This window comes from Pseudorasbora parva, chromosome 4, assembly GCF_024679245.1.
Source record: "Pseudorasbora parva isolate DD20220531a chromosome 4, ASM2467924v1, whole genome shotgun sequence".
Lineage (NCBI taxonomy): Eukaryota > Metazoa > Chordata > Actinopteri > Cypriniformes > Gobionidae > Pseudorasbora > Pseudorasbora parva.
The window spans coordinates 2,973,151-3,081,523 of NC_090175.1; the positions used below are offsets into that span (position 1 = coordinate 2,973,151).

At 41.5% G+C, this 108,373-nt stretch overlaps 5 protein-coding genes and 1 long non-coding RNA gene across 6 annotated transcripts; 5 read left to right on the top strand and 1 right to left on the bottom strand.

Annotated features, from left to right (window-relative positions):
• Window positions 1-5,382: 5,382 nt before the first annotated feature.
• On the top strand, window positions 5,383-16,153 carry LOC137072681 (deoxynucleoside triphosphate triphosphohydrolase SAMHD1-like). The gene is made up of 15 exons (XM_067440595.1): window positions 5,383-5,535; window positions 7,457-7,551; window positions 8,109-8,269; window positions 8,545-8,660; window positions 8,811-8,882; window positions 11,883-11,914; window positions 12,003-12,152; window positions 12,944-13,044; window positions 13,140-13,248; window positions 13,756-13,847; window positions 13,997-14,109; window positions 14,349-14,485; window positions 14,575-14,667; window positions 14,735-14,839; window positions 15,040-16,153. The coding sequence occupies exons 1-15, from the start codon at window positions 5,448-5,450 to the stop codon at window positions 15,217-15,219; spliced, it is 1,644 nt and encodes a 547-aa protein (XP_067296696.1). The 5' UTR covers window positions 5,383-5,447; the 3' UTR covers window positions 15,220-16,153.
• A 3,275-nt stretch (window positions 16,154-19,428) lies between these two features.
• Window positions 19,429-37,679, top strand: LOC137073707 (deoxynucleoside triphosphate triphosphohydrolase SAMHD1-like). Its single transcript, XM_067442409.1, has 12 exons — window positions 19,429-19,523; window positions 27,049-27,104; window positions 27,939-28,099; window positions 28,177-28,292; window positions 29,464-29,520; window positions 30,116-30,129; window positions 30,563-30,701; window positions 30,749-30,881; window positions 36,111-36,219; window positions 36,647-36,738; window positions 36,826-36,911; window positions 37,513-37,679. Exons 1-12 carry the CDS (start codon window positions 19,505-19,507, stop codon window positions 37,677-37,679), a joined length of 1,149 nt encoding a protein of 382 aa, XP_067298510.1. The 5' UTR covers window positions 19,429-19,504.
• Window positions 37,680-41,884: 4,205 nt separating this feature from the next.
• On the top strand, window positions 41,885-59,055 carry LOC137073708 (uncharacterized). Its single transcript, XM_067442410.1, has 12 exons — window positions 41,885-42,008; window positions 43,035-43,162; window positions 44,123-44,185; window positions 44,584-44,661; window positions 44,750-44,854; window positions 45,010-45,160; window positions 46,903-46,958; window positions 49,089-49,249; window positions 52,780-52,892; window positions 53,060-53,113; window positions 53,901-53,963; window positions 58,682-59,055. The coding sequence occupies exons 1-12, from the start codon at window positions 41,885-41,887 to the stop codon at window positions 59,053-59,055; spliced, it is 1,470 nt and encodes a 489-aa protein (XP_067298511.1).
• A 2,259-nt stretch (window positions 59,056-61,314) lies between these two features.
• On the top strand, window positions 61,315-87,392 carry LOC137073709 (deoxynucleoside triphosphate triphosphohydrolase SAMHD1-like). Its single transcript, XM_067442412.1, has 11 exons — window positions 61,315-61,365; window positions 64,151-64,270; window positions 64,363-64,436; window positions 70,734-70,842; window positions 71,758-71,849; window positions 71,944-72,083; window positions 72,280-72,446; window positions 78,149-78,229; window positions 78,326-78,430; window positions 79,663-79,782; window positions 86,313-87,392. Exons 1-11 carry the CDS (start codon window positions 61,315-61,317, stop codon window positions 86,559-86,561), a joined length of 1,308 nt encoding a protein of 435 aa, XP_067298513.1. The 3' UTR covers window positions 86,562-87,392.
• A 1,329-nt stretch (window positions 87,393-88,721) lies between these two features.
• Window positions 88,722-90,840, bottom strand: LOC137072721 (uncharacterized). The gene is made up of 3 exons (XR_010904662.1): window positions 90,054-90,840; window positions 89,787-89,932; window positions 88,722-89,002 (listed from the first exon to the last, which is right to left on the bottom strand). It is a non-coding gene; the product is annotated as an uncharacterized lncRNA (long non-coding RNA).
• Window positions 90,841-93,262: 2,422 nt separating this feature from the next.
• Window positions 93,263-96,210, top strand: LOC137073710 (uncharacterized). Its single transcript, XM_067442413.1, has 3 exons — window positions 93,263-93,287; window positions 93,936-94,091; window positions 95,227-96,210. Exons 2-3 carry the CDS (start codon window positions 94,080-94,082, stop codon window positions 96,208-96,210), a joined length of 996 nt encoding a protein of 331 aa, XP_067298514.1. The 5' UTR covers window positions 93,263-93,287; window positions 93,936-94,079.
• The last annotated feature ends 12,163 nt before the right edge of the window (window positions 96,211-108,373 follow it).

The following is a 108,373-nucleotide window of genomic DNA, read 5'->3' on the forward strand; positions in this document are numbered from 1 at the left end:
TGCACTCGCTGCTCAAATTTAACCAGAGGCCAGCCTCGAGAGGCTGGTTCCCTTAGTTTCCCCTCCGTGAGAAGACGGTGCTTACCTCAGCATACGGTACCCGTCTTCCTTCGGTACCCTCAAGGGGCCGCGCTGCCAACCCCGCCGCAATGTCGGGGCGCAGAGGGTCTCCGCGGGCCACCTGAGGGTGAACCGCCCCCTCCTCGGAGGGCAGGGGAAACAAAAGGACGCTGAGGGTAGTTCCCTCCGAAGGGAAACGATGTTTACCTCTGCCTACGGTACCCGTTGTCCTCCAGCGCCCTCTGGGGGCCGCGCTGCCAACCCCGCCGCAATGCCGGGGCACAGACGGTCCCCGCGGGCCACTCGAGGGTGGTCCGCTCCCCCTTCGGGGGGCTCCCGAGCAGTCAAGTCAGTCGTTCCCTGCCGGTCCGCCGCTTCAGGGCACTGTGCTTGCTGTTCAAAGTACACCAGAGGCCAGCCTCGAGAGGCTGGTTCCCTTAGTAGATTTTCTAGACTAATGGAAACGTCTATCAAATATATCTCGTTGGGTCCTGCAGATAATCGAAAGGGGGTATGCCATTCAATTTAAAAGGCGGCCACCTCCTTTCAGCGGTGTCCTACCTACAGAGGTGGGCCCAGAGCAGGCTCTGGTGAGGGCACAGGAAGTAGAGACACTCCTGCCAAAGGGGGCTATAGAAAGGGTTCCTCCTCCCGGCAGGGAGTCTGGGTTTTATAGCCGTTACTTCATCGTGCCAAAGAAGGATGGGGGCTTACGCCCGATATTAGATCTGCATCTCTTAAATCGCTCAGTGGCCAAGCTCAAGTTCAAGATGCTCACACTCAGACAGATTCTGTCGCAGATCAAATCGGAGGATTGGTTTGTCACCATAGACCTCAAAGATGTGTATTTTGTCTCCATCCTTCCACATCACAGGAAGTTCCGGAGGTTTGCCTTCGGGGGAGAGGCATACCAATATCGTGTACTTCCTTTCGGTCTAGCTCTGTCACCCCGCACATTCACCAAGTGTGTGGATGCAGCTGGCGCCGTTGCGTCTGCAGGGCATCCGCATACCGAATTATATCGACGACTGGCTGATTCTAGCGAATACAGAACAGATGGCGGTTCAGCATCGAGATGCTGTTCTCGCACACATGTCGAAATTGGGGTTGAGGCTGAACGCCAAGAAGAGTGTGCTTTCTCCGGCTCAGAGAACCACTTTTTTAGGCGTGGACTGGGATTCGGTAATTATGCGGGCGCAATTATCGCCAACACGCATAGCAACGATCCTGGCAGCAGTCAAAGAGCAGAAGCTAGACCGGGCCGTCACTGTGAAGCAGTTCCAGAAACTGTTAGGTCTCATGGCAGCAGCGTCCAACGTAATACCTCTTGGCCTACTGTACATGAGGCCACTGTAGTGGTGGCTCAAAACAAAAGGGTTCTCCCCGAGGGGAAATCCGCTCCGCACGATCAAAGTCACGCGGCGATGCCTACGTGCTCTGGTCATGTGGAAAAACCCGGGGTTTTTATCTCAGGGTCCCGTGTGGGGGGCTCATGTTAGACGCGTAACGCTAACGACAGATGCCTCTCTCACGGGCTGGGGGGCGACCATGAGTGGTCACTCATCGCAGGGTCTATGGCAGGAACATCAGCGGCACTGGCACATAAATCGGCTAGAGATGCTTGCAGTGTTTCTTGCATTGAAACAGTTTCTGCCCGACCTCAGGGGCCACCATGTGTTAGTCAGGACAGACAACTCATCGGTGGTCGCCTATATAAATCATCAGGGGGGTCTGAGGTCCTGTCCGTTGGACAAATTGGCATGTCGGATCCTCCTGTGGGCCCAAGGGAAATTGCTGTCAGTCAGAGCAGTATATATCCCGGGGGTCCTGAATCAGGAAGCAGACAGCCTGTCGAGCCAGGGGCCGAGGCCCGGGGAATGGAGACTCCACCCAGAGGTGGTGGAGCTCCTATGGAAGGTATATGGGAAGGCAGAGATAGATCTATTTGCTTCGGAGGAGAATTCTCACTGCCCGCAGTGGGCTGGGGCTGGATGCCATGGTACAGGAGTGGCCGAGGCTACCCCTGTACGCCTTCCCCCCGATTGTCTTGCTTCCAGGAGTTCTGGAGAGGGTACGCCGGGACGGGGCCCAGGTACTTCTAGTGGCTTCGTACTGGCCGACCAGAATCTGGTTTTCGGACCTGATATCTCTCTTGGAAGGCTCTCCGATGGAGATTCCGACCAGGAGGGATCTACTCTCTCAGGCGGGCGGGAGATTCCTGCACCCACGCCCAGAGATGTGGAAACTATGGGCTTGGCCTCTGAGGGGGCCAGGCTCATAGAGGAGGGTCTCTCGGCCGAGGTCGTTGAGACCATCCTTCACTCCAGAGCTCCGTCCACGAGGAAGCTGTACGCTTTGAAATGGAAACTTTTCTCAGCATGGTGCAGAGAACGCCAGTGGGACCCAGTTAACTGCCCGGTTGGTACAGTGCTGGAGTTCCTGCAGGCAAGGTTCTCGGCAGGGTTGACCCCCTCCACAATAAAGGTGTACGTGGCGGCCTGGGGTGCCTTCCACTTCCCTTTGGGTGGAGTGTCTTTGGGAAGACACCCTCTTATTACACGTTTCCTCCGTGGTACCTTAAGGTTGAGGCCGGCTATGCACTCGAGGGTCCCAGCATGGGACTTGGCCATTGTCTTGCGGGGCTTGTCTGAGCCTCCGTCTGAACCCTTAGAGGAGGTTTCGGATAAGTTCCTCACCCTCAAAACTATCTTTCTTTTGGCCATATCATCTCGCAAAGAATAGGAGATATTCAGTCCCTGTCGGTTGGGCCCTCATGCCTAGAGTTTGCGCCTGGGATGGTAAAGGCTTTTCTGCATCCCAGACCGGGTTATGTCCCCAAGGTTCCTACAAGCCCACGGGGCCCCATAACTCTCCAAGCCTTCTGTCCTCCTCCTTTCACGACGTCAGACCAGGAAAGACTAAATCTGCTGTGCCCTGTTAGGGCGTTAGACACGTATGTCCACAGAGCTGTCTTGTGGAGAAAGACCGATCAATTGTTCGTCTGTTTCGGAGCCCCTAAGGGGGGGCTCCAGTGTCTAAGCAGAGAATGAGCAAGTGGGTGGTCGAGGCCATTTCACTTGCTTATGAGGCGGCCGCGCAGCCATCTCCACTGGCTGTCCGGGCGCACTCTACCAGGGGTATGGCTGCTTCTAAAGCACTTTTGTCGGGGGCTTCCCTCCAAGATATCTGTAATGCGGCAGGCTGGTCTTCGCCACTAACTTTCGTCAGATTCTACGAGTTAGATTTGGCATCTACTGTTGGGGCGCAGGTACTCTCGTAATCGTGTGCGCTTCGGCTTTACACATACGAGGCACTTGGTCCCATGGCGATGTGGGTATAAGCGTTCTCACAGCGTTTCGACGCAGCTCGAGTTCCCCGAAAGGGAACGTCTCGGTTACGTATGTAACCCTAGTTCCCTGAGGGAACGAGACGCTGCGTCGCCCTGCCATACTCCCGGCGTGCCCGTGATCACTTACTTCAGGCTTTATCAGAAGTTAGTTCCTGTTTGTGTTCGCGGACCTTTTATAGTCTCCGGTCGATGACGTCATCACGCCGGCGACGATCGATCTCCCGATGGATTGGTTCTACACGTGCTTCACGACGCATTAACGCAGAGGCGTTCTCACAGCGTTTCGACGCAGCGTTTCATTCCCTCAGGGAACTAGGGTTACATACGTAACCGAGACGTTTTCTTTAGTTGGGCAGTTTGACAACTTTTTAATGTAAGTTTTGCTATGGCAAGTAAAGCAAGAGAAAACAGATGCTGTTGGCTGCTTGATGATAAGTATATAATTTTTGTGAAGTGACTTTATTCACTGGTCTTATGACAGAGTACCAGCAATATACTATTAACTTTGTTTTATTCTAGAAAAGATCCAACAAGGATTTAATCAGAAAAACTAAATCATTTTTAAAACAGGTTTTTACAAATAACTTTTAACTCCTGCGAGATTTACTCACAAACTGACATCAAGAATCAGCCTATGAATCTCAACAATGGTGACATGCTTCATGCCATATATATATCTTTCCTTTTAAATTTTGATTTTGATGCTTGTTTTTGATCGTTGTCCTGATGGAAAATCCAACCATGGCCCATTATAAGATTTCCAGTAGAGGTGGTCAGGTTTAGATTTTTCATCTGTTGGTATTTGCTAGAATCCATGATACCTTGTATTTGAACAAGATGTCCAGCTGTATTTTTTATTAATTTTTTTTTGCCGTGGGCATGGGGTACTTTTTATCCCACTTTGCACTAAACCCATCTGGTAGATTTGCTGCCAAAAAGCTCTTTTTTTATAGTTTTATCTGACCACAGAACCATGTCCCTTTTGAACGTTTGTTTCTGGATGAGAGAGGAGGATTTTTCTTGAATCCCTCCCAAACAGCATATGGTGATGTAGGGGTTGTTTGATTTTTAAAAAAAAAAATTTAGGCTTTTGACCCCAAGACTCAACTAACCTCTGCAATTCTCCATCTGTGATCTTGGAGAGTCTGTGTGCACTCAGTTCCTCCTCGCTGTGCATTAGGACGATATAGACACACGTCCTCTTTCAGACAGATTCGTTACATCTTCAGTTGATTGGAGCTTCCTAATTATTGCCCTGATGGTGGAAGTGGACATTTTCAATGCTTTAGCTATTTTACTACAGCCACTTACTATTTTGTGAAGCTCAACAATCTTTTGCTGCACATCAGAACTATATTCTGTGGTTTTACTCATTGTGATGATGATTAGGGGAATTTGGCATTTGTGCTTCCTTATATAAAATTATATACCAACATTGAACCAAATATTATAACAGTGTTCTATATCTATTATATCACTGCTGCCATGTCTTTTCTTTTGACTCAGAATAATATATTTTGAGGAATGTTGGTCGAAACAACACTGGATCCCATAAAAAAATTCTCAAAATACCTTTTCATCGAAAGAAGAGGTCATACAGATGTAAAATTATATGAGGGGAGTAAAAGATTACGTAAATTCTACTATTTTTATTATTCCTTTTTTTTTGGCATGACATATCCCGTTAACATTCACATTTTATTATGTAATATTTGAATTACATTTGCATATATTTGCTTAACAGGCTCACCTACAAAAGAAAAATACACAGACATGAACTATAGAGCAAATATTGTTTGATCGGCAGCTCATGAATGTGTTTTCAGCAGCAGTCGCTCTGATCCGACTCCTTCCCCTTCACTAAAGCTCAACGTTTGTCTGAGACACACCCTCATAGTTTCATGACAACACTTCCCCATCATGTAATCCAACGAGTTGAGTTGCTTGATTTGTTAAATCTGTATGCAGTTGTACAGATCTGTTTAGCCTCCTCATCTGAGTTTTTAACAATCCACAAAAAGAAGATAAAAAAGTGACAATGCGTCGATCTGAACAAAGCAAAACAACTTTCTCTGATCACAAGAAGAATCTTCAGGATCTAAAAAAGTTCTATGAAGAAAGTGAAGGTAAGGGAAGACTTGTGTGATTTGATTGATTGAATTTTGCAGTTCATGTACACAGCTCACGTTCATATAATAATGTGTATATGTAATTGACTGAAGTTCATGTCATACATCTACCTCCTGCTTCCATGTTCATATTTAAAGTAATATTCATCTGTTACTTATAATTTACAAACCAGAAAAAAAAGTTCAGCACAATAATATTGTTCGAGTCTAAGGGTTTTAGATAATACATAATAAAATAAAGTTATTTGTGTTTATTTTACCACAACTTGACTTGAGATAACACGAAAACCAGTGAATGCGATTGATTTAACACAGGTAGAAAGGAAGCTGTTTACAAGAGTAACGCCCACAAAAGCTACGTCAGAAGGGCATAACCAGGACTTCATCCACTTGTACTACTTCCAAAATATAGTCCTACTGCTAAAATATTAAATTAGAAAACTTTACTAAAATTGATTTAATGTTTTCTTTTATCTTCAGCTGATTTCATCTAAAGCTGTGGCTGAAGTCAGTTGAAGTTTTTGTTTTTTTCTTTCCTTCAGTGATTCTGCAAATTATCATCAAGTGTCTTTACTAATGGTCAATCATTACTTAATTAATCTCTTAATTAACTCATGAACTTGAACACTGCTTCAGTGTTAGTTTTAACACCCTGTAGTGTGGACACATATGTGCACTGAGCAGTGTTAATTTAACACTGGGGATTTTGCTGTGTAGAAAGTCTTGCCCCATACACATCCACTCTGATTGCATTGCTGAAATGCTTTCTTACATTTATAAACTGACAAAATAAAATTATTTAAAATATATTTCCCTTTTGAATATGGTACACTCGCATTGTCAGTATTTTCTGATGCTTATGATGGAATCTCTGTTTCTCTCTGAATAATGTCAGTGACCAGCCCTGTTCTTCCCAGAGCACTGACCGAGTCATAGTACACCCCCTACTCAGCACGCATTCATTAATCTTCTTCATCTACCCTCACCTCTGTTGACGTCACACATGGAAAAGGGTATGCCAAACTTCCCCCTTTTCCATTTCTGCCCACGGCTGGAAGACCAAAGCAGCCCACCTCTCTCAGTTGTGCATAGCTACATCTGCCCTTGAGCCCAGAGCGTACACCTCGAGTGGCACAGCTGGATCCGCAATTCATACATTGGTTGCAACACAACCGATCTTGCCCTGCACACCATAATGTCTGCGGCTCAAACATCGATTGTGCCATGGCCAACCTGGTGGTCCTTTGGCCCCACCTATGGCTAAATTTGCCGGATATCAAGTACACCAACTAGACAACCCTCCTCGACTCACCAGTCTCTCCCTCGGGCCTATTTGGTTCTCGGCTTTGCTGAACTTTTTTTCAGCAGCCCTGAAGCTGTTGCAGGTGATGCATTACTTCCTGTCACAGCTGGCCAGTTCTTCCAACGCCTTGAGTCGCTCCAAGTCGTAGCTGACTCAGCACCACGCCAAGCTGATTCTCGTACTTTCTTAGCCCCAGGCTAAGTTCGAAACGAGGTGAAGTAAAGCTTCAGTCCAGCTAAGCGCTGCTCATTAACCAGGCGTCAGGTTAGAGGTTAGAGCTGGATCCTGAGCAGCCCAAGCAGTCCTGATGTTTCAGGCGTGAAGAGGAGGATGCCAGATCCCACCGAGGCCGGAGCACCCCCAAAGCGTCAATGTGTTCTGCTCTTCCATTCTGCGCTAGTAGCATGGCGTTTTGCAGTACGTTCCCCATAACAGTCAGAAAACACTGACGCAATGTGAGTGAACTGAACCATAAGAGAACGCTCTGGTTACTAATGTAACCCTGGTTCCCTGAGATAACGTGAATGAGCATTGCGTAGTTTGCAGTGCTAATGTGTTTATTCAAGTAAACAGAGCAATTTTACACTGGGTATATAAAATGTCCTGCTTTTCCAGAGCCTGAGAAACAACAGTTATGGGATCTTATTAAGGATGAATTGCAAGACATCCTGAAGAAATACTCCTTAGACTTCTCAAAAGAACAACTGAAGGTAAGATAACTACTCATGTAACATTTCGGCTTATAACCGGTCAAAAATTTGATCTCTCATTGATCTCACCATGAGCTCCCAAGATACTCGTGATGTGATACACAGTGAGCTAAACATGTAACCTCACAGCGCCCTCACTGTGTGCTCATACTATGAAATGCACACCTCACATGGTTTCTCTGTATAAGTTTCTTCCATTTTGTGTACATAAGCATGATGTACTTTTCATTTTGTGAATAACAGAAAGCACCTTTCATGGAGAAATTGCATAAATGTGTGTTATACTTACCTATTTAAGCAACGAAATAAACTCAAACAAGCAGAACTTTTTCTTAAATGAATCATTGTTTGAAAAGTATTGGTTGAGTAAATGATTCAATTACTCATGTCACCAGTCAGGATGCATTTCACTCATGAAATGCTCTGTGAATTCAGCCATGAAAGGAGTTTTTGTATCAGAAAATATTTTTTTGTTAACAACATGGTTTTTGTACATGTTAAGTCACAAAATGTATTGAATGTTCATGCGATGAACCAGTGCGTTTTGTATCCTGTAGATTTTCAATGACCCAATTCATGGTCACATTGAGCTGCCTCCCCTGCTGGTAAAGATCACAGATACTCCTCAGTTTCAGAGACTCCGTCACCTAAAACAGCTCGGAGGAACATATCTGGTGTTTCCGGGCGCTTCTCACAATCGCTTTGAACACTCTCTTGGGTGAGATATTTTACTCAGACAAAATTTTTTTAGTTTCATTAATTATATTTAAGTTAATAACTGTAGAGATTTAGAGCCAGATTAACAAAACAGGGCACATTAGGAAGAGAGCACAATTCCAAAAAATGTTTTCAATTATTTGAGTACATTTTCATGTTCACTGTTTCATGACATGCAAGTAAATTATTAATTAATTAAAAAAAATAAAATAAAAATATTTTTATTTTTGCTAGATTCAGTGTTTTTAGTAGTAAACTGTGTTGTCTGTGTGTTAGTGTGGCACATTTAGCAGGTTGTCTGGTCAAGATTCTCCATGACAATCAGCCAGAGCTCAAAATCACCAAACAGGATTTCCTGTGTGTTCAGATAGCTGGACTTTGTCACGACTTGGGTGAGTATGATTATGGAAAGTGAAAATAATCCAATATTAAGTGTTATTTTGTATTTGTTATGGAGTCTCGACTCACCCAAACCCTCGTCAAATTGAGCACAGATTTATGATAATCATACCTAGAAGTATCAAGTCTCTCTTTATTGTTAGGTCATGGTCCAGGTTCCCATGTATTTGATGGTCTGGTTATTCCTAAAGCCAAACAAATAAAACAAATAAGAGGTAAGTCTCTGTGGACACACACCTTTCTTACTCATGTCTTTAGTTCTATTCGGTCGGGACTAGTTTTCAAAACCACATTTGAGTAACAATTCTCATTACTCGATGTCTGTCATTACATGTACCGTTTCGAAGGGGACTAACATCTCTGAGGTGAGAGTGTGTTATTTCATAGACACAGGGATTACAGAAGGTCATGTGCTGTGCTTCCATGCATCATGTATGATTTATTACAAAAACATTATTTAAGTAAAAATTTACAAGTTTATAGAGGTAGCTGTTTATAAAGGATACAGCAGACAGAAAGACAAGCATCTTTTACCTGACACTAATATTAAAATGTTTCTATGATTAATTCAGCTCTATTGCCAATTCCCATTTCAACGTCTGCATCCTCCGAAGGCTGCGGAGGTCCTCAATCTGGGGAAAGCATATGCAGAAGCCGTGCTTACTAAGACAAGCTGCTCTCACTGCAAGAGTATGAATCTTGTCCCTTTCCGCTTGCGGATCACATTCTTTTCAGAGAGCGGCTCTGCCCCTTGTGCTCTCCGGTTTTCTTCCTTCCAGGAACTTCGGAGGAAAAAACAGCAAAGCCAGAGCAGTGAGCGATTGGGTGCGAGTAAGCTCACACCGGCTCAGGTCCCGCGTACATCACTCTCCCCAGAAGGTGAGGAATCACCAGTGGTCTTTATACACGCAGACCAGCACCCCTCCTCCAGCGTGAGCGGCCTGGTCACATTTGGAGGATCTGAAAAATAAATCCTTGATGATAGCATGTCATTGGTGGCTTCTGATGCACAGGAGTGGTCGGGCTCAGTGGATAACTCTTGCCATCATTTATGGTTAAATTTAACAGAGATTAACAGAAGCTTCTCTATCTCCCCCACCGGTCTCTTCAGCCTGGCAGTGGATGGTTTCGCAGAGTGTTTCACTGCAGCTTAGAAGTCATAGCAGGCAATGCATCACTTCAAACCAAAGCGCTTTAGTTTGCAGCTGCTTCAAGTCTACATAAAAGTCTGCAAAAACTCAGTAGCCCGCGATGCCTGCACCTTCGACTTTAATGTTGAAACAAATCGCAGATTTTCCAAGGGGATTGGTTCTTCTTAGTTGATCTGAAAGATGCTTACTTTCCTGATATTTTACATATCCAGGTAGCCACCCACCACAGATTCATATTCGGGGGGTTGGCTTACCACCCTACTGTCCTTCCATTTGGACTGTCTCTGGCCCAACAAATGGTTCATCTTGGCCCATTCAAAGACGAACTGAAAGCTCACAGATCCTTGCTCCTCAGCCATTTGAAATGCCTGGTCATTCAGGATCAACACAGCCAAAAACTCACTGTCATCCAGCCAGCCAATCGTTTCCTTGGAACAGTTCTCGACTTGGCCCAAATGCGTGCCTGGCTGGTGCCAGAGAGCACCCTATCGATTCAGAGGCTTGCGGCATTGTTCAGAATAAGGGTCTCACGTCCCCTCAGAATATTTCAGAGGACGCTGGGTCTAATGACGGCCACCTCCTCAGTAGTTCATTTGGGGTCTGCTACACACACGCTTGGTGGCTAGAATGCCTTCAAGGCTGATTGTATCATGGCCCTGGCCCCTTGGAAGAACTCTTATCTGTACCAGACTGGCACAAACCTGTGCATGGTTTCCAGAATGAAGGTAGTCTCGGTGGATGCCTCCAACACAGGTAGGGGAGCTCTGTGCAAGGGCAGGTCAGCATTCGGCTCCTGGACGAGCACAGAGAAATGGCTGCACATCAATTGTCTAGATATTGTCTCTTGCAGTTTTTTCTGGGAGGCCTTTTGCTGCTTTTCAGTCAAAACATTTTGAATATTATGGTGGGCTGCAACACCATAGGTTTGTGAAGTCTAGAATCCAAATAAAGTAAACACTGATCATCATCATGGTGACTTAAAAGAAATATTCAACAAATAAAACATCAACATCTAAACCTCTGTCAATTCTCAATAATAACTTTTGTAGATTTATGATAGAAATAAAATGAAACTGGTTAATAATAAGTGCAATAATGTGTAATGGCTAGACGTCAGTTGTAGTTGTTGTGTCTCATTTCATTTCATTTCGAAGGCTGCGTCATCCGGAGGACACATCCTGTGAAGGATACAGTATACGGAGTGTCCTCGATAAGAATGAAACGAGACGCCCTTTGTAGGACACGCAGACAGGTGTATCTCATTGCCATGCCAACATGTTGAGCCTCGTTGTGCTCTCACGCTAGTTATATAAATGAAAATTATTTATAACTTGAAAATGACTATGAAACGTTTCTTGCCGTGACAGCAATGTAATGTTCTAAACCTAAAAAAAAAAAAAAACACTAAACAGTAATCCTGTTTACCACAAATATCTGTTTGAGGTAATACAGCTTAAAAAACAAAAACAAGCTTGAAACTACTTACATTTAAACACCACATCAACGCTTGCATGTATATCTGGCGGTGGTGCCGTTTTTTCTTATAATGTAAAAAAACATGACAGTTGTTAACAGTGACACAAAGAATTGTGGGTTATCTCCAGCCGTGAAGGATACACCTCATGCACACTCCGAATTCCTGTGAAAGAAGGGTGCATTCGAAGGTCGTGTTTGGAGTGTCCTACTTACTTTTTTTAAATGAGACGGCCTCATGACGTACGGGACCTTCGAATGCGACCTCCAGAGGACGCAGCCTTCCGAATTGGACACAGCTTCTCTTTCCTGTTCTTGTTGTTTCTCTTTCCTTCAATGATTGTTAACATCAGGTGTCACTATTAGTGGTCAATTATCCCTTAATTAATCCCGTAATTATCTCATTAACGTCAACACTGCTTCAGAGTTACTTTAACACCATGCAGCATGGACAAATTTAGTACTAGGGATTTTCCTATGTAGTCCCATCCGAATAGGGCTATTGTTACATTTGGTAAATTAACCTGAACGAGTTTGTTAATGTGCATAACATGACCTACAATCCACATTAGATCTGCTTCTTTTTCTTAGGCTTGCCTGATGACATTCCTGAAAAGTGGAAGGTGAGAATGAACACATTTCTCAGATACTGCAGTTGAGGTCTGTATGTACTTATGATCTGAGCTGTATTTATTTGTGTCTTTACTGCAGCATGAGCAGATGTCAGTTCAGTTGTTTGATGACATTGTGAAGAGTTTGAAGGCTGAGAATGAGAACGTGTTGAAAGAGAACGGCCTGGACAATGGAGACGTCACCTTCATTAAAGAGTTAATTGAAGGGGCAAAAGCTTCAGGTGATGAGGTACATACTCCAGCTGTTCATACTGATACTGCAGCTGTTCATACTGATACTCCAGCTGGTCATACTGATACTCCAGCTGCTCATACTGATACTCCAGCTGGTCATACTGATACTCCAGCTGCTCATACTGATACTCCAGCTGGTCATACTGATACTCCAGCTGGTCATACTGATACTCCAGCTGTTCATACTGATACTCCAGCTGGTCATACTGATACTCCAGCTGTTCATACTGATACTCCAGCTGGTCATACTGATACTCCAGCTGGTCATACTGATACTCCAGCTGTTCATACGGATTCTCCAGCTGGTCATACTGATACTCCAGCTGTTCATACTGATACTCCAGCTGTTCATACTGATACTCCAGCTGGTCATACTGATACTCCAGCTGCTCATACTGATACTCCAGCTGGTCATACTGATACTCCAGCTGCTCATACTGATACTCCAGCTGGTCATACTGATACTCCAGCTGCTCATACTGATACTCCAGCTGCTCATACTGATACTCCAGCTGGTCATACTGATACTCCAGCTGCTCATACTGATACTCCAGCTGGTCATACTGATACTCCAGCTGCTCATACTGATACTCCAGCTGGTCATACTGATACTCCAGCTGCTCATACTGATACTCCAGCTGCTCATACTGATACTCCAGCTGCTCATACTGATACTCCAGCTGGTCATACTGATACTCCAGCTGTTCATACTCATACTGCAGCTTTTTGTGATGTCTTAGCATTAATGAAGTCTAATTTACTTACAGCCTTTGCTTTTCTTTTCAGTGGACATACAAGGGCAGAACTGAAGACAAATCCTTCCTCTATGAGATTGTGGCAAACAAACAGAATGGCATTGATGTGGACAAATGGGACTATTTTGCACGGTATTTACGTTTTGCAATTTTAAAAAGGTTTTGCATTTTGATTAACATATTGAATGTTATAATATATACATATATATGATATTTAAATCTCACAGAGACTGTCATCACCTCGGCATTCGAAACAGCTTCGACCATCAGCGTCTGCTGAAGTTCTCTCGAGTCTGTGAAGTGAACGGGAGAAATCACATCTGCTTTAGAGACAAGGTCCACAAGACAACTACCCTACTAACTAAACACACACATACTGAATAATTTACTCTATGTAGCGAATTAGCTCAAAGGGGAAATACTATTTATTATTCATAACACATTATGATTATTTATTATGATTAATTATGCATATTTGGATCAGTAATGAGATTAACTTGATGTAGCTACATTAACATTACAATCAATCAATCAATCAGTTCATCCTGTGAGGGTATTTTTCATGGCCACAGAAAAATAATTATTCCGTAGCATTAACAGCACTTAGAGAGCGTAACAAAATCGATAATTTATGCCAAAGACTCCAGAGTAAGTTTTAAAGATTTATTAGTTAAATATAACAAATAATTGCGTCAGATCTGTCTCAGTCATTACATCTATTTTGTAGTTTTATTCTCTGCTTTAAACGTTCAAGTCAAAAGTGACATTTAAAACTCTTGAATGTGAATACTGCATCATGGGAACAGGATCTATGACTCTCTGATGTGTTTGTGTGTCTAACAGGAAGCAGATAATGTTTATGACATGTTTCGCACCCGATACACTCTCCATCGCCAGGCCTATCAGCACAAAATCTGCAACATCATTGAAGACATGTGAGTCTCTCTGTTTACAGTCAATGTTAGATCACACAATATTTAACCTCCTGCCTCACTTAGTCTTCCAAGGACCTTACAAAAATTCAGCATTCAGTTGAATGCGCTCTTTATTCATGTTTTAAACACTATGTTTTTCTGTCTGTTAGGCTTGCTGAAGCGCTTGTTCTAGCTGATCGTGACCTTCAAGTAGGGAAACCTGAAGATATGCTGAAGATTTCTGAAGCCATAAAGACAGCAGAGGAATACAGCAAACTCACAGGTCAGCTGAAAGCAGACCCCCTCCCACCCCCCCACCCCCGGTTTTGGGGACCTGTACTCAAAAACGGATGTTAAACAATTCATTTCAATGAATAAGGTTCAAATAAATGAGCTTTCATTTTTTTCAGTTGTATCCATCAAAAAATAATGTAGCGGTTTGCAAAAAGTCATTGGATAATACTTTTACACTACATTGTCAGAAAAGCCTATTTTAGTTAATGATACTGAATCTTATGTCAGATGAGATCTTTGAGCAGATCTCGTCCTCCACTGCTGAGAACCTGAAGAAATCCAGAGACATCCTGGACAAGATCGTCAGAAGAAAACTGCCAAAGTTTGTGGGAGAAGCTCGTCTGACTGAAAAAAACACGCCAAAGGTTGGACAGAAACAAACAACAACAACAAAAAACACAATGCAGTTTGATTAACCCTCTACTGACTAATCTTCTAAAATATGAAAATTCAGGAAGAGCTGACGGGAACATGGGAAGCTGCAGTGCAAAAGTACAAACCCACAAACCCTGCTGTTTGCCTGAACGCCGGAGAGTTACCAGTTTATGTAAGTTATATATCACTGTTATATTCACCTTTACCTTCATATCTTCACTATTTCATGTCTTATTTAGGTGGTTGATCTGGATCACGGCATGAAGGACAAAAACCCCATTGATTCTGTCTATTTCTACAGCAAGAGGAAACCTAATCAAGCTTCTACCATTAAAGATTATCAGGTTCTCATGAACGTTTAATTTTGGACCATTGCAGAATATTTATAAATGAGTGTCATTTATTCCTTAGCAATGCATTTTGGTAAAAAAATTGAACTAGAGCTTGAAACTCTTTTTTTCAGTGTTGGGCTCAGTGAGGTTTATTTCATGATCAAGTATCTTTATAAAACTCATGGTGTGTGATTTTAATCTTGTATTGACAGTTGTCCAGTTTCCTGCCAAAGAGGTTCAATGAAGAGCTTGTCAGAGTTTATTACAGAAGAACTGATGATCAGACGGCTGAAGATAAAATGGAGGAGAAGAAGAAGGTGGAAGAGGCTGAGAAGTGCTTTCAGATCTGGTGTGCAGACAATTTTGGACTCACTAGGCAGCAGAATAATTGACATAATTATTCTCTGTGACTGTAACACAAAAACAAAAAAGCAGGGGTACATCAAGAAGTGCACACAGATCAGAGCTGAAAATGAAAAGCAACTTTTATACATGTGTTTTCAGTTAAAGGTAATGATCACCAGAATATTAATCCCCTGCACATCAATCCCTCATCTCCACATCACACACCTAGCACATTATCTGGTCTAGTTTGAGTAAGGACAAATCTACCTGTCAGCACTTATTTTCTACAAGTGTATGTTACATGTCTCCATTGTCTTCCTGATTTACTGCCCGCTGGACTATGTTCATAATTATACTAATTGGGTCTGAACCGGGGTTCGTTTGCGTCATCAAAGCAGCAGCTGTTTACCCGGTAACGACAGCGAGCGTGAAGGCGGCGGAATGCATAGCGTTCCTCCTGTCACTTTAATATTTTTGTTTTTGAACCATTGGTTTTGTTACCAGAGCTTCAGTACGTAATGGCACTTGCATCTATCTGCCGCGAATGCACTGCAAATGCTCTAAAGAAAGCTGAAGACGAGCAGAAATGAGATCTACAGCTCTGTTTGCAGTATGTTAGTAACGCTTGTCAGGTAAATAAGTGAAACACACAAAAGACAAATTTTTATCAAATCATTCATCATTAATAGCGGTTCACTTCTGCGATTTATTACGATTGCGTTCACATCAGCAACGAACCGTACCAGAGTTCACATGAAACGAACCTTTTTAAGCAGACTCGGGTGCGGTTCGCGAGTTCGGAAGACCGCGTTAGTGGTAACATCATCCAAACGAACCGAACTCTGACGTCAATCGAACCCGGGTGTGCACCAAAAGTGCTAGTGTGAAAGCACCCTAAGAATTCACCATTTTTTGTCTGCATTCCTCAACATCAGTTCTTCTCACCTGCTAGTCCCCATTACCTTCTGAATTCAATAAAGCTGTTTCTCATCATTACCATCCTTGTTGTGAGTCTCTGTTCCGTAACAGTATATAGTTATACACTGTACAAAAAATTCATGTCTCCAATTGGAAATGTTCTAGTGACTGATCACATCTAAATTTTTCAGTTGGCCGAATGTAATTTCTGTGAATTAAATTACATCAATTCACAGAATTTCAATTTGGCCAACTGAAAAATGTATATGTGATCAGTCACTAGAACATTTCCAATTGGAGACATGAATAAAAAAAAAAAAAGATTTACAGTGTAGAATAAATTGCTATCTGGATTAAAGACAGGTAAACACAACACAGTTTGTGTCCCATTTATTAATAATTGCATGGATTAAAATATATATATAAAAAAACAGGGTTGAGACTGTTGGGTTAGGACGCTGGGTTGATTTAGCCCAAATTGGGTTGAAGGTCATCTTAATCTGTGACCCAGCGGTGCTGGGTAGGGAACGCGGCCGTTAAAGAGCATGCACGTCACTTTAACAATATGGACAACCAGTTCAAGAAGCCGCCATTTTCTCAGCGTCTTCAGATAGAAGCGAGTAAAAGACAGTTTATGGTAAGTAAAGATAATTTCAAGTCAATATATATAATATTAAACTATCAATATTTTTTTGTACAGGGTTTTTTTCAGCAGTTAAAGTTAGAAAAAGGCTTTAAGTGGAAATATTTGTGGTTTTTGCCTTTAAGTCTTAGCCTCTTTTATTGTTTAGAAGTCTGTTAATAGAGGGTTATCACCAGAATTTATATTTTTATTAATAATTTTTATTCTCTTTGCGATCAACCCGAATGTAAAGAATTTAGTTTCAGTTGAATTATTTTGATGTTGTTAAAAGCGACAACTGTTAATTATATTTCAGACTTGATGAACTTTGTGTTCTTTTTGCCCATGTGGAAAGTAACCGAGACCGGCGACTGCTGTGTGAGGATGCACATGCCATCTCCTCGGCTTTTCAGAAGAGAGGGAACGATGTCTTCTTGAGAGTAAAGTTCCTTGTCATTATCAATTTTTTTTTTTTGGATTAAAGAGTAAAAACATGTTTGTTTTTTGGAGATGTACCAAGCCAGAGGAGTGCTTCGTTCTTTTGTTTAAATGTTTCTTTTGTCTCCTCTCTTTTTTCTTAAAATTCTGCAACAACAGTATGACTTGTTCACATTTTATTTAAATCAATGTCTGCAGAACTCAAACCAACTTTGGACAAGAGTCATCCTTCCCAGTCTACCTTTCTTAAAGTGATTTATATATATATATATATATATATATATATATATATATATATATATATATATATATATATATATATATATATATAATTATTATTTTTTGTTGTCATTTACTCACCCTCATGTCCTTCCAAACCCAAACACTTGTTCAGTGTTTGGAACACAAATTAAGATATTTTTGATATTGTCATTATTTTTGTTGCTCGCTTTAAAGTCTAGATAATCAACATTGTCAAGCTTAAAAAATACAAAGTTATTGAATAACCACCAAAATTTCAGCCACCAAAATGTTCGGTTTCCGGACATTTCCATAATCGGTTTCCGGCCAAAAAAACAGCTGGAACCGTGAATCGAAAATGAATATAATCCGTGCGCAAGTGCTGAGGTTTCACTCATGTAGAGCTGTTATCACGCATCTGCCTATCAAAGATTAAGTGGTATGGAAGTATTTTAAAGTTTTAGATGAGGACACCAAAGTTGAAATATGTAACATTTGTTATGAAGTCTCAAGAGGGGGTACGGTGCCAAATACATTTTTGACAAGAGGTTTGATACAGCACCTGAAATCATGACATCCAATTGAACACTGCGCTGTTAAGCTAAGTATGATAGTTGGGCTAACATCTGAGCTCCAAATGTCTTGGCCTAATAGTGCAGTGTAACAAGCGCAGCCACACAACAAATTAGAGACGTATCTAGCTGAACTACCCATTGGCAGAAGCGACAATCCCCTTGACTACTGGTGCATGAACAAAGGCCGCTTTCCATTGCTTGGCAGATTGCACGCAGGTATTTATCTGACCCAAGCACCAGCACAGACAGCGAGAGACTTAAAGTCTTTCCTGTCAAAAAGCTGAGCAACTTTTGTTCTTCAAGAGAAACCTACCATGTTTGCTTAAAAAAACAGCAGTCCAATTTTCTGTGTATAGTAGCAATTACATTAAAATGAGCTTAACACCACAAAATTGTTTCCTAAGGTTTTTTTTTGCAGTTATTCAGATAATTGTGGATCTTTTTTTGCACAACTGTTAAAAACTACTTTATTTGATGGAACATAAAGCTTGAAGAATAGTATCATTTGGTATTATTATTTATATTTATTGTTAAAAATAATTTAGGTTTTGTTATGTAACTGTTAATAAAAGTTTGATTATTCTATTGTTTTTTGTTCATTTTATTTTCATCTCACCTACACTGTATGCGGAAATGACTTATTCAACTCAGCCCATCAAACAGAGATACACAGATCTTTAATGTTTAAAAAATAAATAAATAAAAAAACCAAGGGAGAGTGGTCACGTATACACTAATGGTTTGCCAGTGACAAATGTAATTAAATCTGTGAGTGAAATGATTGCTGTGTGTGTCTGTGTGTATTTATTGAGTTGCTACATATTAAATATATATTTGTACTGCACAAGTTTGCTACAGCCTTACATGGTTTCCGGTAGGGGGATATATAAGCATTGATGCGCCATGTTTTTGTGATGCATTGTGGGATTTTTTTGGGGTCCAAATTTGAGATTTAGTTGATAGCAGTGCCATTACTACTGACCTGGGCTGCTGATTGAGACACACAGTGCCACATCCCATGTGGAACTATTCAAATCACAAACAATGCCAAACAGAAATGCTGGGAAATATTCTGATCACAACATTATGAATTCACATTGTGGTCACGAAGAATAGTTTATGAGGAGGAACCATGCATAATGTTCCATTGAAAGCAAAAGTGAGCTTCTCTTTGCTAGTGCTCCTGTTAATTCTGCAAATACATAAATAAATAAAATAATACAATACAAATAAAAATATCTCTGTTTATTCCCATATCTGTTATAGTTATCTGCTGGACATATACCATTGCCCAACATGTCAAAGATGGGTTCTTCTTGCTCTTTACTCAAGCATCTAAAGCAGGTGATCAAACTTGTCAGTCTTTGACACACCCTCACCTTTTACTCATGAGAAGCTTCCTGATACATCATCTAGTGGGTTGAGTCTCTGGATCTATAAAATCTTCAACAGATGGACACTGCCATCATCGTCATTTGAAACGACACAAGAAAGACATCGAACAGATCATTGAGAAGTGAACATTTCTGAAGATAAAGGATGAACAAGAAAAATGAAGGTAATGTTTTCACTTGAAATTTAATCTTGTATTTTTTATTTTATTTGTATTAAAAACATTTTTAGGCAACATATAAAATTTTAGTAAAAAATAAGAATGTAATCAGTCTGTATAACCTAATTTGAAGACAGTTAAATTACTGTGCCATACCTCCACTAAATAAATAAATAAATAAATAAATAAATAAATAAATAAATAAATAAATAAATAAATAAATAAATAAATAAGCAACCAACCAAACAGCAACGCATTCATTGCAACTGATCTCTAACAAAAACTGGTTATGTGTTGTTAATAGATTTTCACATTAAATAAACCTTTGCCACATATCAGTCATACTAAATCTGGATTTTTAAATACATTTTGGGGTATTATTTTTGTTTTTTTTTGTTTGGTGCACACAAACATCAAGAATCATTATATGAATCTCAATAACGGTGACATGCTTAATGCTGGACACACAGGAGAGTGCAGAGAGAATGCACATTATGTGCGTAAATGTCCTGCTTGCATTTGCCCATTTATTTACATTTTACATTTACATTTTACTTTTATACATTTAGCAGACGCTTTTATCCAAAGTAAACTTACAATTTACAACAACTTACAACTCAGGAGAACAGGAAGCGATCCGTCAAGAAGAGGCAAAGAAACGCAAAAAGTGCCCCAAATACCAAGATTTGTATACTGCTCAGAGTAGCAAAAAACAGAAAAGGGAAGAAGAAAGGAGAAATAGAGGAGGAAAGAGGCATTTTTTTATGTAAGATTAAGTGCTCATAGAAGAGATGAGTTTTTACCTGTCTTTTGAATGAAGCGAGTCCCATACGGAAATGTAATATATGTGTATATATGAAATATCAATATATGCGATATATGTGATATATAAAGTAAAAAGATATATGAAACATATTAGAAAATGGAACAATTCCATATATTGACATATAAATGTATCCCTTACATTCTATATGTTTATGTATGTATAATACATATTTTAACATATAGGTCTCATATATGAAATATACTAATATGCTCATTTAGAGTAATAAATCCTATTATGTTTAAATAAACTTGCATATATAAATTCAATATATATTGTTTACATATATGGCATTAACATACAGTACCATATAAAAAGTCATCATATAAATGATTTTAATATATGTATATATAATAATTCTTCTATGGGTATTTCATACATGGGATAAACCTATATCTTCATATATCGTGAGAATGTATGTGCTAATAATGTATTGCCTTATATGAAACATATATGACATCACTACTCGGATATAGGGACGTATATGTACATATATTACATTTCCGTATGGGGGGATTCTGTCGTGCGTATGGAGAACAGAAGATCGTTCCACCGACCAGGAACAATGAAAGAAAAAGGTCTGGAGAGTGATTTCATGCCTCTCTGTGATGGTACCACAAGCCTTCTGGTGGGGGTGTAGACTCGTAGGAGTGAGTCGAAGTATGCGGGTGCTGAGCTTGTGGAAGGTCTATATGCAAGAGTCAGAGCATTGAATTTGATCCGGGCAGTGAGTGGGAGCCAATGCAGAGAGATGAATAGAGGTGTGATATGAGCCATTTTGGGCTCATTGAATACAAGACGTGCCGCAGCGTTCTGGATCATTTGCAGCGGTTTGATTGCACAAGATGGAAGTCCAGCTAGAAGCGCATTGCAATAGTCAAGTCTAGAAATGACCAGGGCTTGGACAAGAAGCTGTGTTGCATGCTCCGTAAGGAACGGTCTGATTTTCCTGATGTTGTGCAAATCAACCCTGCATGACCGAGCTGTCTTTGAGATGTGGTCTTTGAAGGACAGCTGGTCATCAAAGATTACTCCAAGATTTCTGACCGACCCTGAAGGAGTAATCAAAGATGAACCTAGCTGGATGGTAAAATCGGGTTGTATGGTGGGATTAGCAGGGAAAACAAGGTGATTTTCGGTGTTTTTTTCATCCATGCTGAAATGTCCGCCAGACAGCTTGAAATTCGTGCAGCTACTGTGGGATCATCTGGTTGAAAGGAGAGGTAGAGCTGTGTGTCATCAGCATAGCAATGATATGAGAGGCCATGTGCCTGAATGATGGGTCCCAATGATATAGTGTAAATGGAGAAGAGTCCAAGCACTGAGCCCTGAGGACCCCCGTGGTCAGTTGATGTGTTCTGGATACCTCTCCTCTCCAGGCAACCTTAAAAGACCTACCTGTGAGATAGGACTCAAACCAGTGGAGTGGAGTCCCTGTGATGCCCAGTGATGAGAGGGTGGACAGAAGAATCTGATGATTCACAGTGTCAAAGGCAGCAGATAGATCAAGGAGGATGAGGACTGATGATTTGGATGCAGCTTTAGCCAGCCGCAGGGCTTCAGTAACTGACAATAATGCCGTCTCAGTTGAGTGGCCCTTTTTGAAGCCTGACTGGTTTACGTCCAGTTGATTAGACTGTGAGAGGAAAGATGAGACCTGGTTGAACACAACTCTTTCAAAATATGAAATATGAGGATTTAGCTGTATGGACGTCCATAGAGAAGGATGTGAGAAAGAAATGAGCAGAGACTGATACTTACTCAGGTCAGATGGGTCGTTTGATTTGCGCCATTTTCTCTCTGCTGCCCTAAGTTTGGTCCGGTGTTCACGAAGAACATCAGATAACCAAGGATTAGAGGGAGTAGCGCGAGCTGGCCTAGAAGACAGAGGGCAGATACTATCTAGACAAGAGGTTAAAGTGGAACATAAAGTGTCTGTTGCAGTGTTGACATTAATAGAGGAGAATTGTGTGGGTGACGGAAGAGAGGATGACACAACGGAGGAGAGGTGAGATGGAGAAAGAGAACGCAGGTTTCGTCTGAAACAAACTGGTAGAGGAAGTGGAAGTGTATGAGTTGTAAGATGTAGATTAAATGTGATGAAGTAATGATCAGAGAAGTGTAAGGGTTTGACCAAAGTGTTTTCTGTAGTGTAGTTATGTATGTAGACGAGGTCAAGTTGGTTGCCAGATTTGTGTGTGTATGAGGTAGTAAGGAGTTTGAGATCGAATGAGGATAGAAGGGAGTGAAAATCTGTAGCTTACGCTTTGTCCAGGTGGATGTTGAAATCACCAAGGATTACAAGTGGGCTGCCATCCTCAGGGAATGAGAATAGCAGCACATCTAGTTGACAAGAAAACCTGTGCCTCCACCTCTACCAGTGTGTCGGGGGGTGTGTGAGAAAGAGAAATTGTTAGAGAGAGCAGCAGGAGTTGCTGAGTCTTCTGGACGGATCCAGGTCTCAGTCAAGGCCAAGATATTCAGATTGGAATGAGTGGCAAAGGCTGGAATGAAGTCAGCTTTGTTTACAGCTGACTGACAATTCCATAGACCCAGAGAAAAGGAGGGAGGAATATTAGAAGAGGAAGGAATGGGACGCAGATTAGCAGTGTTGCGCTGCCATCTGATAGTGGAGCGTGGGTTAGAGAAAGTGGGTATGTGTTGAAAGCACATTGTGAGATTAGTGAGAAGGAGAAAGAGGACGGAGAAATTAAATACTTAAGTGCGTTCTCTGTGTTCGTTCTACGGTGGCGTCGATCGTAGGTAGAGTCGAAAGAAGATGTCTTTACACTCGTCGGTCTTCCGAAGAGTCGGCTGAACACCAGGGCTGAACGGTCCCGCTGACGCTACCGCGACATCGCTGACACGCTTATGAAATACACACTGATCACTACTTGAGTGATATAAATGAAGAGACCGAAGAAGTGGGGAGAGAAACGATCGCCGAAATTAGGCGGGCGGCAGATTTGTCTCTTCGTGCCCCCAGGGTAGACGGCCAGATCCATAGGCCGCTCTATGGCAGCCCTGGTGTAATGCTGCAGGCTTTCTGTCCGCCTCCGTTCACTAGTCAAGACCAAGAGAAGCTAAATCTGCTATGTCCGGTCAGGGCCCTAGATTCATATGTCCACAGAGATGCCCTTTGGCGAAAGTCAGAACAGTTGTTTGTGCGTTTTGGGTCCCCAAGCAAGGGAAAACCGGCTTCAAAGCAGACGCTTAGCAAGTGGATAGTCGAGGCTATTTCGCTCGCTTATGAGTCGGCCGGACATCCTTCACCTATGAGGGTGAAGCCCCCCAATGGCACCGGGAAAGAGCAGGCGCCTCTGCGAGCCGCACTTTCCCGGAGGGGACTGCCATCGGAAGCCCTGCACTCTTGGCGTCAGGACTTCTTAGCCGAGGCCTTTCTAGCGATAAGGACGGTCCTCAGATCCGTCCTACCGCGGGAAGGTCCCGGCTGAGCGCGTCGCCCGGACCCCCGTTCTCTCTGCGGGGGGGCCCGAGCGGCCACGCTCTGTTTCTGTTGCGCTCGATGCGCTGCGGAGGAGGACGTACTTGGCTGCCGATATGATTTGCGGGGGAGAAACTTTTGAAATGCCGCCGCCTGCTTCCTGGCCTCCTGGTAACGGTCGACGACCGTTGTTACAGCGTCACCAAAGAGGCCAGTAGGCGAGACGGGCGAATCCATAAGACACTTTTTATCACGTTCTTTTATATCTGACAGATTTAACCACAGATGTCTCTCCGTGGCCACCAGGGCTGCCATAGAGCGGCCTATGGATCTGGCCGTCTCCCTGGGGGCACGAAGAGACAAATCTGGCGCCCGCCTAATTTCGGCGATCGTTTCTCTCCCCACTTCTTCGGTCTCTTCATTTATATCCCCCAATAAATCGGCTTGAGAAGCCGGCAAGACGGCCACCGTATGTAGACAGGCGGCCGCCTGCCCTGCTGCCGAGTACGCCCTGCCCACCAGCGCTGATGTTGTTCTCACGGGCTTGGTGGGCAGCTGCGGGGCTTGCAGCGACGATGCTGACTTGGGGGAGAGATAGCTCGCGAGCGTCTCTTCCACCCGTGGGATCGCCGCATAACCATGAGCCTTCAACCCGCTTATATTTGAATATAAATGAAGAGACCGAAGAAGTGGGGAGAGAAACGATCGCCGAAATTAGGCGGGCGGCAGATTTGTCTTTAACCCGTCCAGATGTGGACGGGTTAAAGACTCTGGCTAATGCTGGTCTAGCCCAGGACCTCCACACCTCGGTGTGGAGGTCCGGGAAAAATGGCAAGCCCGCCTAGGAGGTTGAGTGTATGAGGGCAGAAATCTTTCATCTAGCCTGCTTGTATGCTTTTGTGACTCATACCGCTCTAAAGTCTAAACTTAATCTGTCTAAACTTAATCTGGCAACGGAGCGAGTGACAACCTCCATTAGCTACTCCTGTGCGTGTGTGTATAATGGTGGAAGTAGTTTGTCAGTTTCATTTATGCTTACAACATACAGTTCCTCGGAACTGGAGTGCTGCAGCTGATCTTGTGCCTCAGCGCGAGCGGAAGAAACCGCAGAGCGTGCTTCCAACTCACGAGCTGAGGCTTGATATCCAGCGGGTAAGGGCAGAGATAGGGGATCACCTGTCTCTAACCCCGCCACTAGATCTAACTGCAATCCCCAGGACGCAAGCCTTCGCTGCGCCTCGGCAACAGCGGGACCCGAGCCCTGAGGACCGCGAGCCAAAGCACTCTCCTCGAAGAGTGCCCGGCGTGATCTCAGTGTTCGCATTGGGAGACTCTCGCAATGCTCACAGCCAACCCCCTCGAGAGCTGACTTGGCATGCTCAAGCCCCAAACACATTACACACAGGTCGTGTGTATCCCCACCCGTGATGTAACTAGGGCAGGGAGTAAAACATCGCCTGAACTGACTAGACATTCTTTTTTCTCTTTTTCTGACACACACACAATAAATGGACATACAATATCACACAGAGCGCTTTGTGAAGGCACAGAAGCTAGTGACTGTTTGGTCCGGGCATGCTTTATAGCTTCCTGGTCGATGACGTCACCCGCCCGTGACGTATCGTCCCGCTATTGGACTGATTACACAAGTGCTTCATGACATGGTACGCAGAGGCCTCCCCTAGCGTTTCGACGCAGTTTGAAGTTCCCTCGAGATAGGGAAATACATTTGTTTTTTTGTACAGTGTAGTCTCTGCCCCGGGGCAGGTTGTGTCGAGCCATTGTTTAGTCTGGTTGTTTGAGGAATAAAAACTTAAATGTAGTTGCAATAAATGCGTTAAGAATCTGTACTGTAGCTGAGCAGGACTTTTATTTAGCTGCACGGAACTGAGGAAGAACTGATCACCAATCACCAGAAAGGGACGTTTAATTCTCGCCCATGTGTAGAAATCGAATATTCAAGCCGCTTATTCATTTTTCAACCTCGGAACGAAAAACTAAAAATCCAGCTGAAATCTCGTTTTTTTGTTTTGTTAAAGGAAAATCACCAAAAGATACACGGACACATACACTGACACTCACATACTTATCACATATAATATGTTAGAATTTGCCACTTTTCATATATTTATTGTCACATTTTTTCAATATTAGAAAACATATTTTCATATATTTTTCCGTATATTTAAACCATTTGATATATTGAACATAAATAGGCTATATGGAAATATATATATATATATTTTTTTTTAAGTGTTGGTTATGCAGCATTAAATAACCTCCCTGAAACATTTTAATAATTATTCCAAGATTTAGACTTAACACAATACAAAAAGCGATTGGGTTGTTTTTAACCCAGCGGTTGGGTTAAATGTTTGCTTAAAACAACACAATTGCTGGGTATTACGCCCTGCGATCTAGGGGAAGGAAACAAATACGCTAACCGGGCATAATAAGAAGAAAATGGGTTGTGGTTTGGAATCCCAGCACCGAATCACTCCGGTTGATAATCAAACATATTCAACAACTATAAGTAAATATAAATTTATTAAGTAATCATACATAAGAGGGCGAGCATCTCGCCAGGGTGTCCAAAGGCCAAAATAACAAACAAACCTAAACAGAAACAGATACATTAAATAACCTAATGGAAGCAAAACTTCCTAACATAAACAGAACCCAAACAAGTTTCAAAATAAATAGCAGGACACCCCTACGCTCTGGTGAAGGTCTTGTTTACATGCCCAAGCATCAAACAAAACAGTTAAACATTGATCATCGGCCGGAGGAGGGATCCAGGAGCTCTCAACCCGTTCGCGGCCGAACCAACAATGAGCTCCCCGTCAAATGCGGATGGCATCCTTTTATCATCCACGCCTAATAGACCAATAGCGATCATCCAGCCAATCACTGGTAAACCTATCAGAGCAAGGATAGAGAGCAGGAGAGGGGAAAAAGAAAACGCCACAGCAATACAAGTGCAAGACACGGGTCGTAACACTGGGTTTGTCCATTTTCAACCCATCTTAGGTTGTTTTTAACCCAGCATTTTTTAGAGTGAACTTAAGGAAATGTAATTGCATTCAAATCCTGCCCAATATAATGGTTAACGTATGGAAACCTTTCTCAGTCATTTTAAGATTTATTAAAAACGATTCACTTGTGAACCCTCACTATTGCTTATCATATTGGCTACAGCTTTTTTAAAGCTGAAACAAAATATTTCTAATGTATATCTAACAGATAAATATGTCTCTCCACAGAGAGTATCGCTGAGGATGAGAAATGCACCCTGAACTTTCCAAAGGACATCATGAAGGCAAGTAAAGCATGAGAAAAGAAAGATGAAAGTTTCAAAGAAAAGGTTACCTGTATCAAACAGAAATCATACCATTACAGTAATATGAATAGGAATATGAATATGTGATGCTTAACTGCAGGGCTGCCATTTTTGAGAACCTGTTTAATTGTTTGGACTTCTGAATCAATCACACATGCACATATTTGCCTACCAGAACTATCTTTCATTTTTAACACAAGCTTATTACTTCACTGGCCAACGGAGCAAACTACCCCCATGCTGTCACATGCTTAATGAAACCATTTTAAAGAAAAAGAAAAAAAGGATGCGTTTTATAGCTTTTGGAGCAAGGCAGGCACCATCTTAGGTATTGCAAGATGGTGCCTGCCTTGCTCGAAATGCTATAAAAACGCATCCTTTTTTTATTTTTCTTTAAAATGGTTTCATTAAGCATGTTTATTATATCTATCTGTCTATCTATCTATCTATCTATCTATCTATCTATCTATCTATCTATCTATCTATCTATCTATCTATCTATCTATCTATCTATCTATCTATCTATCTGTCTGTCTGTCTGTCTGTCTGTCTGTCTGTCTGTCTGTCTGTCTGTCTGTCTGTCTATCTATCTATATATCTATATATATATATATATATATATATATATAAGTGAAAATCAGTTGACTAAATAATGTAAACTTGACTGACTTTAATGACTAATAATTAAAATAAACTCATGAAAAACTTCACTCAAGCCCATAATAACTGTCATACTTAGCTTTGTTGTTATTTTTTGTGAAGTAACAGATTATAGGTTTTTCTCTCTGCTTCTAAACGTTTTCTATCCTGTAGATCTTCAACGACCCCATTCATGGACACATTGAGCTGCATCCGCTGCTGGTGAAGATCATCGACACGCCTCAGTTTCAGAGACTCAGACACATCAAACAACTGGGAACTAAATATCTGGTGTTCCCTGGAGCCACTCACACTCGCTTCGAACACTCACTTGGGTAATATTTCCTCTTATTCAAGGCTGAACATTTGCATTGATTCTCCTTGAAGTAAACTGTTGTTCTTTGTGTGTTAGTGTGGCGTATTTAGCAGGATGTCTTCTCAAATGTCTTCATGAGAATCAGCCAGAGCTCAACATTACCAAACAAGATTTCCTGTGTGTTCAGATCGCTGCTCTGTGTCATGACATGGGTGAGGACAATAACATTTGATGTGTCTATTTACACGAAAAGACTTGGCATGGCATGTATATTTTGTTGCTATTTCTTTATGTTGTTTTAAATAGAAAAATTTATATATATATATATATATATATATATATATATATATATATATATATATATATATATATATATATATATATATATATATATATATATATATATATAAATTGCATGTAGATAATATATAATATTTGTGAACATTTAAAGGAAACTTATTTCCCTGGACACCCTGAATGGAATGGCTAAAAAGTTCCTTTGTCTTTTCAGTTCATTCTTTCATTTGTGTGATATAAGTTTGTTATTTATTTTTATACTACTCTTACCGATACTGCTTATCGGTCCGGTACTTTAACGGTATTCGGTTCTTTTTTGTTCAATTTTTTTTATAATAAACTGAAAAATTAAGAACATAAAACATTGCTTTTTTTTTTTTTTAAATATCTATAGCAAAATAATTAGCAATGTTTGATCAAAACTAATATACAACATCTATTTTTTGTGTTTTATATGAATAAGATAAGAACAAGAACAAAGAAACAAAGTACAAACAAATGGTCAAATAAATACAATAAATATACAATAAAACAAAGATACAAATGAAATACAGTGCTTTAATCTGAGGAAGGTCTTTACTGTTCAGGTAACGGCCTACAAAAGACATCTGATAAAGTAATCAAAAGTAAAATAACACTGTATAGTTGTCACTGTACTATTTAATATATTAATGCTTTTTAAAGCTGCGATTATCTTTCTCTTCGCCTTTTGTGGTTTGATTCACATTAATGACACAATCACCAGAGTTTATTAGACACTGCCCCTTTAAGACCAAATGCAGATCTAATAATATACATAATATATTCTCCCAACTATTAATGCCATTTAAGACATAAACTGTGTTTAAGTGAATTTTCATTTTGACATAGGCTCTGCACACGAAGCCTGAAGTACTATAATGTGCAAGTTATGGTCGGGATTCGAAGCACACACGCGTATAAACCGCCTTGAAGTTATTTATCTATAATAGATAGACCTATTAAAAGAAAAATTAATAATCTGTGCAAGAGTTTCCAACTTCAAGGCGGTTAATGTGTACACTGAGCAGTATTAACTCAACACCAGGGAATTTACTCTCTTTTCAGGTCATGGTCCGTTCTCTCACTTGTTTGACGGCATGTTCATCCCTGAAGTCCGACCTGGTGAGTGCCCAAGTTTCCTCACTTCAGTGATTCCAGCATATGAGCAAGCAATAATTAATACTTGTTAAAGCTGTCAAATTTTCATATCCGTTTAATGTTAAACCACAAGCAAGGCAAATACATAGAGTACACTGAAAACAATGTTTTGTCAATTCAACTAGGAAAATGCACTTCGTGTGGTAACATCTAAAATAACTGGTTTAGTTGACATTAAATTAATTATTTAAGATCACTGAATATAACGAAATGCAACCCACCTGAGGAAAAAACAAAAACAACAACAACAACAACACAAACAACAACAACATGGTTTTACTGATGCATAACTGTCAGTATATTTAACCATGATTTCTTCAGCTGGGTAAAATAACTTAACTGTGATATAATAGCTTTTGTTTTATATGATGAAAGTCATTTTCCATACCTTGATGTAAATACAATCTAAACGTAATTTATTATCCTTATTTAATTGAAAACATTTGCACACATAATTCAATTTAGTTCAGTTAGAATAAATCAGTTTAATTGGGTAAACAGTGTCATTCAACTTTATGCACAAAGCATTCACTGAACCATACATCTTTTCATTTCTCAGATTACACTTGGGAGGTAAGCCTCATAACTCTCCTAAACATATATAAATATATGCTGGTGGTCTTTTTTCTGTAGTGGCGTAAACTTTGACTGCTGTTAGATGTTACTGAAGTACGAGTGTAAGTGGATACAGTAAATAAGCACACATGTGTAGTACTAACCTATTTCAGATGTTCTGTTTTATTCACACACTGACAATTATATTCGTCAGTAAACTGTAAGCAGATCGTTAAAGCTAATGCAGATAAACTGTAGAAATGTTCTTTTTGCTAAAACTTAAATGTATTAGCACATCTGTGTTCAACCTCCAAAATACAATCACCCACCTTCAAGTTTTTTATGGATAAGATCAGAATAAAAAAAGACATTAAACTACTAAGCAAGGTTTTGTAGTTTGTGTGTAAACTTTAATTATTCTGTGATGTGCATGTATGTTCATCTTCTGAAGCACGAGGAAGCCTCTGTTAGCATGTTTCACTGCATGAGAAATGAGAATGGACTGGACAATGAGATGGAACGCTATGGACTGAATCAAGATGAGGACATCTTCTTTATTGAGGAATTAATTCTGAAAGGACAAAAAGATGGTCCGGTAAAAACATTTTTAAGGTTGTTTGTTTTTATCGGGATATAGTGTTCAAGTTCAAAGAGTTTTCCATCTTGCAGTGGTCAATGAAGGGCAGGTCTGAAGACAAGTCTTTCCTTTATGAGATCGTGGCAAATAAAGTGAACGGCATTGATGTGGATAAATGGGACTACTTGGCACGGTAAGTAGCATTTTAAATGGTTTGAACAGTATAACAATGTTTAAGTTCAGGGAAGAAGGCATAAACCACCAAACGATCAATGTAACGTTAATGACAAAATGAAGTAAAGAAAGTAACGCAGCTGCCCCTCACAGACGACTACATAAACGTATACAAAACAACATAAAGTCGAGAGCCCTGTTGCATGAAGCTAGCTGAATAAACTCTGAGTTTCAGAGCAGGTTTAGAGTTGACAAATCCAGATAAATCCAACCTGGTACATCAAGTTAAGCTGTTTCTCAAAGCTCGGTATAAACCTTCTTTGTCGACTCAGGTTTAATCCAGAGTGAGCGATTAACTCTGAAGTGCATGCACAAGTGTGACATGCGGCAAACAGCCAATCACAGTGTCCGTTTGATTCACTTCTCTTCTGAAGATTGAGAGATCATTTTGAAAATTATTATGAAATTAAATGCGTTTACAAGGCAGGAATAAACACTTCAGTTTGAAAAGGCAGCTGAATGATCTGACCATACACAGCAAATTTCCCAGTGTTAAATTAACACTGCTCAGAGTTTATATAGTCCACACTAGACATGTGCCAATTTTCGATAATGCGATATATCACGATAATGAATATGCACAATATTGTTATCGTGGGCACTTTAAAATATCGTAAATAATAATTTATTAACAATTAAACATTTTTTTTTTATAATGCACTCAAGAATACTTTGCCAATCAACCGTATAAATGCTCAACACCGCTGTTCTGTGTCAAATGGACGCGCTCAGATGTAAACAAGCCCAACGTGCGTTTGCACGTGACTGATCGAGTGAAGGAGACGCGCTCAGATGTAGATGAGAAGCACATGAACGAGTGAAGGAGACGCACTGCTGAAGTGCCGCTCAGTGACAGCAGAGGGCGCTGATGAACTGCAGAATGCAGCGGTTACCCCGGAAACCAGCAAACAAAAGCATCCGCGCTAGTGAAGGAGTTTTTAAAACAGCCATTCGTTTTTTGTAATCTCAATGTTCATCACAGCACCAAATACTTAATACTTAAAGACTTAATAGGCTATTTATTTTCAAACTTAAACATGTTTATGTTTTAATCTGGACTACAACCCTAATGATTAGAACTGTTCTAATTTTTTGTTATTGTTCAGTAAAACTTTGGACTTCATTAGTTAACATGTTAATTCATTATTACCAAACTGACAATGAAAAATACTTATAAAGAATTAATTATTCTAAGTAATGTTAATTTCTTAGTTACTGTTTAATAACATTAAAATAAAAATCTAACTAACATTACCAAAAACATTATACTTTCTGTACCAAATGTAGCTATTGCTCAATCTTAGTTAATGCATTAAGTAATGAGACCTTATTGTAATTTGTTACCTGTTGTTCTTTATAGTCTAATTATTTTGCACTTTAATCTGTTTGAAAATTGTACTTTTACAGCTCTGAAAAAAATCAAGAGACCACTTAACATTGATTTCTCTTAATTTTTTTTCCAGAGCTGTATATATTTTTGGTGCATTATTGTATTTCAACATTCAGTTAAACTAAAATAGTTCTTAAAGCTGTTATGCTATGGCAACACTTTTTTTTGCAACTTATTTCAGTATCGTGATAATATCGTACATCGTGATAAAACGTCAGCAATTAATCGCAACATGAAAAATTTATATCAGCACATGCCTAATCCACACCCAGAGTGTTATAAATAACACTGAAACAGTGTTTAAATTAATTAGGTAATTAAGTGATTAACTGAGTGATGATTGAGCATTAATGATGAACACCTGATGATAATGAGCAGAATCACTGAAGGACAGATAAACACAAGAACTACATCTGACTTCAGCCACAGCTTTAGATGAAATCAACTGAAGATAAAAGAAGACATTAAATCTCTGAAGATCTCAGCAAAGGATTAAACAACTCCACAAACAGCATTACCAGCTTCACACATTACTAACCAGACTGACTTTATTTATTTTTAATGAACACAATAGTTTCCTTTCAAGTCACCAATATGGTGATCAGTGTTTGCATTAGTTGGGCTCTTGGACCCTTTACTTTTTAACTTCAGTTTTTCTCTGGCTGCTTTAACTGTGTTTATAAAGCACATTTGTTATGGCGACAAATGACAAAAGAAAATTTGATTTGATGATGAAGATGATGATGATGATGATATACTCATCATGCAGTGGCCCAAATTGCTAATTTCATTCAGAGTCTAATGCTGTGGGTATAGTGTTATTGTGTTAACTTATGTTTTATTCATAATTAGGGTTGGGCATCGAGAACCGGTTCTAACTTGGAACCGTTTAAAAAATAACAATGCCATTGGAATTGTTTAGAAAATTTGTTTTCGGTTCCGATCATCGGTTCCAAACGCTCAAGTTTTGGTTACCATGGCCACCTGATTTCCGGTGCTTGCGCGCCCACTTGTTCTTGTAGCCATGGAAGCCCGGTAAGCGGCGCTCTGAAGTGTGGATTTATTTCACTTTTAAAAAGCCTGGGTTGGCACAACCGACCGACCGACCGAGTTGACGCGCAGCCGCATATTCTCAGTCAGCCCGGTTAACCTTTGAACACAGCGAACACGCGTTCTGCTGGACTTTTCCTTACGACAGCATGTTAGTGTTAGTGTGTGTAATTGGTCTGAATTTCGCGTGAGATTGCACATAATTCTATGAATCCCCGCAGATTTCGCGTTCACATCTGAAGCGCTCACACACATACTGTAATAAAGCCCCCTCTGACATACAAGGGCAAATATTTGCTTCTTTTTCCAGCTTATTATTGGTCAAATACACTCAGTGCACATTTTGAAGAGTATTAATGTAAACACAGTCTTAAACAATTCAAGAAGAAATGAAGAATAAGTAACAGGAGCAGTGTTCAGGATCCATGAGTGCGGCAGTTCTTAAAGGGACAGCAGTTATTCAAGTCAAACTACAAAAAGGCAAACGATCACACTGCTCTTGACTGATCAACTTGTGTAACTTTAATGGTTTTATATATGATGCTATTTCATTTTTTGCAAAAAACATTATCCAATGTTATTTTAAATTTAATTAGCCACTTTTTAATTCAGTTTCTTACCTGAATGTTAGACCTACCTGAAAAAATAAAGCAGTCTATTTCATTTATATATTTTATTCTATTTTATTTATTTGTGCTATTGTTTGTAATATGTTTATTCGTTCTTATTTTATTACTGTTTAGTCGTCTTTTTTAATTAAATTTACCATTCGAAATCAAGCTTACTTGTGCTGTGTGTAAGCTATTGCAACACAATTCCCCCGTTGTAAAAAATACATTGAGTTAGCAAATATTTGTGAGATAATTTTAATAGTAATTGATCAATGTTTATATAGGAGAAAAAGCTCAAAAGCTTTATCATATAAAGTGATCTCTTCAGAAGAAATTTTTGATTGCCTAGACTTTCAAAAGACAGAAAAAAAATTATATAAAAAATATCTAATTGACAGTATATGCAGTGTTTTTCCCCCGTGGTATTGAAAATAGCATTGAATATCGATGTGACATGTTTTGACTCCACCCCTCAAAGAATCGGAATCGAGAATCGAAAAGAACCGGAATCGAAAGTAAGAATCGGAATCAGATCAAAACGATGCCCAACCTTATACATAATAGTGGTCATGTGATTCTACAGCACAGAATCAAGAACTGTTGTGATAATCTAATAATATGCAGGATTTCCAACAAAATAATGCACCAAAGGTTTTAATCTATGGCATGGCTTAGACGAATACATACATCAAGAATCAGAGTATGAATCTCAACAATGATGACAATCAATGAAAAGCTTCATGCTGCATTTCATGCTGGTACCACCAATCAAAACTCCCCCATGGGTCCCAGCATGCATTGCGGCATGAATAAATTATGCATCTGAATTGAGACACATTTTCTTTAAATCGTACTGATTGGTTTTACTTTTGCTGTTTTTATTGTGATGCTTTAGTAGCTTGCCATATGTTCAGAGTTTATCATTTTATCTTTTTTTTTTTATTGTCACCATCGAGGAGATTCATATGCTAATTCTTGAGTTGTGTGTATGTCTGAGTAGTGCTGTAGATTAAAATCCTGCATTTTTAATTACTACAACACTGCTGGATCTCATGCTGTATAATCACAGTTACCATTTTGAACCATACAAAATTATTAACACATTGTCTCTATAACCAGAGCATTAAACTCTGAGTGAGATCAGTGACTACAGCCATTGCATGAAAACTTCATCATCATCAATAATAAAACAAAATCATATCACATTTTCTCTCAGCTTACCTTGTCATAACAAATGTGCTTCATAAACACAGTTAAAGCAGCCAGAGAAAATTAGAGCTAAAAGTAAAGGGTCAAGAGCCAAATTAATTCAAACACTGCTCTCCCTCATGGTGACTTCAAATTAAACTATTGATTTAATTCAAACAGAAATGACAGACATAAAGTCAGTCTGGTTAGTAATGTGTGAAGCTGGTAATGCTGTTTGTGGAGTTGTTTAATCCTCTGATGAGATCTTCAGAGATTTAATGTCTTCTTTTATCTTCAGTTGATTTCATCTAAAGCTGTGGCTGAAGTCAGTTGTAGTTCTTGTGTTTCTCTTTCCTTCAGTGATTCTAATTGTTAACATCAGGTGTCTTTAATTGAGTGATGATTATTTGATTATTGATCACTTAAGCATGTAATTAACTCTAACACTGCTTCAGTGTTACTTTAACACCCTGCTGATGGTTTCCATATGAACACAGAGCGGTGTTAATCCAACACTGGGGAATTTACTAGAGTAGGGATTGATTATAACAGACATGCTACAACAAAAACAATAAGATTAAAAATACATTTTAAAACAGCATATTCTGACTATTCCCCCCCGGCGTGCGGATCCTTGGTCAGCTCATGACTCTGGTGACTCCGGCAACACTGGCAATCGCCTTGTTCACATATATATGTGATATAATATCTCATTATCATGATATAATATCTCATTATCATTTGTGATATTGTATATTTATTTGTGGATTTTATTCAATTTTGAGAAACTCTTTACATTTATCTGTGAATCTCAGCAATGCAACAAAAAGAATCCCATGAACAGGTCCTGGGCAGATGAAGATAATGTATCCATATAGCCAACATTGTGAATGTGTTGAAGCTCCAGCAGTGATCACATTTGTTAATTCCTCTCTTATTTTACATGCAGAGACTGTCATTATCTTGGCATTCCCAGTGGTTTTGACCATGATCGTCTGCTGAAATCTGCTCGAGTGTGTAACGTGGATGGGAAGAATCACATCTGCTTCAGGGACAAGGTACCTGTTCATTCACCTTTTCACACAACTTTTAACATAATCAGCCACTTCTAAGAAACGTAACTACACTTTACATTGTTATAAAATTGCATGTAAAGTATGTGCTAATGAGCTCACATAAAATCAGCCTCTGAAGAAAAGTCAAGCTAAAACAGTTTTATTGTAAATCTAAGTTCACCTTTTATCAGTGATTAGTCTCAATCCATTAACCTTTATTTAAAATCTCACAATAATTCAATTTCACTTATTGTCATTGAAACTGATATATAATTCTATATAACATGAAATGCTCATAAACCTTTTAATAATTCAGTGTAAAATGGGAATTATTAAATTAAATTAATTAAATAGGAATTCAATGATTTATTTATTTTTTACTATATAATAGTTCAGTGTTCTTGTCTGTTGATCTTTGTTTCTCTCTCAGGTGGCAGAAAACATTTATGGCATGTTTCACACTCGGTACACTCTCCATCGTCAGGTCCTTCAGCACAAGATCGGCTACATCATCGATGTCAAGTATGTTTTGTGTGAAAGATACATATTTATTTGTCATTCTTCTGATATTTCAGCAGATTTTATTGTATGTTTGTTTCTGTACATTAGGTTCAAGGATGCGCTTGTAAAAGCTGACCAAAAGCTGAATATGTCAACAGCCATAGATGACATGCTAAAGTACACCGAACTCACAGGTCAGTTAAATCATGGGTAGCAATTGAGAAAACAGGTGCTTTTAAAAAAGTAACAATGGAAGAACTTACGAATGTGCCTTACAGTATCTGCACTGTAAAAAATAAATGTCCAAGAATTTTAAAGATATTAAAGCATGGGTCTCCAAACCTGCTCCTGGAGGGCTATTGTCCTGCAGAGTTTAGCTTCAACCCTACTCCAACACACCTGAACCACAGAGCAAAATCCCCAGTGTTAAATTAACACATCAAGCGATGATTGAGCTTTAGTGATGAACACCTGATGATAATGAGCAGAATCACTGAAGGACAGAAAACGTCTCGGTTACGTATGTAACCCTCGTTCCCTGAAGAAGGGAACGGAGACGCCACGTCGGAGTACCGACGAATAGGAATCTCGCTTGCAAGAGCCAATCTACTTCGAGTCTAACTAAATGAGCCAATGCACATTGGCATGCAATGATTGCACCAGGTGCTCATGCCACGCCACGCGGGTATAAATGAGACACAGGTGATTGCATCAAATTATCTTTTTTGCTGAGGAGCCGAGTAGGTAGACTGGCGCCCCGGCAGGGACAGAGGACATGGCGACATGGTTCTCCAGGATTCAGCGGTAAGGGGCCTGATGCCGGACGCTCCGCCACGCCCGGCACCGAGGGCGGTGGAGGACTCACAGAGTTTGCTTCTGGAGAATTAAGCGCCGAGGCGCAGCAAGCCGACAAGAGCCGGGCCTCTCAGTGCTTCTACCCGTTGGAGGTGAGAACACAGTAGGAGACCGGCTCTACACGTAGGCTATAAAACCTAGCGAACGTGTTAGGTGTCGCCCAGCCCGCAGCTCTACAGATGTCTGACAGCGAGCGCCACGTGCCAGCGCCCAGGAGGATGCAACACTTCTAGTAGAGTGTGCTCGCAGCCTGAGCGGGCAGGGCACCCTGATAAGCCAAGGTGATGGCATCCACTATCCAGTGGGCCATCCTCTGCTTGGAGACAGCCTTTCCCTTCTGCTGGCCTCCGTGACAGACAAAGAGCTGATCTGAGGTCCTGAAGCTTTGGGTTCTGTCCACGTAGATCCGCAGAGCGCGGACGGCACAGAGCAAAGCTATGGCTGGGTCTGCCTCCTCCAGGGGCAGCGCTTGCAGGTTCACCACCTGGTCCCTGAAGGGAGTGGTGGGAATCTTGGGCACGTAGCCAGGCCGGGGTCTCAGTACCACGTGGGTGTCACCCGGCCCAAACTCCAGGCACGATTCGTCGACCGAAAATGCCTGCAGGTCCCCTACCCTCTTGATGGAGGCCAATGCAGCCAACAGCAAAGTTTTCATGGACAGAATCTTTAGCTCTGCTGACTGCAAAGGCTCAAATGGGGCATTCTGCAGTGCTCGGAGCACCAGAGCAAGATCCCAAGAGGGTATGGAGGGAGGACGAGGAGGATTTAACCGTCTCGCCCCCCTAAGGAACCTGCCGACCAGGTCGTGCTTCCCCACCGACTTACCCTCTACATGGTCATGATGGGCAGAAATAGCAGCAACGTAAACCTTGAGGGTGGAGGGCGACAGCCTCCGCTCCAACCCCTGCTGCAGGAAGGAAAGCACTGACGCGATCGAACATCTTCGGGGGTCCTCCCGGCGGAGAGAACACCAATCGACGAACAGGTTCCACTTCAAGGCATAGGCCCGTCTCGTAGACGGTGCTCTAGCTGAAGTGATGGTGTTAACTACCTCTTGAGGTAAGTCACCTAGAACCTCAGCGTCCCGTCCAGCGACCAGACATGAAGTTTCCAGAGGTCTGGACGCGGGTGCCAGAGGGTGCCCCGTCTCTGAGTTAGAAGATCTTTCCTCAGAGGAATCGGCCAAGGAGGGGCTGTCGCGAGGAGCATTAGTTCTGGGAACCAAGTCCGGTGGGGCCAATACGGGGCCACGAACAGGACCTGCTCCTTGTCCTCCCTGACCTTGCACAGTGTCTGTGCAAGTAGGCTCACTGGGGGAAACACATATTTGCGTAGGCCCTGGGGCCAGCTGTGCGCAAGTGCATCCGTGCCGAGTGTGCCCTCGGTCAGCGAATAAAACCAATGGCAGTGGGACGTTTCTGGGGAGGCAAACAGGTCGACCTGTGCAACCCCGAACTGAACCCAGATCAGCCGGACCACCTGGGGGTGGAGCCGCCATTCTCCCGGAAGCGCAGCTCATGACAGCTCGTCGGCCGCCCGGTTGCGCACCCCAGGGACATGAATGGGCCGAAGCGACCTCAGACACTTCTGACTCCAGAGGAGGAGATGGCGGGCGAGTTGCGACATGCGACGTGAGCGTAGACCACCTTGACGGTTGATGTACGCAACGGTCGCCGTGTTGTCCGTACGGACTAGTACATCTTTGCCCCGTAACCGGCCCTTGAGGCGGCTCAGTGCACAATGTACTGCTAACAACTTGAGGCAATTGATATGCCACTGCAGGTGCGGGCCCGTCCAAACCCCTGACACTGCATGCCCGTTGTACGTGGCACCCCAGCCCATGGATGAGGCATCCGTGAAGACCACAGCATGCCTGGATACCTGTTCCAACGGCACTCCGGCCCGAAGGAACCCGGGATCTGACCACGGGCTGAAGGTTTTGCGGCAGGACGGAGTGATGCTCACCCGATGAGGACCGGCTCTATCGCGTCCTTCGCCAGTAGGACTGCGATTTCCGCACGCAAGACACGGACGTCTGCAGCTTTCACCGAAGTGAAGCGGACGCCCGTGAACCTGGGGGGACGCCGGGCGAACTGAATCGCATAGCCGAGCCTGATGGTCCGAATGAGCCAGCGAGACGGACTGGGAAGCTCTAACCAGGCTCGCAGAGACCGAACAAGCGGGATCATCGGGACCACCGGCGTACCCACCGAGGGGCAGCGAGGTGGAATATAGGCACCGGTCTGGGGCGGCTGTCTCGTGGAGGCGGCCCGCAGAGAGGTGTGAGTGTGCCGTGCGACACCTACCTGATTCCACGGCTGATTGTGGGGTGTCCGTGCGTCGTCCGCTGCTGCCCACTGGCGACACAGGAGGAGGATGAGTGTGGTCCCGCGTTTGACCGGCCACAACTCTCCGAGCCCCCTGGGGACCCGGAGATGAAGGAAACTGCTCTTTTATTGAAAATTTGGGTACCGCTGGGGCTGAGCCCAGCGGCGGAACAGAAACAAAACGGAACACAAGATTCTCCACCCGGCCCTCCTCCGGGGGATGGAGCGGTGCGGTCACCGTCTCCTGGAGAGCAGTCCTCCTCATCTCCGGGTCGCCCGTCTCAGGACCGCTTCCCCTTGCCTTTGCCCCTCTTCGGGGCTGCCTGGACGGGCGGGACAGCCGGCTTGCGCCCGGCTCCACGACGCCGCTTGGGTGGAGGCTGCTGCTGTGACGCGGGAGCGGAGGCAGACGCAGACGGCCGCCCTCGGCGACGAGCTGGCTGAGGCGCTGCCACCGGCAGGGTGGAGGCAGCAGCTGACCGCCGCGGCATGATGTGACTGATGGCCTCAGTCTGCTTCTGTGCGGCCGAGAACTGCTGGGCGAAGTTCTGCACCGCGTCGCCGAAGAGGCCAGTCTGGGACACGGGGGCATTAAGGAACCTGATCTTGTCGGTATCCCTCATGTCCACCAGACACAGCCAGAGATGGCGCTCCTGGACCACCATAGTGGACATCGCACGTCCCACGGCACGCGGCGTAACCTTCGTCGCACGAAGCGTGAGGTCCGTCGCCGCCCTCAGCTCTTGTAGAACCGCGGGGTCGTGACCACCCTCGTGCAGGTCCTTCAGTGCCTGGGCCTGATGAACCTGCAACAACGCCATAGCGTGTAGGGCGGAGCCTGCCTCTCCACAAGCCTGGTAGGCCTTCCCGATCAGATCGGAGGAGTACCTACAGGCCCGGGAGGGGAGACACGGGTTCCCCCTTGATGTGGAGTTAGGGCACAGTTGCATAGCAACGGCCCGTTCCACGAGAGGAACCTGCGTGTAACCCTTTGCAGGTCCGCCATCAAGGGTGGTGAGGGAGGAGGACCCACTGGGCCGGTTTCGGGCAGTAAAAGGTGCCGTCCATGACCTAGTGAGCTCCTCGTGCACCTCCGGGAAGAAAGGAACCGGGGTGGGGCGCTGAGAACCAGCACGGGCCACTCCGAGAAACCAATCGTCCAACCTCGATGGCTCGGGACACGGTGGAGGGTTCCACACGAGCCCGACCCTCTCGGCGGCCCGGGAAAGCATGGCCATCATCTCCGGATTGGTATCGGGCACAGCGGGTCTTCCCGAAGGAGCCCACTGCGCCGACACGTCATCTCCAGACAACTCTGACCCTCCCTCCGATGCAGCGATGGACATTTCGTCATCGCGGGGAGCCCCGAAGGATACGGGTGGTGCGCATCTCGAGGACGGCCCACCTCGTTCCAACGGCAGCTCTACTGGCTGCGGAGCGCGGGAGGAGTGAGGATTCACTGCGGGTTGGTTCCCTGGAGGAAGCGCGCTCACAGTCACCCTCAAATCGGCCGCGCTACTACCAGAAGTAACCCTCTGTGGAGGGTTAGATCGCGGCAGAGGCACAGGAACTCCGCCTTTTGCAAGACGGAGCCGCGACCGCAACTCCGAGATGGTCATGTTCCCGCAGTAAGAACATGAGTTATCCATCAGCGCTGCCTCAGCGTGCTGCACGCTCAAACACGAGATACAGCGCTGATGACCATCCCGCGGTGAAATGAAACCACCGCACCCAGACACACACAGATAGAATGTCATCTTTAAAAAGACGCAAGCTCTAGCTGTGTTGCTCTTTTAGAATGATGCTCTCCTTGGTGCTGAAACACGCAGGGGGTGGGGCCGCGGCGACACAGACAGGAATGTAGTGCAGCCTGTCGTGCGCGCTCTCTCTCACAGGACGCTTTCAACAGCCATGAGAACGGCTTTTTAGCGCTCTCCACCTAGCGCACCGTACCAGCTGTGAAAACAGCCCTTGTGGTTGCTCTTATGGACAACGAAGAGAGAAGATCCGAAGAACACACGACCCGCTGCTGTGTTGTCACACCAACACCGACCGAAGAGATCTCTTCCAAAAGGCAGGCTCTTTCTCAGTCGAACTGCGAAGTGAGGAGTGATATCTGGCATAACCCTATACCACTCGGCTCCGAAGCAAAAGGATAATTTGATGCAATCACCTGTGTCTCATTTATACCCGCGTGGCGTGGCATGAGCACCTGGTGCAATCATTGCATGCCAATGTGCATTGGCTCATTTAGTTAGACTCGAAGTAGATTGGCTCTCGCAAGCGAGATTCCTATTCGTCGGTACTTCGACGTGGCGTCGAGAGTGACCGACTGAATGGGAACCACAAGAACTACAACTGACTTCAGCCACAGCTTTAGATGAAATCAACTGAAGATAAAAGAAGACATTAAATCTCTGAAGATCTCATCAGAGGATTAAAAAACTCCACAAACAGCATTACCAGCTTCACACATTACTAACCAGACTGACTTTATTTGTGTCAGACGACTACAGAAGCGCTTATTGAGAATAAACAGGGGTTTAGATCTTTGTTTTATTGAACATATTTGGTCAACATTATGGAGATCAGAGCTTCCTTTAGTTTGGCAGTTTGACTCGGGTGTTTTTATTTGTTTTTTTTTTTGTTTGTTTTTTTACCAAAACACAATTTTTTTTCAAAGAAAGATTAAGAAAAAATAATTAGATGATGTTCTCATCTTCGTAAAGAACATCAACATCTAAACCTCTAAATTAATTCTCAATAATAACTTCTGTAGATGCATGCCATAATCAAAGTCAATCTGGTTAGTAATAAGTGTAATAATGTGTAATGGCTGGGAGTCAGTTGTAGTTGTTGTGCCTCTTTTTTTCTGTTCCTGTGTTTCTCTTTCCTTCAGTGATTCTGCTCATTATAATCAGAAGTTTTTCACTAATGCTCAATCATCGCTTAATTAATCCCTTAATTACCTCATTAACTTTAACTCTTCTTCAGTGTTACTTTAACACCCTGAAGTGTGGACACTGAGGGGCGCTCTCTTAACACAGGTTATTGCTGTGTATAAATATTACGATCTGTGTATGCTAAAAAAATGTATTTATATGGGCTATTTCCATTTCCCTTCTCTTTTAACAGATCACATCTTTGATCAGATCTCGTCAGACTCTGATCTGACTGAAGCCAAAAAAATTCTAGATGATATTCTCAACAGACGTCTGCCAAAGTTTGTCGGAGAGGCACGACTGAGGGAAGAAGATTTGATGGTAAACTCTGAGAAACACGTTATCACTATGGTTTGTGGCGAGTCTGGAGTTGTATAGATGTCAGTAAACTATCACCCAACAATCAACTCCTAAACAGAAGCAAAGCAGGCATTTGTTGACCGAACATACAGGAGGATATAATAGAGAACAGAGGTTTACATCTCCACTGAGACAAAAGTCAAGAGAAAAAATGGTCACGTGTTGGTTATTATTTAATGACCTGATACACTGATTTCACTCACATACTAATATTGGTTTATATAGGTAATTATAGAGCCAGCAGTGATGACAATGAGTCAAGTTTGTATACAATAAGTTTTCATATCTGGTATCTCTCAGATATCAAGATTCAGTAGATGAATCTCAACAATGGTGAGGTCAAAACCGCTTCATGCTGCATTGCATGCTGGGAGCCAGCATAGCACAACACTCATCCGTGGCTCCCAGCATGCATTGTGGCATTTTTAATTGTCACCAGTGTTGAGAAACTGCTTCAGTGGTACTTTAACTCAGTAGTAAGCAAACACATGAACACTAGACAGTGTTAGTTTAACATGGGTGTTTGCTGTGTACTTTTACAGAATTCCTTAACCTTTTAATTTATGTATAACTTACATTCACGTTGAGAATCATGTTAAGTTTATTAATTTGTTTATTTTAAAATTGTGTAATCCAAATGCATGGAACATGTATTTGCAGTTTAAATACATAAAACTTATGTTTAGACATGAATTTTTAGTTTTTTGTTTTTTTTGAGTGGCAGTAATGATTCAGAGAGGAGGACCTTGGAATAAAAAAATTGGGAACTACTGTTATAGATGTTAATGACATGTTTATTTATCTTCTGTGAAACTATTATATATATATATATATATATAAACTTTTTTTTTTTTTTTTTTTTTACTTATTATAAGTCCAGTATTTGTACACATAACTGACTTATTCTTCTGAATGTTTTAGAAAGACCTGAAGGACAAATTGGAAGAGAAGTCTAATAAAGCCACCAAAATTAAAGTGTATCAGGTATTCATTCTCATTCAGCTCATTCAAACATTTATGTTACAGAATTGTCCTGATTAGCCCTTCCAAATAAATTTGTTCACACAAAAGTCAAATATTGATATGTATTAGTAATTATGAAAACAAGTTACGTTTCACTAATTTGTCGGGCAGCAAAATTAAATTGTTTATTTTGATGGATACATCTAATTGACTAAATTAACTTGTAGTAATGTTTTCTGTTTTATATCAAAATGCCTGTTTTTATGTGATGTTCACACACATTGTGAGTTTTATCAGATTCATATTTTGTTTGATTGTAACATGTACTGCTAAATATTTTAAAAAGCCGTAATATATTTTATCTATATTATTTTTTCATTTAGTGTTATATTTGACAAATTTATATTCAAACCCTTTAGGAAGAACTAAAGAAAGTCTGGAGTGAAAAGATCCAGAAGGACCAGAGTTCTCTGAAGGCTGAGGACTTTGACATCTATGTAGGTTTCAACAGTAGAAATCTAATTTTCCACCTGTTTATTTTCCCAGTTTATCTTTTGATCCTGTCTGACATCTCTTCTCATTCAGGTTCTTGACATGGGGTTTGGTGAAGTGGGTAAAGAGCCCATTGAAAACGTTCACTTCTTCAGCAAGAATGAGCCAAATAAAGCCTTCAAGATGGAGAAGTACCAGGTACTAAAGCTCGCTTATCTTAAAGATTTACAGCAATGGCTGCAGGGCAGGGTTTGTGCTTAGCTGGTTTGGGGGGAAATTTGAAGTGAAATCATATTTCCTGGCTGGAGACAGGCTGGATAACAGGTTGTGTTTGGTTAATTTTGTCTCTGCAGGTGTCCAGTCTCAAGCCAAAGAAGTTTCATGAATGGCTTGTGAGGGTGTACTACAATAAAACTGATGGCAGTTATCAGGAGGTCCAGCAGACAGCAGAGAAGTTCTTTCATGACTGGTGCAAGACGAATAAGTACATTGATTCAGAATCAGGTAACTCTGCATTTATGCATTGGTAGTGATGTATCTAGAAAGTCCTGCTGAAAGTTTTAATTTTTACTTTAAGATTTTTTTTCTTTTGTTGATAGACTCAAATGAAATAAGCTCACAGTACTAATATGCTTACATTACTAGCACATTATAAATATTAGTTTATAATATAAATTATAAATATAAATATAATATTAATGTAAATGGCAGTCGGACAAATCTGAACAGTCTGCGTCTGCAAATGAGTTAAAACAACTCACTCAAATAAATAATATTAAACTACATATATTATTCTTATTAACTGACTAAAGTATTACAAATGTGAGAAGGATACATAATAGACAGTTTTTATGTTATTTGCACTATAGTATATTCACAATATTTATTTAAATTTACATCAACGTTAACTCTAAATAAATTACAGAAAAAAAGAGTAATCCCTTACTTTACTTTTGCAAGGGAAAAGTAATTAAATTACAGTAACTGGTTACACCTGACACTGATGTAAAGTAGATTACAGTTACCCAAAGTGAATTAAAGATTTGAGCCATAGCATGATTTAGACACAGCGACATCAAGACTCAGAATCAGAATCTCAGGAATGGTCTCAATCAACACAAAAGATAACTCTATTAACTCTGAACATATCAAAACATGTTTCTAAAACGTCCACAGCAAAAATAAAAGCAAATAGCAAGATTCAAAGAAAATAGCTGGATAATTCTGCAGCGTTGTTTATTCATGCTGCAATGGATGCTGGGAGTCATGGACATGGATGTCAGTACCCAGCATGCATTGCAGCATGACACCTTTGATTGACGCCATTGTTGAGATTCATACACTGATTCTTAATGTCTGTGTGTGTCTGAATAATGTTTTAGTTCAAAATATTGGGCACAAACTGTTTTCAAAATCCTTCATATTTTCTGGTTAGTTAACACTGATGGATGTCATTCTGTAGAATTTTGGGGATACCAAAATCAAAAATACAAAAACATCATAATTATAGAATAGGCAGTTAGATGATGATTGTGATCATTAATGTATAACCAACATCATCCGATAACATTTTCGTCCAGCTTTTTTTGCCATAATAAATCCATCATGGTAACATCTTATGAAACAATAAATCATCAACATCTAAACCTCTGTTAATTCTCAATAAGAGCTTCTGTAGTCGTCTGACAGAAATAAAGTCAGTCTGGTCAGTAATGTGTGAAGCTGGTAATGCTGTTTGTGGAGTTGTTTAATCCCTTAAAGGTCATATGATGTTATTTTTAAAGATCATTATTTTGTTTATTGGATGTAATAGAATATGTTAACATGCTTTCATGTTCAAAACACATTATTTTTTTTACATATTGTACATATCGGCACACTGTGTGACTGTAACATCAAGCAAAGTGTGTGTGTGTGTGTGTGTGTGTGTGTGTGTGTGTGTGTGTGTGTGTGTAACCCCCCGAGTCTTTCTCGCCTTGCTCTCTATGGGCCTCAAACCCGGGTCTAACAAGGAGCCTAAAGACTGCAGTCTCTGGCGTCAGTCTCTAGAGCACCTCTTGAGATCAGGGGAGTGAGGTTTACTCGCACAGTGACCACTGGCCTCCCAGAATGCATTGTGGCATGAAGCATGTTACCATTGTTGAGATGCATATGCTGATTACTGATGTCTGTCACTCTTCATGAGTTATTAAATGAATGTTTTTATTTTCATCTTCTCTCGGGTAATCCTGACTATTATACTAAAGACCTGGAGAAGGATGATGAGGAAGATGTGAGGAAGGATGCAGAAACTTCAAGGAAGGTAAAAATTGAACTAAGCTAACTGTTACAGGCAAGAAAAAAAATAGATTTAGTTTAGCAGATGATAATGTTCCAACATATCAATACATTCTTCACTCATGGATCCCCCTCCCCCCCTTTAAGCTGAAAGCGTACAGAAGTTACAAAGCATTTACACTGTGCATCTATGATCGCTGCTTACAGCTCTTTATAACAACTAAAGTAAAGCCTTCACCATTCAAGTTACTGTAGTCAGAGTTATGACTTCTTAGATAAAAAAAATACAAATCCATTTTTCACATGTCCATTTGTAAAATAATTTTTCGAATAGGTGAGAAAATCAGTCTGCTGAGTACTATGAATTAAAATGACCATGTGCATCAGCGTTTCGTCCAGACCCATCTGGCATTTTGGGAGCCTGAAACCGCCACTTTTAAATTATTGTTTATTATTATTATTATTATATCTTTTTTTAAAGGTCCCATTCTTTGCGATTCCATCTTTCAAACTTTAGTTAGTGTGTAATGTTGCTGTTAGAGCATAAATAATACCTGTAAAATTATAAAGCTCAAAGTTCAATGCCAAGCGAGATATTTTACTACACCGCTGCACTTCCTGCTGTGATGACGTCACTGGAACCGTTTGTTGACTAAAGCTCCGCCCACAAGAACACGCAAAATAGGGGGCGCTGTCCTTTTGCTCTCGCAGGTCGCGCAGGAAGCGTTGTTTTTGTAGAGTGTGTTTGTCGTCATGCCATTGAAACGCTGTTATTTTCATCCCGGAGTCAGATCACCTTTGTTTGGCCTTCCCACGGACGCTGTACGAGATCAATGGCTACAGTTTATGGTTAACTCGGTTCCGGAAAATTATAATCACAATTTAAAACTATGTGCAGCAAATTTTGCTGAGGACTGCTTCCTCAATCTCAATCAGTTTAATGCCGGATTCGCAGAAAGATTACTCTTAAAAGATGACGCAGTTCCCTCTTTGTCTGGAGAAGGCGTTGTTTATGAGCCACAACCGGTAAGTGTATTTTATTATTTAAGTCGGTCCGTTCAACAGTTTATGTAACTCATTACACAAAGTGCAACGCTGTTTAGCTTTGTTAACTAACGTTAGATGGTAATTGAAACTAATCCGAAAAACTTAGCATATAAAAGTGTAGTAATTCATTCAGACACCATCGATTGTTGGTGTGTGTAATGATCAGTTTAAACTCCTGAATAGACAGCTGACCATTCTGAAACATCCAGCAAAAGTCTTTCCTGAGCAGGTTGTAATCGATCCTCTTCGATATTCTCCGGGTCTGATTCCGACTCAAATTGAAAAGGCAATATAGACATTTTTGCAATAACATTGAGCGCGCGTATCTCCCCGTTATGGTAAGAGGCGGGACCTTTTCGGGCAAAGTGCGCTAAGCTGCTGTCCAATCACAACACGGGAAGTGCTGGCCCAATCAGAACTCGTTACGTGTTTCTGAAGGAGGGACTTCATAGAACAAGGAAATCATCAGGCCGTTTTTAGGACAGAGGAAACAGCGCTGTACAGATAAGTCAGAGTTTTCGCGTGTTTTTTTACACGCGAAACATGAACTCATGTTATATTGCACACTGTGAACATAATCAAAGCTTCGAAAACACGCAAAGAACGGGACCTTAAAACTTGGTGACAGATAGGATAAATCTGAACCTAAACCTTGTGTTTTTGTGTGTACAGCCAATCCGTATATATTTCGTGAAACAGTGATGTCTCGACCGTATAGTCAGACACGGCTACATCAGTAACAGCACAAGCAACAACAATGACAGACTACAAGCTTGTGTTCCTGCTGCTGAAGCTACTGAGCTAATTAGCTTTATAAATATTCTTTTTGCTTTTCTTTATTTGTATACATCGCACAAAGGTTTGTGTTCATGCTCCTAGTCTTCTTCTCCCTTATAACTGTACCGATGAGGCAGAATTACAGCGCCACATACTGGTCTGGGATGTATACTGCATAGTGTCCTTTCAAGAAATATCTGTGCACACGGTGCTTACAGATTTAGTTTTTAGAACAAGAGAAAAACGACTGGATAGGGAAAGCTCTGGCTTTGTGTTGATGAGGCCTGCGGCAATACATTTTATGAAATAATATTTGCACTCTATTCTGCAGATCTTCAACGACCCCATCTATGGTCAAATTGAGCTCGATCCGCTGCTGGTGAAGATCATCGACACTCCTCAGTTTCAGAGACTCAGACACATCAAACAACTGGGAGGAGCATATCTGGTGTATCCGGGAGCCACTCACACTCGCTTTGAACACTCACTTGGGTAAGGTGCAAAAAAGGTTTTATATATATTATGAGCACACTGTAGCTGCGTTTCCACTGTCGGGCCAGTGCGAGCCAGGGCTTTCATCGGGCCGAGCTGGGCTAATAGCCTTGGACCTGTAGCATCGAGCCCAAAACCACTCTGCACTTCCACTGTCAGGTCAGAAGCTTCACAGCGCTTCACTAAAACCCGCCTGTAACACACCTCTCTGGAACATCACACACACCCATCATCTCACCAACACATGCATGTTTTATCAGAAAACTAATCAGAGAGAAATCACTGGACACTAGCAAGATCGCAAAACGAGCTTGATAAAAGCAGCCGTTTGTTGGCATTTTTGTTTTTTTACTTAAAGATTTAAAACCCAAGCATCAATGTTTTACAATAATAAGTGATACATTTATCATAAATTTATTTGTCGAGATTACACAGAAATAGTTATATTTAGCGTTAGTTCATCAATGAAAAAGATCCGTGGAAACATCCTCATTCAGTCACGTCTGTTTCTGTTCATTTGTAGTCACAGGAAAGTTTATCACATTTAGAAAGAACAATCCCTTCTGCACATTTTTCAACAAACATAGGACCAGGTTTAGCACTCTCTCTAGCGACAGTACAGTTATATCTTATATGAGTGAGAGAAATCGAGGAAGCTCCTGAAAAGCGTTTTATATCATTATATGCAGAGTTAAATATGGATATCAATCTGGTATAAAGAGAGAGACTGGGTAAACCCAGCTTGATCTGCCGGCGATTTGATTTTGCCCTGCAACTCAGTCTGGAAACCTGTACATTCATTTCTACTGCTTCTGTTTAACTTTTGCAGGAACCAATCACAGACCGGCTTATCCACCTGGCGTGCTATTGGCGGGTTTAACTAGCCTAGAAATCTAGACGCACCCTATGGGCACCAAATCTAATCTGCCCTCGAGTGTCGTCTAGCAACTCTCAATACCCTTCTGAGCTGTACTCGCCCAGCTCTGGTCGGGCCAATCACATCGCGTATAGAGTCGGTGGGCGGGGCTTAACATAATGACGGCCGAGTTGCGTTTGCGTGCTTCTAGTAAACACAGAAACTGGCGAACGGCGGCGGTCTTTCGAATCAGCTTTGACCGCAACTCTGGAAGACTTGGAGTTAAGCTTTTCTCTGAGAAAAGAACAAAGAACGGCACTGAAGTCATTCTTAAAAAGGGAAGATGTGTTCTGAGTTTAGCCGAGCGGATACGGCGAATGTTTAATCTATCAACGAGCTCTGCTTCACCTTCGTTGCTCTGGTTGGTGTAGCGCTATCCTATCGCTATCATTGCCAGTTGATCACGCCTCTAGTGCAGTACAGAGCAGACTCCCCACGAAAAAGAGACCCCTCTCGCTGCAGCCTGTAGCACGATGACGTTGCTTGATCAGATCCAATATGTACTGGATGGCGACGTCATTCATACCGATCTCTGAGTTAATTTATAATGCGTATGCGCTAGTCATAATGTATGATCCTTATTGTATATAGATGATGTTCTAAACTGTGTAGTTGTAGGACTGATAAATAGTATTAAGTAATTATTGATTAATAAATCATCTTTTCATAAGTGTGATGCTTAAATTATCCTAGTTTCACTGTACATGCATGCAAAACAGTAAATTTTTATATATTCTGATCGTACTCTTGCTGTTGAGTGGAAGGAAAAGCGAGTCAAGTAATTGTCTCTGTAATTTTAATCCTCAATGCAACACGATCTGTAAAGAACTTTAAAATATCAGCCTACACATTCAAGGGAAAATGCAAAACGTGTGTCCTGATGGCGTGAGCATGTTATTAATCGTTATTTTTGGGCGAGCGGTTTGAGTATTTATCTATCCAGCAAAACTCTCGTGCATTCAATGATGTCCCCAAAACTCTTCTGCGCATGCGTATATGACGTTATCAAATTGTGAATGAAACCACCGCGCATGCGCGTCCAGTACGCGTTGGATCTCATCCAGTACGTCATCGTGCTACAGGCTGCAGCGAGGACTTCTTGCGAATGTTCAATCTTAAACTGAGCTTGGTCTGGTGATAGCCAGACAAATAAAGAGACGTACTGACAGATCAAAAATAAATACATGATTGTGCCTATGATATGTCTGCTTTCTTCAAGACATATTTAACATGTTTACTATGGTAATTGTTAGCGCAAATAGTCTTTTTTATCACTGTGTGTGATTTTTATACAATGATCAGATCAAAAACAGAAGTTTTTTTAAACACTTGCTGCTGTCTGAAAGTGAGTTTTGAGCTAAAATGATTTAAAAAATCTTTAATGCTGGCATACGAAATGATCCTGCCGTCTCCAGACTCTGTTCGTAACCACTCCTCAAGCCCGAGCTGGTCCGCTTTGGACAAAGGTATTCGGCGGGCCAGTAAACCCTGGCTGTTGGTCCCGAGGAAGCCCAGACGGGGCCCGATCAAGTCCTGGAAGTGACAGTGGAAACATGACTTGCCCTGGCACGCACTAGCATGATCAATTTTGGATCGACAGTGTGTGCTGAGGTTACACTTTTTAGCTTGCTGTGACCTCACGTTATGACCACATGGTGAGATCACTGAGACTAGAGGTGTGTTCGACATCGGCTGCGGCTGGATGGATGCGATCGGCGAGAGTAGCCGAGTGCAGGCGGGGAGGAGCTGCAAACGGAGATGTGAAGTCGGACACTTTCTGCTTCCCGTGGTGACGCTTGAGCTGTGTTTGCAAACTTTATCTAAGCTGAAGTTAAATAAATGCAGTATTTCTCGAATACACAGATGTTTCAAATGATATTTTCATCCAATACTTTATGTACTGTTTAATAAAGCGTCTATTTGGACAAGATTAAAGTTCAACATATAAACCTACACTATCAATGAAGTGTTGTCAACGGTTTTTATCAGTTTTAGTTTGATAAACATTACAATATAACATCGCGACTACATGAAAAGAGGTTTTACTGTTATAAATAAATGATTTGTGAGCATTAGTGTAACATAAGGTTTTAGAATAAACATGAAACACACGTGGTCGCTGTCATGCGGTGAATCGGCCAATCGTGGATAAGCTGTGTCGTCATCAGAGCTCGAGCAGCCTCCTGCAGTCACCCTTGAGAATCTGCAGCGGCTGCATCAGCCGGCTGCTCTCGAATCGCTCTCGCGGTACTTTGTTGACATACGTCACAGTCACGTGCCGTCGGCGCTGTCTCAAGTCGGACAAAATTTCTAACCGGCATGCACTGCTTCAAGTCAGCCGCCGATCGGTCTGCGCATCGCTGGGTGAAGTCGAACAGGCCTAATGTGTTCACAGGGAACATTGCAGTTGTTACAGAACCTTAAAGAGCTCCTCCTTCCTGATGTGATCATTCAGAAATATTAATTATTATTATTAGAATAATCTCATAACTCTTGTGTTTCTCCCCCAAAAAAGTTTTTTGTTTTGTTTTTTTCAGTTGTCATTTGGTCAAATGATGTAAAAGCTGTATTTATTCTGTTTTGTTTAACATGATGTCTTTTCTGTATGTGGAAGGATGGCACATTTAGCAGGATCTCTGATCAATGTTCTGAAAGAGAAGCAGAGTGAGCTGATTACCGATAAAGACGTTCAGTGCGTTAAGGTTGCTGCTCTGTGCTATAATTTAGGTGAGTGCCAGAAAATACAGACTTATCTGAGCAGAGAACATGCAGTATCTTTTGGGATTTCATGTATTTAATAATAAAAAAGTATGTAATACATTCTCAAGTAACGTATTATTTTTGACCATGTGAGTAGTGTATGATAACTATATTTAATGTTGTTTATCGTTCAGGTCATGGCCCATTCTCTCATCTATTTGAGAGATTCATCGAAGAAGCCTGGCCTGGCAAGTGCTCGTTTTTTTTGTTTTTTTTACTGATGCCAGTGATTGTAGTTATTTGGGTGTTCAGATAAGCAATTGTTTTGGAGGTATATATATATAAATTCCATATATACAAATTGATCATATACAGCTCTGAAAGAAATTAAGACCACTTAACATTGAGAGATTTTGCTGGATGAATCTAAACCTTAACGCATGACTGAGAAAACTCACGTGGCAAATACTGAGGCCTTAGCGCCACAGACAACAGCTCAATGTATTTTTTGCACACTTTTTAATACACACTTTTATATTTTTAATATAAAGACCTCCATGTTGGACATTTTTCCTCCATGCACTTTTCCATCGCATCTCTGTCCATGCGCACAGGCACCAGCAAGTCATAGACGTGGATCTAAATCCCCTTCAGAAAGCCAAGTCTCTGTTAGAGAGACGCAAACATTTCTGAAATCATGCTGTTATTTCACAAAGCTTGAAGCTTCTCGGTTTTTTTTCCATAGACACTTGACCACTGCAGACCGGGAACAGCCCACAAGAGCTGCAGTTTTGGAGATGCTCTGACTAGCATGTCTTTATCAGCCCCTCTTTCAGATCGTAAATGATGAACGTTTTTGTTCAGATCTTAAGACTCTGAAGCTCAGGATCAAAACATTGCACACTATAATTCGGATTGCACTATTCTCTAAGCATTTTTTTTCTTCCAGAAAAGCATTTAAAAGCACAAAACAAACAAATAACAAACATGTACATATAGCTATGTGTTGATTTTTGCTTCTGTGATGTTTTCTAGAGGCTAACACAGCTGGCGCAGGAGGCAATGAAGATCACCAACAACAGGGTCAGAATCAAACTTGTAAGGACATTTTTGTTCTCCATGGGGAAAAGTGTGTGTGTGTGTGTGTGTGTGTGTGTGTGTGTGTGTGTGTGTGTGTGTGTGTGTGTGTGTGTGTGTGTGTGTGTGTGTGTGTGTGTGTGTGTGTGTGTGTGTGTGTGTGCGTGTGTGTTTGAGATAGAGAGAAAGTGCATAATGTTTTCTATGAGGGCTGTGCCGAGGGTTATAAGGTACATAATATACATTTTATACAGTATAATAATAATTATGTCTATGAAAAGTCACCATAAAACATGTAGATAAAATACTTTCACCAGTGCAAACTGTGCAATGAGTATCACTTTAGATTTGATTCATAAACGAGTCAGTTCTTGTAAGATCACTTATAAAACGTCATATATAATAACCACTGTTTGTTCTCTTTGTTAGGTAAAACGTGGCAAGTAAGTATCAAGACTCTCCTGTACAGATATACATGTATTATAAATAAGTGTTTTAAACTATGAGAGTATAAACTCTTTACTTGATCTTATATGGGAGAATAATATTGTGATTAAAGAAAAATGTAATTCATAACCTGATTTAATCTGCTTGCCTATACAAAGTTTGTGTCAGCCTACTGTTGAGCAAAGGTGGGCGACTCGAGTCAGACTTAAAGGTGCCCTAGAATGAAAAATTGAATTAACCTTGCCATAGTGAAATAATAAGAGTTCAGTACATGGACATCACATACTGTGAGTCTCAAACACCATTGCCTCCTACTTCTTATGTAAATCTCCTGAATCCAAAACTCCACGTAAAAAGAAGTGCTTCTCAACATAACGCCAACCGTGACGCAAGCGTTGGGGATCATTTATATGCACGACCCCAACATTTGCATCTGTCCAAACATGTTCATTGTCAGGCGGAAATGGAGCGAATCATCAAAACAAGCTGCTCGCATGGACACACGTCATATTCCAGGCTGTGCAGGAGACCTGAGGACTTTACATATCCTTCCCTCAGATAAACAATGTCAACAGTCATGGTTGATGTTTATAATCCGATACCACAACAATTTAATTCAAGATCGTTCATTTATTCGGCCCATTTCAAGCAAGCTTCGCTCAGCGTCTTAAACTGAAGAAAGTGGCAACTATATTCCTGCCAGCAGTGAGTAGCGATTTTATCCACTTATTGACTGTTTAAACAATTTCTGATTAAATTGAAAGTTTCTTAGAGAGACAGCATTGTCTAGATAACGGAAGATGCTAGTACAGTAACAATAGGAAACACCAAGTACCATACCAAACTAAATAGTGTGTCTAATGACAAAGGGTAATATTATTTTGTATTAAAAAATACAACCGTAGATACTTTGCTTAGATCGTTCACTTGATCCTTCTAGCAAACGTCACCTTTTCCACCAAGTTAAAACGATAGTCATTTGACAAGGCTATTCATTTGATAAAAATATAAGTTATATATTTATATTTTTGAGAACTGAAGTATGGTGTTTCCTATGATGTTTTTGCCTATTTGTAATTCAGATTAGGCTACATCACAGTCACTGCGTAGCCTACATTGTGACTAGCGTTATATAAACATGCAATATCGGTGACGAAAAAAAGACAAGTCTAAAATGTAGACTGAATGACACTTTAAGCAGAACATCTCAAATGGAGATTGATCAAATGCAGCTTACTTGTTTATTGGTGTTTTCAGATCGTCCGCGCGCGAGAGAGAGCTCTATATAGCATATGGTTGCCAGATTGGACATGTTAAATTTGCTCTGCATTTATGTCTCTTGTCCTTTCTTAGTCTGCTATTGTTCTGCCAATAATGCTTTTCTAATTATTATTATTTATTTTTGTTAACTGTTAATGCTCTTTTATTCTATTACTGCTTTCTGTCTTATTTTATTTGTATTGCTTTTTCTTCTATGTTCCTTTGTTTTTGTTTAGTTTTTCTGTGGACTATGATCTGGCTTTTTTGTAAAGCACTTTGGTCAGTTAAGTGGCTGTTGTAAACGTGCTATATACATAAATTGACCTTGACCTTCTTGAAGCATCCAAAATACATTTGGGTCCAAAAATAACAAAAACTACGACTTTATTCAGCATTGTCTTCTCTTCCGAGTGTGTGTTCAAACCTCAAATAAAGATTCAAACGGTTATGAATCACTGGATTGATTAATGATTCGGATCGCCAGTGTCACGTGATTTCAGCAGTTTGACACGCGATCCGAATCATTGATCGATTCACTGATTCATAACCGTTTGAATCTTTATTTGAGGATTGAACACAAACCCGGAAGAGAAGCCAATGCTGAATAAAGTCGTAGTTTTTGTTATTTTTGGACCCAAATGTATTTTGGATGCTTCAAGAGACTCTAATTAACCCACTGATGTCTCATATGGACTACTGTGATGATGTTTTTATTCCCTTTCTGGACATGGACAGTATAGTGTGCATACACTTGCATACGCTCTCGGGCTAAATATAAAATATCTTAAACTGTGTGAAGATGAACGGAGGTCTTACGGGTGTGGAACGACATTAGGGAGAGGAGTTAATGACAGACATTTCATTTTTGGGTGAACTAACACTTTGACAACTCTTTTTGTTTCAAATAAAACCATAAATCCATAGTCCATATGACTACTGTAGTTGTAGATAATTTTAATACATAAATTCAATTAATCATCGAACATTTGTATGACTTGCCAGTGACTTGCTTGACCCAAGCTATGACTTGACTTGACTTGATTGTCACAACAAATGACTTGGACTTGCTTGCGACTTGCACATGTGTGACTTACTCCCACCTCTGCTGTTAAGTGTTTTCCTCGTCTTTATATTGAGGATTGAAAACATTAAGCGCTACGCCCGTTTCACACAAACTCTGTCTGCAGTTCATGTGCGGTGCGTTTTTTTTTCAGTACCCATGTTAACGGATGACAGCTTTCATACTGCACGCGGATGCGGTCCGTCAGTCCGTTCCAGGAGCGGTGCGTCTGCAGCAGTGAACGGATCGTTTTCGTACCGAGTCTATTTTTTGCTGCGCTGCGTTGCTGCATTAAAGTGATAGAACATTGTTCGCATTAAAATAAACATGTACTGACATAAAAATCAAGTAATTTCACCACAGATGCAAATAATTTAAAATATACTCTTGTTTCAAAGTCAACACATGGCTTTTTTTCTCAAGTAAAGCAACAAAACGACACCTTACCTGGCATTAAGGTAGAAAAATGTGCCATAATGGAGAGCACTCGTACTTTCTTGGAGGTGGAGCAAAGTTCTTTTTGACCTGCAGGATTACTTTTAAAATGTTTTTAAAAAAAAAAGAAAATACGAAAGTCGGCTCTTTTTGAATAGCCTATTGTAAGTTTCTAATTTAAAGGGGCGGTGAAATGCTGTTTCATGCATACTGAGCTTTTTACACTGTTAAAGACTTGGATTCCCATCCTAAACATAGACAAAGTTTCTAATGATGGACGTTCTAATGATGAAAACTAATGTTGGACGTTTGATGGAGTATTTCTGTGTCAAATATACTCCTTCCGGTTTCTCACAAGTTTCGGAGAGTTTTTTTCGAGTATGGGTCGGCTTGACATTAATAGAGCGGAAGGTCCTTGTATGGGCCGTACGGGCTCTTCTCACAGTAGGGTGCGCGTGTGACTAGAGCGAGAGAGGAAATGCACGCCCCATAAACACTCTCTCAGGTGCAGATCCAGTCGTCCGTGAACACTTATGACGCGCCGCGCTCCACTTTATTCCTATGGGTGACGTGGAGCGACTTCATTCAAATGCGCTAACGGACTCCATTGCTGTTCTCTGTATAACGTTACACTAGTCTGACGTGCAAAACCGTTTTGCTTGCTACTACTAACGTTTAGTCGCATACAATAGTCCATAAACCGAATCATGTCCTGATAAACTGCGAGTAAACACACACAAATGTTGACAGGCCACTAAATACAGTCCATACCACAGAGGCGGACGTCCTGCTGTTGCTGCTTCTCCTGTTCAGATTATTTCAGCCTCTGAATGATTCTGGATCATATCTATTAGCTGAGCTCGATAGCCATGGGTTTCTCCACGCTTGAGGACGTCACCGCTTTGCGCTCTCGTCATTCTTTAGCTCCGCCCACACGATACGCCTCCAGGCGCTCGTTTTTTTTCCCAGAAAGACTCGGTACAGCCCATATTTCTTTTATAAATATAATAAAACTAAAGACTTTTCGGAGATATGAAGGATGCAATACTACTCTATAGGTACTCAAGATTGACATGAGATTGACTGAAACTGAGTGTTTCACCCCCCCCCCCTTTAAAATGTTTATGATTTTAGGCAATAATCTATTTTTAAATGTTTTGCCACTTGTGTGAGCTAAATCTAAAGTACTAGGCTGTATAAATATGAATTTCTGAATTGAATAAAATGTTTAAATGTAGTACGTTAACCTGACTTCTATGAAAGAGTAAACGTCTCGGGTTATGCATATAACCCATGTTCCCTGAGAGGGAACGAGCCACTGCGTCATCATAGATGACACATCGGGGAACGCCCTCGGCGTGACGCTACTGAAATCATTTGAAAAAGCCCAATCTTGATTGGTGTTGCGTCATGACGTAACGAGTGACGGCATACCCGGAGGCATAAAGGGACGCCAGCACAAGCATACACAGATACTGAAGCGGGACGCTCTGTCGATAGGCGGGGCTACGAGACGCAGTGTCTCGTTCCCTCTCAGGGAACATGGGTTATATGCATAACCCGAGACGTTCCCTTTATCGAGGGAACTCGCACTGCATCATCGTAGATGACACATCGGGGAACGAGTACCCACTAGTCCTCGCCTATCTTGAGCCCCTTGGTATGGACCGAAGTGCATACTCAGGAGGCGAGCACCCTGGCGCCTGGCGTCGCCGGGAGGTGCAGACTGTAAAGTCTAATGGTCTGACTTCCTCCACTGGGCAGACCTCTCCCGATAGATCTTCAATGCCCGAAGCGGGCAGAGGAGGTGAAGCCTGCCCACATCTGCCGTCACATGAGGCGGAGGATGAATCCTCCGTCCTCGGAGGAGTCGTACAACCAATGGTGCCTCCCCAGAAGTCCCTCACCTAACGGTGTGTGGAAAGCCCCTATGGCTGCCACATACACCTTAAGAGTGGACGGGGTAAGCCCGGCAGAGACCCGATATTGGAGAAACTCCAGTACTGAAGCCACTGCGCAGTTAACTGGATTCACCTCACGGTCCCTACACCAAGTGGAAACACCTTCCACTTCAGGTTGTACAGCCTCCTGTTGGAAGGAGCCCTAGATCTGAGTAGGGTCTCAACGACGCGTGCTGACAGACTCCCCTCTATGAGCTGTGCCCCCTCAGGGGCCAGACCCATAGGTTCCATAACTCCGGCTGGGGGTGGTATCGTGCCCCCTGCCTGAGTCAGCAGATCCCTTCTCAAAGGAATCCGCCCTGGAAGGTCGTCTAGCAGAACTTAAGATGTCGGAGAACCCTACTCTGGACAGCCACCGGGGTGCTAACAATAGCAGGCGGCTGCCTTCCCGGCGGACCCGCTCCAGAACTCCCGGGAGCAGAGCGATCGGGGAAATGCGTACAGACGCAGCCTCGGCCACGTCTGTAACATGGCATCCAGGCCCAATGGAGCCGGATGCCTCCAATCCCCGGGCCTCAGCCCCTGCCTCGACAGGATGTCTGCTCCCTGATACTGGTCCCAGGGATTCTGAGTGACAACAGTTTCCCTTGGGACCCCAGGAGGACCTGATGCGCCAGTCTGTACAGAGGGCGCGATCTCAGACCCCCCTGACGATTTAGATACGATACCACGGCAGTGCTGTCGGATCGTATCAGGACATGGTGGCCGCGGAGGTCCGGGAGAAAGCTCCTCAGAACCTTCTAGACCGCCAGCATTTCCAGGCAGTAGATGTGCCAAGATGAATGCCGGGTCCCCACGGACCTCTCAAAGCGGCCTTCCATGACCGTGCCCCAGCCAGTAAGGATGCATCTGTTGAACGGTTTCCGGCAACATGATGCTCCCAACACTAGCCCTAGGGACAGAAACCAAGGTTTCTTCCATATGACGAGGGAACGAACAAACGCATCTGTGCGTTACCCTGCTACAGAAGGGCTTGGTCTTCAGCCACCACTGTAGGGGTCTCATGTGGAGCAGGCTGAGCGGAATCACGCTGGACGCTGCTGCCATGATACCCAGCAGTCTCTGGAACTGCTTCACAGTGAGGCTGCGGCCTAGCTCTACTCGGAGACCTCCGCCAGTATGGACTCGATACGTGCAGGGACCATAGCGCCTGCCTCGTTGTAAGTCTCATACGACTCCCAGGAACGTAGTCCCTTGAGAGGGCGTCAACACTGTGTTGAGTCCCCACCCCCAAGCACCTCATATGGGCCAGAACGACACCTCGATGCCGAACCGCCCTATCGTACGACCTGGCCAGAATGAGCCAGTCGTCGATATAACTGAGTACATGATGCCCTGGAGTCTAAACAGAGCCAGAGCTGCATCCATGCACTTCGCGAAGGTGCGGGGTGAAAGAGCTAAGTTGAATGGAGAACCCGATATTGGTACGCTTCGCCCCCGAAAGCGAACCTCAGGACCTCCTGTGGGCAGGAAGGATGGGGATATGGAATATGCGTCTTTAGATCCATCGTGACGAACCAGTCCTCGAACTGGATCTGCGCACAATGTGATAGTGAGCATCTTGAACTTGAATCTCCTCAGAGAACGGTTCAAGTACCTCAGATCTAATAATAGACGCACCCCTCCATCCTCTTTGGAACCACGAAGTTGCGACCGTAACAGCCGAACCCCTTGTCTGGCGGAGGAATACACTATGTAGCCTCCTCTACCATCAGGGAGCACACTTCCTGTTCCATAACCTGCCACTGGGCTGGGCACACCACTATTCAGGCCACACCGATGAACCCCGGTGGTGGAACGCTGAACTGCAGTCCATACCCTTTGCCCATGGTATACAGGGCCCCAGCAGATATATTCGGGAGCATAACCATGCGCCGAGATATTCTACTAGGGGAACCAGCCTCTCAAGGCTGGTCTCTGATACCCACCGAGCCTCCTGCCCGACCCCCTGAAGCGGCCACCCGGCAGGGCTTAGTCGGGAAGGATTTTCGTAGTGCAAACGCGTTCGCTGCCCAGCTGCAGTCTTTCTAGAGGCAGCTCGAGCAGCATGCGCTCGCTGGAAGTCAATGTGGCCCGAGCGTCGTAGACGGCGGGTCGCAGCATCGACTTCCAGAAAACTCCACAGAGGAGGCGACCTCGATCGCTCCTCGGGAGAGGGGGCTGGCCAGCCGGCGACTGGGCTGGGCACACCACTATTCAGGCCACACCGATGAACCCTGGTGGTGGAACGCTGAACTGCAGTCCGTACCCTTTGCCCACAGTACACAGGGCCCCAGCAGATATATTCGGGAGCATAACCATGCGCCGAAATATTCTACTAGGGGAACCAGCCTCTCAAGGCTGGTCTCCGGTACCCACCGAACCTCCTGCCCGACCCCCTGAAGCGGCCACCCGGCAGGGCTAGTCAGGGAGGATTTTCGGTGTGCGAACGCGTTCGCTGCCCAGCTGCAATCTTTCTAGAGGCGGCTAGAGCAGCATGCGTTCGCTGGAAGTCAATGTGGCCCGAGCGTCGTAAACGGCGGATCGCAGCATCGACTTCCAGCCAGCCGGCCACTGGGCTGGGCACACCACAATTCAGACCACACCAATGACTGGTATTGGAACACTGAACTGCAGTCAGTACCCCTTTGCCCACGGTACACAGGGCCCCAGCAGATATATTCGGGAGCATAACCATGCGCCAAGATATTCTACTAGGGGAACCAGCCTCTCAAGGCTGGTCTCTGGTACCCACCGAGCCTCCTGCCCGAACCCCTGAAGCGGCCACCCGGCAGGGCTTAGTTGGGGAGGATTTTCGGTGTTCAAACGCGTTTGCTGCCCAGCTGCCGTCTTTCTAGAGGCGGCTAAGGCAGCATGCGTCCGCTGGAAGTCAATGTGGCCCGAGCGTCGTAGACGGCGGATCACAGCATCGACTTCCATAAAACTCCACAGAGGAGGCGACCTCGATCGCTCCCCGGGAGAGGGGCTTCATCTGTTCTTAGATGAAAAAAGCCCTGTGAACACATTTTTGGATGATAGGTTGATAATCTAACTCCTCAAAGTCAGATAAATCCCATTTAATTCCTCAGAATTAAATGCCCCTAATCACCCCTCAAGTGAACATGGTCTGAATGATAGGCTGAATGAACATATCTCAACAAACACAGCCAGCACCCTCAGGCACTGACTGCGTACCTCACGCCAAACAGTATCACATGTACACCGCGTGTTCACTTGATAGCGTGTGTTCACTTTTGTTGCAGACCCGTAATCCACGCGCTGCCTCGACAACGCGCGATCGAGCCTGCATTAAGAGGTGGCGAGCTCTCTTCTACTTCACTCCGTCGACGCTATGCACATCTAATTCCTCGGAATCAGATCGCTCAAGCATCTGGTTCTCCACTCTGGGGAAGAGCCGCATCGCGGGCTTCCGCACGGGGACACCGGGTTACTACTGCCCGAGCGCCCCTATTTTATGAATGAAGCAGCGTGCTTGGTGCTTACGTCACCCGCCTCGATGCTGAGCACATCTAACTCCTCAGAATCAGACGGCTCAAGCACCGGGTTCTCCACCCCGAGGGAAGAGGCCGCAGCGCGGGCTTCCACGCGGGGACGGAGAACATCCGAACTCTGTCAGCAGGGACTGAGAAAGTGCCTCAGCAGCCCCAGACCCGCTGACAAGTTCATTTGCGAGCCCGCTGATCTGCCGCCGCGCTGCCTCAACAGACGCGGGACAGAACTAAGAGGCTCACGAGCCTGCCACCTAATACTTATTGGACAAACAACACCAAATAGACAAACGATCACACAGAGCGCAACCGCTGAAGAGCAGAAGCTGTGTATGCTTATGCCAGCGTCCCTTTATACCTCCGGGTATGCCGTCACTCGTTACGTCATGACGCAACACCAATCAAGATTGGGCTTTTTCAAATGATTTCAGTAGCGTCACGCCGAGGGCGTTCCCCGATGTGTCATCTACGATGACGCAGTGCGAGTTCCCTCGATAAAGGAAACACAGCGAATTGATTCGCTGATGCATCAAGACGGCCAGCGGCAGGACTGACAGTTTTAAACGATTTATAAAGAAAGTCTGTGTGAACTTGAATGATTAGCTACACATCAGAACTCACTGATCCCAGATCAGGCATTAATGAACACTGTTACTCACTGTCTGTGGCGGTGCTGTCGAATCCGTATGGTAAAGCCTGTGCTGACATCTCGGCTGATAAACTGAATATATTCTCTACTATAATTCTCTGGGCGGGCGAAGCAGAGGAAGGGGCGTAACCTTTCCTGATGACGTCATAACAGGAGAATTGAAGATCAGCTCGTCTGGGCTCTCATTTTCTCAAAGGCAGAGAAAGACAGTGAACTCGGTTTACACAGATCAATTTCTAGCCACTTGGGGACAACATTCAGACTAGGGGACTCATATTAATGTTGGAAAACCTCATCAAATAAAAATGTCATGCCGTGGGACCTTTAAACGTAGAAGTGCACACTTGGTATTTGTGCATATTAATAATCATCACCTGGCGTATTCACTGGTTGTTGTTTGTGAGTGGGTTATGAACTGCTTGAAAACGCGAAATGAATGTCTCAAAATCCAAATGAATCAAATGAGATGCCGGCAAAGACGGCAATTGATGCACGCGTGTCACATGATCCACAAAAGCACATCTTTGTTGCATGCGCAAATTATGATACACTAATGCAAAAAAAAAAAAAATGTGTATTCAAAAAAAGTCTTTATTTATACAAACTGCAGCACATTCAGGCAATTCTGTGTTTTGCACATACAAGTTAAAAGGCATTTGTTTGTGGAGAGTAAAAGGTTAACGGATAATTGTGCATCCATGTCTTAATCATTTAGAGTCTAAAAGCATCCCATACTCAACCCCTGTATGTAATACATGTTAAATTCTAAACAATTTAGTATTTGTCTTTTCAATAATATCTGCATTTAGATGCTCAGTCTTCATGAAGCTCACATTTATGGTTGTATATTTTACGTTATTTCAAAGATTTATATTATGTGAGACTGTTTTGTTGTTGTTTGTATCAAGACGGCCTCATTCTGGATTCTTCTGGACATAATAAAGAGTAGAGGAATAACAGAGCTGGATGAAGAAGATCTCCGCTCCATTCAGAAGTTAATCAATGGGGATTATTCTAAATCTCCAAAGGTACACAATCTTGTAATCTATAATATCCATCAAGTTACAGTGTTTTAAGTTTATTTTATTAAGTATTTTAATTCTTCTTTCTTCTTCATCAGAAGATTTTCCTGTTTGAGATTTTGGCAAATAAATTCAATGGCATTGATGTGCGAAGATGGGACTATTTTGCAAGGTAAATATGCAATATGTTAGGTTTAAAGTTGCCCTATTATGCCATTTTAAAGTGTCCTAATTTAGTTTTGGAGTCTCCTACAACATGTTTATTGCATCAAAGGTCAAAAAAAAAACTTTAATTTTCACACTATACATTAAAAATCACCACAATGTTCAATGATTCACAAACCACTCGTCAGATGATTCAGTCCCTTCTCTCTGCAAGCTACTCTGCTCTCATTGGTCAGATGGTCCAGTGTGTTATGATTGGTCTACTCTCATTGATCAGATGGCCCAGTGTGTTGTGATTGGTCTACTCTGCTCTCATTGGTCAGATGGTCCAGTGTGTTATGATTGGTCTACTCTCATTGATCAGATGGCCCAGTGTGTTGTGATTGGTCTACTCTGCTCTGATTGGTCAGATGGTCCAGTGTGTTGTGATTGGTCTACTCTGCTCTGATTGGTCAGATGGCCCAGTGTGTTGTGATTGGTCTACTCTGCTCTGATTGGTCAGATGGCCCAGTGTGTTGTGATTGGTCTACTCTGCTCTCATTGGTCAGATGGTCCAGTGTGTTGTGATTGGTCTACTCTGCTCTGATTGGTCAGATGGCCCAGTGTGTTGTGATTGGTCTACTCTGCTCTGATTGGTCAGATGGCCCAGTGTGTTGTGATTGGTCTACTCTGCTCTCATTGGTCAGATGGTCCAGTGTGTTATGATTGGTCTACTCTCATTGATCAGATGGCCCAGTGTGTTGTGATTGGTCTACTCTGCTCTGATTGGTCAGATGGCCCAGTGTGTTGTGATTGGTCTACTCTGCTCTCATTGGTCAGATGGTCCAGTGTGTTATGATTGGTCTACTCTCATTGATCAGATGGCCCAGTGTGTTGTGATTGGTCTACTCTGCTCTGATTGGTCAGAGGGCCCAGTGTGTTGTGATTGGTCTACTCTGCTCTGATTGGTCAGATGGCCCAGTGTGTTGTGATTGGTCTACTCTGCTCTGATTGGTCAGATGGCCCAGTGTGTTGTGATTGGTCTACTCTGCTCTGATTGGTCAGATGGCCCAGTGTGTTGTGATTGGTCTACTCTGCTCTGATTGGTCAGATGGTCCAGTGTGTTGTGATTGGTCTACTCTGCTCTGATTGGTCAGATGGCCCAGTGTGTTGTGATTGGTCTACTCTGCTCTGATTGGTCAGATGGTCCAGTGTGTTGTGATTGGTCTACTCTGCTCTGATTGGTCAGATGGTCCAGTGTGTTGTGATTGGTCTACTCTGCTCTGATTGGTCAGATGGTCCAGTGTGTTATGATTGGTCTACTCTGCTCTGATTGGTCAGATGGCCCAGTGTGTTGTGATTGGTCTACTCTGCTCTCATTGGTCAGATGGTCCAGTGTGTTATGATTGGTCTACTCTCATTGATCAGATGGCCCAGTGTGTTGTGATTGGTCTACTCTGCTCTGATTGGTCAGATGGCCCAGTGTGTTGTGATTGGTCAGATGGTTCAGTGTATTGTGATTGGTCTACTCTGCTCTGATTGGTCAGATGGTCCAGTGTGTTGTGATTGGTCTACTCTGCTCTGATTGGTCAGATGGCCCAGTGTCTTGTGATTGGTCTACTCTGCTCTGATTGGTCAGATGGCCCAGTGTGTTGTGATTGGTCAGATGGTTCAGTGTATTGTGATTGGTCTACTCTGCTCTGATTGGTCAGATGGTCCAGTGTGTTGTGATTGGTCTACTCTGCTCTGATTGGTCAGATGGCCCAGTGTGTTGTGATTGGTCTACTCTGCTCTCATTGGTCAGATGGTCCAGTGTGTTATGATTGGTCTACTCTCATTGATCAGATGGCCCAGTGTGTTGTGATTGGTCTACTCTGCTCTGATTGGTCAGATGGCCCAGTCTGTTGTGATTGGTCTACTCTGCTCTGATTGGTCAGATGGCCCAGTGTGTTGTGATTGGTCTACTCTGCTCTGATTGGTCAGATGGTCCAGTGTGTTGTGATTGGTCTACTCTGCTCTGATTGGTCAGATGGTCCAGTGTGTTGTGATTGGTCTACTCTGCTCTGATTGGTCAAATGGTCCAGTGTGTCATGATTGGTCTACTCTCATTGATCAGATGGCCCAGTGTGTTGTGATTGGTCTACTCTGCTCTGATTGGTCAGATGGCCCAGTGTGTTGTGATTGGTCAGATGGTTCAGTGTATTGTGATTGGTCTACTCTGCTCTGATTGGTCAGATGGTCCAGTGTGTTGTGATTGGTCTACTCTGCTCTGATTGGTCAGATGGCCCAGTGTCTTGTGATTGGTCTACTCTGCTCTGATTGGTCAGATGGCCCAGTGTGTTGTGATTGGTCTACTCTGCTCTGATTGGTCAGATGGCCCAGTGTGTTGTGATTGGTCTACTCTGCTCTGATTGGTCAGATGGTCCAGTGTGTTGTGATTGGTCTACTCTGCTCTGATTGGTCAGATGGCCCAGTGTGTTGTGATTGGTCTACTCTGCTCTGATTGGTCAGATGGTCCAGTGTGTTGTGATTGGTCTACTCTGCTCTGATTGGTCAGATGGTCCAGTGTGTTGTGATTGGTCTACTCTGCTCTGATTGGTCAGATGGTCCAGTGTGTTGTGATTGGTCTACTCTGCTCTGATTGGTCAGATGGCCCAGTGTGTTGTGATTGGTCTACTCTGCTCTGATTGGTCAGATGGCCCAGTGTGTTGTGATTGGTCTACTCTGCTCTGATTGGTCAGATGGCCCAGTGTGTTGTGATTGGTCTCTGCTCTGATTGGTCAGATGGCCCAGTGTGTTGTGATTGGTCTCTGCTCTGATTGGTCAGATGGCCCAGTGTGTTGTGATTGGTCTACTCTGCTCTGATTGGTCAGATGGCCCAGTGTGTTGTGATTGGTCTACTCTGCTCTGATTGGTCAGATGGTCCAGTGTGTTGTGATTGGTCTACTCTGCTCTGATTGGTCAGATGGTCCAGTGTGTTGTGATTGGTCTACTCTGCTCTCATTGGTCAGATGGCCCAGTCTGTTGTGATTGGTCTACTCTGCTCTGATTGGTCAGATGGCCCAGTGTGTTGTGATTGGTCTACTCTGCTCTCATTGGTCAGATGGTCCAGTGTGTTGTGATTGGTCTACTCTGCTCTGATTGGTCAGATGGCCCAGTGTGTTGTGATTGGTCTACTCTGCTCTGATTGGTCAGATGGTCCAGTGTGTTGTGATTGGTCTACTCTGCTCTGATTGGTCAGATGGCCCAGTGTGTTGTGATTGGTCTCTGCTCTGATTGGTCAGATGGCCCAGTGTCTTGTGATTGGTCTATTCTGCTCTGATTGGTCAGAGGGCCCAGTGTGTTGTGATTGGTCTACTCTGCTCTGATTGGTCAGATGGCCCAGTGTGTTGTGATTGGTCTACTCTGCTCTGATTGGTCAGATGGTCCAGTGTGTTGTGATTGGTCTACTCTGCTCTGATTGGTCAGATGGCCCAGTGTGTTGTGATTGGTCTACTCTGCTCTCATTGGTCAGATGGTCCAGTGTGTTGTGATTGGTCTACTCTGCTCTGATTGGTCAGATGGCCCAGTGTGTTATGATTGGTCTACTCTGCTCTCATTGGTCAGATGGTCCAGTGTCTTGTGATTGGTCGACTCTGCTCTGATTGGTCAGATGGCCCAGTGTGTTGTGATTGGTCTACTCTGCTCTGATTGGTCAGATGGCCCAGTGTGTTGTGATTGGTCTACTCTGCTCTGATTGGTCAGATGGTCCAGTGTGTTGTGATTGGTCTACTCTGCTCTGATTGGTCAGATGGCCCAGTGTGTTGTGATTGGTCTACTCTGCTCTGATTGGTCAGATGGCCCAGTGTGTTGTGATTGGTCTACTCTGCTCTGATTGGTCAGATGGTCCAGTGTGTTGTGATTGGTCTACTCTGCTCTGATTGGTCAGATGGTCCAGTGTGTTGTGATTGGTCTACTCTGCTTTGATTGGTCAGATGGCCCAGTGTCTTGTGATTGGTCGACTCTGCTCTGATTGGTCAGATGGCCCAGTGTGTTGTGATTGGTCTACTCTGCTCTGATTGGTCAGATGGTCCAGTGTGTTGTGATTGGTCTACTCTGCTCTGATTGGTCAGATGGTCCAGTGTGTTGTGATTGGTCTCTGCGCTGTGGCCTGTTGCACAAAGCTGGTTTCAGTTGCTACCCGGGTAAGTTCAAGATTAGGTTTTTTTATCAGTGTTTTTCACCTTGGTAATTCACACTAAACGGATAACCTGCTCTGGAGCCGGTTTTATTCTGAGTTAGAGATCACAAACCCAAACTGGACCAATCAGCTGCAAGCAAAGACACTCTAAAGCCACACACACATTTATTACATTTATATTATATGAATTATAATCACTTTGAAATCATATAATATGTTCATACAAATATTATATTAATTGACAAGCCAAATAGTAATTTAAATATAAAACATGCATTCATAATTCTTTTAAACAACGTGTATGCATTAAGCTCTTGGTGAACCTATAATTATTAGGCATATTTCTCTGACTCACATCATGCATTGATATAGTCAGATCATCTTTATCTGCCTTCTCAAACTGTCACTGCAGCAGCAGAGTTTATTCCTGCCTTGTAAACGCATTTAATTTCATGATAATTTTCAAAATGATCTCTCAATCTTCAGAAGAGAAGTGAATCAAACGGACACTGAGATTGGCTGTTTGCCACACGTGTCACACTTTCAGGTGCAAGCACTTCAGAGTTAATCGCTGACTCTGGATTAAACCTGAGTTGACAGAGAAGGTTTATACCGAGCTTTGAGAAACGGTTGAACTTAATCTAAACCAGGTTGGATTTATCTGGATTTGTCAACTCTAAACCTGCTCTGAAACTCAGAGTTTATTCAGCTAGCTTCATGCAACAGGGCTCTGATTGGCTTCTTGTTGCTGTTAACATAAGGTGAATGACTGATGTAACACTAAAGTTTGTAAAACAAATATTGCTCTATCCTTTCTCTTTGCTCAAAGTAGTAAGAATGACAGACAATATGAAGCAATAACATGAGTTAGCAAGAAACTCACACAATATAAAAACACCCAGTATAAAACAAAAAAACATACATAATTCATGAATCATACTTCCAAGTAGTAAGACACAGATACACAGGAGAAAATACCTGAAATGCATCAGCCTTCATTAAATTTAGCACCTGACTGATTATTTGTAAAAACAGTTTAAGAGCACATGGAATAAAAGTTTAAAAAAAAAAATCCTGGTTGTATCACTCCTCAGTTAATGACACATCCTCATCTTTTGGAAGTGTTTACAATCAGAATTTACTTTTGCGGAACAGAAAACCCCATATTCAGACATATATACACAACAACACAAACCAGCTACAGTGTTTGAGGGCGGGTCAAAGTAGACGTTGTTCACAGGCAGCCAATGAAGACCATAGGGTGGACATTATGCAAATGTGTTACTGCGTTACGTATGCAGGTCATGGAAGTGAGAGTCGATTCTTTCTTTTGTAAGACAATAATTTTACACATTCACTTTCAACTTTGCAGATTATTTACAGTCACAGTTTGCTATACTACACACTGAATGATATTCAAAAAAGCATAAAGAGGCACTTTAAATGGTTTTTAGTTTGATTTACATTTTGATTCATATTTTCAAATATATTCATACAGCATTTGTACCTTTAGAAAAAAAGTTTAATCAACTGAGAAGACATTAAATATCTCTCATTATAAACCAGATTGTCTTCATTTCTGTCAGACATCTACAGTTCTTTTTGAGAATTAACAGGTTTGTAGACCCTTACGAAAGGAAAATATATTTACCAATATATTACTTGAAATATATTATAATATATTGATGGTATTTTACAATATATTATATATTCCTGTAATATATTGCAAAATATACAAATGATTGCCGCTTTCATATATTGCAATACAGTATATTGGAGAATATAAATATTAAATCCCATATATGTGAATGGTCACATATATGTCTGGTCACCATTATGGAGATCAGTATTTCCTTTATTTTAACATCCTGCTGATGTGTCCTATATGAACACAGAGTGGTGTTAATTCAACACCAGTGAACCGTAATCATATGACATGAGAAGCCTAATATTAGCGATCTCTCATGTTTGGACACTTCCACTAGAATAAATGAATCATGGCTGAACAGAGCAATTCTACAATGGTATCAGTAACCGAAAACTGTCACCTTTTGAGTAATAATTGCTGTTAGATGTCAGTATGAAGTCAGAGTTCAGTCTTATCCATCAGCAGTACTGAGTGCACATTTAAATCCTCTCTTGCAGAGACTGTCATCACCTCGGCATCCCAAACAGCTTTGACCATCAGCGTCTGCTGAAATCTGCACGAGTGTGTGAGGTGGAGGGGGAAAATCACATCTGCTTCAGGGACAAGGTACCTGATACACAGGATCACTTATCACTCACCACTGCTTATTTGATGGTTGATTACTTACTGCCTGTTGGATAATGTTATGAGTATAAAATAAAAAAACAATATTGCTGGTCTAACTTAAAGAAATTATGACACATTTCCACAAAGTTGAATAGATCTATTTGAACTTAATGTTAATTTTAGTTATGAGTAAAATACGTGTTAATTTAATGAGATCACACCAATTTCATTTGAGGTATTCTGTTCCCTGAACATAATTTATTCACATCCAACCAGTGCTCCTGATGTTCAAATTGGTGCCCTATGCATAATGGTAACCACAAAAATCAACACAACAGAAACCCTTTTAAATATTAAACATAGCTGAATATTACATATTAACAGGTATTTCCCTTTACTAAAATAACACATTAAACATCACTTAATAGCAACATTTACTCCCCTGATTGATCACTATGGAAAGCATGCTGGGAACTAGAAATACACTGCCCAGTTTCAGGCAACTCAACAAAAAATATTTTATGATTTAAATGATAATTAATTTCGTTTGATGTAATACTCTGTTCAAATTACACTTGGGTTAAATAAATAATTAAAATGAGCTTAATCAACACAAATCTTTAAGTAATCTATGCAAACAGCTAAAATCATTTGAGTATAACAGCAAATCGTTTCTGTACAATATGCAGAAACATTGTCTGTAAGTGATCAATAACTGCTTATTCCCAAATGAATTATATCTCTCTAAAGTTTAAAACTTTCCACTTTAGAAATATTTGAGGGTTATTTCGGAATGAAAATGTAAAACCTTTACAATATTTGCAACTTAATGTAAGCCATACTTGTGTAAACACCAGCCAATGTGTGTCTGTGTTGGATTATTCATATTTGACTGCGGTGTTCTGTCTTTTTCAGGTGGCAGATAATGTTTATGACATGTTTCACACCCGATACTCTCTGTATCTCCAGGCCTACAAGCACAAGATCGTTAACATTATTGCAGACAAGTACATTTTTAGTTACTTTTTTATCCCAGTTAAAATCTTTATCTTTGCTTGAGTTATTTACCTTTGCATTTTCTTCTTTACTTTTCTTCATTAGAATCAAAAAAGCCCTCTTAAAGGCTAAAGACAAATTTGAGATTAAACCGATTTTAGTTTCACAAGACGACATCGAAAACAAGATTAAAAGCAACTCAACAGCCGAAGATGAAAAGACTGCAAAGTTCATTAAACTGACGGGTAAGATGAAAACACGGGTATCTAAAGGGGCGGAAAAAAAGAGGAAAAGAGAAGCTGTAAATAAATTTGAGTTCAAAGTTTAAGGAATACTACTCTTACTCTTTACTCTTATGATTCTCAACATGTTTTAATTTGACCAGAAAAGTTTCAATTATAGAGAAATCTAAATTAAGAAGTCAAAATTGTTCTCATTCAGATCACATCTTTGAGAGGATCTTGTACTACAATAAAGACGGGCTGAAAGGTGCCCAAAAAGAGATTGAGGATGTTGTGAGGAGACGCTTGCCAAAGTGTGTTGGAGAGACTCGACTGAGCAAACCTGAAGAGAAAGAAGACATATCACAGATGAGAGAGGCATTTAAGGTAGAAGAGAACTGAGAAAAAACATCTTCAACTTAATTTCATTATTCCCCTTAGATTTCTCTACGGGACATTAAAAATTTAGTTGGTATTATTCTTATTAATTTCTTCCTTTCTAAGAAAAAAATCTAACAGAAAATGTTATTCCTATCAAATTAGTTTAATTTATTTTTTATTTTTTTTACTTTAATGAATTAAATTAAAATAAATATCACAATGCTCTAGAACACTTTACAATAAGGTCCCATTAGGTAACGCAAGTGAATGCGTTATCTAACAGTGAACAATATGTTTGTAAAATTACATATTAATCTTTGTTACCAAAAACACAACCGTTCATTGTTACATCATGTCAGCTTATGTCACAGCAGTGCTGACTTAACACTGGGGATTATGCTAAGAGCACATATGCCTCTTAGCCTGTCTCTGCCCTCCTACGTACTTCCGCTCAATTTTTATTTTCCTTCAGTACTACGTCTGGGACTGATGTGTAGTCTTAGGTTTTCTTCGAACAAATTTTTACCGGTCCAATCAGCGAACAGAGGGAGTGTCTGAGAACGATGACGTTGATGTCGAGCGCTAGTTTGAGATGTAGTTCAGTAATGGCGGCGGAGAAAGATGCAAACTAAACCATTCATTGTATTGTGTCAGGGCTGCCGAATATGGCCACCACCGCCTTCTCTGCCCTCGAGGGGTCGCGGCCTAAGTGTACACTGGGGTCCCTCCCCCTCAGTCAGGTGCTCTGTTGCGCACTACGGTGTCCACTGAGTGCTTTGACTTGACGCGGTGAGGCTATCCTAAGCGCCCTCCCAAGCCTATTGGCTCGTCTACTTCGGTGGCGTAGTCCAGTAGCGCTATGGGGTAAGCTGCCGCCTGATGGGTATGCACAAGGACAGAGCTGATCCAGGGCTATGAGCCCCCTCGCAGAGCAGACCCCAGTGGAACGCGAGTCCTTCCCTGGTCTCCTCTGTCAGGGCGCAGTCGTTACCAGTGCCCCGACACCGGGCCGCTATGCCACCCGAGTCCGGGCCGGTAACACTGCCTCTAGAAAGGCGTGCTGCCACCGATCCCGCCCAGCGCGGCGTAGGTGACCACACGCCCCCTGGGTCAGGAGATGTCCAGAGCTGTGGTCCGGGAAAGACAATGGGCCTTACTTGGTAGATGTGGAAAGGCTGAGTGAGCCCGCCTCCTCAGCTCGCCCATATCCCAGGCCGGCCTTATCGGCGGCACGGTCAGGAACTGCGCCCAACAGTTCTTGGCTGTCACCAGAGGCAGACTGAGGCCATCTGCCCCGGCGGCCCGCTGCTGCACCTATGCGCCGCCGGCACAGTTGCCTCGGCCTCCTCGCCGCCAGGGCGACTTCCGGCAACCCCCTCCCGCGTGGCCACAGCAGCAGCCTTCACCCTGGCCACGCCGCGGAGCGCGCTGCAGGAAGCCGTCCCAGTCCACGCCAGCAGTGGGGTCCAATGCCCCAGTCATGCGTGCGGAGATCGCGGCCCTACTGGCGAGGGGCGCGGTCGAGCTCGTCCCTCCAGCCGAGATGAAGTCCGGCTTTTACAGCCCTTACTTCATTGTACCGAAGAAATCCGGTGGGTTACGACCGATCCTGGACCTTCGCGTCCTGAACCTTCACGTGCAGCCGACGAGCTCTCACGGTTTCAGCCAATCCCTGGGGAGTGGAGACTCCATCCCCAGTCGGTCCAGCTGATCTGGGATCAGTTCGCGGACGCACAGGTAGATCTGTTGCCTCCCACGACTCGTCCCATTGCAGCCTGTACTATTCCCTGACCGAGGGCACGCTCGGCACGGATGCACTGGCGCTCAGCTGGCCGCAGGGCCTACGCAAGTTTGCGTTCCCCCAGTGAGCCTTCTTGCACGTGTTTTGTGCAAGGTCAGGGAGGACAAGGAGCAGGTCACGTTGGTCGCCCCGTACTGGCACGGCCGGACCTGGTTCCCAGAACTAGTTCTCCTTGCGACAGCCCCTCCCTGGCCGATTCCTCTGAGACAGGATCTCCTCTCTCAGAGACGGGGCACCCTGTGGCACCCGCGTCCCGATCTTGGAACCTCCACGTGTGGCTCCTGGACGGGACGCGGCAGGTTTGAGTACCCTACCACCTACGGTGGTGGCTACCATCACTTCCGCCCGGGGCCGAGTCCACGAGACAGGCCTATGCGTTGAAGTGGAACCTCTTCGTCAATTGGTGCTCTTCTCGCCAAGAAGACCCCTGGAAATGCCCGATCGGGTCTGTGCGCTCTTCCTCCAAGAACGGTTGGATCGAAGGCTGTCTCCATCCACCCTGAAGGTTTACGTGGCCGCTATCGCCGCTTATCATGACCTCTTGGACGGTAAAACGGTAAGTAAGCACGACCTGGTCATCAGGTTCCTGAGGGGTGCGAGGAGACTACATCCTCCTCGTGCTCCTCTCTTACCCTCTTGGGACCTCTCAGTAGTTCTAAGTGCTCTGCAGAGGGCCCCATTTGAGCCTTTGCGGTCAGTAGATGTTAAGTTCTTGTCTATGAAGACAGCGCTCCTGACCGCATTGGCCTCCATCAAGAGGGTGGGGGGCCTGCAGGCATTTTCGGTTGACGAAGCGTGCCTGGAATTCGGGCCGGCTGACTCTCACGTGATCCTGAGACCCCGGCCTGGATATGTGCCCAAGGTTCCCACCACTCCGTTCAGAGACCAGGTGGTGAACCTGCAAGCGCTGCCCTTGGAGGAGGCAGACCCAGCCTTGGCATTGGTCTGTCAAGTACGCGCCCTTCGCGCTTACGTAGACAGGACGCAGTGTTTCAGGACCTCAGACCAGCTCTTTGTCTGTTATGGTGGGAAGCTGAAAGGGAAGGATCTCTCAAAGCAAAGGCTGTCTCACTGGTAGTGGACACCGTTGTTTTGGCTACCAGCAGCAGGGACGTCCATGTCCCCTTGGGGTCAGGGCCCACTCCACTCAAGAGTGTGGCCTCCTCTTGGGCTATAGCACATGGCGCTCCGCTGACAGACATCTGCAGAGCTGCAGGCTGGGTGACACCAAAAACATTCGCCAGGTTCTATAACCTCCGTGTGGAGCCTGTATCCGACTATGTACTCGCCTCTACAAGTGTCTTCGCTTGCTTGCCATTCCACTACACGGACTGGATACGTGCGACATTCTTCTCAGGTGAGCTCCCCGAGAGCCCTGAGCTCCTCCAGCACTGACGACGTCGATGCCAGTAAGTCTGCCCTTAGCCCAGACACTCTTGTCCGGCCAGGTGCCCCGTGTGCATGGTTCCCCTCCGGTGACCCCACCATGTGTATTCCACCGTAAGCTTCCCTGAGCGGGTGTATTCCCTTGGCAACTTGCCACCCCCTGGGGTTAAAAATCCACCTGCGGCTGGTATCCCAGTGATCTTCCGTATGCAGCCCCTCGGGTCATACGTGTATTCTTAAGTCCTCCCTACGGGTAGGCATCTTGGCGCATATCTCCTTCTGGAATATGCCTCCCAGTGTACCTTGGTATTCCTGCGTTAAGTAGAGGCCTTTGACCGTCCTAACTTGCATCAGGGCTCTCACGCTTACGCAGGGCACTGGAAGACAGCCGAGTGGCGTTATTTCATTGGGACCCCCATTCGTCAGTCACTGACGTTACGTCGGAGTGACTGAACGAAAGGGAACGTCTCGGTTACATATGTAACCCTTGTTCCCTGAGGAGGGAACGGAGACGTAACGTCCCGCTGCCACTTCCGCTGTACCGCTGGAACGGCCGAGAGTTCAGTCTTGGCTCCTCAGCAGGTAACATAATGCGATTCATGCCAGCTACTTCCTTATATACCCAGGTGGGTAGGCGGAGTTACGCATGCAAATCTCGCATGCCCATGGCTTTGGCACTGCCATTGGGCGTTTTCTAAGATCTCGAAGATGATTGGCTTCTAGGCGAAACCCCCATTCATCAGTCACTGACGTTACGTCTTTGTTCCCTCCTCAGGGAACGAGGGTTACATACGTAACCGAGACGATTTCTGTGTATGTCTGAGTAATGCTGTAGATTAAAATCCTGCATTTTTAATTACTACAACACTGCTGGATCTCATGCTGTATAATCACAGTTACCATTTACCATTTTGAACCATACGAAATTATTAACACATTATCTCTATAACCAGAACATTAAACTCTGAGTGAGATCAGTGATTACAGCCATTGCATGAAAACTTCATCATCAATAATAAAACAAAATCATATCACATTTTCTCTCAGCTTACCTTCTCAAAACAAATGTGCTTTATAAACACAGTTAAAGCAGCCAGAGAAAATTTAGAGCTGAAAGTAAAGGGGGGCCCCCCAGACATGGGAAACAACCCTTGGGAAAAACGCAGACTTGGCAACACAGTGCAGTTGAGCTTTGTTGACATTTGACAACTAGCATAATGCGTCGCTTCGTTGCTCTGATTGGTTGTAGGTCTATCCAATTGATGTCTTTCCTGGTTCGGTTGAAACACGCCCCATAATCACAGCCCAATGGAGCATCAGACTCATATTCTGACTAGAGCTGAGTATGACCACGTCAGGCTAGCTCAAACATGCATTTTAGTTTTAACTGAAAGCAACTTGCACAGAAACATCTTAAAATATGTCAGGGGCAGTGGCGATTTCTTTAAGACTGCAAGGGAAGCTCAGCTTCCCTTATAATGTCACAAAATTAATAGTCAAATGTGTACTATTGTATTAACATTTTATTGACTAAAAATGCGTCGGAAAACAAAAGAAATCATTCTAGTAATCATCTCAAAGACGAGTTCGTTCAGAATCAGTTACATATAGCAGGTCGGCTGACTCGATTTCCTTCTCATACATTCCCGCAGCGTCAGCTGTCTATGAGCGTCACAGCGCATTTCCCTATTGAAGATCAGCGTCCATTGACTTCAATGGAGCTGCTTTGGACGTTTTTTTCAGCGCTTTGAAACTAGACGGTCATTGGTTAAACGCTGCGATTATGTCCCGCCCACGGACGCTCAGCGTCTCTGGGGGTGAATGGGGAGTGGGCTGGCCCGGACTCCGAGCTTCTGCGTGATGATTGGAGGGTCTGTCGAGAGACTGCATCTCCTTTTGACTGACAGCGATTCTGTACTATAAGGAATCACTGAAGCTATTCGCGTTGAGTCCCATCGCGGATTTCTCAAGTTCAGTCGAAATAAAACTGCTGCAACCTATTTCTTTGATATTTGCTTGGCGAAATTGCTTGATTTTCATCATACATTTCACACAATTATACACCACATTCCTTGTTTCAGTTTTACAGAGTTTAATATTTTTTTTATAGCTCTGCTGGCCATTGACACTGGTCAAGTCACTTGAAAAGACTCCTAGTTGGTACGACAGGGTCACAGACCATTTTCTTGAAAAGGAACACAGGGCAGAATTTACTTTTAAATAAATAGACAATTTTATGATGTAGGCCGAAAATGAGCTTCCCCTCTCTGACAGACCAGTAGCTGCCACTGGTCAGGGGCATTGTTTTGTCTGTATGAGAAGATGCACACCAGAAATGTTTTTTTCTTTTCTTTTCTAAGGCATGTTTATAAAAGTTACTTTAGGATTAAGGCCTAATCCTGGTTTAATCTAAACCCTGTCTGTGAAACCTGGCCTTGGTCCCACTCTACGGAGTGTTAAAGTCAACGAGATGACACACTCATTTAAATCATTTGTTTGACTTTAATGCTTAATACTCTAGGCTAGCTGGAATACCGCAGTGAAAGAATGGAACAAACTTCACCCAACTGTGTTCTTGGATATGAAGGATTTCAACACTGATGTATGTTGTGTTTAGAATTTCCAAAATGTCCATTCTTTTGATTTTTATCTCAACACTTTTTAGTGAGTGTAACACTGTACATCTCCTCTCATACAGGTAATCCAACTGGATTATAATAAGAATAATGAAAACCCCCTCAACCATGTCTATTTCTACAGGAAGAAGAAACAAACTAAAGGCTACAAGATTAAGAAATATGAGGTACTCATACCAACTGCATTTAAAACATGTTCAACAGACTTACACATATAATCTTCATTATCATATCATTAGATTATAATGTTTGAAATGACACAGATACGGCATGTTATAAATGTACCAGTTTAAGAAAACTTGACACATTGTTATTTATATCATATAATGAAATTCATTGCTTTAGGACTACACTTTCATCTTGCATTAAGAGTAAGGTGAAAGTGATATTAAGTGGTATTCAGATTGTCTTAAACATCTTAGCAGCACTTGTTTCTTTAAAGATTAAACTTTTAAGTATATATATATATATATATATATATTTAATTCTTACATTGTTTTAGAGGATAAAGCAAGTAGCATTCACCTAGTCATAAAATAACATATTTGCCACTCATGTGATTTATACACCTATCATAACATTATGAACACTGGCAAGTGAAATTAATGACACTGATGATCTCTTCATCACGGCTCCTGTTTGTGGATGGGATATATTAGGCAGCAAGTGAACATTTTGTCCTAAAAGTTAGAAGCAGGAAAAATGGAGCCTGGATGCCTGGATTCTCCTGAAAAAAATGGAATTTGGGGTTAAAATGTGTTTTATTTTGGCAAGGTTACCTGCTAAAATTCACATTCCTGGGTCTATATATCACATAGATGAGGTCGATTCAAACTGCAGACATGGGAAACAACCCTTGGGAAAACTGCAAACTTGGCAACACAGTGCAGTTGAGTTCTGTTGACATTTGACAACTAGCGTAATGCGTTGCTTCGTTGCTCTGATTGGTTGTAGGTCTATCCAGTTGAGGTCTTTCTTGGCTTGGTTGAATTGGAACCAGACTAGGAAAAATGGGCAAGCGTAAGGATTTGAGCAAATTTGACAAGGGCCAAATTGTGATGGCCAGATGACTGGGTCAGAGCAATATTCTAGGACTTTCTAGGGTGTGAGTTCTACACAATCTCAAAAACATAAAAAATGTTACCTTTTTAAGGTAAAAGTGGCTGTTACTGGGGTGGTACCCTTTACAGTTATACGTTTGGTTCCCCAAGCAACAAAATTGTACTATATACTGTATATTTTGTGTGTGTACCCACATATTTATTATATAATACATACAGAGTAACTTGCACAACAACAGTTCAAGTCTCCACAGATCAAGTGAAATCTGGGTAAGTTAAACAAGATTCCTAGATCTATAATTACTGATCAACATGTTTGATTTCATTTGTTTCGGCAGAGGTCCAGTCTGCTGCCGGAGGAGTTTACTGAATATGTTGGGAGGGTTTACTACACAAAGAACTCTGACGAGGAGGAGAAGGACGCTAAAGAGTGCTTCAAATGGTGGCGCCTTGGCATGGTGTGTGTTTATGGTTTATTTGTCATTCCTACAGAATTTTCAAATACAGATAGTGTAGGGGAGGGAGGAGCAAAATGAGCCAGTGTGTCACAACATAAGGTCGCAGTGAGCTAAAGGTGTAACTTCACAGCGCACTCACCTTTAGCTCATATATGGTCACAATGTATGGTCTAGCTAGAAATGTTATTGGACGTGGACTCCAATGTCACTCAGACATCAAATTTTGGTTGAAAAGGAAAATATGGTTGACATCTAAACATGTTTGATGATGTCAAGCTCCAATGTCATTAAACATCTCCACAAACAGCATTATCAGCTTCACTTATTAGTAGGAGTGTAATGATTCACTTGTTTTCTCGATGCATTGATAAAAAATTTTGATGCATAGGTTACTTAGGCTCTTTCTGAGTGTGCCTGTGAGTCTATAAGCTGATATGAGCAAATATCCAATCATATGCACTAAAGTTAGGGGGTGTTTAGCCGCGTTTTAAAGCCTTGCTGGTTAAACATTTCATTAGTGTGCTTATGCACTGTTTTGCATTGAGCGCACGCAGCCGCGCACTAAACGTCTGTCAAACATACGATTACTGGACAGTTTTACTCCGCGAGTTTTAAGTTTAAGTAAGGGTTTTCAAGTCTTTTAAGTAAAATAAAGAAAGAATATTGAAATAAAAATATTTTATCTTTAACCTTTTTCTGTTCCTGTCGTCTAAGAATAGAATAGCAAAAAAAACAGAACCGAACCAAAAAAACGTGGTTAATAAACAAGGTATGTATTGAACTGTGGACTAACTGTATTGTTTCATCCCTAGTAGCCATTAACACTCTCCTACACAATAGTTAACATGAACTAACAAAGCCTTTTTCATTTTTTGCTTACGGAATTTTTTATAAATGACTTTTATAGGCTATTAAAATAAAGTGGGGCATAATAATAAAATAACAAAGTAATAACAGGAACTAACATTAACACTGGAGAGAAGCTTTTTTTGCCCACTCTCTGACCCCTGAAGGCTGTTGTGTAATTCACTCCCTGCCAAAAACACATTAGGGGAAGCATTTAATTAATCCTATGAATGCATACAAAACAATGCAGAGTCGAGAGAGATCGGAAGGAATTTTAATGTGAATCATCTAGAATTGAATTGGTCTGAATTTGCAAAAATTGTTTGTGAATTGAATCGATTTGCTGCCTAACCAAAGATTCACATTACTAACCTGGGCTGCGTTTCCCAAAAGCATAAGCTTAAGTTGATCGTAGAACAATTGCCACCAATGGTCTCTACGATCAACTTAGTCTTACGATGCTTTTGGAAAACGCAGCCCAGACTGACTTTCTGTCAGACATCTACAGAAGCTCTTATAGAGAATTAACAGAGGTTTAGAAATTTTAATGATTCATAAAAAATAAAAATAAAAATTTGATGTCACCATTATGGTGGTCAGTATTTGCTTTAGTTGAGCAGTGTGGTGATGTTTTAATGCTAGTATTTACTCTGGCTGCTGTATATGATATAAGCTTAAGATATGTGTTTTCAACAATCTGAGTTTTTTAAAAGTTATTCTATTAAAAAAAATATATGGATATCTCTGTCATTAAGCCACACAGAGACATCAATAATCAGCGTATGAATCTCAACAATGGTGACCATCAAAAAGCTTTTGCAGTGCATTCTGGGTGCACCAATCAAAACTCACCCATGGCTCCCAGCATGCATAGCGACATAAATAAGATAAATTGTTTCAGTCAAATATTTTTTTGTCTTACAAATTTTGTTTATTTTTGCTGTTTTATTTGAATTTTTAGTGGCTTGTTTTTGTTCAGAGTTCATCTGTGTCTGATATGCTGTTTGTCACCACTGTTGAGATTCATACACTGATTCTTGATGTCTGTGTGTGTGGCTAAATTAATAAAGTACAAAATCTCATGCTATAACATCACAGAGCTGTTGTAATCAATAATGTAAAGTTAACACATTATACACATAATTAAAGTTTGGTCTGAGAGTGATATAACTTTCACTAAACAATAATTATGCTAATCAAAACATAATCAATTCCTGAATAGATTTACTCAACAAAATGTGTTTTCTAAACACAGATAAAGCAGCCAAAAAAAAAAAAAAAAACGTGCAAAGGGCTAATATATTCTGAAGTTAGGTGGAGTGCTAGTCCACTACGGAACTCCGGCAAGAAGTGTGACAGGAGACAGAAGATCGTTTGACTGGTTTATATCTCGTCCCATTCACATGTTGAACATACAGCCATTAGGAAACAGAAGTGATAACGTGTGGTTTAGTATTTATCACTCATAGAAGACGGTGGCAGAAACTAAACTGAAAGTAAACAAAAACGCGATGACAGAACTGCCGTCAGCGCGCAGTACGTGCACAACTACGTAATACACATAGAAATGCTACCCATATAAAGAATTTAGTACAAAACTAATGTTAAAAAGTCAAGGGTCAAGAGCCCAACTAAAGCAAAGACTGATCACCATAATGCTGACTTAAAAATAGTGACTCTTTCCTTCAGTGATTCTGCTTATCATCAGGTGTTCATCAATATTGGTCAATCATCACTTAATTAATCTCTTATCTCATTACCTTTAACACTCTTGAGTGTTGAGTCAAATAAACTCTGAGGATAGTTAATTTAACACTGGGTTTTTTGCTCTAGCTATAGAAACAAGTCGTGGACAAATTATATGGTACCATTTTGGTAGGGTTTTTGTAATTTTTGCATCTTGACAGCCATAGTTGCAATCAAGCAGCTCAGACATTCTGCTAAATATTACCTTTTATCTTTCATGGATGAAAGAAAATCCCAGAAGATTCAAATTATATGAGATTGATTGAATATGAAGACATGTACTGTCATTATTGGGTGAACTAACCATTCTGTTAATTGAAGGTGCACTATGCAACTTTCCGTCCACTGGAGGGTGCCTATTCAAAACAAATGTGTAGTTTGATGACGCAAAGCTTGAGCGCAGCATCTTGGGACAAGTGGTCTTCATCTCACAGCCGGTGGAAAATAGGACTCGGGCAGAAATCACGTTCATGCATGCAGTTATTAACGTTACTGTAGTGTGAAGCAGAGCAGGACCAAGTGTTGGGGAGTTGAGCACGGCTGCTAGAGCGATTGGTTATTAACGTTACTGTAGTGAAGCAGAGCAGGACCGAGTGTTGTGGAGCTGAGCACGGCCGCTGGAGCGATTGGTTATTAACGTTACTGTAGTGTAAAGCAGAGCAGGACCGAGTGTTGAGGAGTTGAGCACGGCCGCTAGAGCGATTGGTTATTAACGTTACTGTAGTAAAGCAGAGCAGGACCGAGTGTTGAGGAGCTGAGCACGGCCGCTGGAGCGATTTGGTTATTAACGTTACTGTAGTGAAGCAGAGCAGGACCGAGTGTTGAGGAGCTGAGCACGGCCGCTGGAGCGATTGGTTATTAACGTTACTGTAGTGAAGCAGAGCAGGACCGAGTGTTGTGGAGCTGAGCACGGCTGCTGGAGCGATTGGTTATTAACGTTACTGTAGTGTAAAGCAGAGCAGGACCGAGTGTTGAGGAGCTGAGCACGGCTGCTGGAGCGATTGGTTATTAACGTTACTGTAGTGAAGCAGAGCAGGACTGAGTGTTGAGGAGCTGAGCACGGCTGCTGGAGCGATTGGTTATTAACGTTACTGTAGTGAAGCAGAGCAGGACCGAGTGTTGAGGAGCTGAGCACGGCTGCTGGAGCGATTGGTTATTAACGTTACTGTAGTGAAGCAGAGCAGGACTGAGTGTTGAGGAGCTGAGCACGGCTGCTGGAGCGATTGGTTATTAACGTTACTGTAGTGAAGCAGAGCAGGACCGAGTGTTGAGGAGCTGAGCACGGTCGCTGGAGCGACTGGTTATTAACGTTACTGTAGTGAAGCAGAGCAGGAGCGAGTGTTGAGGAGCTGAGCACGGCTGCTGGAGCGATTGGTTATTAACGTTACTGTAGAGAAGCAGAGCAGGACCGAGTGTTGAGGAGCTGAGCATGGCCGCTGGAGCGATTGGTTATTAACGTTACTGTAGTGTAAAGCAGAGCAGGACCGAGTGTTGAGGAGCTGAGCACGGCCGCTGGAGCGATTGGTTATTAACGTTACTGTAGTGTAAAGCAGAGCAGGACCGAGTGTTGAGGAGTTGAGCACGGCTGCTGGAGCGATTGGTTATTAACGCTACTGTAGTGAAGCAGAGCAGGACCGAGTGTTGAGGAGCTGAGCACAGCTGCTGGAGCGATTGGTTATTAACGTTACTGTAGTGTTAAGCAGAGCAGGACCGAGTGTTGAGGAGCTGAGCACGGCTGCTGGAGCGATTGGTTATTAACATTACTGTAGTGAAGCAGAGCAGGAGCGAGTGTTGAGGAGCTGAGCACGGCTGCTGGAGCGATTGGTTATTAACGTTACTGTAGTGTAAAGCAGAGCAGGACCGAGTGTTGAGGAGCTGAGCACGGCCGCTGGAGCAATTGGTTATTAACGTTACTGTAGTGTAAAGCAGAGCAGGACCGAGTGTTGAGGAGCTGAGCACGGCCGCTGGAGCGATTGGTTATTAACGTTACTGTAGTGAAGCAGAGCAGGACCGAGTGTTGAGGAGCTGAGCACGGCCGCTGGAGCGATTGGTTATTAACGTTACTGTAGTGAAGCAGAGCAGGACCGAGTGTTGAGGAGCTGAGCACGGCTGCTGGAGCGATTGGTTATTAACGTTACTGTAGTGTAAAGCAGAGCAGGACCGAGTGTTGAGGAGCTGAGCACGGCCGCTGGAGCGATTGGTTATTAACGTTACTGTAGTGTAAAGCAGAGCAGGACCGAGTGTTGAGGAGCTGAGCACGCCCGCTGGAGCGATTGGTTATTAACGTTACTGTAGTGATGCAGAGCAGGACCGAGTGTTGAGGAGCTGAGCACGCCCGCTGGAGCCATTGGTTATTAACGTTACTGTAGTGAAGCAGAGCAGGACCGAGTGTTGAGGAGTTGAGCACGGCCGCTAGAGCGATTGGTTATTAACGTTACTGTAGTAAAGCAGAGCAGGACCGAGTGTTGAGGAGCTGAGCACGGCCGCTGGAGCGATTTGGTTATTAACGTTACTGTAGTGAAGCAGAGCAGGACCGAGTGTTGTGGAGCTGAGCATGGCCGCTGGAGCGATTGGTTATTAACGTTACTGTAGTGAAGCAGAGCAGGACCGAGTGTTGAGGAGCTGAGCACGGCTGCTGGAGCGATTGGTTATTAACGTTACTGTAGTGAAGCAGAGCAGGACCGAGTGTTGTGGAGCTGAGCACGGCCGCTGGAGCGATTGGTTATTAACGTTACTGTAGTGAAGCAGAGCAGGACTGAGTGTTGAGGAGCTGAGCACGGCTGCTGGAGCGATTGGTTATTAACGTTACTGTAGTGAAGCAGAGCAGGACCGAGTGTTGTGGAGCTGAGCACGGTCGCTGGAGCGATTGGTTATTAACGTTACTGTAGTGAAGCAGAGCAGGACTGAGTGTTGAGGAGCTGAGCACGGCTGCTGGAGCGATTGGTTATTAACGTTACTGTAGTGAAGCAGAGCAGGACCGAGTGTTGAGGAGCTGAGCACGGCTGCTGGAGCGATTGGTTATTAACGTTACTGTAGAGAAGCAGAGCAGGACCGAGTGTTGAGGAGCTGAGCATGGCCGCTGGAGCGATTGGTTATTAACGTTACTGTAGTGTAAAGCAGAGCAGGACCGAGTGTTGAGGAGCTGAGCACGGCCGCTGGAGCGATTGGTTATTAACGTTACTGTAGTGTAAAGCAGAGCAGGACCGAGTGTTGAGGAGCTGAGCATGGCCGCTGGAGCGATTGGTTATTAACGTTACTGTAGTGTAAAGCAGAGCAGGACCGAGTGTTGAGGAGCTGAGCACGGCCACTGGAGCGATTGGTTATTAACGTTACTGTAGTGAAGCAGAGCAGGACCGAGTGTTGTGGAGCTGAGCACGACCGCTGGAGCGATTGGTTATTAACGTTACTGTAGTGAAGCAGAGCAGGACCGAGTGTTGTGGAGCTGAGCACGGCCGCTGGAGCGATTGGTTATTAACGTTACTGTAGTGTAAAGCAGAGCAGGAGCGAGTGTTGAGGAGCTGAGCATGGATGGTGGAGCGATTGGTTATTAACGTTACTGTAGTGAAGCAGAGCAGGGCCGAGTGTTGAGGAGCTGAGCACGGCCGCTGGAGTGATTGTTAAACAAACACACGGCTCGCGAGTACCAGGACGAGTACCAATTTTCTCACAATTTACAAATAGTTGGAAACATTTGAGATATTGTAGGTACTCAACTGAACAAAAAATATAACACTGGCCTAGTGGTTTTTGGATATTTTACTGCAAAAATACTACACATTGCACCTTTAAATGTTTTACATGCTCATTTGTTCACTTCAATCAAGTAAAAAGAACAACTGCTTTAATAAAATTCACACAAAAACAGAACATTGCAGCTCTATGTCTTAAAAAACAACACATTTTTCCTTTATCATCCTCCCTCTTTTTCTACTTTTAAGATCCAGCTCTTTGAACAGGAGGATTTTCAAGGCTCAATGCATGAGACTACAGTTGGCTGTCGTTCTGTGGAGGACCGGTTTGGTATAAGAGCGGTTCACTCCTGTAAGGTGTTCAGTGGTGTCTGGAAGCTCTATGAGGGCCGTGACTTCAGTCAGACCTGTCATCAACTGGAGGAGGGGGTGTATCCCAAACCTGCAATGTGGGGATCCCAGTCTAATGCTCCTGCACTGTCTCTTAAACCTAAGTAAGAGAGTAAAATCTGATCACTAAATCCATCTATCTATCTATCTATCTATCTATCTATCTATCTATCTATCTATCTATCTATCTATCTATCTATCTATCTATCTATCTATCTATCTATCTATCTATCTATCTATCTATCTATCTATCTATCTATCTATCTATCTATCTATCACACACTTCTTTATACCAGGGCTGTCAATTTAATGCAATAATTACATTTGTGTAATTACAATTAATACAGTCTAATCAATGATTAACTCTGAGGCACAATTGTGTATTTTATTTTATTTTTATCTGGAGGCTTTTCTTAGCAAATATTAAGATATACACTTAAATGGCAATGATTAGTTTAATTACTTGGCTTAAATAAAAGAAGAAAGGGTTTTAGTATTTTCTTCCATTGTTTGGAAAATGGCTGATTTATATTATTGCTTGAGCAGCTCTTTTTGCACACTTTTATGTGTAATTATTTACACAATGTGGGTTTGGGTGTTGGGACTAAATAGGGATTTACAGTAGTGGATGATGAAGAGGTAATGATAAATCGATGAATCATTTCATATAATATCATGTATTTGACGTGTGCAAAGATTTGATTACTATCATTTTGGGGGTTACACAGTTTTACTGATAAAAGTTAAACTGGAATGAATCTTTCTATCATCTATTGATATTTACCTTTTCTGAGGATGCAGGAGTTCTGTTATATCTCTATTCTGGGAAAACATGTTTTGCAGTTTACAGTTTGTTTTTTAGAAACTCTTTTATCAACTGTAATGGTGAAGCTGTAGATTATTATATCGTATGTAATCATATGTGCCTGTATTCACACTGTGTCACACACTGAGTCATTATTACATATATATTTAAAAAAAAACACTGGTAATCAAAATCAAATGTAACAAACGTATCCTTTTATTTTTTGGCAAAGGGCTGCAAAACTTAGATTTACTAAATTAAACCACTTCAAACTGTATATCAATTAAACATTAAAATGAATGTAAAATGAATGTTTTCAATAAGAGATTCTGTATGAAAGAAATAAAGGCTATAATAAGTGGAGATGGTGAGGTGTTGAGTCATATGTTTAATCATGATATATTAAAGGGTTTCTGTATTGTCTGTTGTGTGGGTCATCATTGTGCTGAAGAGTATAGAGCCTGTGCTAGTCCAGGATGGGTCTGAATACACAGCTGTTACACTGCATGTTGCTTTATTTAAGAGATAATAACTGTGACGCAGTGACAGAAAGTTATATCAGGTCATGCATGTGAGATATTTGCATTTTACAGTGAATGGGTTTGTTAGAAATAATTCAGGAACTATTTGTAAAATAAGTGTTTCTGTTGAGGTTTTATGCACTTTATTTAAATTAGGATATTTTACTTATAGGTTTTTTTACAGCTTCTGTTTGATAGCTATAGCTGATAGTCATTGACTTTGTTTATTTTGTTTTTGCAGCGTAAGTCAAAGTCAATTTTATTTCTATAGCACATTTACAGATGGCTGAGCCACACCAAAGTGCCTTACAATAAAGTGCTAAGTGAAAAAGCAAAGGCAGGCAATGAATAAAAAATAATAATAATAATTAGGTAGATACAAATACAATGACTGCATCATGATGAATTATGGTTTATTACACATGATCATGATGTTTTCAGTGTTTAAAAATTGGTCTAATTAATGCATGTAAGACTGCTTTCGAAACCAGAATTTATGTATGTTTTAATGTATTTATGTAATCTGTGTATACACTGTAAAAATGTACTGTAGAATTTACAGGAATTTACTGGCAAAAAAGTTGCCAATAAAATCCTGTAAAATTTTTGTTTATTGCTGTAAAATTGATTACAGTATAATACTGCAAATCAATTTACAGCTAATTAGTGTATGTGAAAATACAGTTATTTTTAGTGTTTTTTACAGTAAAATTCAATTAAACTTGTATTTTATTTTACAGCAATATTTTGTAATTTCACTAAAGTACAGTATTTACCTGGCAACTAAAGTTGCCAATAAAATCCTGTAAATACCCCCATAATCCAAGATGATGTTTGTAATAGTTTAACATTAAAAAATTATGAAAATAATCATTTTAACAGTAAACTGTAAATTACTGATTTAAATCTGATCTGAATACATTTACCAATGAAAAAACCAAGTCAAGAGTGTTACAAATATTTATTAAAACTAGCAGCAAGCATTAAAATAAAATGCTAAAATCAACATTATTCCACAAATTCTGTTGTTTGAGCTTATCTTCTATTAAACTAAGAATATTTCATCAAAAGACAACTTAATATTTACATACTCAAAGTTCATTAACCTTCATGAGCATCACATGAGGCTTGACTTGTTCCTCTCTGAGTCCTTTCCACTTGTTTTGCCTCTGTGTTTGTTGTCTTGGCTCCAGGCAGTAAGTGATATGATTCCAACAAAATATCTGCACAAAAATATAAGAAAAAACTTTAGAAATTTTTTCAAAAAAGGAATAAAACTAGCTCAATAAAATAAACGCTAAATGCCACAAATACAATACATCAGCATTTGTTGCACTACTAATGTATGAAGTACTGTTAAATGGTTAGCCCAAAATTGAAACCACTGACAGTCTACACAACTACCAATTTCAAGGTCCAGAAAGTGAGTTAAGACATCATTAAAGTAATCCATTACTCCAGTGGTTTAGCCTGAATTTTATTAAGCAAATCGAGTGCTTTGTTTGTGCAAAAAAATAAATAAAAAAAATACTACTTTCCTTACAAAATATTATTTTCCAACGCATGTTCACGAGAGCACCTCAACGCATGCGTGTTGTGTTGACACGAGAGCGGACAATGTTACATGAATTTAAAGTGGTAAATTATGTTTTTATACACAAACAAAGCACTTACATCGCTTCATAAAATTAAGGTTTAACCGATGAAGTCACATGGATACTTTAATAAGGTCTTTACTACCTTTCTAAAGTTTGAAATGGATAGTTATTGACTGTCAATGGAGGGACAGAAAGATCTCACATTTCATCAAAAATATCTTAATTTTTGTTCTGAAGATGAACAAAAGTCTTACGGGTTTGGAATGACATTAGGGAGAGTAATTAATGACAGAATTTAAATGTTTGGGGGATCTAACTGTTTATCATACAGTACACACATTTAAATGTACCAGTAATCAAACCAAGTAACCTTTTTTATTAATAAATGTAGTCAAGTAAAGCATGTTACCTTTGAAAAAGATTAAAGTGTGCAAAAGATGCCTGCTCCCGGGACACCAGACTGAAGTTGAAATAAATCCAGCCACAAAGCTGAGGAAGTCACATGTGAAGTCACAACCACCTGACCCTTGAATAGCCATCAACTGTGGGGTTCACCTGAAATGAATAAATAAAGGCAATAATGTAACCTACAATATAACAGTAGTATTTCAATATAAAATACAATAGCTTATCAAATGATTTACAATAGAATTAATAATAATTTACAATTGCCTACCTATACTAATAAGTTTCAGAAACGTGTAATGTCAACGTTTTCTCCACATCATCTGCTGTTCTTTGCACCTAAAACAAATAAAAAGATAGTGTGAATTTTTTAATGCATTTCTATTATGAGATCAAAATACACTCCCGAAAAATGCATAATGTAGGCTATACATTATTATACAGTTTAGTTACAGTGATACATAGCATAGAGTAGAAGCAGAATGTTATTGCTATGGTGCAGACACAATTTCTCATTTACATGTAGGTTTTAATGTTATTATGTTAACGATATGGGACAGTTAACACAAGGGAACAACCAAGTAGAAATTTCACATATTTAGCTGTTCGTCAGTTATTTAAAAAAAAAAAAAAAGATACTATGAAAGTCGTTCGCATAGGGTTTTACTTTAAAATGTAGTTAAACACTACTTTAAATGTTCTCAATAAGAATATTAAACTGGCGAAATGAGAAAATGCATTATTTAATCATGCTTTGATCGCATGGTAACACTTTACTTGAAGGGGTGTGCATAAGACTGACATGACACCTTCATAATCATGACATGACACGTGTCATGAATATGAAGGAGTTTTTATGCATGTTTATGACAACTGTCATTAAGTGTCATTCGCTTAATTATGTCATTTTTAATGCAATGATGACATTTCGGAGTTGTCTTTGTTATGACAACTTGACATAAACCAATACATCATAACCTGTCAGTGTCTTTGTCATGACAACTTGACATTACCAAGACAACATAACCTGTCATAAACAGACATGAAATGACATAGCAGATTAATTATCAAATTTAAGAAACTACTTAGCTTTTTGGGTTTACATTACATTAGTTGCTAGGCAACGTGGGGGAGAGGATGCTGGCGTTGTCTGTTCGCCGCTTCTCCAATCAAAAATCATATTAACGTTACTATTAAATTTAGATTTTATTTTCTTATGTTTGTGACTAGTCTAACAGAGCTACAATTGGGACTGTTGCTGATTGCTGGCAGCCACTGAGAGGACGTTGTTTGCCGTTTTTTCACCGCTTCTGTTTTTGTTTGAATTTGTGGTTGGTTTTGGTTTGAAGGACATTTGATGTTGCTCGCTGCGGCTGCTCTCTCTTCTGGGTGTCGGCTGCTCACTGGTGGTCTCCCTCGGGCTTGAACTGCATGGTGGCTGAAGTTTGCACCAGGCTAGCGTCATCAGCGTCCGGCATGATGTTGAGATGTAATTTTTACTTGTTATTCATGTATTGTTATTTTTTCCCTCTGTTGCACTTTGAGATTCTTCGGAATGAAAAGTGCGTTATAAATAAAATCTATTATTATTATTATTATTATTATTATTATTATTATTATTAAACTGTCATGTGGTTGGTTTTGACGTTGGCTGTCATTAGGCTATTATAATGTCAAGATTTTTTTATAAATTTAATTTGTCATTTGCATGTCATTAAGTGTCAATACTCTGTCAAATTATTTTATAACAGTGTCATGAATCTATTTCTTGACCTAAACTACAGTGGTAAAAGTTGAATTTGTCATTAACACGTCATTAAGTGTTAATACTCAGTCAAATTATTTTATAACAGTGTCATGAATATTTAGCTTGACCTGAAATATGGCATCATAGAGGAAATCGTACAGAGTCATTAAAAACTATTAATATAACTCAAAATGATAGAGTGGCATAGACATATACACCTATATGATGATGTCTATGGCGGCACCACTGGTTATGTGTACGCTGTGACAGTTGTTGGCAGAGCCTCAGTCAGGTTAGTTTGTTTAGGTGTTTAATATCAATTTAGTTAGCAGTAAGTAAAAACAATTCACAACAACGTTATTTTGGGTTTAATATACTTTATTTAAACTTTCACTCACTCTTTAACGAATAGTTTGAGTTTATTCTTACCATTTCTTTGTTTGTCTGTTTGTTATGGTGGAGTCCCGTGTGCTGGTGCACCGTCAAAAGGGGTTCGGGAGGAAACGCTGGCCCTATATATAATGTTCCGGCCTAGGATCTAGCCGCAACCATTATTTGTTTAGCCCGGGGTGGGGCTCTAAAGACTATTCCTCTTATTTTTATACATCGGAAGATAATTTATAAAGTGAAGTCATTTGACAAAGTGTTATTTTTCTGTGTTTGTTTATGTGTGTATATGATGTTGATATATATATATATATATGTTTATTTTGTGTAATGGCCATTATTTGTGTACGTGTTTTCCCCTTTTTGCGTTAATTGGTGCTGGTCACCTGTGTATAAATTCATGCCTTGTGTTTTTAAGAGTCAGTTCTGTGAGAGGGCAGGTCTTAAAAATTAAATGATTGATTTTATTTCTCGAACTCCTTTTTATATTTTTAAGACATTTGAAATTGTCTATTATCTAACCTTCTGTTGAAGCTGGTGGAGGAAACTTAAAAAATAAAATAAAACATTGTGAACTGAAAAATATTAATGATGCTGTTATTAAAAAATAATTTGATAGCGTATTAACACCTAATTACATTTTAATGACAAATTAAACTTGTGCCACTGAAAAAAATGTATGACATTATAATGGCCTCAGTCAACATCAAAACCAACCACATAACAGTTTAAGGTTAACCCTATAAGCTAAGTAAGTTTCTTAAATTTGATAATCTGCTATGTCATGTTTATGACAGGTTATGTTGTCTTAGTAATGTCAAGTTGTCATGACAAAGACACTGACAGGTTATGATGTATTGGTTTATGTCAAGTTGCAAAGACATAACAAAGACAACTCCGAAATGTCATCATTGCATTAAAAATGACATAATTAAGCGAATGACACTTAATGACAGTTGTCATAAACATGCATAAAAACTCCTTCATATTCATGACACGTGTCATGTCATGATTATGAAGGTGTCATGTCAGTCTTATGCACACCCCTTCAAGTAAAGTGTTACCGTAACCCAAATACATTACACTACTGGTTTCGGATTTACTTCAGTTTACATTTGTTGGTGAAAGGCTCTAGAGTTCTGTGTCTTGATGAATGAAGGATGAAGCAGTAGATGCCTCCAAATCCCTTAGCATGAACAGATGAGAAAGAAACAGGTTTCTTTCTTTCTCAGTAGGCACAGGATGTAGACTCTGCCAGTCAGACCTTGGATTTTGGTTGATTTTTTATAAAAAAGTAGAATTTTCAAAAGAAAAGCTCAAATAGGCTCAGCTGTGCTTTGACGAGTGGAAGAGAGAATATCTTCAGCGATGGTGACCTGCCCTCTCATGTGTTAATACACTCTAAATGTATGTCCGTGTTCATATGTACATGTGAGTAAGCAGGCTCAGCATATATTTGTGTGTTAAAATTAAGATTTTATTTATCTTATGTTCGAGAAAACAACCCAGTAACAGTGAGATTACATACATCATGATTGCTTGTGATAGATAATTGTGATCATGGGAAGAACTCAACAGACATGAAGTGTGTTCAAAGAAGAGCCTCAAAAATAATCTTAAAAAGCAACTAATAAGGCAGTCAGTAATACTAAAGAGGCTACATGACATGTCTTTACTCATATACATTCTCTGTGGTGACTGAAAAAGGAAGTGAATAATGACTCACGGACACAAAGAAATGAAAGTTACAGACTGTGGATGAGTTTTTGCACCCACAGATGAAAACTATTGTTTAGTTATAGAGAAGCTGCCTGAGGCCAAAATACTGTTTTACATCTGCATGCAAAAAAGCAGTTGAGTTATCAACTGATTCTCTTTGGCTTTGTCAGTACACAATTTTGCCTGTTACTTGCATTCTGTTTAGCTATTCTGGTTAAATTTATTTAGCTTTATTTACTCTTTTTCATTTTTGTATTTATTTGTTTTGAACACTTTTCCTGTGTGATTACGTATGATCAGTTAAAAGAAGAGGGGTTTCGTTTCTAAAGAAAAAGCCGTAATGGGTGTGGCAGTGTTCAGAGGGCAAGCCTATAAAACCCAGCTGTAGATATCACAGTCTTCACATGACAGAGCAGAACAACATCACACTTTCAACCTCACGAAATGGCAAACGCAGTAAGTATGCAATTCTTTACAATTGACATCAAACTCAACAAAATAGTGAGAAATTAAATGTGCTGAATATATTGTATTGTTTTAATGCACACAGCTGTCATCATTTTACAGTATTGCAGCATTTTAATGTAAATGCAGTTTTACCCAAAACAATGGTTTCAGTTGTGAGTAATTAGGATGTGCCATTTCATACATGCTCTTGATTTTTAAACTACTGTAGGTACAAAGTTTGCAGATTGTTTGACCTCATTCATATTTACAGAATTAGCTATAACATTTAATTTAAAACTAACAAACAGATGGAATATTGTAAATAATTAACCAATGTATTTACTGTATGGCAGTGCCAAACATGATGTAACCCTACGATAGTAGTTCTGCTTATAGGCAGGCTAAGAACCTATTGAAGGAGTTATTTATCACTGGGGCGGCAGTGGTTCATGTAGGCTCTTATCTATATGCGTCAACCTGGCGTCAACCTGGCGTCAACCTGGCGCGGGTAAAAGTTGGTAATTCTTTGCAGATGTCGGTTTGTTTGGAGAGAAGACGAGATGGAGTTCTTTATTTAATTTAATTAATTTATTCTTAATTACAGGGATACTGGATTCTAAACACAGAAATGCCACATTATCATGAAGACCTTGAAGCAGATCTGACACACACAGACACACAGACACACACACACCTCCGTGCAGCTTAAGTAACAAGGGGCTTTCTTTGCCATAAATGCTTTGATAACACACACGTCTTCTTCCAATAAAAATAATGGCTAGTGCGGCGGATGTGATATAGCCTACAAACCTACCAAGTGCCATCATTTTGGAATGAAATCGCGAGAGGAAAATAATACGTTTTAGTCGCATAACTGCAGCTATGGAAACGCTCTAATTTCGCAATGGTTTTTTATCGACATTTAAGAAATATCGCAAACATTTTTTCAAATCTGTAATGGAAACGCAGCTACTGTGGTGGTAATGCCATGCAATCTTTAAATGATTAACCAGTGTCAAATGCCCTTACCATAACACTTTATTACATATTTATTCATAATTACTAATGTCCTTTGCATTAACTTTGTGTTGTATTTGTTGTCTCCTGTATTGTATAACACTGATAAATATGTTTCTTCTCTCAGACAGGCTTCAGAGGCAGATGGAACGAGCGCAATGTATATGAGTTATTTCTTGAGGGACAACATGTCAACATACAAGATCTGAAAACGAGAGATGATATAAAAGAAGAACAACAGGTTCAAAGGTATCTTTCCAAAGACATCAAGGATTATCCAACTCCTGTTGAATTTCACATTACACAACTGACCCATATCACAAACAAGACACGACTTCCAGAGATCTGGAGGTCAGGAGGATTCAAGGGTCTTGACACAAAATCATTTTCATGGTGGAGCCTGAAGATCAATGAGGCTGAAATAAGAGCAGCTGAGGAGCGTTACCTTGAAAGTATCTTCCAACACAGAACCAGAGAAGACAGAGCAGCTCAGCAGCCGTTCCTAAGTCATTTCACCACATCACCAGCCTTCATCAATAAAACCTCACGCTACGGCAACTTCCGCTTCACGTTTCCTCTGACTGAACTGATGGAGGCCTACAAGAAGCAGATGTGTGAGGGTGAAGAGCCGGTTCTCAGGGTGTACGGGACCAAACTTTTCAAGCAGGAGATTGAGTATGTTGTTCTAGTTCACAGCCCACAGTTTGATGAGAAGTTTAGTAAAAATCCACCACTTACATCCAGCCCATTGGTTTCTTATGATGGAAGTCAAATTATCTGGAGAGCACAAGCCATTTGTGAAACCCACAACTTACAACTGGCAATCCATGGAAACACAGCAATTACACAACACATGTATACACACCAATTTTATGTGTGGGATCATGTTAGCCTTGTCTTTCACGTCAGTGGGGTCCTTACCTTCCCTAAAGGAAAGCTTAAAGCAAACCTCAGCTGTTGTGAAATGGCTGAACGTGTACCACTTTCAAACGGAGAAAACTGCATTTTCCTTAATGAAGCTGAGAAATTAATTGAAAGCTTGCCAGATGATGAAACTAAAAAAGATGAAAAAGATGATAAAACGGAGGAGATTAAAATGGAAGTGGAATAAGAGTGTGCAATTTTTGTTAGCAGATTTGTGACTTTGTAGGGTTTACTTTGATTAGGCTCAATATCAAATAGCTTGTGGTGAGATGGTAGATAAATAAAGGGTGGAGGTTGATTTGTATCTTACTGATATGTATGACTTGTCATTGAGAGGCTGTAATTTTTAAAAGAAAAACTTTTATTCAAAATACCTGATCAACATTTTGCCTAGAATGCTCTCTGTCATTCTTTCACTGATCTGGTCAGTGTTTTATACTTACACAAAAATGTAAATAAAATGTTTACATTGTATTGATGTGCTGCCAATTACCCAGCATGCCTTGTGACTTGAACTACAGAATAAAACACGCACGCACGCACGCACGCACGCACGCACGCACACACACACACACACACACACACAGCTTAACATTAACACCGGTCAATCTACCAAATGCGGGTGTATTTCAGCAATGGTGTGTAACAATACGACTTGCCACTTTGGCAGGGGGAATTTTGTATAATAGTCTATTTTTTGTTTCTTTTAAAAGGCATCTGAAATAATTAACTAAGCACAATGTAGTGTTGTTAAAAATATAGATTTTTGACAAATAAATTAAGCATTGCGCTTAATTTTACTTATTTCCAAAGTGTGCACACAGTAAGGGTTGTGCATCAGGTCTTACAGAGACAGCTACCAAATTATGGAGATATCAGAATCATGAGATAATATTAAAAATATGGTAAGGCAATATTCCACCATGTGACAAAATATGTCCCACCTTCTAAGTAAAAGAGCAGATCACTGATTGGTAAAGGGGTTCCCATAGTCATTGAAACCTTGTAACAATTGGCCTTATCGGTAGAAGTTACTTTCTTTAAAATGGGTTCCAATCAAACTGTGACCCCCTCAGAAAATCACGTGATGATGACAAACGAGGCCTCGTTTTCTGTTGAATACGTCATTGTTTCATTCTGAGTATCGCTTTCGGATAAAAGTGGTTCGAAACCTCGCGGCTCTTGTGGGGTTTGCAGTAGGCATTTGCATTGGTGTTGAGGTGTTGGTTGTATGTAGTAGCGATATCATTATATATCATAGCTTGTATTATATATTATATTACATTATACTTAGTTTAGTAGATTATTAGAGTAAATTATACATAGTTCAGTAGATTATTAGAGTAAATTAGCCTATATCTAGTTGTAATAGCCTACCTATACTACGTAATTATTATATATATATATATATATATATATATATATATATATATATATATATATATATATATATATATATATATATATTATAATTGCTATTATTATTATTCATAATATTATTATAAGACTAGACTGTATTAGGGAAAGCTTTTCCCATCCCGGTTGCAGTTTGCTGTTCCACAATTCCAGTCCCATAAGCACTGCACTCACAATAATTTATTTACAATCATTCTGGGCATTCACTGTCATCACTAACCCAAAGAACTACTGAATAGTTGAACACAAAGTTGTGTGTTTGTGTGAGTTGTGTGTACATAGGTTAATAGAAGCAGAGTAAAATACTTTATTAATACACAAGCAATAGAAAAAGGGTGTTCCCACATTATGACAATTTGGTTGCTCAGGATGAATAGATTTGTGTGCGATGCATTGCTTTCACTAGGGAGCACACTGTTTCATGAGGCTTCAGGTAAATTAATCTTTTGGTGAACCAATGGGCTGGAAAGCCTCAGTGGTTCAGGAAGCCTCATTTGGCCATCACTACCAGTTTTTGAAATAATAGACGGGTCCGGGTCGGTTCTGTGTAGAACATCGCGGGTCTCTTCGGGTTCGGGTACGATTTTTTGGACCCATGAAGACCTCTAGCTCAAACTCCACAGTAGCATAACGGTGATCGGACCAAGACAGAGTCAATGAGAGGAACAAAATACACACACTGATGACTAGGATAATGAGGAGAACAAGTGACACAGATGACTAAACACAGCTGAACAGAACTAGACTAACGAGGGTAACTATAGGAACAGAAAAGTGGCGGGAAATTGAACAAAGGAACATGTGACCATAGATATCTATAATAAGGGCTAGATGTCTTACGGCGGTCACCATCGTCATCACCGGCGGCCATCTTGTCACAGGCAAGCTTTCTGTCGTGCTCTGTGGAACCTGATGTAAGATGAGTGATCTGTACGAACATAAATACTCTTATCTCGCTGAAATCTTACAAAGGTTATTAATATGGCTACAAATCTGGATGCTTTAACACGTTGAAATTGCAGCTTTTCGTTTCGATAAACAACTTAATCGTGCAGCTTGTGTATCACGGCTAACTTACGTGCACGTTATCAAGGCTGAGACCACAATCAAGCTGTTCAATTATATAGGTTTAATGACACCAATAACGATTTTATGACAACCAATCTTTTGTCTAGTTAAAATAAACTTAGTTTGCATGTTTTTTTGTTTGTTTTAATAAAAAAATAAAATAAAATAAAATATATATATATATATATATATAAATATATATATATATATATATATATACATATATATATATATATATATATATAGTTTTATTTTAATAGTGATATTCTTATTATAAAAGTGTATATATATATATATATATATATATATATATATATATATATATATATATATATATATATATATATATATATATATATATATATATTAGCTATAGCTAGCTCTGGAAAAAAAATATATATATATAATTTCTCATGTTGTCATTCGGTACACAGTTTTAGTAGCATATATTTTGATTGAACATAAATACCTTTTTTGTTGCACCTGTCTGTTCTATTCAATGTTACTTTCATATTGAAGTCCATGGTTATAATTATTCATTAGTATGTAGTGTCATAACTACATCTCTGATGTTTATAACAAACAAAACAGTTTGAAAATCGTTTGAAATTTGAGCAAGTTATGGTTATTTAAAAGTACACCATTAAAACACACTCTGACGAGTGAGCGAGCTGCCTGTGACAAGATGGCCGCCAGTTGCAGACGGCGACCTCCATTGGCCAACAGCGCACACGAGACATCTAGCCTTATGGATATCTATGCATGTGACAACACAAACCAGGAAGTGCAGGGGCAAAACACAACAGAAACAGACCAGACATGTAACAGGAACAGTATAATAAAGCTGTGCTGCCCTCTGCTGTAATTCAGCGCTCATTACAACAGGTCATTTCACTTCATTTTATAAGCCATTAATAATCCATTCAACTGTCTGTACAAACAATACTCATTTGTCCTGCTTCACTTGGTTCACTTATATTACCACTTTAATAAACACTGTTACTCAATGTTTGTGGCGGTGCTGATGAATCCGTATGGTAAAGCCTGTGCTACTGACATCGCGACTGATAAACTGAATCCATTCTCTCCTATCTCTCTGGGCGGGCAAAGCAGAGGAAGGGGAGGACACCTTTCCTGGTGACATCATAACAGGAGAATTTAAGATCAGCTCATCTGGGCTCTCATTTTCTCAAAGGCAGAGAAAGACAGCCAGAACTCGGTTTACACCGATCAAAATTTCGCGAGATGGCGAGGCGAGACGAGATGGCGAGGAGTTGAGATAGGCGGCGGGAGCGTAGACCGACCTGGTGGTTGACGTACGCTACAACAGCCATGTTGTCTGACCTGTCTAGCACGTGTTGACCCTTCAGCAACGCTTGGAAGTGGTGCAGGGCGAACCGTACTGCCAGCAACTCGAGGCAATTGACATGCAGGCGGCGCTGGCTTTCTGTCCAGGAGCCCGTGGCAACATGTCCATTACACATGGCACCCCAACCCGTAGTGGAAGCATCCGTTGATACAACATGCCTGGAAACTCGTTCTAAGGGAATACCTGCCCGTAGAAAGCTGAGGTTCGACCACTGGGTGAGTGTCTGTCTGCAGGCCCGAGTTACAGTGACCCAGAGCGTGCCAGACTGCCATGCCCATCTCGGGACTCGATCGCGAAGCCAGTGCTGAAGCGGTCTCATATGAAGCAATCCGAGCGGTGTCACTACGGCTGCAGATGCCATATGCCCCAGGAGCCTCTGTAATAGTTTCAGTGGAACTGCGCTCTTGCTCTCTATCTGACGGAGGCAAGTCAGAAGTGACTGCGCACGCTCGCCGGTAAGCTGTGCGCACAAGGCAACCGAGTCGATCTACATAACGAGAAAAGAGATCCTCTGCACGGGGCAGAGTTTGCTCTTCTCCCAATTGACCCAAAGGCCCAGATGGACTAAGTGGTGGAGAATCAGATCTCTGTGTTCGCACACCCGCTCCCGAGAGCGGCCCCAAACCAATCGCGTGGACGAACGCATTCAAAAAGGCTTTTCGCAGTCAACATCCTAAACGGATGTCTTTGAAGGGATCGGTTCAGGACGCGAAGGTCCAGGATTGGTCGTAACCCATCGGTTTTCTTGGGTACAATGAAGTAAGGGCTGTAGAAGCCGGACTTCATATCGGCTGGAGGGACCGCCTTGATCGCGCCCTTCCCCAGTCGGGTATCGATCTCCGCACTGTAGGTCACCCTTGGTGGCGAGGAGGCTGAGGCAACTGTGCCGGCGGCGCTTTGGGTGCAGCAGCGGGCCGAATAGCCCAGGCTGGGATATGGGGGCGTCGAGGAAACGTGTTCACTCGGCGTCCCGCATATCGGCCAGGTTGAGCCATAAGTGTCTCTCCTAGACCACTGCAGTGGACATCATCCGGCCCAGGGAGCGCGCGGTAACCTTCTTCGCCTGGAGAGCGAGGTCGGTCGCGGCGCGCAGCTCATCTCTGAGCCTTGGGTCGGCTCCACCCTCATGCATGTCGCACAGCAACTTGGCCTGGTAGGCCTTTAGTGTAACTATGGCATGCAAAGAAGCGGTGGCCTGCCCTGCAGCCCTGTAGGATTTTGCCAACATGGAAGATGTGAATCTACAGGTTTTGGAGGGGTGCTTAGGATCACCACGCTTAAAGGAGGCGCTCTGGGGACGCAGTTGCATCGCCACAGAGTGCTCCACCAGGGGAATTCCAGTGTAACCTCTAACCACCGCCCCATTGAGGGCGAAGAAGGCGGAAGAGGTTGCCAAAAGCTTGCGAGAGGACAACTGGGCCCTCCACGAGTGCGCAATCTCTTCATGCACCTCCGGGAAGAAATGAATTTGGGGGCACGACAGAATGGATGTTCTGACGTGGCGCACCCAAAAACCAATCGTCCAGCCGTGAACGCTCAGGTCGGGGTGGAGGGTTCCACTCCAACCCAAGTGCCACGGCTACCCGGGCAAGCATGGCTGTCAACTCCGGGTCCGACCGGGTCCGGGCAATGCTGGCACACCCGAAGGTGGCAGCACAGCCGAATCCTCATCCTCGGAGGACTCTAGCCCACCTTGTGATGCGGCTACCGACATCTCGTCGTCCTCTGGAGTGGCAGATGAAACAGAGGTCACGGGTTCCATCACAGCGCTCGTGGGTTCCGGTGCAACAGAGGCGGGTGTGAGCTTTGTTCCGTCACCCTCAGGTCACCCTGGCCACCAGCCGAAGTGACGCCTCGCGTAGAGACATCAGATCGGGGTGTGGCAGAGGGGACTCTCACTCCGGGGGCCGCATGGAGCTCATTGAGTCTCGACCGCAACACGGAGATGGCCATATTTCCGGAAGTGGGAACACGACTCATCCACAAGCACACGGGTGAGACATCCTGAAAAGGACGTGCCACGTGTGAGCTCTTTTTGTGAGAGGATAACCTCGCAGTCGATGCCGAAGCGCCCAGGGACCACACACCAACTGGATACACCTGTCTTTTGTCCTAAATCTGTCCTTACTTTTGCTTTTATTGCCTGGTATGGGGGCATCAGCCTGAGGGAGAAATGTAAAAGTGTCTGGTAAGTTAATAGGCTGCCCACAGGTTTTCTTGACAAATATTTATGAGAGGCAGGTTATGAGGAAAGCAGATGCCATATTGTGTAAATCACCCCCTTCATTGTTCTTTTGAGGTCCTCCTCTTAGGCCGGAGATTCAGAGTCCCTCGTTTTAAATCCAATAGGACAAAGAACTCTTTTATACCAAGTGTAATTAGGTTGCTAAACTTGCATAATTCTACCGTATCCTCTGACCAGCAGGCAGGAAGTATTCGATCGCTGGGATGCCCTGTTGACACCAACACCGACTGGAAGGTCTTGTCGTCTCGAATAACTGACAGTTAACTCAGGACGCTTCTGGAGTGAAGAGGTATGTAACCCTTGGCTCCAAAGGTAAAACATAATGCGATCATGCCAGCTACTTACTTATATACCCACGTTGATAGGCGAAGTTACGCAAGTAAACCTTGCATGCCCAAGGCATTGGCACTGCCATTGGGCATTTTCTAGATCTCGAAGATGATAGGCTTCTAGCAAAACCCCCATTCGTCAGTCACTGACTTTACTCGGAGTAACTGGACGAAAGGGAACACAATTTACATAATGTTTTAAACAGATTCTTAAATGTGTAATCGCACAGTACACTCTAAAAAATGACCGTGATTTTAACGGTGTAAGGTTGTAATATTCTACGGTTAAAAACTGTTATTTGGTAAACAGAAAGTTTCCGTAGGAGAGGTTCCGTACTATATACGGTGAATAACTGTAATAGATCTAACCTTATGCCTGTAACATTTACAAAAAAACAATGTAAAATCCCAACAGAATATTATTAGAACCCCAAAAACATATATTTTTTGTTTAAATCACAATGAACTTTTGTAAACTGTTAAACAGAATATTGTGTTATATTTACAACAATATGTGATTATAAACAAATTTGTTTGTTAAACCTACAAATATTGGTATCAACAACAGAGAACTACTGTAATACTTTAAAATCTATTTTGTTAATTTGATATCTAAATATTGTAAAAACTTATGTTTTAGTCAGTTGTTCTTAGAAATGTAAGTAATTTTACAAGTTTATGCACTTAAAAAATGTCTAAATATGTATTTGAATTGCATATAAATGTTCCATGCATTTTGATTATGTAATTTTGACAAACAAATTAATAAACTTAATGAAAATCTTATTTGTAAATCAAACATAAATGAAACAGGTAAGATACTCAGATGAGAAGCTCACTACTGAGTTAAAGTACTATTGAACCAGTGTTGACATTAATGAGATAATTAAGAGACGATTGAACATTAATGATGAACACCTGATGATAACAGATCAGAATCACTGAAGGAAAGAGAAACACGAGAACTACATCTGACTTCAGCCACAGCTTTAGATGAAATCAACTGAAGATAAAAGAAGACATTAAATCTCTGAAGATCTCATCAGAGGATTAAACAACTCCACAAACAGCATTACCAGCTTCACACATTACTAACCAGACTGACTTTATTTGTGTAATTTATGTTTTAATGAAAATAATAGGTTTATTTGAAGTCACCATGATGGTGAGTAGTGTTTTCTTTAGTTGGACTCTTGACCCGCCAACATTAGTTTTCTGGCTGCTTTAACTGTGTTTATAGCACTATTGTTATGGCATGGAAAGCAAAGCTAAAACATGGCCAGGTGATTTGGCTCGTTGTTCATGATGCTATAATCATCATCTAGTGATCACTGATCTTTTTCAGAGTCTAAGGTCCTTGTTATGTGTGTTAATTTTGTTTTATTCATAATAGTGGCCAACTAGCATTTCATTCTACAGCATGAGTTTCAGCAATGTTGTGGCAATCTAATAATATGCAGAGCTAAAAAAATAAAATAGAAAAGTGTGCAAAAGGTTTTAATCTATGGCAATTATCAGACACAAACAGATATCAAGAATCAGTGTATAAATCTCAACAATGGTGACAATCAATGAAAAGCTTCATGCTGCAGTGCATGCTGGGTACCACCAATCAAAACTCTCCCGTGGGTCCCAGCATACATTGCGGCATGAATAAATTATCCATCTGAATTGACACATTTTCTTTGATTCTTACAACTTTTTTTTTTTTACTTTTGCTGTTTTTCTTGTGACGTTTTATAGTAGCTTGTTTCATGTTAAGAGTAGATGTTTATCTGATTTTTTTTTTGCTTGTCACCATTGTAGAGACACATACACTGATTCTTGATGTCTGTGTGTGTCTAAATTAAGCTGTAGTTTAAAACTTTTTTTATAAACCTGCATATTGTTTGATTACAACAATCATACTGGTTATCATACTGCAAACCACATGAATATTTCTACACATACGGCTAATCACCTTTATAACCAGAGCATTAGAATCTGAATGAGCTCAGTGATTCAACCACTACATGACGATTATTTAATCATCACTAAAGAGCCAAATCACCTGGCCATGTTTCTTTCTTGGCTTTTCATGCTATAACAAAAGTGCTTTACAAACACAGTTAAAGCAGCCAGAAAACTAATGTGAAAAAGATAAGGGTCAAGAGCCCAACTAAAGAAAACACTGTTCACCATCATGGTTATCATCAGGTGTTCATCATTAATGCTCAATCATCACTTAATTATCTCATTAACATCAACACTGCTTCAATGGTACTTTAACTCAGTAGTGAGCACACACATCAACACCGGGAAGTGGTAATTTAACATGAGCATTTTTTGGTGTGCTTTTCCATCCTGTTTAATTTACGTATAACTGGCATATATCAATCACATTCAGTTTATTAATACAATTACACAAATCTTACCCGTTTAATCTGTGTATACTTAGAAATATGAATCACATTAAGTTTATTATTTTGTTTATGTAAAAAAAATCCAAATCCATTGAAAATTTATATGCAATATAAATACATAAATCTTATGCTTTTTGTTTCCTTTTTTCTTTTAGTCTTTACATTTTGATGTAATACTTACTGGTTTTATATTTATATTTATGTAAAAAAAAAAAAAAAAAAAAAAAAACAGTGCCTCCTCTAACCACGCCTAATTTTGAATTTCATAGTGTGCATAGTTTCATAATTCTCTGGTAACGGCAGCTGCCAGCGTTTTCCCGTAAAAACAACAGTTTTTCCCCATAAAATTTACGGTAAAAAACCGGCAGCTGTGGTTGCCAGAACTTTACCGTAAAAAATACAGCAGTTACGTTTTAGGTTTTATGGGACAGCACCATATAATTTAAAGGTTTATACTGTAATTATTACGGTTAAAAACCATTTATTTTACAGGTTAAAACTGTATAATTTACAAATGTTATACATTTTATTTTATTTAACAGTAAAACACCGTTAAATTTACAGTTTTTCGAAGTGAAAAAGAACAGGTCATTGTGTAATTAACAGTGAAAAACCGTAAATTGACATTCCCAGAATTCCCCACGTGACACTTCGCATTTGATGCATTTTCATTGAATTAACTATGTTTCTTCTTAGTTTTTTCTAATCACGTATGTACATTAAGTTTTATTTTACATCTAATGTTGTTAAATTAATGTTTATTGCATTTTTTAAAAAGCCATGTCTGTTACCATGATGGTGTTTGGTGTTTAGTGTTTGTGTGTGCACCTTCTATATGTTAATATTGTCTCTCCAATAGCTGTGTGTGATGAGCTTTGATTCATCATGTGATTCTCATCACCACTGTAATTGGTGGCTGTCAATCTATATCAAAGGTACATAACAGATATTAGCATTTCAATAAGTTGGTAATTTAATATTATTTCAGTTAAATATTTTTTTATCTTAATTGTTTATAGTGCACTGTGTACATATAATTATTACAATATAAACTTTCAAATTATATGGTTTTGAACTGTAAAATAAACAATTTTTAGCCGTAATTACCACATTATAAACCTTTAAATTATATGCTGCTGTCCCATAAAATCTAAAACGTTGCTGCTGTATTTTTTATGGTAAAGTTCTGGCAACCACAGCTGCCGTTTTTTGACCATAAATTTGATGGGTATTTTTTTACAATGTACAGTTTTGAATGGTAAAATAAACGGTTTTCAACCGTGATTATTACATTATAAACCTTTAAATTATATGTTGTTGCCCCGTAAAAACTAAAACGTAACTGCCGTATTTTTTACGGTATAATTCTGGCAACCACAGCTGCCGGTTTTTTACCGTAAATTTTACGGGGATTTTTTTTACAGTGTATGTTAGTATTTAGTCTGATACTTCCTTGTGTGACTGACCAAGCTATTGCATGTAGCTAGTAGATTAACTATCATAATTTTGGCAGACTACTGAACAGCGACTTTATAATTTATTTAACCAGAAAAGACTCTCTGAGATTAAGAATCTCTTTCACATGAGTTTCCTGGCCAAAATGGGCAGCAATACATCAGTTCCATCATAATATATTACAACAATACAAACAGACTAAAAAACACTTTTACATATAATTGAGTCAAGTGTCCATTTGTTGAATAACTGTTTTAAAAATGATCTAAAGACAACACATTTTGTAATTTCAATTTTGATTGCAGAAGATTTCAGTTACTAAGAACTGCATACATAAAAGCCTTTTTGACTACAAAAGGAACAAAAGTAACAGAGAGAATGTAACATTTTGTGAGCTGAGAGTAAGTATTTCTCAACAATACATTTACATTTACATTTATGCATTTAGCAGACGCTTTTATCCAAAGCGACTTACAACTCAGGAGTACAGGAAGTGATCCGTCAAGAAGAGGTAAAGAAATGCAAAAAGTGCCCTAAATAGCAAGATTTGTATACTACTCAGAGTAGCAAAAAACAGAAAAAGGGAAGAAGAAAATAAAAATAGAGGAGGAAGAGTTTAGAGTTTATATATATATATATATATATATATATATATATATATATATATATATATATATATATATATATATATATATATATATAGCAGTAGCAATATTATTTTGCTATAGCAAAGATAAGATGGCAACATCCCCAAAATCGCCTTATAAATAGTTAAATACCAGTGCATTTTCCTTCTGATAAGCGAAGAAGACCAACCTACTCTGTTATACAGTATACTGTGACGAGTTGAGGATTTACAATCAGATATATATTTTAAAGCACCATAATAAACAACATCTAAAGAGAAGATATGATGGTGCAAACTGATACAGTACATCACCATAGTCAAGCACAAAGTAGCAGTAACCAATTTCTTTTGTACATTGAATGAAGAACAAAACTTGTTCCTAAAATAAAACCCAACATTAACTTTCATTTTTTTCTTCAGTTGAGTAATGTGAGAGCTAAAAGATAAAACATAGTCAATACCAGATATTTGTACTTTTTTACTAATTCAATCACGAAACCTATATATTAATTTATCTGTTGTTTTAAAGATTAAAGGCACAATATTTTTTTCTTTCTAAAAAGGCAGTGGCCTTGTAAAATTATGTCATCACTTAATCACCATAAAGTTGTTTCAAACCTGTATGAGTTTTATTCTTCTCCTGAACACAAAATAAGATATTTTGAAGTCTGTAATCAATCAGTAGGGGAAAAAAGAATACCATGGCAGTCAATGGGCTCAAATCAACTGTCTAGTTACCAACATCAGCAGAAGAGAGCAACTCATACAGGTTTGAAACACTTTTATGATGAGTAAATTATGACAGAATTTTCATATTTTGTGGGGTGTTTGCCGACATCTTTGAGATGTCCTGGGAACAGGGAAGGGTCCCAATGGCTTGGAAGGAGTCTATCATAGTTCCAGTGGCAAAGGGCAACTCTGTGAGCACACTAAATTACTTCAGACCAGTGGCATTGACCTCACTGGTCATAAAGTCATTTGAAAGGATTGTTAAGCGGCTTCTGCTGTTCAGTGTGGTGGGGCCCTGGACCCTTTGCAATTTGCATATAGGGCTAGCAGAGGGGTAGAGGATGCCCAGATTGCACTCTTAGATCTCCTCTATAGACATTTAGAGGGTCCTGGTACACATGCCAGGCTCTTGTTTTTGGATTTTTCTTCTGCTTTTAATACTATCCAGCCACACGTTTTAGTTAGTAAATTATTATCAGAATTTAACATTGAGAGTAATCTTGTGTGCTGGATTATGGACTTTTTAACTAACAGAACACAGCGAGTTAAGGTGAATGGTTGTCTCTCTCGGAGGCGTGTCTCTTCCACTGCTCCCCACAGGGTGGTGTACTTTCACCCTTACTATATATCCTCTACATTAACGATTGTAGGACTCATTATAGTAATAGACACATTCTGAAATATGCGGATGATACAGTTATTGTCAGTT

Excerpts from the sequence above, each read along its gene's own strand:
- LOC137072681 (XM_067440595.1), top strand. The coding sequence starts at position 5,448 with ATGCGTCGATCTGAACAAAGCAAAACAACTTTCTCTGATCACAAGAAG. Across the intron at positions 13,848-13,996 it reads TGCAACATCATTGAAGACAT|GCTTGCTGAAGCGCTTGTTC; the intron begins GTGAGTCTCTCT and ends TCTGTCTGTTAG. Across the intron at positions 14,486-14,574 it reads CTGAAAAAAACACGCCAAAG|GAAGAGCTGACGGGAACATG; the intron begins GTTGGACAGAAA and ends ATGAAAATTCAG.
- LOC137073707 (XM_067442409.1), top strand. Across the intron at positions 27,105-27,938 it reads TTCCAAAGGACATCATGAAG|ATCTTCAACGACCCCATTCA; the intron begins GCAAGTAAAGCA and ends TCTATCCTGTAG. Across the intron at positions 36,912-37,512 it reads AAAGTACACCGAACTCACAG|GATTCAGCGGTAAGGGGCCT; the intron begins GTCAGTTAAATC and ends ATGGTTCTCCAG.
- LOC137073708 (XM_067442410.1), top strand. The coding sequence starts at position 41,885 with ATGGACAACGAAGAGAGAAGATCCGAAGAACACACGACCCGCTGCTGT. Across the intron at positions 44,662-44,749 it reads CTGAGGACTTTGACATCTAT|GTTCTTGACATGGGGTTTGG; the intron begins GTAGGTTTCAAC and ends CTTCTCATTCAG. Across the intron at positions 53,114-53,900 it reads CATCGAAGAAGCCTGGCCTG|AGGCTAACACAGCTGGCGCA; the intron begins GCAAGTGCTCGT and ends GATGTTTTCTAG.
- LOC137073709 (XM_067442412.1), top strand. The coding sequence starts at position 61,315 with ATGAACCCTGGTGGTGGAACGCTGAACTGCAGTCCGTACCCTTTGCCC. Across the intron at positions 78,230-78,325 it reads TGAAGGATTTCAACACTGAT|GTAATCCAACTGGATTATAA; the intron begins GTATGTTGTGTT and ends CCTCTCATACAG. Across the intron at positions 79,783-86,312 it reads AATGGTGGCGCCTTGGCATG|ATCCAGCTCTTTGAACAGGA; the intron begins GTGTGTGTTTAT and ends TCTACTTTTAAG.